At 43.0% G+C, this 139,045-nt stretch overlaps 1 protein-coding gene across 2 annotated transcripts; it reads left to right on the forward strand.

Annotated features, from left to right (window-relative positions):
* The first annotated feature begins 4,145 nt into the window (after nucleotides 1–4,145).
* LOC148010967 (spindle/kinetochore-associated protein) lies at nucleotides 4,146–111,905 on the forward strand. 2 transcript variants are annotated; one of them, XM_087671668.1, is made up of 7 exons: nucleotides 4,146–4,391; nucleotides 43,499–43,549; nucleotides 43,645–43,740; nucleotides 44,027–44,152; nucleotides 44,261–44,294; nucleotides 105,903–105,978; nucleotides 111,487–111,905. In XM_087671668.1, the coding sequence occupies exons 1-6, from the start codon at nucleotides 4,311–4,313 to the stop codon at nucleotides 105,971–105,973; spliced, it is 459 nt and encodes a 152-aa protein (XP_087527794.1). In that variant the 5' UTR covers nucleotides 4,146–4,310; the 3' UTR covers nucleotides 105,974–105,978; nucleotides 111,487–111,905. The 2 variants fall into 2 exon arrangements, with proteins under 2 accessions (XP_087527794.1, XP_087527793.1); XM_087671667.1 differs by lacking the exon at nucleotides 105,903–105,978 and having other exon boundaries at nucleotides 4,153–4,391.
* The last annotated feature ends 27,140 nt before the right edge of the window (nucleotides 111,906–139,045 follow it).

Genomic DNA, 139,045 nt, shown 5'->3' on the forward strand with positions numbered 1-139,045 from the left:
AATGAAGTGAGCCAGGACCCATGTTGTTGATGATCTCATCACACATGATTACAAGTGGATTAAGTGTCTACACTCAATCACAAATGCAACTAAGCACTATGGCAAGCAAAAAGCAAAACAAAGGAGAAAATTTGATTAGCTTGCAGTTAAGGAGGCAAGAGAAGCACTGCTGAGCACGCAATAGCATAATCCGAATGATACCCATATGCAAGCTACTCTCCTTGCATTGGAACAAGTGCTCTGAGAGAGGCAGTTGAGGAGTTTAAAGTTGCTATGCAAAGGTGTAACTCAAAGAACATGGGAATCACTAGGAGATGCACCCTCCTCGCTCTTTTTTAGTGCCCTCAAGTACAAGCAAAAGAAAGAAATCATCATAGAATTTGTTGACATTAATGGAACTAAACACATTGATGATGACTGGTCTATTTTGCATATATTTAAAGCGCATCTATCAACCATTGTTGGTAGTGAGCCTGACGAGTCAATGAACTATCAAACAAGGATGCACAACTTCCTCAGTGTTGTGGTGGACCCTATCTGGCTTGATGAAGCCCTTCTTCTTGAAAGACCATTTACAAAGGAGGAGATCAAGTGCACACTTGATGTAATGAAGCATGGGAAGACTCCAGGGTTGGATGGCCTCCCACCTGAGCTCTTTCAAGTGTTATGGGATTCTTGTTCGGAACAGTTAGTCCTCCTCCTCAATTGGATTAGAAAAACAGCCATGATGCCAGAAGAATGCAATGTTGGCCTCATAAAGTTGGTGCCTAAAGGTTTGGATAGGTCCAAACCCTCCAACTGGAGGCCATTGACCATGCTCCCCTTCACCTACAAAATCCTTGCCAAGCTTCTCTCAGGCAGAATCAAATTCAGCAAAGTCATACACCCCCCCAATAGTATGGCTTTGTGTTCGGGAGGAAAATACAAGATGTTGTGCTCAATCTCATATTCTCTGTTGATCATGCTATGGGGATTGATACTAACTTTGTCTTGATCAACATGGACCTTGAAAAAGCCTATGACAGAACCAGCTGCTCTGGAAGTTTATCATGTCCACACTGTAAGCCTTTGGCTTTGGCTCAACCTACCTTGGCATGGTTGGTGCACTATTTAGCAATGCTTCAGCATGCATAATGGTAAATGGAAAGCTCTCCCATCCCTTCCCTCTACACAGATCCATCAGGCAGGGGTGCCCACTAGCAACTTTCCTCTTTGCTTTAATTGTAGACCTCCTTTTGAGACATTTTGACAAATAGGTGGCGGCATGCACTATTAAAGGGCTTCCCCTTCCTGATAGTTCTCACATGGTGACCCAATTTTTTGCTGATGACAACGCCAATATAGTCCAGGTTCAGAAGACATCAATAGATAATCCGATGGAACTTTACTAGGAATTTGCTAGCTTTTCCTTGCCTATTACAATACGGGTTCAAATTGATCAAATGTGGAGAAATTATAAGATATTTAGGGTGCCTTGTTGGTGTAGATCTCTCCACTAAACATCACTTTTAGTGGTTTAAGGGGAAAATTCAGGGTAAGTTTGAGAAATGGCAAAAATTTTAACTTTCGCTAACTAGGAAGTTAGTTGTGGCCAAGGTGATCTTGACATTTTTCACGGTCTTTATGGCTTCTTTGATTCCATTTCATCGGCCTTCTTAGGAGGAGCAGCTAGACCGGATGATTAGAGACTTCCTATGGAAGAAAGATGGCTCCAAAGGCTATGCTTACATACCATGGTCCACTCTTACTATTAACAAATCAGATGGAGGCTATGGTCTAGAATCCTTGTATCCTAAGGCTCAACAACTGGCACTCTCGACCCTTAGAAGAATCGATGCTGCTTAACACCCTCCTGGGAAAGCCTTCTAAGAGAATGGCTTAGCGCAATAAAACTTGCTAATAAAGAATGGCATGAAGCATCCTGGCATGACATATTAGGTGGGAATCTTAAGCGTAAAGTGCCCCAGTCCAAGGTGGCACAAGATATGGCTCAATTATGGGACTCTCTTTTGGGAGAAATGAAACTCCTCCATGATCCCCAAATGCGAGAGGATGGCTTGCTACCTCTTAGTATCAGGCTCTCCCCCTTTCCTTATGATCCTCCCGAGGCACCCTATCATGAATAGTCAAGACTAGCAAGGAAGATTGCTCTAAAAGGTCTAAAGACATGGGCAGATGCATGGGATATAGGTTCCAATTCCTGGAAGGATATGCCCACTATCAGGGACCAATTCAGACTTAATGAGTTGGAACTTCAGTGGATCATGAGGGTGATGTCACACCTTAAGCTTGATTTCCTGCCACCGTGCAAGCCACAAACGCACCCATATCCTTAAATCTCTGGTCATTGATGCAAGCACGAGGGCTTGGACTACCAAGAAGCCTAAACAAATCTATGGCTTATCTACTCAAGTAACCATTTAAACTTCAGTTGCATGGAAGAAGTAGTTTCCTCACTCTCGAATGTCAACCTGGAGAAGATGTCTAAGAAGGTCTTGGAAAGCCACTAGATCTAATCACTTGAGTACCCTCCTATAGAGGTTGGTACTTAAGAGGCTCCCTGTCCAGGCAAGACTCAATAAAGTCCTTAAGCTCCCCCCCATTGTATGTGGTGTAAAAAGAAAGAAGAGACAATCACCCACCTATTCTGGGAGTGCCCTACTCTTAGACCAATTTGGAAAACCATTAGAAGGTGGCTAAGAGCAGCCAATCTAAAGGATTTAATCACTATGAAGATTTCCCTATTTGGTGATTTTGGACCACTTGACAAAACCTCACTAGTGCTGTTGGATACCCTAAGAGCAATTACACTCAAGCATGTTTGGTGTCTAAGAAACAATGCTGTCTTCAGATAAGGAAAGAGTATTTCCCTAGTAGAAGACATACTTGTTTTGAAAGATCGGATCTTAGTCTTTAAGAAACTAATCAGGAACAACCAGTGGGTCTTTCGGCTTTTTTGTAAAAAATTAGTTGTTGTGGCTTAATGCCCTGATGCATATCCTTCGTATGCTGTAATTACTTTACTATTAATGGAAATTTACCCACGCATTTAAAAAAATTACATAAGCTCATAACATTTAGCAATTTTGTTTCTATTGACCTCCACCTACATACATGAAATGCTTTCTTTCTTCGTGTTTGGTTTAGAACCCTTTGTCTATGATTCTTTATTAATGGAGCATTCTCACTTTTTGGATTAAACACCATGCATGGATGCTACATAATGGTTCCCAATGTTTTGACTATGTTTGTTTACAATGGTCCATATGTGGTGATTTACATTAGGATGGTTACATTGACTATTGGGCCACTAGACATTTGTTAGTTAAGCATTTAGATTTTGCTTCAAGTTTGATTAAATATCAAGAAACCATTTACTAAATATGTTTACAATGTGCACAATGTATAGCCAACTTTAACCATACTAAATAGCTAGCCTATAAAATGTATGTAGAAGTTGATGGCCAGCCTATAAGATGCATATAGCTACAAGACTCATATAGACATATTGGTGATATTAAGTAGAGTTTATGGATTTTGGAACTATGTATCCAAGTTGGGGAGGCAAGAGGCTCACTAATACATTGAAAGGATCTACGTCCTCAAATATAGAGATTTAATATGTGTCAAGTAGCTTAAGCTTTTGTTTCTTAGGAAGTCTTTTAGACATTTCCGATTTTAATTGGGTCTATGTTCTTGCATGCCAAGTTAATGCCTCCTTCATTTGCCATTGACAACGGCCAAGCTCATGGAGCTATGGCTTTAGCTCTTTTGTCATCAATATATGGCTCTAGCAGAGGACAACCTCCTCTCAAGAATGCCAACTTTGTTGCATGATTTTGGACATGCAAAAGATAGTGAATCAAAGGAATGCATTTTTGCGAAGCCTTTCAATTTAAAAATAGGGGTGTGTTGTTCATCAAAGCACATGTGCTTAATGATGGCACATGATTGGTAATTTTTAGTACACAAATTTTGACGTGATCGAGAGCATTATAATAACACGATGAGATGTAAAATACGCTCCAACATCACTCGAGTGCCCTTTTTCTTACAAGCTACTTGTGTGAATGATGACTATCTAATGAATAACCATTCACATTTATGGGATTTTTAAATTAGAGACGAAGTGCTTCATTCACATGATGGTGCAGCTTGCCAACTCCGCAATGCGTGGTTAGGAGGTCTGGTATGACATTATATGGTATAGGAGTATAGATTTTCAAAAGCTGAAACGTTCGAGGCGGGAACACGAGAGCACTCTTTGTCTTCGCAAAGGAAGGAGGCGTCGTCTCCCAAACCGAGCAGTCATGGCTTCGCTGCTCAAGCCTGCTTCCATGGCCGTCGACACCCTCGAGCAGCTCTTCATCAAGGCCAACAATGATCTCACGGTGCGATGTTCTCTTTGCTCTTTTTCCTGTTTCCGGCTTATCATCGCGACTGTTTTTGCTAGAAAGAGTTCCTGAATGCATATCATCTGAATAAATTTTCTCTCACTGTATCGATCTTCGGTCATTCATGAGGAACCAATTTTTCGGAACTGGCTATCCTTTGATCCAGCAAAGGCTGGTTTCACTCCAACCAAATAACATCAGAGAAAAGCCATTTGCTTGAGAGGAAATTTACTTTTCCAAATAACTTGAAGGCATTTGTTGCACCAGATAGGAGGCTTATGCAAATGCCATACATCACGTGTGCATGCATACACATGCATGTGCGCATTCACACCCCCCACATACGCATGCATGCACATGAATTCTCTTCTTGGTTTTTGATGGTCTATGTTGATATGTTAGTTGTCTTTGTGTCCTTTATTCTCGTGCTGGATATATCTATTGTTCGGAGTGCGTTTGATTACAATTATTGGCAAAGAGAAAACAAAGATGGGCAAGTTGAGAAGTAGAGTTGAACAGCCAAAGGGCAAACAAGTGGCAAATAGATTGCCAAGGCACCCTTATAGACCACTATAAAACTGACTCAATAGGAGTCTATGATTGTCTCACTTGTCTATCTTGTAAAATATGAGGTTGTCCACATGCTTAAGACACTCCCAACTTAGCATTAGCTAGCTATACAAGCTTTGCATTATATAAAATAGACTATACATATTACTCATATGATGGTTGTTTATCCTCTTGAAACACTATCTTGTGGGTCTCAATTGTTTTAACATGTTGTCTATGTATTATCCTCATTAAAAGCGACATCATGGCTATGTACTACCTTCTTAGACTTAGATTACATAAATGATAGTCCATTTCTTTTAAATTTCTATATGCAAAAAAGATACACTTCTTGGACTTATGATCTAAGCTTATTACTGTTGGGGGTAAGGCATCTCTGTCTAGCCGCTTGTGTATTACTACACTGACAGTACTCGCCATTGTACATTGCAGGTGACAGCCGCTCATCACCATCACTTTATTTTTTATTTTTTTAGTGACAGTTTGAATAAAAGAAGGCTCGGTCACACATTGTGACTGTTGGAGTTTCCATTTGTGTGTCTCTCTCTCTTCTTGCTTTTGCTCTTCGTTATAGCTCACTTCCAAGCAAGCTTTGATTCTTCTCACCTTTTAAATGGTATCAAAGCTTGGTTTCTTGACTTCTTGAGCTTGGTTCGTGGCATTCTCAGCTTCTATTCAAATACCTACAGCAATGGATTTTCTTTTCGACAGCCATAGCCGAGACCTTTCCGAGCTCTCGTCACTTCTCGGCTTCTCGAGTACCTTCCCTGCCTATTGAGGCACTCTCAGGACATTGCTAACTACAGAGGTATTGAAGCGTTCTTTCAGTGCTTTTCTTTAGTTTTCAAGTTGCAGTCAATCAGGGCAGCCATAGCTTAAACCCTTGGAGCTTGTATCTTGCTTTCCCTTGCATTTGGGCACTTGAGCCTTGTTGTGTGTCTCCTTGGGCATCCCTTGGAGCCTCTAATTGTTGCCATTGAGGCCACGTGGATGTACAACAGCAGAAAAACACATCAACAAATTTGCGTCATTTTTGACTAATTCTTGGACAATATAACATAGCAGCACATTTACTCCTTAGTGATGGCTATGTCATGCTTCTTTGGGCTTGGCAATGCACTTAGCTATGGTCTCTAATATGCGTTGAAGCCTTCTTAATCATTGGTATTGGATTTGGGTTTGATCTTTACATTTCCAAGACTGTTTACAGCAGTTCCACAGTCATGTTATGCAGAAGTAACATTGGCATTTAATGCTATCCTTGTTTGGGCACTTCTACTTAACCAGTTTGGTACAATTGATTGTTTGGGGGATGCAAGGTACATATTATGTTATTATTTTGGACTAATTTGCTTGTTGAAAATACTCATTTTTAATAATAAATCTTTACTGTAATAAAGTGAGTTGAAGCTATCTAATATGCCTTTGGTTATGCCTATTGGTTTCGGGCTGTCTTTGGAATATGCAATGAAGTATTGATCTTCAGGGTACGACATCGAGCTTGTTTTTGGTTCCGGATCTTCATTTGATCTTGAGCTCGGCTTTTGAATACATTTGATGCACCGTCTTGGGTGTACATATGACATGCATGTTACTTATGTCTGACCGGTCTTGATATGCTTGGCCTATGTAGCTACTACATACTAGTTACATTGTTTGGAGCCGATTGCTACTAGAGCCTTATCTTGACTTGCATTTAGATTTTCGAAACTTACTTAGGATATTTCTTGGCTTGTTAGAGTTGTATTTGGAATACAATTGATATCTATGGATGCTGTAATTGGAGGCTACAGAGCCTATATGCTCATGATGTCTTATTGATGCTTGGTCTTGGATCTTTCGTCATTGGTGCTATCATATGCCTTTTTTGAGCTTCTTGGCTTGATCCATACGGCTTTTATGCCAGTGGAAGCATCTTTGGATACTTGACAAATATTGAGCAGGCGATTTATGCTATTGAGCTTTGAGTCTTCTGAGATTGGGATCTTCTTCACTTGGATATTGCATGGTTGATATGCACTGATTTGTATATATGTACTTGGACTGATTTGGGCTTTACACTCTCTAAGTATACAATGATAGTCACTCGTCTAGATATATTTTCAGTTGGTGTTATGGCACGCTATATGGCTACGCTTGGCAAGAAACATTGGGATGTTATGAAGGGTATCATGCGATACTTGAAGGGTACAACAGATATGTGTATTTGCTATGGCAGCCAGGATACAGTACACAGACTCCGATTATGCAGGACATATAGATAGTAGAATGTCCACTTTTGGCTATATATTCACCTATGTTGGAGATGGTCTCTTGGATGGTCAAGGTTTAGAAGTGTACGGCTCTCTCTATCATTGAGGCCAAGTATGTTGCAGTTAGTGAGGCTTGTAAGGAGGCTATATGGTTGGGCTGTTTGGTTCATGACCTTGGGATTGATTTTATATTTACGTTGCATTCGGATTCTATGAGTGCTATTCAGCTAGCCAAGAATCCGGTCTTCCATGTGAATATGAAACACATTGAGATGAAGTATTATTTCATAGGTGGGTTCATGGAGGACAAGTCTGTTGACCTTGTTAAGATCTCTATTGACGAAAATCTTGTAGATTTGCTCACAAAAAGCCTCACTACTGAGCGCTTTGCCTTCCTCAGGAGATTGATGGACATTGGATGAGATGATCTTTTTTCTCATTCAGTTGTACATGTGTACATTGTACTGTCTTTTTTTTTTTTTTTTCTTTTCACTCCAAATGGGGCAGATTCGTCTTTAAGTGGGAGGTTGTTAGGGATAAATGCGCATTCGCTTAGCCGCCCGTGTATTACTACATTGATAGTACTTGAGATTGCACACTGCAGGCGGCGGACGCCCGTCATTGTCACTTTATTATTTATTCTTTTAGTGACAGTTTGAATAACGGAAGGCTCTGTCACACATTGTGACTGTTGGAGTTTCCATTTGTGTCTCTCTTCTTGCTCTTGCTCTCCGCCATAGCTCACTTTTAAGCAAGCTTCGATTCTTCTCACCTTTCAATTACAGAGGGGGACTCTCGTTGCTTCTTCTTAGAAGAGGTAGTAAGATTGACAAACAAAATTAAAATTCCAATTACCAATTCTTGATAGTTAGGATCTTATAAAGAGTGGACAGTGTGTTGACATGTGACATGTCAAAATGAAGCTCTTTAAGTGTACCTTTAGGCCATATAAGTTATACTTGTCCATCATTAATGTAGGGTAAAAATAATTTCAAAATAGTATATTGTCTGCAGTCCAAATTGGGCAAAAATTAGCTAGTTTTTAGCAGAGGTTGCATTTGTGAGTTAAGAAAAACGGCAGTGGATCTAAGTAGAGCATTTCCAAGCCATTTCTCCCCCTGGGATCAAATGGATCATTGGTATGGTATGTAGAGCTAAAATACGCTTTATAGTTGATTAGTATTTTTAAACAGTTCCAAAACATGCTTCATTAATGAAAAATGCCAATTTGGTGTGTGGCTCAAGAGAGTTTTAGTGGTCTCCCAAAACCCTAATTTTTTGGGGCTTTCTTCAACATCTATAAATAGACGGGTTGTCTACTATTCGGCCTTATCCTTTTGTGTAGGCTTCTCACTCTATTGTGCAGGTTTTAGCCATCAACCATATATCATTTGTTGTCCAGCCATCACGATTGTGGCCCATCACTATCCAGCCCTAGGTAGCTTGTTTTCAACTATTGCCCTACTATTTGGAGGTCTTTTTAGCACTTGAAGAGCTTGCGTTTTCAACATCTGATGCTAGGTGACAGATTGTTGTCATCTGTTTCATTGGGAGACTACTGGAGTATTTGCATTTTTGTTGTCTAGCAAGCCATCTATATGAGTAAACACCTCTCTTGTTGTTGCCTTGGTTCCTTGACACTCTGGTAATCAGTGTTTGATATTTCACGCACTCTGACACTCTGATTGGTGGTTACGGCCCTTGGGATCCATCTCTGATAGACGTCACTCTTCGAAACCGCATTACTCTGTCCTTGGGCATTTTGTATACTTTTACATTCATTTGCAACATTCATTCACTTCAGAGTTTCTTCTCTCTATGTTTGAGTTTTGAGTTTTTTGCATTTTCCGTTTAGGGTTTGAGTTTTGCTCGTCTTTGTGTTTCAATCTTGGTCGTATGTGCTGTGTTTCCTTAGTGCAAACCTTGGCATATCTTCATATGGTATCAGAGTTGGTGCGCTTCTAAAGAGTATCTTGTGGTAATTGTGGAGGCTAGTCTTTGTGCAAGTCTCATATGCGACTCGATTCTGACTCATAATGTCTAAGGCATCTTCTTCTTCGGATCCTGTAATGCCCTATCAAGTGTCTCCATCATTGGAGACTCTGAGAAGGCATTATGGTTTCAAGGAGAAGATAGGCACACCTTCAGCTTTACCGTCTTCTCGTTTTGGCCATCTTATAGATGAAGAGTTTGAAGAGTACTTGCGCATCACATATAATTCAGTTTACAGTCTCCCAACAAGTGTTGCTAGTCCATTTGGACTGATTGGTGAGACTGGCCATCTTCTTGATCTTGGAGGGACCATGATATTTGGTGCATTTAGCGATCCATCTCCTTCATCACAACCATGCCCTGTGTTCGGTTTGTATAATCCTTTTGAGTCGTATGAGCCAAAACTCTCTTTTGTTTCTCCTTTTGGTGTGCAGAATCCGGATGGTTTTTAATATGTTAACTTTAATAGAGGAGGCTTTTGAAGCAAACACCCTTCATCAGGTATATCTCTACCAATTGTTTCATTTGAGCATGTAAACCACACTTCTCAACTCCCTTCCATTCCACCATCATCTTCTCCACCATCTTCTCCACATTCTGATCTACTCACATCTTCATTCCAAAATCTTAGATTACATTTCACTTCCGCTCAAAGCACACTAGGGAATGGATCTTTCATCTCTGCTTCTAACACTCTCTATCTCCATCCCACTATTTATCTACCCTCGTTCCTCCACCTCTTGGTGCATCATAAGGGGGAATGCCACTCTTTAACAATGTACCTTCCACATACCCCCACTTTACCACATCCTTCTACTCCGGGACATTTGTGATGGGCATTTTTCTCACTACCCTCGGACACTCACAAACCTCCCACACTACCTTTTAGACGCAAGGATATCCATCCTTTGCTTATGGACTGTCGTCACACATCCCTTGGGTCACCCCTACGCAAGAATTTTCATCCTTTGCTCCTCGTTTTCCTATCCCTCTACCTTGGGCTCCTCATGCGGTTACCATGCCCATACTCAGTCCACCCATGCCTACATTTGGATTTGCTATGCACACTTCTCGTATGCATAGTAGGCACTTTGGGATTCCTTCCTAAGTTTACTCTACTCCGCCACCCTATCCCCCCTATTTACCCTCCGTGCATTACACATCTTCTCCATCTCCTAGCACTACTACTCTTGTTGCAATGGCCAAAAATGCTGTAGGGAATAAAGGGCCACAGTGCCTTTTATATGTGCACGATGTGAACGCATCCTTAGCACTTGTACTTTACATATATGTATCTCAAAAAACATTAAAAAGATACACATTCTATTGTACCCACACATCGTGCATCTCTCTCACTCTCTACTCTCTATTGTTGCTCCTGTTTTTTACTCGATCTACCATTGCCATCGTTGACCATTGTATTTCAATTGTGCATTGGGCACCTCAAACTGGTATTAGAGCATCAGTCATCACAAGTGCGCTTTTTGGAGTTCATTCGAGCTATGTCAACTCATCTCCTGCGAAGAGAACAATAAGTTGCCTTTAGTTTTGATCGGGTCACAGGTCATGTAGGTCACTAGAAGTAGTTTGCAAGTTGCACAGACCAAGCGCAGGTCATAGGTCGCAAGTCAAGGCAGCAGTCAAGTGACACCTTCGACGACAATTCTAGGTTAGTGTAGTGCAAGTGCCGGTCATGCGTAGCAATCGACAATCCATGTTTTTTTTTTCCTTTACAAAAAGCACATTTTTTTCAAAAGGTTCATCCTTTGGCAAATTTGGTGGGTTGTCATGTGCGGATAAGCACAGATTGACAAATGTCAAAGATTGTGCATGCATTTACTCTTTGAATTTGGGGCTTATGACGTATGCTCAAAGATTTTACTCAGCTGAGTAAAATTTGTGAAATTTGCACACATTTGGGTCTCAAAAATTGGGGCTTTTCATTTATTTGTGAAAATCGCACAATGATAAGTACAATTTCTTGAAATTTTGATACATCAGACCCTACACTATTTGGGGCTTTTGCAAAATTTGCAAAGTTTGTGTCAATTTAGTCTTGATATGCACTTGCAATACAATTTCTATGCAGATTGAGCACACTGGACCTTGAGCAAATCTGGGGCTTTTGCAAAATTTGTGAAATTTTGACAAAATTGGATTATGGAATCTACTTAGGAGTTATGTCTGATGCAATTTGAGAAGTTTGAGCATAGAAATTTTGGGGCTTTTGATTGTGTGGGTCAAATTTATGCTTGTGGATGCATTTGGAGCTGAAATTGCAGCTAAAATATGGGTCTTTCTTATGAAATTTGATGTATTAGCTCGTAGCACAGCTGCAATTACTTTTGATGTGCTGTAGCACACATTTTGTGACTTTGAAAATTGATTTGCAGATTTGAAATTTCTGCAATTACTTGGTTTTTTCATTGTTGGTTGGTATTTATTTTCTACCTTGATCATTTTGTGACAATTGGGCTTACATTTGTTGAATTTTGAGTCATTTTTGGGCTGTAAATCATGGCTGGCAGCAATGATAGCAGCAATCTTTTGCACATTAAGAAGCTTGAGGGTGCACACAACTTTGCTATATGGCAGAAGTAGTGCTATAATGCCTTGGTGTAGAAGAAACAGGTGAAGCCCATAAAGACAAAAGGAGTAAAACCGGCAACCATGGATCAAGATGAGTGGGATGAGTTAGATGAGCTTGCACGCTCTTCCTAGAGCTTTCAGTGTCAAACACATTGCTATTTAACATAGAGAAATTAAAATTTGCTTTGATATGTGGTAAAGACTTGAGGAGTTATATGCTAAAAAAAGTGCAACAAGCAAGGTTTATTGGTTGAAAAAATTGATGGACCTTCGTATGAAGGAAGGTACAACTATGTTTGTACATTTGAATGAGTTTAACTCTATTTTCAGCCAATTGATTGCTTGGAGTTTAACATTGATAAGGAGTTCAAGGCAACATTTTTGCTATGCACTTTGCTTGAAAGTTGGAACACTTTTAGGACAACAATGAGTAACTCCAATGCCATGTTATATTTAGATGTGGAGAGCTCTTTACTCATGGAAGAGCTAAATATGCAAAATAATTCAACAAGTAAGTCTTTTAACACATTGCATACTAGAGGTAGATCCTAGTAGAAGGGCAAGTTTGAAAACCAAGCACACAACAAGTCTCATGGGAAAAATGTAGAGTGCCATCATTGTGGCAAGAAAGGGCACTTCAAGTGGGATTGCTTTAAGTGGAAGAAAGAGAAGGGCCAGGGAAAAAGCATTGGTGATATCACAGATGAGAAATAAGACAGCCAACATGCAAAGAAGAGTAGTGTGAAGATAGAGGAAGTCAATGTAGTCAGTCACGAGATGTACTCTTTGCTTTTTCTTTTAGTGCACAATCATTAATTGCGGATTTTGATGATGACATGTACACTTGGATTCTTGATTTAGGTGCTTCATTCCATGTGACACCACACCGTGAGTGGCTTTTTGACTACAGTGGTAGTAGATACGATGTTGTCCACTTGGGGGATAACTGTGCATGTGACATTGCAGGGATTCACTGTGTGTAGTTGGCATTTGAGTATGGTTTAGTGGTTCACCTTGCATAATGTGGGGCATGTAACCCAGCTCAAGAAGAGCTTGATAAGCATAGGGCAGCTAGATAATGAAGGCTATCACACCACTTTTGGGGATGACAAATGGAAGATATGTAAGGTATCTTGGATTATTGCTAAAGGCTCTAAGAGTGATACTCTGTATCCATTATATGTATCTAGTGTGTGTGACCATGTTATCGCAATAACTAAGAAGCCAAGTGTGTCTTTGCAGTATGGCCAGTTGGGACACATGAGTGAAATTGGAATGAAAGTACTTTTTTGTTTGGGTTATTTGTCGTGTTTAAGGTATGCTAAATTTGACCATTGTGATCATTGTATATTTGGTAAGTATGCTTAAATGTAATATAGAAAGTCTCTTTTGTTAAAGTCTTTACCCTTAGAGTTGGTACATTGAGATATATGTGAGATGCCAGGGCTGTCTCTAGGGAGAAAAAAATATTTTATCACGTTTGTTGATGACGTTACACACAAAGTATGGGTTTATTCAATCCGTCATAAAGACGAGGCATTAGATAAGTTAAAAAAATTCTTGGCACTTATTGAAAATATGACTAGTAAGGCATTAAAGTGTCTTCGCTCTGACAATGGTGGGGAATGTGTGTCAAAAGTCTTCCAAGCCTTTTGTGACAACAAAGGGATAAAGAGGGAGCTTACTGTTCCTCATAATCCGCCTCAAAATGGTGTTGCAGAGCGCATGAATTGGACTATTTAAGAGAAGGTCCATACCATGTTGTCTTATGTTGCATTATCCCATGGATTTGGGTAGAGGTTGTTATGATAGCTGTACACTTGATAAATTGGACACTGAACAGGTCTTTGGGGAGGGAGAGTCCCTCAAGAAGTGTGGTTGGGCAAGCCACCTTTGTATGCACTCTTGAGAGTGTTTGGTTGCGAGGCATTTGTGCATATATACGAGGAACATGTTAGAGATCAGATCGCTGTGCAGCAGTCGGACTGCACAGTCGGACTGCCACGTGGCAGTCCGACCTGTACAGTCAGTCGGCTGCATTTAATGCAGCCGACAGGGTATTTTCTGGCGCCCCAGTTCAGGCAGTTTTTCGACTATTTATAGTCGACGTTTCCAGCAGTCTGGCCACTCTTCTCTGTCGCAGATTACAGACCGGTGCCGTGCAGATTTCTGTCTCTGTTCACAGATTTCAGACAGCAGACAGTGCAGACTGCAGCAGACTTCGAGGTGGACAGCAGGTCGCATCGTCGAGGTGGAGACACGCAGTCCAGCGCACTGCGCCAGTGTATATCTTTGTATTCAGCATTCTTTATATAGCAGATCTTCATCGTCCACTGTCTCTTTCTCTCCCTTCTCTCTCTGCGTTCTCTCTCTCTCAGTCCTACGCTTCCGCACCGCTGCACTCTGACATGGTATCAGAGCAGTGTTTGAGGGCTGACTGAGCGCAGAATCAACCTGAAGAGGAGTTTCCATCGCGACACAAATTTGCTTTTTTTGCGTTTAAGGGCAGACAGGAGGGCTGCGCCTTGGAACAAGGCTGAAACGAGTGTGGGCGCACAGGAAAGGAGTACAGGTGGTGGATTTGCTGCTGTTTATTGCTGTTTGACGCGGAGAAAGTTTGAGTTTTCAACCTAAAAGTGCAGGTTTTGCTTTTTCATCGCCTCCGGCGGGTGAAGAAGCTTCGGGACGCGGAAGAGCCTTAGCAGGCTGAGTTTACCCAGTCAGAGGGGGCTGCTTTTGCGTTTGAGAAGGCATTGCAGGTGAAGATGTCTACAGAGATGGACTTGGAGTTCCAAGCGATTATGGACCGGAAGGTGCCTGTCCTACCGGCTCTTCCTACAGATCAGAAGCTCGACGGCGACAACTACCGCATTTGGCGCGTTATGATGTTGGCCATCCTTGAGTCCTATGATTTGGCGGAGTTGGTACAGGAGGATATTGACCGGCCTTCGGTAAGAGATGAGTCCAAACTCTCTTCCGATGCTCGTGCGGAGTTGGCCAGGGCCCAGTCTCATTGGGACAAACTGAATGCCAGGATTCGATCATTTCTCTTTCTATCATGCACTATAGCCGTGATTGCTCATATCGAGCACTTGACGGTGGCTCGTGAGATATGGCTGGAGCTTGATCAAATGTACAATCGGATGACCCTGATGAAGAGGGTTTCTTTGAAGGTCTAGATGCGGACTTTGTCCGTCAATAAGTCTTCTTCGCTAAGGGAACACATTAACAAGCTAAGGCAACTACAGATGCAGGTTCAGAATGCGGGGAAGCCGATTTCCTCCGAAGACATGGCGATCACACTCTTGTCCCAGTTGCCGCCACGATTCGGTACATTTTACTCTGCCCTTATTGCTTCGGGGCGAGAGTCTACTCTTCGGTGGGAAGAGTTGGTTCCTATGGTCTTGGACCAAGAGGAACAGTTAAAGGGACAGAATGCTTCCAAGTCGGAGGCGTTGACAGGTCAAGCCTCTCAGAAGAAGGGGAAGGACCAAAAGAAGAAGAAGGGGGATAACAAGTCCAAGAAGGACAAGGAGAAGGACAAGGACAAAGACTCCACATGTCATATTTGTGGAAAGACTGGCCATTGGAAGAAGGATTGCCTTGACAAAGACACGAAGGACACCAAGAAGAAGGATACCAAGGATTTTGGAGCGGTGGCCGCACCCTCATCAGCTGCATTTCTACATCTAGTTGTCATTGAGGACGCTTCACCGAATGCTTCTGATGCTGCGATGACGGCTCCCCAAGCTCGAGAGTGGATTGTTGATAGTGGTGCCTCATTGGAGACAGCTCTTCAGTTTCGATTGCAGGTCGGGGTAAAATGCAGCTTATTCCGGATGGACGAGGTGGCACCCATACCTCAGAGGTTTTGCATGTACCAGGATTAGGGTACCATCTCCTTTCAGTTCATAAGATTTGCTCCCTTGGTCTTTTGGTGGAGTTTGACAGTTCTACTGTGCGAGTCCTTGATCGTGAATCGAGGAAGGTTCTATCATCTGGATATGAGGAGAACGGCATTTACAAACTGAAGTCTTCCACTGCCCTCTCTACTCTTCTTCTTACCTCACAGTCACAGTCTGAATTATGGCATGCTCGGTTTGGTCACCTGAACTATGACTATCTTCGGAGGGCGTCACGTGGACAGCTTGTTCGAGGGTTGCCGGATATAGTGGTGAGCCAGCAGCCATGTGTCTCCTGCATACGGGGGAAGCAGCATAGGGATGCCATTCCCCACACAGCTTCGCGGCGGTCTACTTCACCGATGGAGTTAGTATCTACGGATCTATGTGGCCCTATGAGGAATGAGTCCCTGCGTGGGAGCTCGTACTTCATGCTGATTGTGGATGACTACAACAGGATGACATGGGCCTACTTTTTGGCACTAAAGTCAGAAGCTTTCTCGCACTTCAAGGATTGGCTTCTCTTTGAGGAGAACCGATCAGGCCGGAAGTTGAAGACCTTGCGATCCGACAAGGGAGGTGAATTTGTGTCTAATGAATTTACTCGGTTTTGTGCAGATAGAGGAATTCACCAGGAGTTTGCCAATACCAATACTCCTCAAGAAAATGGTATTCTAGAATGGAAGAACCGCAGTGTGATCGAGATGGCGCGCACCATGATGGAGCACCGACAGACCCCTCAGGTTCTGTGGGTCGAGGCTGTGGCTACTGGAGTCCACATCCTTAATCGATCCCCTACTTCGGCCGTGGAAGGGATGACTCCATTTGAGGCTTATTTTGGGACGAAGCCAAATGTTTCTTACTTTCGAGTCTTTGGGTGTGATGTCTATGTTCACATTCCCAAGGCTCACCGTGATAAATTTGAAGCGGCTTCCCGAAAACAAGTATTTGTTGGCTACAGCTCCCAGTCCCAAGGCTACCGACTGTATGATCCCGTCAAGCGGGATGTATACACTAGCCGTGATGTGCGGTTTGTGGAGGTTCCGGCTTCTTCAACGGGTGAGGAGCATCCCGTTCTTGGAGATCCAGGGGAGAGTTTGGCTCCTTCTACAGTTCCACTGGAGCCTGTGCCTTTTGATTATGATTCTGTTTCTGACACAGAGTCTATTGTTCCACCGGACCCTTCTGAGGAGTTACCACCGGTGGACATTCCAGAGTCTTCTACTGATGGAGAACGACAAGGGGAGGTTCGGCCTCCTCCTTGCTGGGCCCGTGACACACTCCGTGATTCAGGGATCGAGGGGGTTCCTGAGGAGTGGGGACCGCAGGATGGTCCGCGGCGGTCACGGAGGCACCAGGCGCATTCTTCGGAGCTTGTTTGCTCCAATTATTGTTTGATGTCTTGTGGTATGCAGGATCGAGAGCCCACCTCCGTGAAGGAGGCTTTACAGTCCGCCCCATGGAAGAAAGCTATGGAAGTTGAGTTGGAGGCTATTGAGAGGAATGGCACTTGGTCACTTGTGCCACGCCCCCCGATGAAGAAGGTGATTGGAGTCAAGTGGGTCTTCAAGACCAAATATCTCAGTGATGGTACTTTGGATAAGCACAAGGCTCGCCTTGTTGCTAAGGGTTTTGCCCAGTGCCCAGGGATTGACTGTCATGACACCTTTGCCCCCACAGCTCGTATGGCAACCATTAGAGCTGTTCTTGCTTTGGCTGGCCATAGGAGATGGCCTGTTTATCAGTTGGATGTGAAGTCGACCTTCCTGAATGGTGATTTGAAGGAGGAGATCTACGTTGAGCAGCCTCCTGGCTTTGGTTCTTCAGATGGGAAAGTCTACAGGTTGAAGAAGGCCCTGTATGGTCTCAAGCAGGCCCCGCGAGCTTGGAACGAGAAGATTGATTCGTTCCTTCAGTCTCAGTTGGGATATCGGCGGTCCAAGGCCGATCCGCAGCTGTATGTTCATACTTCCGAGGATGGTTGTGTGCTGTTTGTATTATATGTTGATGATTTGATTGTCACAGGTGATGATGCACAGCAGGTCCAGGAGATAAAGTCAGCTTTACATCGGACGTTCGAGATGACGGATTTGGGGCTACTCCATTTCTTTTTAGGCCATGAGATTTATCAGTCTCAGAGGGGGATCTTTCTCTCCCAACAGAGATATGTACAGGAGCTCTTGGTGTCTTTTGAGATGGAAGATTGTCGGGCCCTCTCTACTCCTATGGATCCGAACTGGAAGGCCACTTCCCATTCAGCTTCTCCTTTGGCGGATGCGTCCCGCTATCGACAGTTGATAGGGTCCTTGATTTGGCTACTCAACACCAGGGTTGATCTATGTTTTGCTGTTGGGCTCTTGGTTGGGTTCATGAGTGAACCTAAGACGGTGCATTGGCAGGCTGCTCAGAGGATACTTCGGTATCTGAGGGGGACGTCTGATTTGGGGATTCATTACCCCGCAGGGACAGATGGGTCAGATCTTGTACTTGCAGGTTGGAGCGACTCGGATTGGGCCGGTGACGTGGACCACAGGCGGTCTACAACAGGTTACTACTTTACTTTGGGTGCAGGTGTTATTTCATGGAGTAGCAAGAAGCAGCCCACGGTAGCCCTTTCGTCTACTAAGGCGGAGTATCGGGCCGCGTCTTCCACCACATGCGAGGTTGTGTGGCTTCGGAGATTGTTGGAGGAGCTTGGGTGCCCCCAGACTCGTCCTACATTGCTGCAATGTGACAATGAGAGTTGCATTGCCTTGGCGAGGAACCCTGTTTTTCATGCCCGGACGAAGCACATTGAGATTCAGTACCACTTCATCCGAGAAAAGCTTCTGGATGAGACCATCACTGTGGAGTATTGCAAGACGGAGGACAATCTTGCGGATTTGTTTACGAAGGCGCTTCCTCAGGCTCTACTTCGGCAACATTCCAGATCCCTCAGGCTTCTGCCCTGCCCAGGCTCTGAGAGGGGGTGTTAGAGATCAGATCGCTGTGCAGCAGTCGGACTGCACAGTCGGACTGCCACGTGGCAGTCCGACCTGTATAGTCAGTCGGCTGCATTTAATGCAGCCGACAGGGTATTTTCTGGCGCCCCAGTTCAGGCAGTTTTTCGACTATTTATAGTCGACGTTTCCAGCAGTCTGGCCACTCTTCTCTGTCGCAGATTACAGACCGGTGCCGTGCAGATTTCTGTCTCTGTTCACAGATTTCAGACAGCAGACAGTGCAGACTGCAGCAGACTTCGAGGTGGACAGCAGGTCGCATCGTCGAGGTGGAGACACGCAGTCCAGCGCACTGCGCTAGTGTATATCTTTGTATTCAGCATTCTTTATACAGCAGATCTTCATCGTCCACTGTCTCTTTCTCTCCCTTCTCTCTCTGCGTTCTCTCTCTCTCAGTCCTACGTTTCCGCACCGCTGCACTCTGACAGAACAATGCAACAAATTGGAGCCGAAGTCTTGTAAATGCATTTTCCTAGGATATGGTGATGAGGCTGAAATGGGATATAAATTATGGGATCCCAAGAAAAGAACAATCGTACGCAGCAGTGACTTTATCTTTTGGGAAAATTGCATGCATGAATAGCCTGAAAAGACTGAGAAAGTCGGAAGGGTTGTGTTCGGAGAAGAGATACTTGTAGGACAACAAAGAGTGTCTGTTGTACATCAACAAATACCTGCCATAAAAATGACCCTATGAATGCAGGGAATGATGCTGAAATTGATTAGCAAGAAGTTACCCATGATATACCACAGCTTTAGTAAGAAAATGTGCCATTAGAAGAGTTAGAACAAGTAGGACAGCATGCTGAACCATTTGAATAGCAAGCTATTAATGCAGATTTGCAGGTTGAACAACGAGCAAACATTGATCATTGGGTTTGTACATCGGGCTGAAATATAAAACAGCCAGATAGGTTTGTTCTTGGTGTAAATTATATTGCTAATTATGTCATGTTAACAGACTGTGGTGAACCGTCATGTTTCAAGGAAGCGATGGATAGAGAGGACAACAAGAAATGGCATAAAGCTATGTTGTCAGAGACAAAATCTCTAAAGAAGAATGACACTTGGGATTTGGTGCATTTACCCAAGGGGCAGAAAGTCCTACCACGCAAAATGGGTTTACAAGGTGAAGGTCACTTTTGGTTCCTTACCAAAGTACAAAGCACAGCTTGTTGCAAAGGGGTACAAGCACGAACATGGGATTGATTTTGATGAGATCTTTTCTTTTGTCATCAAGATGAATCATTTGCGAACCATATTGGGCTTGGTTGCATGTGAGATACTGTGGTCGTTGTAAAGAAAACTGCTTGCCCCAACTGGCAAAGTTGTTGAATAGATAACAAGTTTACCCCAAGCTAAGGTGTGTAGTATACATTGTCCAGCGAAGCTAGATCCGCACCCTTGTCAAAGGCAAAACTAACGTAACTTTGAGCTTGAATCTTGATCGAGGAGTTATTTCCTACGCGGACCCGCTTGGTTGTAGGGACTCGGGTACAGAAGATGTTCGCTATAGGAGTCATGTGATGTGTAGCTCCACTATCCACAATCCAAACAGGTGTTGATGTGCTTGGTTGTGACGAGTGTGCCTTTGCGGTAACCTCATTAGGAGGCAACTCACAGATGTGGACGAGACTTGCATCAAATGCCTCTACAGAAATGATGTGGGCCTCTATAAACCAATCAGACATGCCCTCTGGAGTTCAGAACATTGTCGACTGAGATGGTTGACCGGTGGCAGTGTGGGTCTAACCTTTCCATTGGTGCGTTCTCTCCCACTAGAATGTTGCCAATGCTTCCTTTTCAGCCTCTAGCTCAGTCACAGTTGTTTTCTTTTCTTCCTTTGCTTTTTCCAAGTGCGCAAGAAACATACTTATTATACCCCATCGACGGTGGCATTGCTGTAGGTATTGATGTTGTTGATGCCTCTACTTTCTACTTCTTAGGATCTTGTCATGATTCGGTATCTGTAGTTGTCGATCTTTTCATTCCTGCCGTTGGAGCTTCTCCACTTGAGGTTGGGTCTATTTCTTACACTCTATCCACCAGATATTGTACCTAGGCCATTAGATTACTTTCATTCACCGGGTTTGTGGTGCCTTGAGTAGCTGTTGTAGTTGCAGTTGGGGCCATGAGAACTAGCGGGATCGAATGTAGCAAGCCCTTGCTTTTTTCTTGCTCAATCTCTACTGCCTTGGCATTGGTGCTTGAATCTTTGTCTATTAGCGGACTCATGGTGGCTAACTCCTCCTCCTTGGCGCTTTGGTCTATTGACATGCGAATAGCTTTAGTAGTGTCTTCTTTCTCTTCCTTGCGTAGTCTTTTTGCTTCTTCTTCCAATTTCCTCACCCTCTCTTCTTTGGACTTTTTTGACTCTTCTCGCGTCTTTTGCAGCTCGGCCTTTTTTTCTAGTCATCCTCTCCTTGGTTTCCTCTCGCTTTTTCAGAGGAATCTTAATCTGTAGCTTCTTCGGCCCTCCTTGGCTAGATGGTGTCCCTTGTTCTATCTCCTCGCTCACTGTTCTTTCACTTGACTAATCTTACTCGTGGATTGGTGATCTCTTAGGGGTCTCCACCACTTCCTCTTCACCTTTCACCTCTCCCGCCGCCTCTTAGATAATAGTGGTTAGCACCCCGTCAAACCCTATAGTTGATGCTTTGGATACAGACGTTCTGCGGTCGGATTCAGAGGTTACAACCAATGACTCATCCCTTGTTGGTTTTTTGTTGGATGCTAGCGCCTTGGTTGAAGATTCAATGGTTCTCTGGACATAAGCATTTAAGTTGAATTTATCTAGGGCTCCTACTGTGACGCTTTCAAGCATAGGCACTTGGATTCTTGTTATAAGTGCGTTGTACCTATGATTGGAGAAGAGTGCATGTATCATTTTCGCTTGCCGTTGGACGATAGTGTCAGGAATGTTTGCCAAACTGATTCCATCGTTAGTGTGCACCCTTGCCTTTGTCATCTTCAACATGCTAAAGACATTCCTCTTTAGTTTTTGTCCTTGGACATTTGCCAGCCCTAATGCTTTATCCACTAGTTTTGGCCTTGGTATAACTTCGATCTTTTTGGGAGAACCTCCTCGCCTGACAGTCACTGTGCCACTACCCTTGGTTGTATCAAAGGTTCTCAAGAACTCTGTGCATCTCTTGTGGTCGATTTCTTGGCTAGCTTTTTCCAGGTATTTGTGAAGGTTGTTCTAGTAAATTACCTCTTCACTGCATCTTCAGTATCTATTAGTTCCCTCAGATTGCCGATGCTATAGTACTTGAGTTGGTTGAAGACTCTTGTCTCGACAGCCAACTGGTACCTATTATGCTTGTCTTTCGAGAATGGAAGTTGTGTTGCCATTTTGGGTTCTTGCCAAGATGCAACAACTTCTATTAGTTCACTTGCGAGGTTATTTTTCAACATGAAGATACTTGCTCTTTTTTTTTTTTTCCACCTTACCTCCTTTTCCTCGGAAATAATGTGAATCCTTCCTAGGATTGGAGGATGAAGGGTTAAGGGTACTAAGTGCATGGGTGTGATGCTTTTACTGTTTCATGAGCCAAGCGTAAACTGTGGGTTGTACTTTGAGGTAGCATGATGGTCCATGTCCTAAGGTCTAATGGCGAGGTGCGTAATGTAGTTCAAGATATCAGTTAGGAAGTCACTAGAGTTGATCCAGCTAGCAACGTGTAGTTCTTTCTCACTTAGGATACAATCCAAGGATGGGCCATGACATGATCTTTTAAGGGTTGACTACGGGTGATGGCCAATACTCTGAATGAGGTAGGAGCCACATAAGTTGGATCATACTTCGTGGTTTTGATGGTATGTCTTTGCTCGGCATTGGTCATGATTTGGCAGCCCTCTTGTTTCCATTGGAGACGGAGAATATACAATTTTCATAGAAAAAAAGAGTTAGAGTTAGTGTTTTTAGCTCTCCTAGTTCTTGACTAGTTGCAGAGACTTTGCTCTTGCTATAGAATGTGATCAGTCGTTGTTTGCGAGCTTGCTCTCAAGAAATTTCATCAGCAATCAACTCCTCAACTACCATAGAGACTTTAACAAACATGAATTCGCCCCAAGTGCACGGCAACGTATGTACTTCCGTTGCTAAAGTCTCTTCTAGGAGACCTAAGTCCAACCGGTCATAGCTTTTAGCAAGCATGGTGAAGGTGGCATCCAAGTGTCTAATGCATGTGACCAAATCATCCCCCGTATTCTCAGCTAGATCGGAGGTCTAGGTAAGAATGGATCTCTGTTTATAAGAGGGTCTAAGGCTTGCAGGAGGTTGGGGTTTGACTGGGCTAGATAACACAACAGTTGGTATTTGTTGCTTCAGATGATTCTTAAGGCACGTGTTAGCCACTTGTGTCATAGACGTGGTTTGCGACGCAGATGATATGGTGCTTTCTGCTTGTGAAGCCGTTGGGACACTAGCAGCATTAGGTTGAGTCGGTTTAGGGGCAGCAAGTTGCGTTATTGGTTGAGAGACTAGTTGCGGTTTAAAGGTTTGGTAGCTTTTGGCTTAAGTGGCTTGTCAGTTCTAGGTGGCTCACAAAGTCTTGGAGATAGGCTAGTAGTAGACAGTTGAGGGGCACGTATGCCACTCGTGGACTTAGGCAACCAAATCGAATTGTTGCCTTTATAATAGCCTTGGGCACGCAATAGGGCTGTAGGCACCTATCGTGGCTTAACCGTTCGTTTGATTCTATAGCGCCAATTGTGTCTCCTAGTTTTAGGACGTGATGTTTTGGGATGATGGACCCGTGAGGGTTCCATGCTATCTCTCTTGCATGGCTACTCTTAGGCTAGGAACGAAAAACTATATTGGTAGGATCGCTTCGTTTCCGTAGGTTAGCGTGAAGGGTGTTTGCTCGACAGTCGCCCACAACGCTGCCATGAGCTTATTGTCCTAGTCACTGTGTGAGGCAGACTACTTTAGAGGATCTTGTTTGTGGATTCCGCTTGACCGTTAGCTTGAGGGTAGTACGGTGATGATTTCCTATGGATGATCAAGGTGGAAAGCAGGTGGGCAATCACTTCACTAATGAAGTGAGTGCCTTGGTCACTAACTAGTTCAATGGGGCAGTTGAATCATGAGATCACTTGCTCCCAAAGGAACTTAGGTGTAGTCCTAGCATTGTTCTTCATGGTGGCTTGAGCTTTGGTCCATTTCGTGAAGTAATCTATTGCTACAGTGATGTACTTGGCCTGGGAGTATTGTGCTGCGGAGCTGATTGGTCCAATGAAGTCAATGCTCCATTTTTCGAAGGGTTGTCGTGCTATGATTGGGGTTAACTCTATCTTATCTTTACAAATAGGGACCTTGGTCCTTTGGTACTTGTCACAATGCTTGACAAACTTAGCAGCATTGCGGAAATGGGTCACCATAGTTGAGATTGTAGCACCTTGTGTGGGTTGTAGTATCTTCGCTAAAGTGTCCTCCAATAAGTCCATCATGCACTTCAGTTAGCACATCATGCATTTCGTGCTTACATATGCATCTTCGCAATAGGCCATCTTGTTCTAACCTATAGAGTTGGCTGGCAATCAATTGATAGGGTTGAATCCTAAGGATGAGACGCCTTAGCCTAGCCTTCTCAATAGGTTTTTCAGGCAATCTATGCTTGAGATTCTGGACTATGTCATTTTTCCAATAAGGCGTTAAATTGACTCTGAATAAGTTCTTTTAATTGGACATGCTAAAAAGGTGTGCATCGGGTAGATCATCTACAATGCCTTGTCCAGCAGCTTCTCCTGTGGGTATGTGAGACATGTGGTCTGCCATGTAATGGTGCTTGCCCTTGCATACAACCACAGAGAAGTCAAACTCTAAAAGCAGAAGCAATCATCGAGCTATGCGTCCTATAGCACAAGGTTTGTTCATAAGATAAAGCAAAGCTTAATGGTCAACAAAGAAGGTGAAGGATGTAGCCAAAAGATAATGTCAAAATTTCTTCATAGTGAACACCATGGCTAGGCCTTCTCTCTCTGTCGTGGAGTAATTTATCTCGATATCTGTGAGTTATTTGCTAGCAAAGCTCATTGGATAGTCAAGGTTATGTTTGTTAGGCTGGCACATAACAACTTCCACGGCTAACTTCGACGCATCAATATGCATATGGAATGTTATGCTCCAGTCTGGGGCTTGTAAGATTAGTGTTGTGGTAAGATCATTTTTCAATTCTTCATAAGCGCGTTGGCACTCAACAACTTGTAAAGTGGTCTAGCAATCAATGCATAATTCAGGACGAGGCATCGATAGAATTTTGTGTGTCCCAGGAAGCACTGAACTTCCTTATAGTTTGTTGGGGGTGGCAAGTCAACAATGACCCTGATCTTGAAGAAGCTAGTAGCAATGCCGTTCTTGGACACCACGTACCCTAAGATACATCCATGTTTCACCTAGAATTGATACTTTAGGGGGTTCAAAGAGAGACTATACAATCTACACTGTTCAAAGACTATGCGAAGCTTGTTTAGGTGTTTCTTTCAATTGGAGTGTACGCATAGATCATCAATGAATACCTCTAGCTCTTGCCTGAGCATGTCCTTGAAAATGGCACACATTAGATGTTGGAAGGTAGCGAGCATATTCGTTAGCTCAAATGGCATGACTATGTAAGCAAATACGCCATTTTCCGTGGCGAATGTTATCTTGTGTTTATCATCAAGGTGTACCTGAACTTGGTTATAACTCGAGAGGCCGTCCAAGAAATTGTAGGCTTCTTTTATTGTTACTCTCTAGCATGTGCTCTGTGTAGGGCAACGGGTTATTGTCTCTCTTAGTCGCTGCATTGACTTCCTTGTAGTTTACACACGCTCGGATTTTAGCATTCTTTTTCAGGACAATCACAATGGGTGACACCCAATCCCTGTGCTCAATCTCGTAAACGAATCCGGCCTTTAATAGTTTATTGATCTTTTTCTTCTTGGCGTGAGTATGCTTTGGATTCATCGGGTAAGGTCGTTGTTTCACTGGGGTTGCATCAAGAGTCACTGGAATGTTATGTGTATAGTGTTACGACTCTTGGATTGACTCCCTTGAGTTCATCTAAGGACCAAGCAAATAGATCTATGTACTCTTGCTAGAGAGCAACGAGATCAGTCTCCTCTTGCTCAGTCAAGTTCTCAGCTATAAACACGGGTCAAGGCTTTTTTTCCTTTCCTTGCTAAGTTGGCCTCCTTGACCTTGGTAGGCCCTTCAATTGGTTCACTTGCTTATCCTTGTCTCTTCGCTCCCAACAAGATCACTATCCTGTCTCTTTTTTTGAATTTAGTGAAGCGCTTTGGTAGGTCTTGGGGTTTCTTTTGCTGTTCGGCTTTTGACCCCTTTGGTTATCTTCTCTTTTCCTCCTTTAACCGTCTACGCCGTAGATGGATCGGTAAGTCTCCCTTTGGTGTGTTTGGTCTTAGGTGGTTGAGGTATCTCTGGGTCGCTCTCAAAGCTCACTTTCGAATCGGAGTTAAACTTGTAACACTCGCTAGAGAAAAGAGTTTCCCTTGGTGGTCACAACTCTAGGATTGATTCTGTTCTAAGGAGAGGTGTGGCACTTGGTTGGACCAATCTTGCTTGCTCATAGTCTATCATGCCTAAGTGATCCAACCAAGTGCGATCACATTCTATTCTAAAGACTTTCTTCTCGATTCTAAAGTTATTGATTTTCTGTGGCTTGGTGTCCACTCTTATTTGTTTGATCACTTGGCCATCTGTGTTGTACTCTATCGTCTTGGCCTTTTTTTCACTTTTCTCATTTGTGGAGTAGGAGTTTTCATACTCATCGTCTGAATTGCTACATTATGATTGTCCGTCATTGTCTAGGTTTCTATTCTCATCCGTGACTAATGCCCAGTTGTACAACAAGTTTAGGTCATGTACTTTAGTCTATCGCCATTTTGACTTATCCATTAGGTCTTGGAGTGGCTTAAGATTGGCAGTTGGGTGACCAACTATCTTGTCAAATACCCAAGGATCCCCTAGAGCTCAAGTCTGTAAGACAAGATGTGGAAAGGAGTAGGTATTGGTTGTTTGCTAGGGCTTTGGGCTATTATACAAAGTGGCATTGATGGTAGGGTCTTTTCCTTTGGCAGCTGAGATGTGGTGGCTCTACGGGACTCACCAGTTGTCCTTGCAGTCTGCTTATAATCCTCTTCATCATTTGAGAACGTCAGGTCGATGGTGGCTAGCATGTGCATCCAATCCTGCTTGTCCTTAGGGCAAGGGATATACTTTGCTAGTGGTCAGTAAGAGTTCCTGGATTGTGAGTCTCTCGTTAAGATAGAGGAGATGGTATCCAAGTTGACCAATGTGGTCTTCTTGGTATCCATCTAGACTCTTATTGTCTCTGATCTGTTACTTAGGAATATAAGACCATTATCCTAGTCTCTGACTACTCGTGTGTTCCACATCTAGGGTCGGCCTAGCAAAATATCGTAGTCTACTCCTTTCATAACTATAAAGTTCACTGAGAACAGGACACTTGCTATTTTCAAGGGCCAGTCCTTCAACACTCCGAATGGTTTAACTTTCATGCCATTAGCGAGTTTGATGTTAAACCTTGTTGTTTCCCACCGATGGGTTATCCCAAGTCTGTAGGACTGCATGGCTAAGCACATGGACTTTCACTCTTGTATCTACTATTCCCTTTTTTGTGACATCTTCTAATGCTACCATTGGTAGGATTGCGTGCATCTCTGTGCCCTTCCAGAAAGCATTTACATGCAAGGACTTAGGCATTGAGTTCAGTGTTAGGCTAGGTATCTGAGTGGTTGCGTCGTGTTCGTGCAAGTCGGTTCCTCTCGACTCATTAGATCCCTCTTCCCATTGCTTTAACTCTTGCCATAATGAGGGACTTTGCCTAAGCAGATTCCCCATCAGCAAAGTTACAGGGGCTGATATCAATGTTGTAAGCAGGCTATTAGCTGCTTGGCTTTTGTCATGCCCTACACTCTTTTGCTACTAATCTTGGGCAGTTTGCCTACCTATGGCTTCTAGGCCTTGTCTTTGTGGTATTGCATGAGGTGCGGATGCCTCTCTTGATTCTATGTGTGTTGGTGAGACAGGCGTGCTCACATTGGAGAGTTCGTCAATCTCATCTTTTAGGATGGGCTCGACATCCTTTAGATGTTCTTAGGCTTCTCTCATCCACTCCTTTATCTTGTCCACCATTTCTAATTGGTGCCTTGGATTGAGATATTTTTCAATCTTGGCACTCCCCTTGTCTATTGTCATGGGTGCTAAAGTCTCAGCCTCTGTATTACTGACTCGCTTCCCTTTCATTAGCGTGGTCGCACTGTCTGTTTTTAGTGTTACTTTTGAGTTAGCCCTCTTTTTTTTTTCCTTCGGCGAGTCTTCTTTTCCATTGAGGTTGTATTTAGATTATTAGGTCCTGGCAATGAAATGCCGGCTTGCTTCATTTGTGCTTTGGTTACGACGTTCAATGAGATGGGAGTGGCCCTGCCATCGAGTGTTTCAATTCCAAATAGTTCCAAAGGTACAAATGGCACGATAGTCGAGCTAGTGGATTGTTTTTACTTGGGGCATTCGGCATACAAATGAGTGATTTCACACTTAGGGCATCTCAGGTTAACTTTTTCTCGATTGGCTTACTCTCGTTTAGGGCAGCAAGATGAGATGTGCCTTGGGTGGCCACAAGTCCAGCATGCGATTGGTTCCTGGTTTTGTTCTCCTAGGCCTCTATCCCTTCCCCGGCCTAATGCCATCATCGGTACTGGTCTAAAATCCATCGGAATGGGGTTGCCCTCTTCGTCGTAAGAGATGTAAGGGTATACGTATGTGTCATCCTCGTTTGGCTTCTCTACATAGTGTATCGGAGCGTCGCTCTCGGTGGATGGGTCACAAAGGGTCCAAGTGGTCTAGGTATGCCTGTAGGGTTAATGTTCATTCGAGGGACAATTGGCTTGGCATCATTAGGCGTTGGGAGAGCTAATGGAGCTCCCCTTCCGAAGTGTGGCGGTCTATTTCCCAAGTAGTATGGCTGGCTGGCTGTATGACTGTGGGTATGGTAATCTCCTTAGTAAACGGCAATGCATAGCATCATGGCCAAACCTACCACAGTTGGCACAAGCTTTGGATCTAAGATCCATGCACCCAGTCCGGAGGTTGTTTCCTCCGCAATGCACGCATTGCACGTAAGTCGAGTAGGTCTTGTTATTATCTCTTGGAGCTTGGTTAGCTCTAGCTTTACATCTGCCAACTCCTAGCTTGAGTCAAGACTCTTTCCTTTCTCTTGGTTACTCTAGCTAGGTCTCTCGCTAATGGTTGTAGCTCTCTTTGAGGTTCTAGAGGCTGCACTATCTCGGCTTGTGGCCTCGAGTCTCTCTCTTTGAGTAGGTCGTCCACACATATGGCTTTTTCAAAGCCCCTGGCTAGCACGTCCCTTTGTAGGTTCGAGTTGCTCACCAAGGCCTTGTAAAGCTCCACACTCCTAATTTCGCTTATGAATACGGTAGAGATTACTCTCTCGTTAGGTTGCTCTGCGGTTGGGATTCTCTTAAAGAGACTCTGCACATGGGTGACATAATCTTGAATATCCTTCTTGTCTTTTTGATTGACGCTCATTAGTCGGACGATAAGGTTATTCGGGTATTCTTCCTCAGGCAATCTCTTGATGAAGAGACTCTTGAGATTATTGAAGTTGTTACATTCGGCATTGTCTAGACTAGTGTATCACGTTTGTCCTTTATTTTCAAGGCAAAGATCAAAAGCTTGCACATGTTGGGCAGGGTTCGTCAATCCGTTCGCCTCGCATATCTGCTCGAACTGCTCTATGAAGCTATATGGGTCGTTATCGGGCTGATACTTGTCAAGTTGCTTAGCAACTACGGTTATCTTCGTTTGGCTCTTTGAAATTAGAGTGATTCCTAATCTTGCTAGCAACAAAGTTTCTAGGGCTGCTCCACTTTGCTCTGTAGTTGTGTTATCTAAGATTTCAGTTAGCAAGCGTTGAGACGTATTGGACCTCTTGCATTTCTATTTCTTGCCTTAGCATTTGAGCTCGTTGTTCTTGATTGTAAGCAGCTATGCCTTGCAACGCTTTCCTTGCCAATTTCCGCTCTTCCTCAAGGTTAGCTATGATGTCCTTAGTTGGCCTACTGTGATGCTCCATCTTGGTTTACAAGTCATATCGATTGATCATCTGTTGGATATTGATTGGGAAATTTTCCACGTCAAGCTCATCGTTTTCATGATAGTTGCTAGGGCCAAACATGTCCGTTGTTTCTCGATCCACTAAGGTGTCGATCAAGTTAATCAAGTCAGGCAACGAGGAGTCCCTAATGGTGCTGTTCATCTTTTTCTCGAAGCGGTTTGGCTCCCTGAGTCTCTTGCTTGAAAGTTTGGGATCTTCTCGTAATGATGGGTTCGTTCTGTTTACGTTATCTTGTATGAGTTTCTTTTTATTCCAAATTGTCCTCTAATTAAAGCAACTGCCTTGTGAATAGTGCTCTTGACTGTGCACCGTATGAAATCAAGCTTTCAACTTTTCATGTGCATTCCAAGTGATTAAATATTGTGATGTGCAAATGCGGCAAATTTAATGCAAGTCTTGCTCCCTCCGTTCGGTTTCGGCTCGATGTGACTCTAAGGTACGAATTGTGGCCGCCCTCTTGGTCTGCTCAGGGTCTCTATTGGGCGTGGTTAGCAGTTACAATCACTCTAGGGCTCTTGGGTGCCAGGTCTTTGGGAGAATTTACTCTTTGTTTTATCTACTTGCTTGGGAGCTCACTGGGGTGTCCTACAGCTAGGGTCTGGCCCCTATCTAGGTTTGGTCAGGTTAGAGTAGGTCAAAATTTGTGTTTTGTTCATTTGTCCGATTTTGACAATTTTTGTCCGATTTCCAAAATCGGGCGTTTGATTTCGATTTTTGATTTTTGATTTTGGAGCGTTTGATCCAATTCTAACTGTTGATTTTCGATTTTCGATTTGGTGTTCGGTGTCCGATTTTGATTTTGATTTTCAAGTTTGGGTGGATGTCCAATTGGACAGATGGCCTAGTTTGATTCTAATTTTGAGAATCAAATGTTTTTGATCGGATTGGACTGTCCGATCCCGTCTGTGCAAATGCACAGCACGACCCTAAATCGATGTGTTTGGGTTCGATTCTCAACTCGAGCGTTCTGTAAACACCCGACACAATCTATGGCATATAAATAAGTGAGGTAGCTCACCTATAGGTGTCGTGTACACTCGAATCGTGTGAATCAATACGATCTCTACCCCCTTGTCTCTTGCAGCAACCTGTCAACTCTCTCTCTCAAACCTTGCAAGTGAAAATGAGCTCTCTCTCCCTAAGGGTCTTAAACTCCCTTTCCAACACTCCTTCGATGCTTCTTTCTCTTTCTTTTTGGATTCCAATCTCGTTTTCCTCTTTTGCACCCTTATTTAGGCTTGCTGTTACAGCAAAACTCTACTGTATTTTTTTTTTCTTTTCTTATTTTTCCTACCTAAGTGTCTACAAAATCACGAGCAAATACCGATGCTAATGAAATCAATCTATCTAAATTTCAAGAATCCAAAACACTTACTTGCAATGAAGATCAAACGCCCTTTCTTCCTACCTATCTACCTCAAGCACCAGTTCGGGGAAAACCCTACTCCAATCCTCGATTAGGGTGTGCAAGCACTCAAGGCTCGAATTTGTTTGTCTCGGCAACGGAACCAAAATGTGGGAGCTTTTGCTCGACTCCCAAGACCCATAGACCGCTTCAAGTGTTTTGAGTTGAATGCTAATGGCTACCTCTCACATAGTCGTGCGTATTCTCTACCTTACGAGTTTAGTGAGCTTACCTCCATATCCGATTGAGTACCCTTCTCTCTCGAACCTTTTGGTAGCTCCACGATCCGAGATGCAAGCTCGAGCAACCTCAATCCTCCACCTTTAAGCTCCATGCTTCATAGCCACGCGAGACAAGAGATGAGAAAAAGAAGGGAAGAAGAAGAAGAGAGGAGAAGATGGAGAGCTTCTCCACCATGATCCCTTACTCTCTCACATTTCTTTACTCACTCTCTCAAGCACAAGCAAGAACAAGAAGAGAAGAAGAAGAGGAGAGCCACTTTTTGCCACATACTAAGAATGAGCTTCTCTATTCACTTTTTGGTTTTTATACATGTCCTAATCCCTTTTGGGCACCCATTTCCTTTTTTACATGACCGGCCATCTTGCTTAGGTTCTCTTTTCCTATTTTCTTCTATTTACATTGTCCCTTTATCTATGCTCGTCTATACATCACAAATTGCACAGGAGGAAGCTTGGTGCTATTTTATAAAAATTTAGGGGCGCTTTTGCATTTTAAAATGCATATTTTTCCTTTTGTATTTGCCCTTGTGTTTTTGGCATTTTCTCCTTTTAATTCTTCTGTCGGGCTGTCTTTTTTCATATTTTTGAATTTTCTTGAATTTTATTTTACTTTCTTTTTCTTTGCCTTGCATTGGGGTTAACAATTGCGTATCGAGCACCTCAAATCTCTTTGTGGATAAGACTCATTTTAATAGTTCAAATTTCACTACTTGGTCAAATATCGTATAAGTGCTTGAATCTCAAGAACTTTCGGACCTCATCTTTGGTATCAAGCCTCAGACCCTCGATTAGCTCACCCTAATCACATCTGCCAAGGGAAAGCCCACAATGCTATATCCAATATTGAGTTAATGCAAGGGTTTCTTTTTGAATTCCATTCTCAATTATAGCATTTTTTCCTCCCATCTGAGCAATGGAGTCATCTCATTGACCGCTATGCGGATCGAGATCCCACTTGATGTATCAATCTTGATTTTGAGCTTTAGGAGTTTTCCATTAAGGAAGGGGATGATCTGAAAGTCAAGTTGGCCGAATATTAGTGGTTACTCATCGAGTTTGCTACTATTGGCTCCCTAAAGTCAGATAAAGATCAAGTTATGCTATTCTTGAATAAGTTGTTCAACAAATACTTTCAGTTCATCCGACACATTATCTCACTATCTAGATTGTTGACCTTCTACAAGTTTCGAGTATTAGTTCTTACGTTATGTGAGGGTGCATGATGAAGTCCATAAGAAGTCCTCCATACACATCCATTCTAAGGGGCGAGGGTTGGTTGCCTCTTCTTCGAGAGGGAAAACCACCAGTGGCAAGAACTTGCAAGATGCAAAGGCAAGCCAAAACAAGAGTGAAACTACTTCCTCTGATAGAACCAAAGAAACAAGATTCCTCTGGCAACAAATTCCTAAGAAAGATAAGTTTTGTACACACTGCTAGAGGTTGAGCCATGTGGACGAGGAGTGCCGTACCAAGGTCTAGGATCTTTCTTCTAGAAAACCATCATAGATTGGTGCGACTGTCTCCACTCAAGTTGACTAGTCCAGTAAGTCTACGTCTTAAGTTGTTACATCCTTTGCTCCATTTGTTCCATTGATTATTGGATATGTTGCACGCGGATAATCGTAGCTCTTTTATCTCTTTTGCAAGGTTTTGTATTTCAATGTAGGGCTAATGTGTAGGCTTGCACCGGTCCTTCCTAAGTTGGAGAAAGGAGATGTGCGTCGTTCCTTTCATGGTTCCATCTACTTGGAGTTTTGCTCTTCTACCAGCATGGAAGCTTTTCCTCCTATGGTGGATCGTGCAATATCTCTCTTGATGTTATCATGCCGATGACTTCTATCCTTGCTCTTCCAGTAGGGTTGCTTCATCATCTTTATTCACATGGTTCTTAGCACCACATGAAGACCGACATTCTCAGGCTTCTCTTTCTTCTTCGGCATCGACATCCAGGTTGAGAGGGGGTTCTTACCCTTCTTGGTATTCTACAAGTTTCAGCACTTATCTTTGACATAGGCCTTCCCTCCCCTTGTTACATCTTCTCCTACGCATTGCATGATTTTATCATCTTTTGTACTAGGGTGCTTGGGCAAGTGAACAATTTCTCCATGAGAGACTATTCAAGTGGCACTTGTTGCACGAGCATTCTTTAGCATGTAGCATACTATGCATTTCATTATGCAGAGCACCACTAGACAGATCCTAAGTTGTTTCCATTGGTAGATCACACCACCGTCCTTCTTCGTATGATACTTCATCACCTTTTCCTCGTCATTGACATCCTCGATTGGTTGGGTAAGCTTGTATTGCTTTGTGATGTGTTGGGTGTACCATCCCTACTCTCGTATTCTAGGTCATAGTTACTTAATTGGCCACCACTCCTAAAATTAACTTTTCACAAAAAAAAAAGGTTCAATGTGGCTCCATATGTCTTTATAGGGCTTTGGTAGGCCATTGGCCAGCTGATGTACACCCTTTGTTTGATGCTGTGTTCTCTAGGGTGACTACTTGGACTCCCTTGGGTAAGATAACCATTGCTGTTGTGGTCTTGGTAGGCCACTGGGCAACCGACATGCATCCTTTGTTTGATGCCGTGGCTACTTTGGGATGGGATGCCTCGGGGTTAAACATTGTCGACCTTTTCTTTTAGGCTCAGTTTTGGGCTCAAGAGGGGGTGTTGAGCTAAAACATGCTTTACAGCTAATTAGCATTTTTAAACAGTCCCAAAACATGCTTAATTAATGAAAAACACAAATTTGTTGTGCAATTTAAGAGAGTTTCAGTGGTCTCCCAAAACCCTAATTTTTTGGGACACCCTTCAACATCTATAACTAGGTGGGCTGCCTACCATTCAGCCTTATCCTTTTGATCAGGTTTCTCACTCTAGTGTGTAGATTTCAGCCATTAGTCACCTACCATCTACTATCCAACCATCATTGGCTGCAACCCATCACTATCCAGCCTTAGGCGGCCTATTTTCAACCATTGCCTTGCTGTTTGGAGATCTCCATCTGTTGTGTCATCATAACACCTGATTAGCCTGCGTTTTTAGCATCTAGTGCCAAGTGACAGGTTGCTGCCATCTCTCCCATTGGGCGGCTGCCGTAGTACTTGCGTTTTTGCTGTCCAGTAGGCCGTCTACATCAGTAAACACCTTTCCTGTTGTCGCCTTAGTTCTTTGACACTTTGGTGATCAGCATTTGGTATTTCCCACACTCCGACATTCCAACTGGTGGTCACAACACTTGGGATCTGTCTTAGATGGATATCACTCTTTGATACTGCATTGCTTTGCCCTTGGATATTCTGTACACTCTTACATGCATTTACAACATTCATTTACTTTAGAGTTTCTTCTCTCTATGTTTGTCTCTGTGTGTGAGTTTCGAGTTTTTTGCGTTTTGCGTTTAGGGTTTGAGTTTTGCTCTCGTCTTTGTCTGAGTCTTTGTGTTTTAGTCTTGGTCATACATGCTGTGTTTCTTGAGTGCAAACCCTAGCATATCTTCACATGGTGGGCATTAGGAGCGTAGAGGCTATCCATACATGTGTGGGTCTCCGCACTGCCACCGCGGTCAAAAGGACAATTGTGATCCAATATCTTTGTTGTGTCATAGAAGTGATCCATGGTGTCATCCTTATCTTCTTCTTCCATATCCTCCTAGACATACATATTGTTGAGTTTAGCCCTCTTGTAAGCACATTTAGATACATGATCTGCGATGTACTTTTTTCCACATTGAAAATACAAGCCTTTGTCTTTACGCTCTCTAAAGAGGTCCACCAGGATGAATTTTTGGCCCCCTGGGCTGTGATGGGCTAAAGCATTCCTTGGTTGATTTTCAGCCTGTTTTGAGTTGCTTGCTGCCCTAAAATTTGGCTGCTGTTTTGAAGCATTAAATGGATATTTTCCGACTGCTATAAGGCATGTTGCTTCCCCCATAAGCACCTCCTTGAGGGCTTTGTCTAGCTACAGCCCTTTGCTGTCCAGAACTGTGCTGAAATCCAACATCCTTCTTGTATTTATGAGTATACCTTTCCAGCTCCATTGCTTGGAAAAGTGTAGTGGGCTTTTGTGCAATTACATCAGTTGGCCAAATTGGGCTCCAATTCATATATATATTTATGCAATTTAGTGTCATCACTAACACTTTCCACATCCATTGTCAAATTGAGAAATTGGTTTCTATATTCTCTCATGGATAAGCTACGTTGGTTTAGTTGGTACAATCCTTGGCCAACTATTCCGTCTCAACCAGAGAGACAAACTCTTGCACCATGTGTGCTTTGAAGTCCTCACACCCATGGATAGGTTGATTTTCACACTTGACATAGCGCCATCAAGTGTGTAAAATCCTTAAGATGGAGAGTTGCAAAATAAATCTTTTGTTCATCCGTCTTGGGGTAGAGATCAAAATAAGGTTCCAACTTGACTGTCCACTCTTCTAGATCCGATGGGGACGATGATTGCCTGTGTGTTTAGTGAGGATTATCTTGTCTTGGATCTCTTGATCATAAGCACCTTGCTGCCCATTTAAGCCATGTTGGCCAGCATGCTGTCCATTATACCCATGGTGCCCATTTTGGCCATGCTGTCTATTATATGTAGATTGTCCATTGTATGCATGCTTCCCATTGTGGCCATGCTGCGCGTTATATGCATGCTGCCCATTTTGTGCATTATGATGCTGAAATCTACTCAAAAGTGAGGGTTGACCTCTCATGTTAGGGTATATAGAGAAGGTACTTATCATCAGCTCTTCGTTTCTATTAGAAGGCTCACCCACTTCAAAGTTGTTGATGGGGAGGCCTTTACTCCCAATAATACAGGGTTGTGAGTTTGCATTGGGGGTTGGGGTGGGCTACCTCAAGTTGGATTGAAAGTTTGCATCAGGGGGTGGAGTGGGCTGCCTCGATTTGGTTTCTTCTCTATTCTCTTGTCTTGTGAATGATTTATAGCCATTTGAGAGACAAGTATTGTGAGCCTATCCAAGGTTGGTTGGGTTTGAGCTTATGTACGCATGGCTTGTTTGTTAGAAAGGGAATTTTACTCAATAAACAAGTCCATCTTGGAGTGGCTATCCGTGTGGGCCATATAATCGATCAATTGATCCAATTTTGATACCACTTCATTATGCTTGGAGACCATATAATTGTCTTAGTGCACGGCGCATCTCATGTTGGCGTAGGGTTTAGTTGAGTGCATTGAAGGTTCCCTAATCAGGTGAGTCTTCCTTATAGTCATCCCCTCGAGGCTCTTCGACAATAGGCTCTCTAGCATCTGTGATTTTTCTTTGTAGGTTACTTTGGGGTTGCCTTTGCCTTTGTTTCCTACCATTTTGAGATGCAATCCACTAGACCTACTGTCAAGAGGATATGTATGTTTGAAACCTCACTTAACATGTGGATTAATTTTTAATCACAAATGTTGCATATGTGAGGTGTAACTGGGGTTAGAGTAAATTTACAAGCCTAGGACCACCGGAGGAAATCACGGGATGTCAAAGGTAAAAGTTGTTGTATAAGTAATGCTATATATGTACTTGGTGGTATCTAGTGTCAATTGTTGGCCCAGGTCATTCATTTGGCCATAAGTGTTAGTTGGTGATGCTAGAGAAGTCGCGTTTAATGGTACCTAATGTCAATCTCATGGTCAAAGATGACACAAAGACGCTTGGGAATGGAAGTTGCCTAGTCAATTTAATTATTGGAGAGTTAGAATTTTGTTTTTGGGCATTGAAATAATTGTTAGATTAATTTTTAGTATTTAAAGATTAAAAATTAATATTTAATAGGCTAGATAATATTGAAAATAGGATTAGAAGGCTATCACTTGGCAAAACTTGCCCATGCAAGTGGAAAAAACGTTTTTGTGGGTTGGTGGAGTCTATTTGAACCATTGTGGGAGAGGAGGAGGTTGTTAGAGAGCAAGAAGAGGTTGCTCATGTGATTTGCAACCACACCATGGATCAGTTCTACAATATGTGACAGTAGTTTGAAGCCCTCCAGGAGCAAGTGATAGTAGCCCAAGGTCCTTGTGGTGTAGATGGTAGTATATAGGAGGGGAAAGTAGTTTATCTAGTGGTCCTAAGTTGTAGGTGATAGCTTCCATGGCTGTTTGATAGGCCAACATCAATAAATGACTTATTATCTTCAGTTCTTCGTGAAGAAAGTTTGAATTTTCTCTCTTCTCAGCATTCTCTCTTATCTCCCAGCCTTTCTACAGCCTTACTTCGAAGATTATAACATTGAGATTACCAAAGACTGAGAAATTTCAGATTTCTCTACTATAAATCCTAATCTGTGGTAGAAATTAAGGTTTAGTAGTAGCCTCGGGAAGCATGCTAGAAATTGGAAGCTCCAAGACTTGGATTCAACAAGGCTGAAGTTGTTCTCAGTCAAATTCAAGTGGAGGGACCAACAAATCAATGAATTTGGGGCATTTTCTATCTCCATCAAAGTGGATGAAGGCCAATTGACTGCCCGAATCAAGGGGCAAATCAGATTGAAGACTTGCTGGCCATTTTGGACAGCAAGGAAAGTTGGAATACCGAAAGGGATTGAAAAAATCCCATTGTACATCAACTTCTTTTTCAATTGAGTTAAAGTAATATCGAAAGGGGTGCTAGTTTTGGGACCAATTGGATGTTCATTGTCCAAGATTATGAGTTAATTTGCATTTCTCAGTTTTGTAATAAATGTTGTTGCTGTAACTAAGTTGTAATTAGGAAATTACCACCCATCCATGGAAGGAAGGCTGGTTTCATGGTTCCATTGTTGGGATACCATCAAATCCTTTGAATTGGTGGGCCCGTGGCACTTGATTGTAGCTTGGGACTACTGCATTAGTGCTGAAATTGTTCTCAAGAGTGAATCACAGCAAACATGTCTTCACATGGTGACATGGGATCAAGTGGAGAGGATGCATCACTCCTTGGTCACTCACATGGTGAAGGGGGAAATGCAATGACCGATGTTGGGCATGGTTCTTAGTATGGATAACAAACTGAAAATGTGGAAAATGACCAAAATGTTTTTTGCATTTTTTAAAAATTATTATTATTTTTTTGGGGGAGGGGGGCGAGGTGTTTCTATAGATAAGGAGGTTGCAACTTGATCAAATACCACATCCTTGCACACCTCAATCTTTCTTGTCTTCAGGTTATAAAGCTTGTGACCCTTTGTGCTTGTACTATAACTGACAATGTTAAACTTCTTTAATTGTGGGTTGAGCTTCTTACATTTCTTCTTGTCCACATGGATAGAGGCATCACACCCAAAGATGCGAAAATAAGACACGAAAGGCTTCTTCCCAAAGAAAGCCTCATATGGAGTCTTATTCTATAATGCCAAAGTTGGAGACTTGTTGCAAATATGTACCGTTGTAGCAATCACCTCACCCCAATGGAAATGAGGAAGACCTCGATGCTCCAACATTAAACCGAGCCATCTCAAGCATGGGCTTGTCGGTGTTGTCCATCACACAATTCTCAAATGGTGTGTTTGGATGAGAATGCTCCATTTGAATGCCATGCTCTTTGTAAAACTTGGAGCAAGACTCTCCACCATGATCTATTCTTATACCATGAACCTTGAAAGAAGTCTGCATTTGATCAATCACAAAAGTCGAAGTATACCTCACTCTTGTACTCTAGAAAATACAACCACATATACCTACTAAAATCATCAACAATAAGCATTAGATATTTGGCCTTCCCAATGGAGACCTGCCAACCTATAGGTATATACAAGTCTATATGCACCAACTTAAGCAAAGTAGTAGCTCTGCAAGAAGCAACTTGAGGTCCCTTCCCTTCGTTTTAGGTTACCCATCATCACCCCTCCATCTGTGACTCCTTCCCCTCCCTCCCCTCCCTTTCTCTTCTTCTCCCCCTTTAACTCCCCTTCCACCCTTGACGACTCCTTCGTTGAGTATTTCTACTCCTTCCCCATCCGACTCAAGTGTCTTTAAGGGGTATTGAGCTGCCCAAGGGGGAGCACTCTTCTTCTGATGATGAGTGGGATGTACCTTTACCTAGTGAGGGGGAGTCCCTATCCTAGACATGTGCATTATAGGTAGCGGAGGGCTCTTAATCTCTCATAGGAGGATAAGCCTGTTGTTGTTCCATGTTCAGTTAGGATACAAGCTCGGGAGAGTAGTTGACTTTGTGTGAACTATGCCTCTCATGTCTTGGATTTTAGAGGATCATGAGTCTAACACTATTTATGGGGTTCTTTCACAGGATGTATGGTGCTGTGCTATGCAAGATGAGCTCTATTCCATCAAGCGTAATTCGACTTGGGAGTTGGTTCCATTTCTAGGGAAGTGGAAGGTGATAGGTGTGAAGTGGGTCTACAAGACCAAATACATGGCTGATGGCACCTTGGACAAGCACAAAGCTAGGCTCATTGCCAAGGGGTTTGAATAGAAGGCAAGCTTGGACTATTTAGAGACTTTTGCACCTACAACGTATATCTACTATTTGGGTTGTTTTGGCTTTGTAGCTCATCACTGATGGCCGGTTTACTAGATGGACGTAAAGTCTTTTTTTTGAACGCCATCCTAGAGGAGGAGATTTATGTTGGTTAGTCTCTTGGTTTCTGTGTGCAAGGGAAGGAGGATCATGTCTAGAGGTTGCAGAAGGTCCTCTATGGCTTGAAGCAAGCTCTTAGGGCTTGGTACCAATAGACAACATATTGATGGGTTCTTTCTACAAAGTTGGCTTCCATTGTTCGGATCATTACCCAAACTTTTTTATAAGATTGTGGACGACATGTATATTTTGGTTATCTTATATGTAGATGATTTGATTATTACAAGGAGTGACTCACAGAAGGGGGATTGGACTTAAAGAGATTTTGTGATGGGAGTTTGATATGATAGACCTTGGGATCCTACACTTCTTTCTTGGTCTTGAGATTTATTAGTTGACATAGGGCATCTTTATTTCCAAGCACAGGTGTATCTGTGAGCTTCTTTCAGAGTTTGGTATGGTTGAGTATAAGGCCATTTTATGCCCCATGGACCTTGAGTCCAAGATGGCGACTATCAGAGATCCCCTTTCCAATGCCACTTGGTACATGTGTCTTGTTGGATCTTGATTTGGGTTATCCATACTAGATTGGACATTTCTTTTGTGGTGGCCTGTCTTCTTTTATGAAGATTCCTACTTAGGCTCATTGGAGAGCCATCTTGTGCCTATTGTGCTATTCTAGGGGACTTGATCCTGCTGGATCATGTATGGAAAGGGGACCACTCTCGTTGGATGGAGTGGCTTAGATGGGTAGGCCATATGAAGTCTAGATGCTTCACTACAGTTTTTGCTTTCTCCCTTGGATCAAGAGCTATCTCATGGAATAGTGAAAGTAACCTACTGTGGCATTATCTTCTATGGAGGCTAAGTACCGAGCACTTTGTTCTACTCCTTAGGAGGCACTTTGGCTTCGGTGGTTGCCGACGAAGATTGGGTTTCCATAGACAAGACCCACTCAGCTACTACGAGTGGATAACAATAGTGCCTTAGCTTTGGTGAAGAATCTTGTCCTTCATGCACATAGAGGTCTAGTACCATTTTGTATGGGAGTGGATCGTGGATTCCAAGTTAGTGATGGCCTATTGTCCTGTGGAGGACAATGCAATGGACCTCTTTACAAAGCCATTGTCTCAAGTTTTATGCTTCATCACATGAGGTCTTTGGGTCTTCAAACACTCCTAGGACTTGAGAGGGGGTGTTAGCTTGTATTTTGTCAGTCTGCTATCGCTTAGTTGTGAGCTCTGTTGGAGTTTGATGGAGAGATAGGAGCTCTGTGCAGTTCTTTTTCGGTGAGGTTCGAGTGTGTTTACATTTGCACCCACACACTTGCATTTTTTTACAGTGGTGGTTGGGTAGTCTGTTTTAGTGGTTAGATCATGGGTGGCCTGTGTAGAGTGTGGCGCTAGCATTTTCATCAGTAGTGCAAGCTACTTGGCTAGATTTGATTGGTTGGTTGCATCATTTATTGAGCTGCCTAATTAGATTGGCTAGATTTGGCAGAGTTGGCTACGTATAGCCCTCCTCCACTTGTGGCAGATCATTCAGCTTTCTTCTGCAGGTTAAACACACTCCATCTCTGACATGCTCTGCCTCTAGAGTAGCCATCATCGTTAGCCTGATCCAGTGCCCTCACTGATCCCTTGGGTTGTGTGTGGGGACTGATCAGTCTGCCATTATATTCAGCTTTCCATTCAGATTCCATGCAAATTATCGCTTCATTCTCTTCTCTCTTGGCATCTCTCTCTTCTCTTTGTGTTCATGTTTCTCTTCCATTGCACACTCTGACAAGTACTTTCTTGGTTGAGGCAAATGTATGGAAGATTTTGTGAGGAGTTTGGTAAGTGGCTCTTTAGCTCTTAGGGCACCTCTGCTGTAATACCATGTAAAGAAATGGTACAGAAAACACAATGCAGAATGTATGACAACATGGAGAATACAATCTGTAGAATGCTGAATGATAATGAGAACAAGGATGATATAGCCAGAGAGACTGGAACCTTTGTTTCTCTAGGACCGAAGCAAAGGTTGGCTGGAGCGTGTATCACTTCTTTTTAAGAGGCTTAATGCAATAGAATGCGTATGACAATTTGTGCAAGCACTTACTTTCTTTTATCACACAGACCCAATCTTATGGCCTTTGCCGTCTTTCAGCTCCATAGCTTTTAGCTGAGTTCTCAACATACTTGTTCCACTCTCCTCTTTCATGAAGTGCTTTAATCGGTGGATTGTGGGGTTGCTTTGGTTTATTGGCATCATCCATCAAGTGAATAAATCAAACACAGCCCTCTGTATGATAGCTCTTTACATCAACAATTACTGTCACACCTGCTGTCCGTGTGGAGTTCTTTGCGAAATAGATCTTTATCCTCAAAGGAAGAAGCTAGAAAACCAGAGGGATGAAGCCGTGAAGATCATACATGTTTGCAAAAAGAAAAGAGAATCAAGATTGGAAAAGCAAGTATTGTTTCTGCAGTCAAGAACGTCCTTGACTGCAAAGGACTGAACTAAGAGTGCAATGCACATCTGAATGATGTCAGCATTAATGTGATTTGTGCTTGATGTTCATCTCCATTGGTATTCTTTCCAGTGCTGTTACTGTAATGCTGCTCTAATTCTGTTGACAGTCTGCTGTTTGTACAACATTTTGCTGTGTTGGTGACAGGTTATAAGGATGAATTTTGTGTTCGAGCTTCATGTATAGGAAGACAATACATGTATAATGCCCCTGATCTATGAGACCACCTGTTTAGGTGGATCATTGCATCTATATTTGGTTGTATCTCAGAATTCTGCACATCTGATTATTTTTAGTAGTTCTGACACAGAGACCAACATGTGTAGACCTATATTCAGTGGCTGAATGAACTGTTGCAACAAGATTTTGATTGGCTGTGTTTCATGCAGTAGTGGCAGCTTATTTAACTGTGTCTTTCTTCACAGCACATGTTTTGTTATTGGTATTGTGAAATCATGCTTCTATGGTATACATAACAGATGTTTGTTGTTGCCTTTCTGCATTTGCCTTGTAGTGCCAAAACTTGCCACTTTGATTTGAGTTGCCCATCTCTTTTAGTCCAAAGTAGAAAGAAAAGATTTATGCTCAACTGAAGAAGAAAATGTGTTCAGAGCTTTGTGATGAGAGGTCTTTTGTTCATTCAGATTGATATTGGATTAAGTGTCAAGCCATAATATGTAAATGCTTCTTTAGGAATTAAGGTGTAGATGGAAAGGTCCTTTTCATTCAGACTACTCATTTATAAAGTTTCATGTTATGACACCTAAATCCCCTTCTAGATAGAATGTGAGGCTTTTTTCATTCAGATTGCTCCCATATAAAATTTGAAGCTATGACACCTAAATTCTCCTCTAGGTGATATTCTATTTTCTGATGCATTTGATGAGATCTGGGTAAGGATATTTTCCTTTTCATGTTGGGATCTTAAGTGTCGCAAGTGTACAGTATGTGCAGCACAAGTTGGAAGAAGAATTTGCCGCAACTCATTCAGACAATGTAAGCATGCCTCGCCATAATATTCTTGTGCAACATCCATGATGTAACTTATGTCAGTTCATATTTGTTAACATGCATAGTGTTATTTATCATAGGTTGACCCATTGAAGCTCATGTCACGTATTAAGAGGATCCAAGATGAACTGCCTTCACTGGAGGAACAATGTAGGAAGCTTCATGCTGACAAACAGGTCAGGATGTAACATCTAGAAAAAACTTTCAATAGCTCTTTATACAAGGTACATTGAACTCCAAAACCATCGAGCTATAAAATTTTATTGATGCACCAACAGTGAACAAAATGGCCTAACGTTGCTGTTTGCTCAGCCATAATGGAATTGAGAGTCTCAGTCTCGTATTATGCTGGTGGACTTGGGGTGCACTTGTGTTTTCTTGAAACCTTGGTTGATGTTTGAGGATTTTAAACCTTATTTATCGTCCACATTTATTAACATGATCCTTCATAATTTTTTGTAGGATTTGATTGACAAGACAAGGGGAATCTTAGTTGCCAATAGGGCATTGCTGCGCCGGATGCAAGCTCGTGCTGGCTCTCCAATATGCTGTGATGGGGATGATGCTGTGTATAATTCCTTGATGAAGGTAATGAATTGTTCTGCGGTCCTACACGACAGCATGCACATCTTCATTTTTCACCTTGCCAAAACTTTGGAGCTAATGTCTATGTTGAACGCCTTGCTCCTTCATCAGGTACTTCAGGAGTGGAACAGGCAATTGCAACCAGGTAACCAATGTTGTATATATATATATGTCCTAGTGCTTAGTTTTCTTTAAAAGAATGTGAGGCCATTCTTATTTCTATATTAGCTACAGTAAGCAAAACTAGCACTTTTCATCCAACTAGTTTTTTGAAGCAGTTGTCTGCGTCAAATGCTCACCATGGTTATGTTGCATGAGAGAGAGAGAGAGAGAGAGAGAGAGAGAGAGAGAGAGAGAGAGAGAGAGAGAGAGAGAGAGAGAGAGAGAGAGAGAGAGAGAGAGAGAGAGAGAGAGAGAGAATTCGCGTGGCCCTGCCGTCGCCGGGGACCTGTGCCCGTTGCTTGCCATCGCCTGGACCTGTGCGTGTCACTGCCTTCGCCTCCCGTTGCCTGCACCTGTGCGTGTCCCTGCTGTCGCTTGGACTTGTGTATGCCCTGTCGAAACAGACCTTCCACTCTGCAATTGCCCACCTGTTTCGACCGCCTTGCTGGCCTGCAGTCCTCCTGATCGTGTTCGTCCTGATCAGCTCAGGCGCTGTGCTGTAGAAAGCCCCAATTCGACCGTTCCCGCCAACAAAGAGAAGCGGCCTGTCACACCCAGGTTGCCACATAGTGAGGGAGAGAGTGTGAGCGAGCAAGGGAAAGAGGCGTCGTGTTCCCTGCCTGTGGACATGCCTTCCCTGCCCAGTGGGCGTTTGTTCCTGCTCGCATGCTGCCTGAGCACCTTTGTCAGTCCAGTGCAGGGTTCGTTCTGTCTGAGAGAGAGAGAGAGAGAGAGAGAGAGAGAGAGAGAGAAAGAGAGAGAGGGGGCAGGGCCTCGCGACGCGGCAGGACAGAGTTTAACAGCTCTCTCTCTCTCTCTCTCTCTCACTCACACACACACACACACAAACACATACACACACACACACACAAGATAAGAAGCAGCAGCCAGAGAGAAAGATCTCTCACACAGTACCGGAAGACGCTCGTTCCTCCTTCTGACTAAGGAACCCTGACGAAGCCCCGTCGTGCGTGATCTGTTGCCGCTGCCTGCGCGACCTGCGACCCGCGCCCCCAGCCGTCGCCCTTACCTGCGCCCCCTCGCCCCGTCTCGCCTGCGCCCTCTCGCCCCGACCTGACTCGTTGCGGCATCGCCCGTCTGACCTGTCCGACCCGTCGCGGGACCTGCACGTCGTCCTGTTCGCTATCAGATCAGCCCTCGCCTGTCAGACGCCATTGCCCGCCAGACCTATCCGCCCTCGCCTGTTAAACGCCGCCATCGCCTGTCAGACGCTGCCTGCTCCTGTCAGTCACGGCCCTGTCTACTGCCTGTCCCGCTGAAACGTCTGCAGCCGCCCCGTCTACTTCGCCTGTGCTGCCGTTCGAGGCTCCGCCTGCGTGCGTTCCTCCTTTCGTGCAGAGGTGCCCAGCTCCTGTAAAAACCTGAACCTGACCATCGTCAGAGAGGCAGCGTTCGGGATAGTGTGCCCCCGGCTCTGTACACAGAGAGAGAGAGAAGCAGAGGGAGAGAGAGAGAGCGGTCCCGCTCTGCACTGTCGGTCAGCCCGTCTTCGAGATCAGCTCGTCATACACGATGGCTGGTTTGGATCTGGATTTCATAGACCAAACGGTGGCAGCACTTGGCCCGGACTCTGATGCTGAGGAACCGGAGGATATGGTTCCGTGCACTGAAGAATTGCCCCCGGGTCCTGACATCCAGCCTGCGGGTAAACGTACCAAGCATGCACCGGAAGAGATAGGTGTTACTCCGGATCGTTCCTATGCGCAGGTTGCTTCGGATTCTGTGGACTCTCAGGAGATGGACTGGGAGCATCTGTTGGAATTTGCCAACACTCTGCTTGGTGAATATGTTCAACATAATCAGGAAGCCTTCTCTGACTCTGCTCCAGACGATGTTCTGGAAGCAACCGTCGACCCAAAAACTGTCCTACGCTCCTTTTCGGTATTTTATGATCGCGCGGTGATTCTCTTCTTCACTGGTCGAATCCCGCTGCTTTCCCGTATTCGCCAATTGCTGCAGAGTCTGCTACAAGGGGAATGTGTTGAAGAGATTTTTGTTGGATCCCGAGGTTTTTTTGAGGTCCTCTTGAAAACCGAGACACACCGTGCTGCTCTCCTGTCTAAACTGCCGTTGTTTTTTGATCGTCGGTTGGTTCATGTGGTTCCATGGCGCCCGATGGCAGATTTCCAGCGCCTCCTGCAACGTGAATGCCCTGTGTGGGTAGAAGTGGAAAATTGTCCGGCTATTTATTGGCCGCTATTGAAGGACGCTATGGCCGCTGTGGGCACGGTTCTGGTCCCTCCCAGTCTCAGGGCTGTGAATCGCAACCGCTTGTGCATGTTATGGGATACTGCAAGGAAACGGCTTGCTTGGTTACGCCTCAATTGCTCTGGCATGCATCCGCTACACTTTCGTTTGAAATGGGGCAATTTTGCCGGCCATTGCTTTTCCTGTGGACAGTTGGGACACTTTATGGCTGAATGCCCTGAGCAACAACACGTTTCAGATACGGGTCATGTTGCTCCGCCCATGGAAGATATGGTGTGCGATGCTCCGTCGCAGGATACTATCCATCCGCCTCAAGTTCTGGCCAAAGGTAAACAACAGGTTTCGGGTCTGGATTCTCGTGCCACTGATTGGGTTGAAGTACGTGCCAAAAAAGGCACCAGGATTGGTGCTGGCATGGAGAGTACTGTGCCTACTACCTCACAAGATTCCATGCGAACATACATGCGCAGGAAGGAAATGATGTCTTCTGAGCGCTCTGCCCCTGCTATGGTTTCTTCAGCTCCCCGTCATCAACCAGCCAGGAAAATGTATTCGGATCGTCTAAAGGGCCCACCTGCACAGTTGGCTTTTGATACCAGGGGCAACGTCATTACTCCGTGGGATCGTCGTTACCCACGTTCCAACCCCAAGCAAGCAGATATGCCGTCTACTTCCAAATCTGGCCCTCAGAACTCTTTTGCGGTGTTGGCGGATTTCTTGGATGAGGGAGTCTTGGACATTCTCGCCGACAAAGTCAAATCGAGGCAAGCTGTGCCTCGTACCTGATTGTGTTTTGTATACACATGAAAGTGGCCACGTGGAATGTGCGAGGGATTTGTTCTCGCCACAAGCAACATGCCATGTGAACGGCATTGTATGAGAATCAGTGGGATGTCCTGTGCGCTGTTGAGCACAAGAGTCACGGTGACGCCGGTAAAGTTGTGGATTGCCATGGCTTTCGTTTGTTCTATGCAGGAACACAGGCTATGCATTATTCGGGTGTGCTCATGATTGTACATGCCAAATATCAGCCTGTTCTTATTAAAAATGATGTTCATGGCCGCTTCTTGGTGGTTGAAATCCTATTCGAAGGGGAAATCCTATGGTTACTTGGCCTCTATGCTCCGAATGATTCGTTCTCTCGCCGGGAGCTTTGGCAGACTTTGAAGACTTCCTTATCACTTGGCAGACGGGGCTTCTTCATGGGGGATTTCAATATGTGTGTTGATTCTTCCCAGTCTACATCGGAGCACTCGGTCATGGATGCACCGGAAAGTCGCATGTGGCAAGAGTTGGCTCTTGCTGTTCTTAAGCAAGATCTTTGGTCCTGGCTACACCCGTCTTCTCCAGGCTTTACTTTCCATTCGGCCCAGTATGCCACAACATGGTCGCGGCTGGATCGTATATATATCATGCAGAATGATGATTTTCTGCCTGAGATGCTCGAAATAAAAGTGTTGCAGCAATATGTCTTGTCGGACCACTTTCCTCTGCAGTTCGAGTTGCTTGCACAACCCATCGCCCCTTTCAAGCAATTTCTGGAGAGACTCCCTTTGCGTTTCAACTCGTCCTACTTAAAGCATACAATTTTTCAGGGCTATATGCAACAATTGCTTGACAGATTCTCCTTGGACTTTTCCTCTCAGGGCACTGCGTCATTTGAAAGATTGCTCTCTAATGTGCAGCGGGTTGCTCGGCAATATGGGATCTATCATGCCTCTCTTTGTCGGCGCCGTCGACAGGCAGCGGAGGACCTGCTGGTTTTGGTTCGCTCCCTGCTGGTGGACACTCCGGATGATGCATTTCTGCTTGCACTGGCCATGCGGGTGGCCGATCTTATTAAAGAATTCCAGCTAAAATCGTATCAGCAGGCCAAATTGCAACATCTGACAGAGACTTTGCAAGATAGTGCATGTCAGACCCATAAGTTCTTTCGAGCTCTCCATGCCTCTCCTGCTCGAGAGAATATGACCAGACTCGAGGATGCACAAGGCCATTTTATCCTGGATCCACAGACTATTGTGCATATGTGCAGGAATTATTTCCGTGACCTTCTCGGTTACGCTTCTTCACCTTCAGCCCAAATTACTTAGGCCCGTTCGGTTTTTTATGACCTGGTCCACAATCAGCTTCCGCAGGACATGCAAGCTACTCTGGAGTCAGATATTGGTGAAGCAGAGGTTATGGATGTCTTATTACACTTGCCCAAAGATAAAAGTCCGGGTTGGGATGGTCTCACCAATGAGTTCTTTGAGGCTTTCGCTACCCAACTGGCGAAACCATTACAGGCTTTGTTTCAACAGGTGTGGGAAACGGGAATCATGCCTCCCTCATGGAAACAAGGACTTATTAAACTGCTTCCAAAAGTTCCTTCGCCATCTAAGTTGACTCATTGGCGCCCCATTTCTTTGATGGGTTCAATGTACAAAATCTTTTCCAAAATAATGGCGAATCGGCTCCATAAGCATCTCCCTGCCCTTGTGCACCCTCTCCAGTATGGTTTCATTAAGGGCCGAAATATTCTACACAATGTTTTGAATGCCCAATTGGCCATTGATTATGCCCGCCATTCTAATCAGGAGGTGGTATTGATTCAACTGGACCTGGAAAAGGCTTTTGACTATCTGGACTGGTCTTTCGTTGCTGACCTTATGTCTGCTATGGGCTTTGGTGCTCGGATGTCTCGTCTGATCTACACCATTAGTGCTGCGGCGTCTTCGCGAGTCATGCTGAACGGAGGTGTTACTGAGCCATTTGTCCTTGCCCGTTTTGTCAGACAGGGGTGCCCTTTGAGCCCTTTATTCTTTGCCCTTGCGACACATCCAGTTCTTTCCATGTTAACACATATGGCCGCCTCTTCCCAGTTGGCCGGACTGTCGCTTCCTACAGGACAACACTTCATTGGCCAATCACTGGCGGATGATGCTTTTATGATTTTGCGGGCGGATAAGGATAACCTTCGAAAAGCATTGGATGTTTGGGGTCTCTTTGGTCAGGCGTCAGGCCTTCGTATCAATGCGCTCAAATCAGCCATTCTAAGCTGCACGGAGTCGGATTTGCAGTCCTTGGACTGGCAGGGTCTGGTTGTTCCTCGAGGTTCCATTGTCAGGCATCTTGGATACCCTTTGGGTGTTGATGTTCCCCCAAAACAGCTTCTGCAGTGGATTTCTCAGAAAATGGTGGCCAAGTTTATGTATTGGAAGTCTCAGGCCTGGCCTTTTCATGTTCGCCTCAAAGTAGCCCAGATAATTATGTTGCCAATGCTCACATATTTCTTGCCATTGTTGCCCTGGACTCCCACGACTCTGAATGCTCTCACTCAGTCTATTCGCTTCATGCTATGGAAGAAGGACTCATTGCATGCAGGCATTTCCTGGATCTCGTGGTCGCATGCGTGCACCCCCAAACGCATGGGTGGCGGAGCTATTTTAGATGCCCAAACTCACATGTAGGCACTTCGTTGGTCCCTTTTCCGCGCCATGTGCTCGGATGATCATCATCCGTGGGTCGCTATCGCCTGTTATTTCCTCGAGGGCCATGGGCTTCGGCATGGCAATACCCAATTCCAAAGTTCTTGGTGGCATGTTCTTAATGCGGATTCGCGGTTTTCCAGTTCTTCGTCATCGCTGCTTACTCATTTGGTGTGTTCCTGGAAACATGTCCTTCAAAAGGCTCAGTGGCACCCAACGGAGGATCTCTTGGCTACTAACTCTTTTCAATTGGAAGTACTGGCAGTCTCGCGTTTACTTTCGTGGGAAGGTAAACATGAGCTTAGACCACAATTCAACCGGATGGCACGTTTGGGCTTGTCTTCAGTCGCGGATGCCACCCTTGCCAGTCGCAATGTGTTTATATCGTTTCGTACTGCTAGGAGGCTCTTCCGGATCCCTCGTGGATATAGGCCTATATGGGAACAGCTTTCGACGGTGCTCCAGAGCAGACAACCCTTTCCTGCTCTTGCTTTGGATCATCCCTGGCAGGATTGGGACCTACAAGGCCGGCTGCATTTGAGCAAAGCTTCTGCTAATCAAGTGTATCATCTTCTGGTTAAAGACAATCAATGGCTAGTTACTAAAGCGAATGCTTTATGGGGATTGCATAAATCCCGGTCATGGTGGAGGGCAACTGTGATGGAGGGCTGGGTCAACAAGACACCCTTTAAATACAAAGTCTTTCTTTGGAGAGTGATGATTGGGGGTCTTCCGCTTGCTTCGGCTCTTTCCAAGCGACGAATCTCCAATGGCACCTGTTTCTTTTGCACCACTACTATGGAATCCGCCCGCCACAGATTTATTTCTTGCCCCGTCGCTAAGAAAGTTTGGTTGTTTTTGTCGGCCGTTTGGCGAGGGGTGGTTGGTATCACACTGCGTCCCTTTGATTGGGTTTTGGGCCAGCCCAAATACCCTACTCCCGCACAGCCACATATGAAGCTCATGTACCACTTTCTTCGATACTGGGGCTGTTGGCATAACTAGACCATTCGGAATGCTTTTCTGTTTGACTCCGCCCATAATGTTCAGCGGCATATTGTGAGGCTTAAGGGCCTCTTGTATTGGCAGTTAGCTCTTCTCCATCGTTCTGATTTGCTCTCTACGGAGGACTTCCGTCCTTGGCATATGGCAATTTCCTCCGCATCCTTGCCATGAAATTGTAACTCGTAGTACTTAGCACCTCTTCACATGATGGCCTGGCTTGTCGTCATGTATCTTGTAATCAAGTAATCTTGTATTTTTTTCGTAATTAATACAATTACCTTTTACGAAAGAGAGAGAGAGAGAGAGAGAGAGAGAGAGAGAGAGAGAGAGAGAGAGAGAGAGAGAGAGAGAGAGAGAGAGAGAGAGAGAGAGAGAGAGAGAGAGAGAGAGAGAGAGAGAGAGAGAGAGAGAGAGAGAGAGAGAGAGAGAGAGAGAGAGAGAGAGAGAGAGAGAGAGAGAGAGAGAGAGAGAGAGAGAGAGAGAGAGAGAGAGAGAGAGAGAGAGAGAGAGAGAGAGAGAGAGAGAGAGAGAGAGAGAGAGAGAGAGAGGCCTGCGTTGTTTCTGTCTCCCGTGAGCTCTTGGCTCTGCATCTGACCGCCGGCACCAGTAGTGATACAACATGGCTGGTCTGGATATGGCTTTTATAGACCAAACGGTGGCAGCTCTTGGTCGGGATTCTGATACAACATGGCTGGTTTGGATATGGTTCCTTGCACAGAGGAGATGCCCCCTGGTCTTGACTTCCAGCCTGCGGGAAAACGCACCAAGCATACTTCGGAAGAGACAATGGATCATCACGCACGTTCTTATGCTCAGGTTGCCTCTGATTCTGTGGATTCTCAAGATGTTGACTGGGAGCATTTGCTGGAGTTTGCCAACACTCTACTTGGCGATTATGTTTAACATAATCAGGAAGCGTTTTTTGACTTTGGAACTGAAGATGTTCTGGAAGCCATTGTGGACCTGAAAAATGTATTGCGCTCATTTTCAGTGTTTTATGAACATGTTGTTATACTCTTCTTCATTGGTAGGATCCCAGTGCTTTCCCGTATTCGCCAGTGGCTGCACAGTTTGCTACAAGGGGAGTGTGTTGAAGAGATTTTTGTTGGGCCTCGAGGCTTTTATGAGGTGCTGTTGAAATCTGAGAAGCATCGTGCTGATCTCCTGTTTAAACTGCCATTGTTCTTTGATTGCCGTTTGGTCCATGTTGTGCCATGGCGCCCAATGGTAGATTTTCAGTGCCTGCTTCAATGTGAATGCCTGGTGTGGGTTGAAGTGGAAAATTGTCTGGCTGTCTATTGGCCACTGTTAAAGGATGCCATGGCTGTGGTGGGCACTGTTCTGGTCCCCCCGAGCCTTAGGGCCATGAATTGTAACCGTTTGTGTATGTTATGGGACACTGCTAGGAAAAGGCCTGCTTGGTTACGTCTCAATTGCTCGGGCATGCATCCTTTGTACTTTCGTTTGAAATGGGGTAACTTTGCAGGGCATTGCTTTTCGTGTGGAAAATTGGGGCATTTTATGGCCGAATGCCCAGAGAAGCAACGGACTTCAGATGCTGAGCATGTTGTGCTGCCCATGGAAGATATGGTGCTTGATGCTCCGTTGTAGGATACAACACAACCACCTAAAGTTTTGGATAAAGGTAAACAACATTTTCGGGTTTGGATTCCCGTGGCAATGATTGGGTAGATGTACGTGCAAAAAAAGGTAAAAGGTTTGATGCTGGCATGGCGGATACTGTACCTACTGCTTCACAAGATTCCATGCGTATTTATATGTGCAGGAAAGAAATGTTGTCTTTAGAGCACACTACCTATGCTATGGTTTCTTCTGCTTCTCGTAATCAACCTACTAGGAAAGTATATACGGACGGTCCAAGGGGTCCACCTGCTAAGTTGGCTTTTGATACTAGAGGTAACGTGATTACCCCATGGGATCGTCGTTATCCTCGTTCCATCCCCGCGACAGTGGATATACCGTTTACCTCCAAATTTGGCCGTCAGAACTCTTTTGCCGTGTTAGCTGATTTTTTGGATGAGGGAGTCCTTGACATTCTAGCAGAAAAGGTTAAATCGAGGCAAGCTGTGCCTCGTACTTGATTTTCTTTTTTGAATACACATGAAGATAGCCACGTGGAATGTGCGAGGCATTTGTTCTCGCCATAAGCAACATGCCATGTGAATTGTATTGCATGAGAATCAGTGGGATGTCTTGTGTGCTGTTGAGCATAAGAGTCATGGTGAAGCAGAAAAGTTGTGGATTGCTATGGGTTTCGCTTGTTTTATGCAGGGACATATGCCATGCATTATTTTGGTGTGCTTATGATTGTACATGAGAAATATCAGCCTGCTCTTATTAAAAATGATGTACATGGCCATTTTGTGGTGATTGAAGTTTTATTTGAAGGAGAGATCTTATGGTTACTTGGCCTCTACGCTCCGAACGATCCTTTATCCCGTCGAGATCTTTGGAATACTTTGCAGACCTCCTTGTCACTTGATAGACAGGGTTTTTTGATGGGGGATTTTAATGTGTGTTGATTTTTCACAGTCCACATTAGAGCATTCGGTGATGGACGCTTCGGAAAGTCGTGTGTGGAATGCGTTTGCTCTTGTTGTACTTAAGCAAGATCTTTGGTCTTGGCTACACCCTTCTTCTACAGGGTTTACTTTCCATTCTGCGCAGTATGCAACTACATGGTCGCGGTTGGACCGCGTGTACATTATGCAGAATGATGATTTTCTTCCTGAGATGCTCGAAATGAAAGTGTTGCAGCAATATGCCTTGTCGGACCATTTCCCTCTACAGCTTGAGATGCTTGCACAACCCATTGCACCTTTTAAGCAATTTTTGGATAGACTCCCTTTGCGTTTCAACTCGTCTTATTTGAAGCATTCAATCTTTCAGGGCTATATGCAGCAATTGATTGATAGATTCTTATTGGACTTCTCCTCTGAGGGCAATGCTTCGTTTGAACGATTGCTCTCTAATGTGCAGCAGGTTGTTCGGCAGTATGGGATCCATCATGCCTCTCTTTGTCGGCGGCGTCGACAAGCAGCAGAGGACTTACTGGCTTTGGTTCGTTCTTTGCTGGTGGACACTCCAGATGATGTATTTCTGCTGCTGCCACTGTCGATGTGTTTGGCTGATCTTATTAAAGAGTTTCAGTTGAAATCAAATCAGTAGGGCAAATTGTAAAATTTGACTGAGAATTTGCAAGATAGTGCTTGTCAGACTCATAAGTTTTTTCAAGCTCTACATGCATCTCCTGCTCGAGAAAATATGACTAGACTCCAGGATCCAGAAGGTCAAATGGTCATTGATCCTCGGACTATTGTGAATATGTGCAGGAATTATTTTCTAGACCTTCTTGGTTCTTTTCCTTCACCTTCTAACCAAGTTACTTATGCACGTTCAGTTTTCTATGATTTGGTTTGCAATCAGGTTCCACATGACATGCAAACTACTTTGGAGACACATATTTGTGAGGCAGAGGTTATGGATGTTTTGTTACACCTGCCCAAGGATAAAAGTCCCGGTTGGGATGGTCTCACCAATGAATTCTTTGAGGTTTTTGCTACTCAATTGGTGAAACCATTGACGACTATGTTTCAGCAAGTTTGGGAAACGGGGTTCATGCCTTCCTCATGGAAAGAAGGTCTTATCAAAGTGTTTCCAAAAGTTCATTCGTCGTCAATGTTGAAACATTGGAGACCAATTTCTTTGATGGGTTCGATGTATAAAATCTTTTCCAAAGTAATGGCGAATCGGCTCCACAAGCATCTTCCGACCATTGTGCATCCTCTTCAATATGGTTTCATTAAGGGCCGAAACATTTTGCATAATATTTTAAATGTACAAATGGCTATTGACTATGCAAGACACTCTAATCAAGAAGTGGTATTGATTAAATTGGACCTAGAAAAGGCTTTTAATTATTTGGACAGGTCTTTCATTGCAGAACTTATGTCTACTATGGGCTTTGGTACTCGGATGTTCCGCTTGATCTACACCATTAGTGCTGCGGATTCTTCGCGAGTTATGCTAAATGGCGGTGTTACCGAGCCATTTGTCCTTGCACGCTCTGTAAGACAGGGTTGCCCTTTGAGTCCTCTCTTCTTTGCCCTTGCGACTCATCCGGTTCTTTTGATGTTATCTTCTATGGCAGTTTCATCTCAGTTGGCTGGATTGTCGCTTCCTTTTGTACAGCACTTCATTAGTCAATCTTTGGCTGATGACAGCTTTATGATTTTGCGTGTGGACAAGGATAATCTTCGCAAAGCATTAGATGTTTGGACGCTCTTTGGTCAGGCGTCTGGTCTTCATATCAATGCTTTCAAATCAGCCATTCTCAGTTGCACGGAGTCAGATTTACAGTCATTGGGCTGGCAGGGACTGGTTGTTCCCCGTGGTTCCATTGCCAGGCATCTTGGGTACCCTTTGGGTGTTGATGTTCGGCCAAAGCAACTACTAGAGTGGATTTCACAGAAACTGGCAGCCAAGTTTCTGTATTGGAAGTCGTAGGCTTGGCCCTTCCACGTTCGCCTCAAAGTGGCTCAGACAATTATGTTGCCAATGCTCATATATTTCTTGCCATTGCTGCCTTGGACTACTACTACTTTGAATGCTCTTACTTAGTATATCCGTTTCATGTTATGGAAGAAGGACTCCTTGCATGCATACATTTCATGGATTTCTTGGTCGCATGCATGTATCCCCAAACGCATGGGTGGTGGGGCCATTTTGGATGCCGAAACTCATATGCTGGCTCTTCGTTGGTCTCTTTTTCATGCCATGTGCTTGGATCATCACCCATGGGTTGTTATAGCCGGTTATTTTCTTGAGGATCACGGGCTTGTGCATGGTAATACCCGAATTCGGAGCTCCTGGTGGCATGTTCTTAATGCAGACTCTCAGTTTTCTAGTCCTTCCTCATCCCTTCTTGCTCATTTCATATGCTCTTGGAAATTGGTCCTCCAGAAGGCTCGGTGGCATCCAGCGGAGGACCACTTATATACAAACTCTTTTCTACTGGAATTGTTGGCAGCCTCGCGATTACTTTCTTGGGAAGGAAAACATGAGCTCAGACCAAAATTTAACCACATGGCACGATTGGGCTTGACTTCAGTTGCAGATACCACCCTTGCCAGTCGCAATGTGTTGATATCGTTTCGTACAGCCAGGAGGCTTTTCAGAATCCCTCATGGATATCGTGACTTATGGGAACAGCTTTTGCTAGTGCTCCAGAGCAGACAACCGTTTCTTGCCCTTGCTTTGGATCGTCCTTCGCAGGACTGGGACCTTGCAGGTCGGTTGAATTTGGAAAAGGCTTGAGCTAACCAGGTGTATCATCTTCTAATTAAAGATCATTAATGGCTGGTTACTAAAGCTAATACTGTATGGGGATTGCATAAATCTCAGTCCTGGTGGAAGGCAACTGTGATGGAGGGTTGGTTGAACAAGACACCTTTCAAATGCAAGGTCTTTCTTTGGAGGGTGATGATTGGTGGTCTTCCTCTTGCTTCCACCCTTTCCAAGCGTCGAATCTGTAACGGCAATTGTTTCTTTTGCACCACCAGTGTGGAATCGGCTTGTCATCGATTTATTTCTTGCCCTCTCGCTAAGAATATCTGGTCACTCTTGTCAACGGTTTGGCGAGTAGTGGTTGGTTCCTCGCTAAGCTCTTTTGATTGGGTTTTTGTACGGCCCAAATACCCCACACCAGCACAGTCGCATATGAAGATCTTGTTTCACTTTCTTAGATACTGGGGCTACTGGCACAATTGGACCACTCGGAATGCCTTTCTTTTTGATTCGGCCTCTAATGTTCCGGGACATATTGTGAGGCTTAGAGGTCTCCTGCATTGGCAGTTAGATCTCATTCGGCACTTTGACTTACTCCCTCGGGAGGACTTACTTCCTTGGCATATGGCAATTTCCTTTGTGTCTTTGCCATGACTTTTGTAACACGATGGCTTAGAGCCATCGTGTATCTTGTAATCACGTAAACTTGTACCTTTTTTCGTAATTAATACAATTACCTTTCACGGAGAGAGAGAGAGAGAGAGAGAGAGAGAGAGAGAGAGAGAGAGAGAGAGAGAGAGAGAATTGTTAGGTGATGACAACCATGACGATGGTAGAGGATTTGCCTGACTGCAGCATGCCTCCTAGTTAGGGTTTGCGATTGCAGAATCGTGACCTATGGCTGCATTCTCCTGGACTGTTTGCAGGTGGGCAGAGGCGTACTTCACAAGGCACAACCCTGCATACAGGCACTGCCCAAGAGAGAAAGAGGGGGAATGCAACGAAATCCAGCAGCAGAGAAAAAGACAGAGAGGCCTGTATGCCGGCTGCAATCAACACACCAACCATATGAGAGTTGAATATTGCCTTTATTGATCAAGTTGTGGAGGCCTTGGGGCCCAACTCGGATATGGAGGAGGTGGAAGAAATGGTTTATTTGCATTGAAATGATGACCACTTGTCCAGAGGTGCAGCCCTGCTCGCAAAAAGCATCTACTTGATGACGTGATGGTGGATTTTGAAGATCCTTTATAGTGTGAGCATCATGCACGTTCTTATGCATAGGTCACCTTTATAGTCTGAGCATCACACATGTTCTTATGGGCAGATTACCTTGGCCACAGATGATTCCCAAGAGTTGGACTGGGAACATATGTTGGAATTTGCCAATATGTTGCTGGGGGAATACATTCAACACAATCAGGAATCCTTTCTGGACTAGGACAAGGAGGATGGTTTGGATGCCACTATGGATAGTAAGACCGTGCTCCATTCTTTTTCTGCCTTTTATGAAAGGGGTCCTTCTCTTCTTCATTGGCAGCAGCCCGATATTTTCTTGGATCTGTTTCATCTTGTAGGAAGATTGTGTGGAAGAAATCTTTGTTGGCTCACGAGGCTTTAATAGTGTAATGCTCACATAGACAAGGTATCGAATGACATTCTGGCCAAAACTCCTTTGTTTTTTGATAGACGCTTAGTGCATGTTGTGGCTTGGAGACCGTTGGCGGATTTCCAATGTTTGCTCTAGCAAGAATGCGCAATGTGGGTAGATATGGAATGCTGTCCCACAGTTTATTGGCCTCTGCTTAAAGATGCTATGGGGGAGATTGACACTGTTTTGGTTCCCTCCCAGCTTAAGAGCTACCAACCGCAACTATATGTGTATGCTATGGGATACTTCGCGCAAAAGGTCCAACTGGTTACGCTTAATTGTCTTGGAACATCTTTGTTGCACTTTCATTTGAAATGGGGTACTTTTGTAGGGCATTGTTTTTCCTGCAGACAATTGGGGCACTTCATGGTTAAATGTCCAAAGAAGACCATTGCCTTGGATGAGGGGATGGTCTTACTAGGCAATGAAGATCTTATGGTTGATGGCCCTCAAGTAGATGTGGCCCTTGTGCAAATGGATGTCGTGCCCTAAGATTGGGTTGATGTTTATGCTAGAAGAGGCAAGAAGTCTGATGTGGGCACGACAACTACTACACCTAGCATCTCACAGGATCCCTTGCATACCTATGTGTAGCGAAGAGATAAGCTATCTTCGATACACATGGATAATGACATGGTTTCATGGGCCCCTCAGTAGTGACCATTTGAGGGATCCTCTTGCTCAACCTATCATCGGGATGTGAAATTTTTGAGATGCTTTGCTCTTGCTAGTAACATTTGATTAATTTAATGATCATATTTGCCATGTGGTAAGGCACATGTGATGCACGTGGCAGTTATTTTATGGTAACATGCTAAGGACCTCGGAGAAGAAGTGGGTGTCAAAGGCAAAAGTTGTGACAAGTTATACTAGCTAGGTTTTGGATGTCAATTTTGGCCCTAGGATAGTGAATTGATTATTGAGTGTCAGCGGTGACACTAGGGACTAGCCACTAATTAATTAATTTGTGCTTGTCCAAGGGTCAATTAAGGCTAGGGACCAATGGGGTTGCAAATGTTCTAGCCAATTAAATTGTGGATGGGCAGGGCCAAAGGACTAAGATTAATTCTGAAAATCAATTAATTGGTTGGAAATTGTTGGAAAACGGGACTAGAAGGCTGCCACTTGGCAAAAATACCCATGCAATGGGAGAGAAGGCTGTTTGGGGCTGGATGAGACTCATTTAGTGCATTCAGCCACAGAGAGAGAGAGAGAGAGAGAGAGAGAGAGAGAGAGAGAGAGAGAGAGAGAGAGAGAGAGAGAGAGAAATGGTGAAAGGCAACTGTGATGGAGGGTTGGTTGAATAAGACACCTTTCAAATGTAAGGTCTTTCTTTGGCGGGTGATGATTGGTGGTCTTCCTCTTGCCTCGGCCCTTTCCAAGCGTCGAATCTTGAATGGCAATTGTTTCTTCTGTACCACTACTGTGGAATTGGCTCGACATCGATTTATTTCTTGCCCGCTCGTCAAGAATATCTGGTCCCTCTTGTCACAGGTTTGGCGTGCAGTGGTGGGGTCCTCTTTAACCCCTTTCGATTGGGTTTTTGTGCGGCCAAAATACCCCACACCGCCACAGTTGCATATGAAGATCTTATTCCACTTTTTCAGATACTGGGGATGCTGGCACAATTGGACCACTCGGAATGCCTTTCTTTTTGATTCGGCCTCTAATGTACCAAGACACATTGCCCAGCTTAAAGGTCTCTTGCATTGACAGATAGATCTCATTCGGCACTCGGACTTGCTCCCTCGGGGAGGACTTGCTTCCCTAGCATGTGGCAATTTCCTTTGGGTCTTTGCCATGACTTGTGTAACTTTTTTGTGGCTTAGTACTGGGATCTTACACACAGTGGCTTAGAGCCCTCGTGTATCTTGTAATCATGTAAACTTGTACCTTTTTTTCGTAATTAATACAATTACCTTTTACGAAAGAAAAAAAAAGAGAGAGAAGGTGCTGCTGGTCAGTTTCAGGGTAGAAAATCAGCCATTTGCTGCAGGCAACAACTGCCAAGAGCCATTGGTGATCAAGCAATAGTAAATTGGGGCCCATCAGGAGCTAGCGATAGCATCAAAAGGATGGCAACTGCATATTTTGGCTCTAGGCAGCATGTGGCTGCGTTAAATGCAGATCAGACAAGGCACCGAACAATTTTGAAGCATTTCCCATGTGACAACTCTCAATTTTCTCTCTCCTCAGCAATCTCTCACCTTCTCCAAGCCATTTTTTGAATATCTTAATATTTCTAAGCCAATTGAAGGTGTTCTTAAATAGAGTTGGTGGATAATAGTGAGATTTCTGTTGTAAACCCTAATTCTCAGTAGAAAGTAGGGTTTAGCAGTCTCCTTGGGACCCATGCCAACAAATAGAGGCATCATATATTGAGATCAGCAGCTGGAATTCAAGGAATTGTTAGGGATTTCAGATGCCAGCTCATCCTATTTGATTTGGGGCAGCATTTTGGCCAGTTTATAGTCCCATTTGTACAAGTCCTAGGTGAAGATCAAGGGGTGAATTGTCCAAAAGGCTTGCTGATTGGTTGTGACAGCAAGAGGCTTTTGGATTAGTGGAGGAGATCAAGAAATCTCAGTTGTACTCCATCCAATAGCGATACAAATCAAAGAAATATTGCAAGGAGTGCCAATTTTGGGGTCAACATGGTGTCCGATGTCTAAGATTATTATGGAAAAGTGTGCATTTCAATTTTATTGATTTATTCATTGCTGTAATTAAGTGCTTAAGTGCTTACTTAGGATTTCACCACCGTCTTTGAGAAGGAAGACTAGTTTCATGGTTCCATTGCTGTCGGGATATTACTCAATTCTTTGACTTGGTAGGTCGTAGGTACTTGATTGCAAGCCAAAAGCTTTGTGCTAGTCCTGATTTTATGCTTAGCTAAGTAACTACAGCAAGATGTCTTCATAGAGTGAGATGGAATCAAGCAGTGATGATCCCTCTAGTCTTGACTTTCATATGGGGAAAAATGAAATGCAATGGCTCACATGATGGATAGCAGACTGAAGATGTTGCTATTGGGCAAGATGCGGAGCCTTCAATGCAAAATTAGGCTAATGACTAGCAAGGGGAAGATGAATTTGATGACCAACTCAAGATTTGGACGAGAACAACAGCAAATCTCTTTGCTGAATTGGCAAAGGATCCTTAGTTTGTTCAATTTTTGAATGCTCTTAGAAAGGACAGCAAGGGTGAGAAGAAGAAGTCATTTTCTACACCTTTGGTACAACAAGATGCACCAAAGATAGTGTCAAGGCCGTCATTTGAAGCTTCCAAAGAGGCCAATAAAGCAAAGCAATTGGTACACATAGGGCAAGGTCTGCAAATGCAAGGCTATCATAGAAGTGCCAATCCAATGGATTTTGGACAGCCAGGCATGCATGCAATGATGGGCAATTAGGATACTTTGGTGGTAGTACTATTTTTCATGCAATGATTGGATAGGGATGGCATACATGAATGTATGACACAACTCTCTATGGTATGTAGCAACCAATGCATAGTGTGCAAGGTCCACTATATTTGGGTATGGTTGATAAAATGCATAACCTTATATATGGCAGCATTGGTTTGATGCTTGGGGCACAAAGTGGCATATTTGATAATACATTTGTACTCTTGAATGTTTATGGGGCTCAAAGGAATGAGTGCTGGTCATGCAAATGCTTCTTTTGGTCTTGATCATGATGTAAATACACTACATACACTCTTTTTGCATTGGCCAATGTGGGACAACTCGACTCCTAAGGGGGCAACAAAAAGACTAAAGTGAGGGTGGAAAGGGAGTGAAGTTTGAGTCCTTTAGTGGTGCATATGATAAGTTGAAAGCTTTGACTTTCATTTAGTAGTTTGATGCAGTCTATTCAAGGGAAAGCTTCACTGAATTTTCTTAGGCTCAGAAGGCAGTTCCTTTCTTGAAGGGAAATTCATGCAGTGATGGTTCACGCTCTTAATGTAAGGAAGAGCACCGTCAACATGGATACAATTAAGCAAATGTTTACATCGAATTGGTTGACAAGTACTTTTGAGGTGGATATCATGATAACTTGAAATAAGCTTGATACAAAGGAATGTAAGAATTTAGGACAATACAATAAGAAGTTTTGGGATGCATTGCTACCTGTCACTTCTTACCATCTGGTTTCTCTTCATGAGCAAGTGGAAAAGTATGTATGTGGGTTGTCCAAAGGAATCAAAGATTTTTGCATTAAATCCATTGTGTCTAGCATGTCTCAGCTTATAGAGATTGCTGCTATAGTTAATTCTTTGTTTCATGGGAAGGTTCAGGCTTCCAAGAGAGTGAGGAGAAGCCGAATAAGAAGTTGTCAAAGGTTGAGAAAGTAAAAATAAATACTTTGTTTGTAAATAGGAGGGTCACATTGCTAAGAATTGTCCCAATAGGCAGCAAGCTAGAAAATCAGATAATCAGGGAGATCCTAAGAGTAAGAAGTCCAAAACATTGATTGGATTGGTGCCTAATGTTATTAGTGATTAGCCCAATGATGATGCTACTGAGATAAGTAGAGCATGAGGCAAAATCAGAGATCAATATGCTGATGGAACTTGATGGAGTTGAGAGTGAACGCGACTGATAACACACACACAGAGTAGAGAGCAGTAGAAAGGAGAGTGAGCATGACACTTTTGATGTTCGGTACAAAGACTAGTGTACCTCTTTAGGTTTTAGATAGATATATATGAAAGTACAAATGTGTTAAGGGTGTGTTCACACCTGTGCTCATATAAAAGGCACGATGGCCTTGTCCTTTATTCCCAAACCCCCCAACTTCCATCATCTGTCAACAATGAGTAAACCGCTCTGTTGGAAGACCCTTCGTGAGAAGATTTGCAGGATTATCATCTGTATGTACTTTGACAAGCTCAATGCTCTTACTGCCAAGTACATCTCAAATGAAGTGATACTTCGCCTGAATGTGCTTCGTCTTTGCATGAAAAACGGGATTCCGTGCTAGCATGATAGCACTCTGACTATCACAATGGAAAATAGGTAACTCTGTAATGCCAAGCTTTCCCACAGTGGCAGCCACATACTCTGCCTCTGTAGTAGACAATGCAACACAATTTTGTAGCTTGGAGATCCAAGAGATTGCTCCTCCTGTGAAGGTAAGCACATATCTAGAAGTGGACTTTTTGCAATCCGCATGACCAGTATAGTCCGCATCCGTAAAGCCAAAAACAGATGCCTTTTGCTTTCCAAAGTAGATGCACAAATTCTTTGTGCCTGTGAGGTATCTCATAATACCTTTCATTGCTTCCCAATGCTTTTTACCAGGGTTTGCCAGGTATTTGCTAACCACTCCCATTGCAAAGGCAATGTTAGGACGTGTAGGAACCTTAGCATATATCAAACTGTCAACAACTGAAGCATATGGCATCTTGGCCATTTTAGCCTTCTCATCATCAAGTGTAGGGCTGTCCTCTTCACTGAGTTTCACATATGGAGGCAATGGAATCCCAATTGTTTTCCTCCCCTTCATATTGAAATGTTGTAAAACCTTGGAGATATACTCTTCCTGAGATAGATAGAGTAATCCTTTCGACCTATGTCTAAGTATTCGCATGCCAAGAATGTGATTTGCATCACCAAGATCCTTCATGTCAAAGCTGTCATGAAGACTTTGCTTTAGTGAGTCCAAGGCATGAGTATCCCTTCGAGTAATTATCATGTCATCACATGTAATTGTGTAACTCACATGAGATTCATAAAGGCATGAATAGTTAGCATACGACGAACACCTCAATGTGCTGGGTTAGGTTAAGTTATGTTAAAATTCTGCCTAGTATCGCACTTGGGATACAGATTTAATATTTCCAATCTCAAAGGTCCTACCCACATTCTCGAAATATTAGGATTATCTAATCGCCCATGCAAGAATGATCTAGGGTTCTCACCCTAAGGATCAGTTGACCAAATGCTAGACCTCCTCAAGGATTTTAGGGACCCTAGGGCCAAAACGATTATCAGCCTAGTAGGGTTAAGGTTTTGGATTGGGTCAATAGGACTCCCAAGACCTATCTCTTGATCAAAGATATTCTTGACCAAGAAATATCATTTGATGGGAGATATAATCCATCTACTGCCTTCTTGGTATACAAGCGGTGATCCACTTGACTTCTATGAAAACCTTGAGATTGCATAAATGTATCAAATTTATGATACCATTCTCTTGGTGCTTGTTTCAGCCCGTACAGACTCCTTTTGAGTTTACATACCATCTTCTCTTTCCCTTTTTCCAAAAACCCTTTAGGTTGCTGCATATATATGTCTTCATGCAAATCACCATGTAAGAATGCAGTCTTTATATCCATCTGTATGAGCTCTATATCTTCAGCTGCAACAAAGCCCAGTTGCGTGTTGCCTTGGCTTGGTCGCCTGCAATGAGGTTGCCTCCTGCAGCATGTCGCCTAGGCTTGCTATCCGTCAAGCTTGTGTGCAGCTCCTGCGACACCTGCAACACCGCTCGCTAGTCTGATTGTCTCTCTTGCACCTGCCAAAATACTGACGACTGGTTCCTGAAGCTCTTGCTCGTCTGTCACTCAACCCGTTATTCGCTTTGATACTAGTTTGATGGAATTTGATGAAGTTGAGAGTGAATGCGATAGATAACACACTCAGAGAGTATAGAGCAGTAGAAAGAAGAGTGAGCACGACACTTTTGATGTTTGGTACAAAGACTAGTGTACCTCTTTAGGTTTTAGATAGATATATATGAAAGTACAAATGTGCTAAGGGTGTATTCACACTTGTACACATATAAAAGACACGATGGCCCTTTATTCCCAACACATGCTTTGATGATGGCGTATGAGTCAACTTCATCTCTATAGGTATGATAGCCCGTCTAGGCATCAGAGAGGATGAGATGGGATCCATGTGAGAAGTTGAAATGACATGGAGAGACCATGCAGAGCTTGTCACATCGCTCATTGGAAAGCTTGAGTTACACATTTAGGGATGTGTGGACAACGAATAGTTCTTTATTGCCACTCCACTTAAGGGTTTTGTGATATTTTGCTTGGTATGCCATGGTGCCATCATGTGCATGGAGTGATTGATTCACATGCGAAAGTGATTACTATTTAGCATAATGGTAAGACCCATACACTTGATGTAAAGTTGAAAGGGAAATTTGTCCCTATTGTATCAGTTCATCTTTTAGTATACTTTTGTAGGGTTGATAATTAAAAGGATCACATTTTATTTTTAAAAATGTATGCTGTTTAATTTTCTCAGTCACTTCTAGGGCAGCTATTGTTTGAAAGACTTGAAGATCATGATATAGATTTTATCCTTGGAAGTAGCCCACCTAATAAGCCACTCTATAGAGTCAATGCAGCCTAGCAAGAGGAGATTATGAGCCAGGTGAATGAGCTGCTAGAAAAAGGGTTGATTCAGCCCAACTCTTCACCATTTTGTTCTCCAATGCTTTTGGTAGAGAAAAAAGATGGTTCATGGCATATGTGTATTGACTATAGTGCTTTGAATAAAATCACGATAAAGAATCGATTTTTGATCCCTCGGATCAAAATCTTGAGTGTTGGATGTTTTGAGGTGCTATGTATTAGAGCATTAGACACAATGGGAGCAACACTTGCCATTGGTTGAGTTTGCATACAACAATATGGTGCGTGTTGCATGCGCAAAGCTTCATTTGATGTTGCTGAGGGTGGCAAGAAGATACCACCTATTTTGCACATTAAGGATATGATCTTTGAGGTTGATTGCTATGTAGAAAGCTTAGATGGAACTTACATAAATATAAAATATGCACTTTAGAGATCTCAAGAAAAGCAAAAGAAGACAGTTGATCGCCATAGATGTGCTTTGCGATTTGCAAAGGGTGATTATGTATTGCTATGTTTCAAAAAGGCAAGGTTGAAAAAGATGAAAGGAAGAGAAAGATTGTATCCAAAGTTAAGTATGAGATACTATGGGTCCTTCCAAGTGTTGAATAGGTCAACAGTATTGCATATTGGCTGGAATGACCTCCACATTGGTGGATACACAATGCCTTTCATGTCAGTTTGTTGAGGCCTTTTTATAGTGATACGCTAGAGGAGTCTCTGCTGAAATTCAGCATGAGGTTGAGGAGCTGGATGAGGTCTTGGTACTTGAGCAGATTTTGGCACATAAGGAAAGAAAGGCTAGAGATAAAGTTTCTAGAAGATATTTGGTGAAGTTTCAGAACTATTCACACCAATGGATGTTAAATAGATGGAAGAGGATGACTTGGTAGACCATCCTCAATTGTTGCAACTTTACGTAGATGTCTTTCAGTTAGAGCTAACTTTGGATTGGGCTCATATAGGTTCAACAATAGAGTAGGGATCCAAAGCAGTGCCTGATGCTCAAGGGGGAGACAACACTTTCACTCCGCTAGTTATGGACAACTCTCATATGTAGTGGATCTCGGATATATTCAACATACATCCAAGGTACTATGCTGACAATATGTCTGCCATGAGATCACTATTTAGTGTACTAGCAACTATGAGATGTATGAAGATGAGTATGGTTGCTACTGTGGCTCTGAGGCTATACTTATGCATGAGTTTTTGATCAATTGGACATTCGGTTTGAGTGTAGTTTATGGTCACTTTTGGATGAGTTATGCATCGATTTTTGATCAGGTTTTGTGTTTAGTTTGTGATCAGCTTGAGATCACATTTGCAGCAGTTTATGATCAGTTTTTAGATCAACATAAGATCAATTTATGCTTAGTTTTTAATGGTTTTCAGTTGGTTCCATGGACATCAACATATTAAGTGAGTGCCGTTGACTATTTCAGCCATGTTTTATGCTGAGTTTATGCTCTACTATGATTCTTTAGTCATAACAGTTGAGAAACAAGAGAAATGGATGTATCCAACGAGTTTCTAGCAACAATTTTGGAATCTTTTTAGTTTTATGTTATGTTTATGTTGGCTAGAGATTTTCAGTAAGTATTGAGGTATATATGGCATGGTTAGACAACAATGGCCAATGTTGTGACTATGATGCCTTACGGAAATTCTAGTGCAGTATACTTTTGCTTTGGCACATTATAGTGCAATCAAGGATGATTGTAGGGATTTCAAGGGGGAGGTTGTCAGTAGATATGTTAGTTCATGATTGAGTTTACACATGTGATTGAGTGGGCTAGGGCATCAAGACATTTTCTTGATTATTTAGGCATTTTATTTGGTTATTTATGATGGCTATTTTGGCATTTTATGCTGGCCAAGGTTGTCCACGTTCGACAGACAGGTCAACTCGTCCGACCCGTCTTGTCTTGTTTGCCACGTCCGGTCCCGTCCGGTCCGTTCTTTGCTGAATTGCTTGAGTGTGCCTTGTTTGCGATCGACCGTTACATGGGTCCCGTACGCCTGGGTCCTACAGTCAACAAACGGTGACTTTTTTGACCGTTTTCAAGCCCCGTCTTTCTTTACTTTCTTACCTTTCTTTTCTTATTTTCTTTCTTTTCTTTCTTGAATCTTCTCTATTTTTCTTTTCTTTCTCTCTATTCTTTTCTTTCTTTCTTATCTTTTTTTTCTTTCTCTCACACAAAGACTCAAGAAAAAAGATTAAAGATTAAAGTTTTAAACTAACAAGTTTAAAAAAACTCTCTGCTTTCCTCTCCCTCTCTTATGATTTCAATTTCATCCATCTCTCTCTCTCATATACACACAATGGATTATGACACAATGGAACCATCCTCTTCCATGGATAATGTGCCATCATTCAAATTTCAAAATTTGAAATCTCTCTCTCTCTCTCTCTCTCTCAACCCTAAACCCCAAAGCACTCTTTCTTTCTATAAAAATCTCTCCTTCCACACTATCTCATTCATCCTTTCAAGTTCTTCACCCCTCCTGGTCCTTTCAAGCTCTCTATCATTCCTACTCTCTCAAGCTCTCTCTTTGAGTTCTTCCTTAACCTCTCAACCCTTCCAACCTTTTCCTCCATCAAGCTCTAGCCTCTCTCTACTTCCTCAAGCTCTCTACCCCTTCAAGCTCTCTACCCTTTCTATTCCTTTCTTCAATCATCTCACCCTCCACCCGTGACCCTCTAGGCTCTCTCTATACATCAATGGCACCCCCTTTCCATGAGGCCTTTTGCTTGCATTGTGTCTACTTCGAATGAGTGAAGGAGAAATCCAATACTTGTAAGTGGCATGCAAGTATTGTCCAAAGCTTTAAATCTCATCCGTCACTCATCTTCTCATCCACCTTTGCAAATTAGGAGTTATGGCTATACCATGTCGGTATTCTCGACGATGTCTATGCAGATTGTTGTTGAAAATACTTGCCATTGAAGCGACGCAAAGGCCTTTCAAGGGCAAGTGAGTAGGTCATCTCTCTTGATCATGAGGTCTTGGATGTGAAAGACGATCCCTCTTCAATTATCTCGGCTTTCTCTATTGGAAGGGTCTTTTTTATCCCATCTAGAAAAAGCCATTCGAGTGGCGCACCTATGCCCAAGAGACGAGCCACTCTTGCCCAAGTAATGGTGCAAGTTTTCGATTCTCTCTCCTTTCTCAAGGAGAGGCAAAGGCAAGTGGAAATAGAGATTGCATGCACTATAATTGAGTGCAATCTCTCTTTCCATATTCTCAAAGTGGATTGATGAAAGCGGATGGTGAAAGCCATTGCCGGGGTTGGTCCATGCGAGGGATGGTACGGTGTTATGTACAATGATATGTGTTTCAAGAAAAATGATGAGGAGAGAGATAGAGGATTGATAAGTCCCTTGAGCGTGTGCGTGCTGGTTGGGCAAAGTATGGATGCTCTATCCTATCCGATGGATGGAGTGATCGCAAAAAAAGGGGGATCATCAACATCCTTATGTCTTGTTTACTTGGCATCTACTTCTTACGAGCAGTGGATGCGAGCACAAGGGAAAAAAGAACCACGGGCTCGTTTATGTGTTGACACATACGGCAAGCCATCATTGAGTTAATGCTTCTAAATTCATTATTTTGTAATCTCTCATTTCTTTTAACCTTCTAAATTTATTCTAATTTCATCGTGTATAATCTTCTAGGTGGGCTATAAAATGTGGTGCAAGTTGTCACAGACAATGTCTCGAATTGTGCATCTATGGGGCAAAAACTTGAGGCCGAGTTTCCGTCCATAGTATGGACACCTTGCACTACACATTGCCTAGATATTCTTATGGAAGATATAGGCAAGTTGGAGTGGGTGGCGAGGATTGTGAATAATGCTTGCACAATCATTGGCTTTGTCAACTCCAAGGTCCGAGTTCTTGTGATTTATTGCTCATCTCAGACTTGGAGTTGAATAAGTCTTTGAAGTCTCGGTTTGTAGTCATGTGGCTTCTCTTTGAGGGTCTCTATGACGTTTGCAACAATAAGTTATAAAAAATGGTCGTGTCAAATGAGTTTAAGGAGTGGCTTGAAGGGTAGTCCACATCAAGCCAAGTGGAAGCAAAGGCCGTTCAAAGGCTTTGCTTAAAGGAGCAATTTTGGATGGATGTGAGAGGCATTATCATTGCCGTCACTCCCATTTACAAGGTGCTTTGCATGACGGGGACTTGGAGGGGCTACCATTGGCCTCCTCTATCATCTTATGGCGGATGCGATGGAGGAAACACAATCATCGACCATCTTGGATGGGAAGGCATTTTCTTCATGTTATTGTTTTTATTTTATTTTTAAAAAAATAATTCATGTTTCTTTTCTCACACTATTTCTTTTCAAATTTCACCTCTAAATCTCTATCATCTTACAGCTACTGTAGTGATATCTTAGATACCATCTCTAAAAGAGACGATATTTACTTTTTGACAGAGAAAAGATGGGAGTGGATGAAGCGACCCATACATGGGTTTGCAACACTATTGTATCCCGCCTTCAAAAAACCCTCTCTCTTCGTGGATGCCAATGTCCTTGCCGATCGTAATGTCTTTCTTCCAAAGGCTTTGGCGGAAGAGTACCATGGTGCCTCCCTCTGGTAGCTTATTAATTATAGCGATCAAAGGGGCATTGCTTTCACATCTACCATTTGTTGAAAGTGGGAATCATTGATGACGCCTATTTTTTGGTGGGAGTCATTTGGCTACCAATTGCCTCACCTCCAAAGAGTGGCCTTACGCATTCTTGCACAGGATTAAAAATCTCTTCTCTTTTTTCATTTAATTTTAGTTACAACTTATAACTTACAGGTTTAAAGTTTAAACTTACTTTTTCTTCACATGGTTTAGGATTGTTCGTCGGGTGCATGTGAGAAGAATTGGTCCACCTATTCTCTCGTATACACTAAAATTCGTAATAAGCTTAGTGCACGACAATTGAAGCGACTAATTTATTGTCGCTCTAATTTGCTTATGCTATGCAATGGCAAGACAGATATTATATATTCACTTTTATACTTTTTAGTTCATAATTTTATTCATAGATTATGAAATATATTTAGAGAAGTTTTATTTATTTAATCTAAGTTTTTTATTCTTTAATTGTATAGATGAATGTGGATTTACTCAAGCTCTCCGCTAGTACACTTAAAAGTGTGACTCGCGAGAGAGACTTGGAGAAGGAGCAAATCTTTAGGGAGCTTTACTTGAAGCTCGAGGAGATAGATCAACGTGCCTCTCGCACTTGTGCATGGCATGCTTGTGTTGTTATTCACCCTTGTGTTGGTAGCGATGGAGCTTTCACTTTGGCATCCATATCGGTTGCCCGTGATGTTTGTGGGGCCTTTAGATGTTACATGAGGCATAGGAGTGGCTTGAGAAATACTCCTAGTTTGGCCTAGGACGACATACCTATCACTGCCTCTCACGTAGAGCTTAGACAGTCCGAGTATGATGAGGAGGGCAATGTCATTAGTGAGAGTGATTTTGTTGAGAAGGGTGATGGCTCCTCAAGAAGCGACTAGAATGCTTTCACCTTCGATGTTGAGAGTGATATGAGCATCTAGAGTAATCATATCATGTGTCTTGATTCTTGATTCGGATTGAGCCATGGATGATGACTTTTATCTCAATCCATTTTTGTATACTTTTTGTATGAGATTGCACATGTGGCTCATAGTAAAAAAGTTGGTTTTATTATTCATGCTACACTCTTGAGTCTTATTGCAACTCTCTTTTGCATTTTTGACTTGAATCTCTAAGTTTATGTTTCAACTTTTAAGTCTAAACATTAAGCATATACTTAAAATTATATGTATTTTTTCTTTTATTGGATGTATTTTCGGACGTAGGTCCAAGATTAATTAGTTCAATTAGTATCGTACTAGCATCAGACTGTACTAATCGGACACCATCGGACGTAACAACCCTAGGCCGACGTGTTGCCATTTATGGCATTCTTTTGGCCTATTTATTTAGGCTCCTCCTCCACACTCCCATTCATTTATCGGTCATCTATAGGTTCTGTTGGAGAGAATAGCCAATGCCAGTGCCTTCATAGTCAACGACTCACATTGGTTCCATATTGTTAACGGTATTTTGAGAAGGCTGCAGAAAGCGCAAGTGCTGGATACTATTTTTTGGTGGATTACTATTTTGTGGAGCTTCATTGTATTACTTTGGGCACTTGTGTATTACTTTTTACTCATGGACATCATCAGACTATCATGGTTGTATTATTTTGTGAGAGCCGGGCTCACTCCCGTGCACATTGTATTTATCACCCGTAGTTGTATTTGTCGCACCCGCATGTGTTGCGTGGGTTGCGCACATGTAATTGTGATTAGAATAGTGTAGGCTTGGTCTATTTAGGCTAAGGTTCAAGCATGTTTCAAGGATTGACCGGCCTAAAGCCCACTATGTGGGTAGGATGCCCAAAGAGGGTGCAAACCCTAATTCACAGTTGTGGAAACCCTAAACGTAAAAGAGGCGCAAACCCTAACCCTAACCCTAAATGCAAAAGGGGCGCAAACCCTAACCCTAACCCTAATTCTATGTCTATATAAGGGTGGGAGGTCTCAGTTGTATTCACCCCCTTTGGCACATTCATGCTGCGGAAGCTCTGTTAGTGCAACCATTCAATCTTTCTATTCTATCATCTTGCTTCCATTGTGTTGAGAGTGACTGAGAGGGAGAGTGTGAGAGGTGTGTTGAGCGAGGGACTGAGGGAAGGTGAAGCTCTTCGTCGTCTTCTTGCTTTTCTCGTCGTCTCTACTAGCTCTTCGACTCGTTGGTGTGCTTGGTGGTGGATGCGAAGGAGCGATGATATCGGATTGTGTTGATCGTGGTTGTGGAACTATCTTCGAGTCTTTGAAAGGTAAGTTAGGTGAGTTCACTACAACTCGAGCTAGTCTTGTGTTTTTGCTTCCTTGGGTTGGAGAGGAGAATGCTTGGTTAGTTAGAGCGGAGCGTGAGAGACAAGGTGAGAGATTGTTGCCAACGTGAGTTGCAGCTTCTGAAAGAATAGAAGGCCGTCCAAAGTCCCGACTGTTGGTGCGTTTGCCTCAACATTTTGGTTCCGTTGCCGGGACCTAGGATGGTGTAATCGCCGAGGTTCTCACACTCCCACCGTGTGGCGGAATAGGAGGCTTGTGCATGGGCGTGGATAGGATCGATGTGGTTCCGATCGTCCGCGTTTGTGGCTAGCTTCCAAAACCCATGCGGCTAGGTTAGGAAGGGCCAAATCGGAAGGAACCGGTTTTGTTGGATTCAGATTGGAATAGGGTAGAATAGAAGAAAACACAAACCATAAACTCAAAAACACAAAAACACAAGAAAACACAAAACTCAAAACTCAAAGCGCTCTTCTTGTTGTTGGACATCTTGTGTGGGAACATTGGGAGATGAGGGTTCATCGTTTTTGCTTTTGTTATTGGTTACATACATGTTTATGGTTGAGATCTAATCAAATATACTGCTTGCCTTTGTACTCGTCTTCTAAAGTTCTTGGCTTGTGAGGTAGAGGAAGGAGAAAGCAAAGAAGGCCAAGAAGAAGTAGATAGAAGATGGTTGGGAAGAAGAAGAGATAGATGAAAAAAAGGGTGAAATAGAGAAAAAGGAAGGGCAAGAGGTAGTGAGGAAGAGAGCTAGAAGAAGAAGAGTAAGAAGAAGAGAAGAAGAATACAAGAAGAAGAAGAAGAAGAAGAAGAAGAAGAAGAAGAAGATGCAAGGATTGAGATAGAAGAACGATAGAAGAAGAAGAAGAAGAGGAGGATAGAAAAACAAGAGAAGAAGAAAGTAAGAAGGAGTGAGGAAGAAGAATAAGAGAAGTGGAAGAAAGAGGGGAAGAAGGTGAATAAGAAGAATAAGAAGAAGGGGATAGAAGAAGATAAGAGTACGAAGAAGAGGAAGCGTAGGAGAATATAAGAAGTTGAGGAAGAAGACTTGGAGAGAAGGGAAGTGGAAGCAATTGAGAAGGAGAAGCGGAAGAAAGAGGGGAAGAAGGTGAATAAGAAGAATAAGAAGAAGGGGATAGAAGAAGATAAGAGTACGAAGAAGAGGAAGCGTAGGAGAATATGAGAAGTTGAGGAAGAGAGCTAGAAGAAGAAGAGTAAGAAGAAGAGAAGAAGAATACAAGAAGAAGAAGAAGAAGAAGAAGATGCAAGGATTGAGATAGAAGAACGATAGAAGAAGAAGAAGAAGAGGAGGATAGAAAAACAAGAGAAGAAGAAAGTAAGGAGTGAGGAAGAAGAATAAGAGAAGTGGAAGAAAGAGGGGAAGAAGGTGAATAAGAAGAATAAGAAGAAGGGGATAGAAGAAGATAAGAGTACGAAGAAGAGGAAGCGTAGGAGAATATGAGAAGTTGAGGAAGAAGACTAGGAGAGAAGGGAAGTGGAAGCAGTTGAGAAGGAGAAGCGGATTAACGAGAATAAGTAGGGAAGTCGGCTAGAAGGGTCGGTAGGGGAATAGGAAAGAGATATATATATATATATATATATATATATATATATATATATATATATATATATATTTTTTTTTTTTTTTTTTCCTTTTTTTTTCTCACCCTTGCTCTAACACATCAACTCGCACCACCACACTTACTCGCACCACCATCCTTGAACCGCCTAGGGTTTGCACAATCTTACAACTCGCACCACCTCATTTGCACTAGGTCATACTCATTCGCACCACCTAGGTCATACTCATTCGCACCACCTCGTTCGCATCACCTAGGTCACACTCATTCGCACCACCTAGGTCATACTCATTCGCACCACCTCGTTCGCATCACCTAGGTCACACTCATTCGCACCACCTCGTTTGCATTCGCACCACCTCATTCGCACCACCTAGGTCATACTCATTCACACCACCTCATTCGCACCACCTAGGTCACACTCATTTGCACCACCTCATTTGCACCACCTAGGTCATTCGCATTCGCACCACCTCATTCGCACCACCTAGGTTACACTCATTCGCACCACCTCATTCGCATTTGCACCACCTCATTCGCACCATCTAGGTCATACTCATTCGCACCACCTCATTCGCACCACCTAGGTCACACTCATTCGCACCACCTCATTCGCACCACCTAGGTCACACTCATTCGCACCCACCTAGCACCTTATTCACTCGCACCACCTCTTATCACTCACTAGTACCACCCCAATCCTAATCTCTCACAAACCCTAATTATCACTTGCACCAATCACCCCTCACTCATACTTCTGTTAGTCGCGCCTCAAAACCCACGCCTATGAAGTTTCCTCACTTCCAGTGGCGACCTCGCCTTCCCTCACCACCTCCATTTCCACCTTTACCACCCTCAAAGCCGTTGCATCGGCAACCGAGTCGACGTCGTCGAACTCCTCCAAAGCCCACAATTTCCCTGTGTTGGGTGGCATGTGCTCTCTTGGCGGCTCAGGGCTATTACCAGGGTAACACCTACATTTGGATTCCCAAACGATCTAACTTCTCATCTATCCCTTTTTCTTGGGCTTCGTTCACCGTTCCTCTAGGCTGCTCGAAGCGCCGAATGTCTTATCCGCCGGTTTCTCATTCCTTCCTACCTCCAGTCACCCCGTCTCATGACAAGTCAGAGTCTACGCCCCATTCCGCTTCCCTTAACCAACCATCTCCTAATAAGAAGTCATTTCCACTACCTTCCTCTGTCTCCTCATCTCCATCTTTTGCTCTGGAACCCCCTCCTGACCCTGTTCTCACACCTTCCCTTGGGCCCTCAGCTTCCTCTGAGGCATCCTCCTCTTCCAATCTCTCTCGGCCAGTCCACCAGTTGGATCCGGCAGCCCAAGCTAAACTCCAACATGAACGCGGGGACCCGGTTCCACCTCATCTTGAGATTAGTTCCACCGCTCTTGATCCCCCTTTTGGTCTAAAACCTCTGCTCATTTGCCGCTCTCTTAGTGACATGGCTGCGGACTTGGCCACGAAGGACAACTTCTCCGACGCTAGTTGGTTACTCCAATTCGATTCTATGTTTATCACCTTTGCGAAATTATTTGCTATGATTGACCTCGGCCTTGCCGACAATGAGGCACTTGAACTTGCTACTCGATGGAATCCCACGTGGGAGGATCATGAACATCTCTTCCGCAAAAGTCTCTTGGTGCAGGCTGAGTACGTCAAGACTCTTCCTCAGAAGCGTCTCCAGTCCTCCCGATTAATCTCTTCTTATGCTCCAGTGACCAAATGTGTTGATTCCGCCGAGCTTGTAGCTCTTACCACCAAACAAACCACTTCTAGTCTTTTCTTACGCCTCTGGTATAACCATTGGCTTGAGATTGCTCAGGCTGGCAGTCGTCTGATGACCACTGCCGAGCAACGGCGCGCCATTAGTAACCTTCGGTCTGATCCTACATATCATTCTCCTGTTTCACTCCATGCCATCATTTTGGCTCGTGACCTAGAAGTGCCTTCCAATTTGCAACACCATCCCCTGTTTAATAAAATTCTAACGGCGGAAGAACTACATGTGGCTAGTCGCTTTGCTGGTCCATGTCTCCTCACAGATATTACCACTTATTTGTGTGGTTTGGCTATGCGCCCATTTGACCTTGATACATTTGCGGAATTGGAGTATAACCCCAACTTTTACGCTTGGTTTGGTGGAAGTCCATCCTTTCTTCATTTTTCCCGTCCACCTAGTTGTCTTTCCATTTTCTTTGTCCATACTTCATCTTCTTTTTCTTTTTCCTTTTTGTGTTGCCCTGTCATCTTTTCCGTCCTTTGTCGCTTACCCCTGCAAGCTAGGAAGTTTGCTAGGTCTTTTTGTTGAAGGAGGGCAATTGGCAATCCATTTTGGCATTATTTTTATACAAAGGCAAAGGTATAGTTTGACTTTTATATTTTGTGTGATGGTTAGCTAGAAATTTCTCAAGATGTGGTCTTATCTTTTGATTAAGCAGATGACAGGTTCACAGTTTGAAATGTCTACAATGTCGACATTGGTGGCTGTCAAGGATCATCATTATGAGGACTCGGGAGTATTCACTATGGAGCAATGCAAGGAGTTTGGTCTAGAGACCAGCATATGGAGTTTTGGGGCCTTGAAGTTTCGTCAACTTACCAACTTGGAGAATATTGTCAACAGGTATCCTAAAATTGGGGAGCTGGTGGCCAAATGTGGGCTAACCGACTATATTAGAGCAACCACTGGGCCTATTCACTTTGCCAATTGCTACAACTTTGTTCAAAACTACGATCCTAAGACTAAAACAAGTAGGATGAGCTACTGGGATGAAAAAGAGCAAAAAGTTGGGGAGATAACACTTACTTCTAAGCTGATAGAACAAGCCTTAGGTCTTTGTCAAGGGTGAAGAGGGCATGGTAAAGCTAGTAAAACTCATCTAGTGGATCAAAGGTGGGAGGGTAAGCCTAATGTTACTACTGGTGGTCTATTGTTCTCTGCCATTGAGGAGTTGGATCTTAGAGCCACTGCACAGGTGTTTCGCCATTTGTTTACCTACAACAAAACTAGCACTCGTGCAAGGAGAATACCCAAGGGCTTCATGGAAGATATCTTATCAGACAGGATACTTCATGAGGGTTTAAATAAGTTTTGGATGGATCAGATTTGTGAATCCCTTGCCAAGGCACATGAGACTCTTCCTAAAACTCCTGAAGGGAGACTCACCACTACTGAGGCCAAGATATGCATGATAAATTACGGTGGTGCACTCAGTAAGGTCATCACCACAGCCTTGGGACTCTTCGAGCCCTTTCAGGTGACACCCGCAGTTGCTGAGATGGGTCAACTGAAGGACAAACGACCAAGGAAGGAACAAGAGCCAAGTGTTGAGAGTTCACTAAAGAAGATGGGTCAAAAAAAGAGTAAGAAAGGAAAATTTAAGACAGAGCACCACGTAGCGATCGAGGAGTCGCTAGAGAATGCACAACACTTGGGGGAAGCTCTCCACAAGGAAAAGGAGAATCAAGCCACAACCATACAGGAATCATCCATTAAGGACATGAGAGGGAAGGAAGCCTCCGCTCCACAGGAAGTTGAAGAAGACGTTGCTAGGAAACCTGGAGGTTCTGACAAAGGAAGGGGAAAGACTCAAGGAAAACAATCGGTGATTGGTCCAGGAGATTTTCAGATGCTCATGACCACTTTACAAACCATGCAAGCCCAGATAAACATGTTGGAACATGGTAGACAGAATGAAGAAATTACAGTCACTTCTAGTGTAGAGAAGCTGCGACCGGATGAGACTACCACTAGTTCAAAAGTTTGCACAAGAAGGACATCAGCGAATTTGGATGGTCTTACCACATTAGAGCTCTTATGTGAAGAGTTGAAACAGGACAAGGATCAAGCAATTCTGGAAAAATTGGAATTACAAAAGAAGTATGAGGTAGAGAGATCATCTCATCAAGAATTTTTGAAATACTCAGCCCAGCAGTTACATGACTTACAGACTCAGATTGTGGAGAACAATAAGGAGATGGAGGGGCTAAGGGAACAGTTGCAAGAAGTTGAGGTCCTGAGGAAAAGGGAAGAAATTCTCTGTGCTCAGGTTGCAGATCTTGTGGTTCAGTTAAAGGAGGAAAAGGCAAGGACATCAACTCTCACCAGAGAGTTGTCAGAAGCACATCGGACTCAGACGCAGATGAAGATAGCCTTTACAGGGTTGCAAGATACAATTGCAATGAGTCTGACTATTGCTGTCAATCAAGTTGAGGAAAAAGCTAACAGAGCTTACGAGGAGATGTTACAACAACTACTCACAGACTTGGCTCATTCCCTTCACAAGGAACGCTAGTTTAAGCTTCATGCAACTGCCTATCAACATGCACTATCATTACAGCAGGGGCTTTATCATCAGGCCATTTGCACTTTATCATCCAAAAGCACCGATGATGTGGAGGAACTCAAAGCTCAGTTGGGAATTGCTACCGGTGCCTTAGCCGCTTTTGACCACGGTAAGGAGCTCATGTTGTTGACCTCAGGCCCAACTAGCAGCCAGATGATTGATCATTTGCATGACATGGGCTATAATGATCAAGAATTGAGGGATGTAGGAATGATGCAGCCAACATCTACTGAGCCACGTGACTTACAATATGAGACACTTGTTGAAGACCCTATTGCAGTAGAGCCTTTTGAAGATATGGTTCCTTCAGAGGATTATATGGATCCTCAAGATTTTGCTGAGCAGGAAGATGGAGCTACTGAGGAAATACAGGTACCCCCAACAGTGTTGGACAAGGAACTTGAGGTCCAAGAGCGCTTTGATAGGATGGTTCAAGTTCTTAGGGCTACCCCTCAGGATGTGCCAGAGTATTCCATTGACATGCAAGGCATCGAGGCACAGGGAGAGGATCTAGATGAGTCCATTAAGACCTATCATGAGAAGCAGACGAGGGAGGAGACCATCATTTTTGATTTCAATGTCTATGGAGATGCCAAATTCAGAACACCCTTACCAGTCAGTACAGTGCAAAAGCTTATTAAAGTGGGAAAGAAGATTGCTAAGAAGTGGTTGAAGAAACAGGATAGGTCGGCTTTGAAAGGAGCTTGTAAGATTCCCAAGGAGAAGAACAAGAGGGAGTATCTCATCGAGAAGCCACGAGAGGTGTGGAAGCTTCAACCAGAATGGCGATATCCTATCCTTGAAGCGGATGAAATGGCCCATTCCGCCTTTTGCTACTCAAATCGGAAGACAGATGTACTCCATTGCCCCTATCCAAGAAGGTATGGCAGAAACTATGATGCTGAGAAGCATGGCAGGCATAACTTTCCCAAAATTCCCAATATCAATGCTCCGGATGAGAGTGATATCTATCACTTCCAGTTGCGTGATCTGCTACGCTCTTTTGACAGTTTCCTTAAACTCTACTCAAATTGCCCCGATCTTGCCTTCATAGTCACTTGCAATTATCTCCGCCTCATAGTCAAGCTCTTACAGCAGCCACCGACTCCCTATGAGGATGGCCTGCCACTCTTATTCTTCGACATCAAGACAGGGATTGACCGCATTGCCATGGCAAGACTTCTTCTTCGAGCTGTATTATTCCCCTCTTACTACGTAGCCTTGCTTGAGGATATGGTGGATAGCAGATTTGCTCGGTGTACCCATCCTTTTTATCCAGAATCACCCATTTATCTCCGAACCTTTCTTAAGCCATATCTTTTGAGCAAAGGGTGTCTTTCACTTACCTTGCAGCCACTTCCTGAGGAGTGACTCCCTTGTGCATCACATGATGGGAAAAAAAAAAAGAAAAAAAAGAGAAAGCAAAAAAAAAAAGAAAGAAAGAAAAAATATATATATATGCACTCACATGCACTGCACTGCACCTAGGGGTCCTCAAGTTGGATGCGTCCAGTGGCTTTGGTCGGCTGGCTCCGTCTCTAACCCCCTAGCCCTTTTTCCATTTCCCCACACATTTGCTTAGGGCACATCAAGGTCAGGACATACTTAGGGAGTCTCGGCTTGCCTAGGTTAGACCTGTCTCCCTGAGTCACGTGCACTTTTCATTTCTACTTCATTTATCTCAGTAACACCACATCACCTCAGGTCACCTACCACATGTGGTTGATCCAGTGGAGAACCATGTGCTTCAAGAATTCCTTTATCTATCCCACTTAGGTGTCTCCCTTGCATCTTCAACAACAACCTTTTTTTCTCAGTACCTACCATTCTTTCCATCTTCATCAGATCAAGCTCCCTTGCTTCCTCATCATCGAGCATCATCATCAACAGAAGCACCCATGGAGAAGTCTTCTACCTATGTATTAGACTATGTATGCACGTGCACTCACTATAGTATTTGCACCATAACCTATTCACGGTTTTGGGTCCTCAAGTGTGGGACAACACTTCAGGCTTGCCTGCAGTTCGACCCATCTCCCAAACCAACATCATCATATGTCCTGTGCACGATCAGAAGACTAGCACTTTTCCCCTAGGGAGTGACTGCACGTGAGGTTTTACTTTGCAGGTATTCGGGTTGTGGAGAATCATGCGCATCACTTCTACATCAATATTGCATCTGCCATCTTCTACGACCTCTATTCCATTTTCCAATGACCATTCAAGTTCTATTCATCAGAAGGATCAACAATCAAGTGTATCTTCAGCATAGCCAACTTTTACAGGATTTGTCACCAGCAACACCATCAGTCTCACCATCTACCACAATTTGAGCAACATCATTTGTACCACCCGCAGCAGGCAACATCCTCATCTTCAACAACTACCGTTCTTCATCAGCCACATCCATTTCTTCTCCATCAGGACTACTACTTGATCAAGATTGTTCCCGACATTCCGCGTCTTCGGTGCAAGCTATAGCATGCTACCTACGACGTGAGTGCCATGGGGCTGGCACTCGTCTAGGGGGGAAATAATGTTAACGGTATTTTGAGAAGGCTGCAGAAAGCGCAAGTGCTGGATACTATTTTTTGGTGGATTACTATTTTGTGGAGCTTCATTGTATTACTTTGGGCACTTGTGTATTACTTTTTACTCATGGACATCATCAGACAATCATGGTTGTATTATTTTGTGAGAGCCGGGCTCACTCCCGTGCATATTGTATTTATCACCCGTAGTTGTATTTGTCGCACCCGCATGTGTTGCGTGGGTTGCGCACATGTAATTGTGATTAGAATAGTGTAGGCTTGGTCTATTTAGGCTAAGGTTCAAGCATGTTTCAAGGATTGACCGGCCTAAAGCCCACTATGTGGGTAGGATGCCCAAAGAGGGTGCAAACCCTAATTCACAGTTGTGGAAACCCTAAACGTAAAAGGGGCGCAAACCCTAACCCTAACCTTAAACGCAAAAGGGGCGCAAACCCTAACCCTAACCCTAATTCTATGTCTATATAAGGGTGGGAGGTCTCAGTTATATTCACCCCCTTTGGCACATTCATGCTGCGGAAGCTCTGTTAGTGCAACCATTCAATCTTTCTATTCTATCATCTTGCTTCCATTGTGTTGAGAGTGATTGAGAGGGAGAGAGTGAGAGGTGTGTTGAGCGAGGGACTGAGGGAAGGTGAAGCTCTTCGTCGTCTTCTTGCTTTTCTCGTCGTCTCTACTAGCTCTTCGACTCGTTGGTGTGCTTGGTGGTGGATGCGAAGGAGCGACGGCATCGGATCGTGTTGATCGTGGTCGTGGAACTATCTTCGAGCCTTTGAAAGGTAAGTTAGGTGAGTTCACTACAACTCGAGCTAGTCTTGTGTTCTTGCTTCCTTGGGTTGGAGAGGAGAATGCTTGGTTAGTTAGAGCGGAGCGTGAGAGACAAGGTGAGAGATTGTCGCCAACGTGAGTTGCAGCTTCTGAAAGAATAGAAGTCCATCCAAAGTCCCGACTGTTGGTGCGTTTGCCTCAACACATATTGTCTCATGTTTTGGTATATGGATTCCATTTCTCGAGTCTTCTTCTGAGTTCTCTTCTTTTGCAGTATTATTCATTTCTCTCTATCTTGTGCTCAATAGTTTATTTTAGCATATGTATATGCTTCCATTACTGTATCTATGTCTGATATGGTATCAAATTGCAGGATCTCTGTTCTTGCTAATGTTGACCTGGAATATCTCTTTTGATTAGGCGACCCGCTATTGATTGCTTCGAGCTTGTCTGTTGTCTATTGCAGCCTACGTTTATTGCCCAAGAATTTGTGTTTTCATTTTGCATTGGCTTTCAGCCCTGTTTTCATCAGTTTTCTACATTTATTGCTTAATTCAATCTACGTTTTGGTTTTCTCATCTTGATTGTTGGCTAGGCCATTGTGTGTACATGTCGTTTTTGTTGTTTCGGACATTTTTTGGCTGTATTTTCCCCTTCATGCAGCAATCCCCTCATCTTTTGATTAGATTTTGGTTTTCACTCTGTGTGAACTTTCATTTTGTGTAGTCTTTGCTATTGGTTTGGCTATCTTTTCTTTGTGTTTACCTTCTATCTTCTTATCTTCTCTTCCTCTCCTCTTCAAATGTCTCCTCCATATACTTCTACCGATGATAAGTTACATGGCCCTATCTAACTTGGAGTGCTGTTATGAAAGCCTGGTTCGTATAGAAGTGGTTATGGTCTATTGTTTGTGGAGTTATTTCGCGTTCTCAGTATTCTTTTTCAATTCTAGAAGATTTTGATAAGGACAACCATGACAAAGATGCGCTTACATAGGATGTGGATGATGGATGTGTCTTTTGCTCTTCTTCAATGTATTTCTAAAGGAGGTCTACCGGCAATTACCTTCTACAGGACTTCTTCAGAAGTATGGTGGAAGCTTCAGATGTTGTATGAGACACCTTTCACCATGTGTGCAATGATACTTTTGTGGACAACTCCATCAAGTGAAGTTGGACAATGTGTGCAATGATACTTTTGTGGACAACTCCATCAAGTGAAGTTGGAGCCTAAGGACACCTTTCACCATGTGTGCAATGATACTTTTGTGGGCAACTCCATCAAGTGAAGTTGGAGCCTAAGGACACTATTTAGTTATTTTTGCTCTATGTTACACAGGTACAGGACCAACTTCGACACATGCAGTTTGCCCTTCTAGAGGCACATCTTGTGGGGATGGTACTCTACAAGCTCCCCTTGCAGTTTGATGGAGTAGCCAATGCTTTGAGGGCGTAGATATCCTCAACACTCCTGAGTTTTATCCACATGTTTCCCATGTTGCTTGAGCGTGAGGTATCTTTGCATCTACAAGGCAAGCTTCCGTCTCATTATACAGGTTTTGGTGAGACTCTTTGAGCTTTAGATAGACGTGATAGAAAGAAGAAGTCGAAGGCCCAATGTTGTCATTGTGGTAAGAAGAGCCACTTATGGAAGGATTATAAAGAGTTAGTGGCTTCGAGAAAGAAAACAGAGAAGAAGAAGTTGAAGTAGGATCCAAACTCTTTTGTTTAGTTATCCTCTTCCTTAAACTTTGATTTAGATACCCCGATCTCGATGAAGGCCAAGGTGTGGAAGGGATCCTTGTCTTTCGATCAAGGGAAGAGCTTGGTTGCCCCTTCCTTTGCTACTTTCTAGTATAGGTGATGCGGTCATCTCTCACGACTCCTTGGTGCTAGAGAGTAAGTGTGAGAGGGTGGTGAGATGGAGTAGGCAAGCCTCATCTATGTAGGTATACCGGTGCATAGGTTCCAAAGAGAACATCCTTGATGCATCAATTGAAGTTTGGCAGGTTTAAATCTTGGAGCTAAGATTGACGTCCCTCACGACTCCTTGGTGCCAGAGAGGGAGTGTGAGAGGGTGGTGAGATGGAGTAGACAAGCCTCATCTATATAGATATAACATTGCATAGGTTCCAAAGAGAACATCCTTGATGCATCGATTGAAGTTTGGCAGGTTTAAATCTTGGAGTTGGGATTGACGTTTAGCTTCATGATCGGCTAGTATTTGACAGAGAGTAGGATTGACTGCTAGTTTACTTTGGTGCTTACATGAGGGGACACTTTGAAAGTTTGGCCAAAGGTGGGAAATCCATGGTCACGTGTGTTCAAAGGCATTTTTGACAGATGGTTTTGTATACTACTATGAGACATTGTTAACAGACATTGAGAGCTGCTTTGATTCTTCTCTATTTTCAGGAGCTGGTATGATCGACATCGACATCAGGTTCTCTTAGAGGCACCTTGGTGGTGGCTTGCGCACCCAGTGCTTGGATATCCATGGTTCTACTTTAGTGGTTCTTGCTGTATATATTGTGATGGGACCTTATCATTGTATATTGTATTGTATTAGATCACCCATGATTTGAGAGAGGGTGTTAGCAGATATGTCAATTCATGGCTAAGTCTGTGCATGTGACTTAGTGGGCTAGGACATCAGGATATTTTCCTAATTATTTAGGCATTTTATTTGATTATTTATGATGGCTTTTTTGGCATTTTATGCTAGTTGACTTGCTGCCATTTATGGCATTCTTTTGGCCTATTTATTTAGACTCCTCCACACTCCCATTCATTCATCTATTAACACATGTTCTACTGGAGAGAGGAGTTGGTGCCACTGTCTTCACAGCCAGTGACTCACATTGGTTCTAATATTTGTTCTGTCTCATGTCTTGGTACATGGACTCCATTTTTGGAGTCCTCTTTGTTGAGAAACCCTTCACCCTTCAGGTACAGTTTGCGTTTTTGCGTTTAGGGTTTGCAGCCCCAAAAAGGGGCCCCGCCCTAGATTGATTGTGTCTATTTATAGGCCACTCTCTCATTCATATCTCATGGCTGATTCATCCAGTCCATCACCTCTTCTCTCCAGCCTCTCCACTACCCTCACACCCCTTCAAGAGGACATTGCAGTTCGTGATTCGTGGCTATCGTCTGTATTAGATCCAGCCTTCCTTGGTTGCGTTTGCCCATAAAGATCCTCCTCATCAGAGAAGACAAGGACCGGCGGTGGGTTCAACATCAACATTTGATTTCTCTATCATTTCCACTGCGCATTGGGAGATATCATTTTTCTCCCTTTCACCCTTCCTTTTCCAATTTGCCACATCGGTACCATGGCGCCTCTACGGACAGATTGTCCTTCTATTGGGTGCTACTATTGCGGTACGAATGGTGGTCATCCCACTAAAGACTGTCGACATGGACCTTTGCTTCCCATCCCTTCGGAGTATATGTGTCATCTACCAGACACTCCTTGTGCCACCTCTCCTTTTTGGGCCATAAAGATCGTTTTGCATCGGCTATCAAAGTATTATGTTCAAGGAAATAAGCCGCACCCAATGTGCACTAAGTCTTTTTTCGAGCACACGAAGGCTCTAAGACCTTACAAGGTGAAAAGCCCTCTTGGAGACCACCCCATTGCGCGGAGGTTTCCCCCACCCACTTCTAGGTACAGTGGCTTCTCTGGCCCATATCTCCTCCACAGTCCACTCTCTTAAGAGCTCGGGACTGTTCCCCACCCTTGGCTCATCCAAAGCCTCCTTCTTCCCCACCCTCTTCCCCCTTAGGTTTGAGAGGCCACTTTTGGGTGCTTTTCGACTGCTTCTTCTGAGCCCAGATATCTTCTTTGGCACGACCAACGACACTTCCTTTGTTATTAGATGCTTGGGAGTCTGTGAGCCATGAGCGGTTGGATTTCCTTTCTCTCTCAGATTGGGATTCAGAGGAGGAATTTTCTTACTTCACCCTCAGAGGGTGTTTCTAGTTTTTCTTCGGCTGCTTCAGAGCGGGTTTCTACTTCTACTTCTTTCGATTCAAAGAGGGACCCTATGTGCCATGAAGTTCTTCACACACCACCACCTTTCACTGTTAAGGAGTGGCTCTCATTTGAGCAATCATTTCCTCTACTCATACCCAGTATCTAGAGGACCTATCTAGATCAGGGCCCTTGGGTCTTTAGCAACGACTTGGTATTTGGTAAGGCACATGCGATGCACATGGCAAATAACGTGAAATATTTTAGATGCTTTGCTCTTGCTAGCAACATTTGATTAATTTAATAATTAAATGTGCAATGTGGTAAGGCACATGTGATGCACATGGTAGTTATTTCATGGTAACAAGCGAAGGACCTTGAGAAAGCAGCGGATGTCAAAGGTAAAGGTTGTGACAAGTTATGCCGTTTGGGTTTTGAATGTCTATTGGTGTCAGTTTTGGCCCTAGGACAATGAATTAATCATTAAGTGTTTGTGGTGACACTAGGGACTAGACACTAATTAATTAATTTGTGCTTGTCCAAGGGTCAATTAAGGCTAAGGACCATTTGGAGTTGCAAAAGGCCTAGCCAATTAAATTGTAGATGGGGACAATTAATTTTGGGAGGGGTCAGAAGGGTTGAGATTAATTTTTGGAATTAATTGATTTTGAAAGTTAAGTAATTAGCTAGAAATTGTTGGAAAATGGGGAAAGAAGGCTACCACTTGGCAAAAATACCCATGCAATGGGGGAGAAGGCAGTTTGGGGTTGGGAGAGATTTGTTTAGTGTATTCAACTTGAGGGAGGGAGAGAGAAGATGTTGCTGATTAGTTTCAGGGAAGAAAATCAGCCATTTGCTACAGGTGACAACTGCCAAGAGCCATTGGTGATCAGGCGATAGTAGATTGGGGCACATTAGGAGCTGGCGATAGCATTTGAAGGCTAGTGATTGCATATTTTGGCCTCTAGGCATCAGGCAACTACATTAAATGCAGATCAAACAGGGCCGCAATCAATTTTGAAGGGTTTCCTAGGCAAACTTTGAATTTTCTCTCTCCTTAGCAATCTCTCACCTTCTCCAATCCATTTTCTAAATATCTCAGCATCTTTCAATCAATTGAGGGTGTTCTCAGTCAAAGTTGGTGGAAAGCATTGAGATTTTTGTTGTAAATTCTTGGCAGAAATTAGGGTTTAGCAGCCACCTTGGGTCTTGTGCTAGCAAATAGGGGCATTGTACATTGAAATTAACATGTGAAATTCAAGGAATTGTTAGGGATTGTAGATGCCAGCCCATCGTATTTAATTTGGGGCAGTATTTGGCTAGTTTGTGGTCCCATTTATATTCATCTTGGGTGAAGATGAAGGGACAAATTGCCTGAAAGGCTTGGTTCGTGACAACAAGGGACTTTTGGATTAGTGAAGGAGATTAACAAATCTTAGTTGTATGTAAGGGATGCCGGTTTTGGGGCCAATAGGGTGTCCAATGTCCAAGATTATTATGTATTGCATAATTTTGAATTAGTAGTTTTGAAGTAGGACCTTTGGTCTCAGCTTTGTCCATTGGATTTAAGCTTCACTTTCCACTCAACACAACATATTGCCACATGGTCTCGATTGGATCATATGTATGTCATGTACGATGATGCCTTTTTACCAGAGATTTTGGATATGCAAGTGCTGTATCAATATACATTTGTTTGTTCTTTTTCCATTCCAAGTTGACTTGCTTACACACTCTATTGCTCCTTTTGTGTAATTTTGGAACGACTCCTTTTGCACTTCAGCTTATCTTATTTGAAGCATCCAATTTTTAATGATTATATAGGGCAGCTGATTTTCCCTTTAGCAATAATGACTCTTTTGAGCAATTGATCCATAATGTACAAAGAGACATTTGCTTTATGTTATGGCTCACACCCTTGCTCTTCATTGGTCTCTCTTCCATGCTATGTGCACTGATGGGGACACCCTTGTCTTTTTATTGCTTGTTTCTTTTTGGAAGATTGGGGTGTGGTGCATGGTAATATGAGCATTCAAGGCTCCTAGTGGCATGCTCTTAATGTTGATGCCTCTTTCTCATCATCATTCTCTTTCTTAGTGACTTAGTTGGTATGCTCATGGAAGTTGGATCTGAAAAGGTGTAGTGGCATCTTGCGAAGGATCGCTTGGTGACTAATTCTTTTAAGATTGAATTGTTGGCTATGTCAAAGCTACTCTGTTGGTAGGAGAAAGAAGAGGACCATCCTAAATTTAATCGTATTGCATGCCCGGGTTTATCTTTTATTCATGATGCCACTCAGTGAGTCATAGTAGATTGATGTCTTTTTGCACAGCCAGGAGGATTTTTCGCATCCCTTGAAGATATTGGGATTTGTGGGACCAACTTTTAATGGCTGGTCACTAAGGCCAATACTGTGTGGGGCTTGCATAACTCTTAGGTTTGGTGGAAAATGACAGTCACGGAGGGTTGTCTCAACAAGACATTGTATAAATAAAGTCTTTCTTTGGCGTGTGATGTTGGTGGGATTCCCCTTGCTTTGGCCCTTTCAAGATGTTGAATCTCCAATGCAATTGCTTTTTCTGTCTCACCAGTGTAGAATCCTCTCATCACCAATTTCTTTCATGTCCCTTGGCATGAAAAATCTAGAGCCTTTTATTGTATTTGGAGGGTTGTGGTTGGCATGGTTGCTGTTAGAGATTTATTCATTCCCTGGACAAGCATTGGCAGTTTATTGTTGTATAGTTAGTACTCTTAGGCACAGTTATGCATTTCCAAATTTTCAGGTTGGATAGTTTTATGTAGTCTATAGGTCACTTCCAGCATTTCCACGCAGTTAGGAGGCTAGTTAGGTTTTGCAGGATGCCACATAGCAAGCACACTTTATTGCGCAGCATAACCAATGGTAAGGTATACAAGTTGAAGAAGGCCCTTTACGGCCTCAAACGAGCTCTACATGCTTGGAATGAGAAGATAGACTGGTTCCTGAAGGGAAGTTAGGATATCGACATTGCTCTTCCGATCTCCAATTACATGTCCACACCTCAGCTAGGGCATGCATTGTTCATGGTTTATATGAATGATCTCATCTTGACAGGTAACCATGTCTAGAAGTTCAAGTAGACAATCAATAGCCTTCTGCCTCATCCAAGATTGAGAGGGGGTGCTAGAGATTTATTCATCCTCCGGATAGGCATTGGCAGTTTGGTGTTGCACAGTTAGTACTATTAGGCATGGATTTCCTATTTTTCAGGTTAGATAGTTCTGTGCAATCTATAGGTCATTTCTAGCATTTTTTAGCAAAGGCTAGTCAAGTTGTGCAAGATGCCACATGGCAGCCACACTTTATTGTGTAGCATTTTAGGCATTATTTATTCAGCTATTGTTTTTTTGCAATAGTCGGTCAATTTTTACAGGTCAACTTGATTATTTTATTGGTACGTTTTCTTGCCTATTTATAAGCAGCATGCCTTAGTTGTCATTCAATTGTCATTTTAGGTGGAGAGAAATTGAGATACATTTGAAGCCAGTGTACAAGTCTGCCTTCTTCATTTCAACATTCATCTATTGGGTTACTTGGAATGATTTTGTCTTTGATTTCGCTTCTAGTGTTCGGACACATCTTGCTAGATTGAAGGGTCTCCTATATTGGCAGCCGGACCTTATCCAACACATTGATCTTCTTTCTAGGGAGAACTTGGTCCCTTGGGATATTGCAATTCTTGTTGCTTCTTTGCCATGACTTTTGTACTCTTTTAATCACGTGACTTTTGTAGTCTTTTATAGTCATTTGATATAATATAATTACTCATTTTGGAGAGAGAGAGAGAGAGAGAGAGAGAGAGAGAGAGAGAGAGAGAGAGAGAGAGAGAGAGAGAGAGAGAGAGAGAGAGAGAGAGAGAGAGAGAGAGAGAGTGTGTGTGTGTGTGGGAAGCGCGATGGATGATCGAGCGATGGCGACCTGACCCTTTCTGTTGACCCCGTCGACGCCACAGAGAGAGAGAGAGAGAGAGAGAGAGAGAGAGAGAGAGAGAGAGAGAGAGAGAGAGAGAGAGAGAGGACCGTTTGCGCCCCCCTCCCCGTTGACTTATGGACCTGTGCCGTCGCCTATTCGCTGCACCATCATCGCCTGTTCACTGCATCCCCGTTGCTTGATCACCTGTTCGCTGCAACACCGTTGAGGTCTGGTTCTCTTCTTCGCTGATCATGTGCTGGTTCTCTTCTTCGCTGCAACACCGTTGACGTCTGGTTCTCGTCTTCGTCAGGCAGTCTCTTCTTCGCTGATCACGTGCTGTACACCCGGCCTCTTCAACAGGCTTCGCCAGCTATCCCGCTAACCAGTACACCCTAGCTGTTGCCCGGTCTGGCATCCGTACTGTCTGCTGCCCGAGAGAGAGAGAGAGAGAGAGAGAGAGAGAGAGAGAGAGAGAGAGAAACAGACCTGCTGTCCGGGCAGTCTTCAACGCGCCCGGTCTGGCATCCGTAATGTGTCTGCTGCCGGAGAGAGAGAGAGAGAGAGAGAGAGAGAGAGAGAGAGAGAGAGAGAGAGAGAGAGAGAGAGAGCTCTGCCCTAGGCAGAAACAGACCTGCTGTCCGGGCAGTCTTCAACGCACCCTAGCTAAGGAAGCCAAGAGCGAGAGAGAGAGGATCACCTAGACCTGCGCGCCGCCTGGAGACCCATCTGCCGCCTGACGACTTCTTCGGAGAGAAGATAGCAGTATGGCTGGCGTGGATATGGATTTTCTAGACCGGACGGTGGCATCCCTTGGCCCTGATTCCGATACAGAGGAGCCGGAGGATATGGTGCCGTGCACGGAGGAGATGGCTTCGGGTTCTGAACTGCCGCCTGCGGGCAAACGCTCCAAGCATACTTCTGACGAGCCAATGGGTCCTCAGGAACGTTTCTATGCGCAGGTTGCCTCTGATCCTGTGGATTCGCAGGAGATTGACTGGGAGCATTTGCTGGACTTTGCCAATACTCTGCTTGGCGATTATGTCCAGCATAATAATGAAACTTTTTCTGACGCGGGAACTGATGATGTGCTGGAAGCCACGGTGGACCCGAAATCAGTTTTGCGGTCCTTCTCGGTGTTTTATGACCGTGCCGTTATACTTTTCTTCACTGGCAGGATCCCAGTGCTTTCACATATTCGCCAATGGTTGCACCATTTATTGCAAGGGGAGTGTGTTGAGGAGATCTTCCTTGGCCCTCGCGGCTTTTATGAGGTACTGTTGAAATCGGAAACACATCGAGCTGAGCTCTTGTCCAAGTTGCCATTATTCTTTGATCGCCTCTTGGTCCATGTGGTACCATGGCACCCTATGGGCGACTTTCAGCGTCTGCTTCAATGAGAATGTCCGGTATGGGTGGAAGTGGAAAATTGTCCGGCGGTCTATTGGCGATTGTTGAAGGATGCGATGGCAGTTGTGGGAACAGTGCTGGTTTCCCCAAGCCTTAGGGCTATGAATCGAAACCGTTTATGCATGTTATGGGACACGGCCAGGAAAAGGTCTGTGTGGCTTCGCCTCAATTGTTCTGGCATGCATCCTTTGCATTTTCGCTTGAAATGGGGTAACTTTGCAGGACACTGCTTTTCATGTGGTAAATTGGGGCATTTTATGGCCGAATGCCCTGAAAGGCAACCGTCTTCCGAGGATGCGCAGGTTGTGCTGTCTAAGGATGACATGGTGCTTGATGCCCCGACATAGGAGGCCCTTCAGCCACCTAATGTCGTGGATAAAGGCAAACAACAGGTCCTGGGTTTGGATTCCCGTAGCATCGATTGGATTGAGGCATGCCAAAAAAAAGGTAAAAAGTTGGATGCAGGCCTGGCGGATCCTGGGCCTAATGCTTCACAGGATTCCGTGCGCACGTATATGCGCAGGAAAGAAATGTTCACTTCACAGCAGGCTGCGCGTACTATGGCCCCGTTTGCCCCCCGTAATCAGTCTACAAGGAAAGTCCCTTCTACCTCTAAAGCAGGTCACCAGAATTCATTTGCAGTATTGGCTGATTTTCTGGATGAGGGTGTCTTGGATGCTCTCGCAGAAAAGGTGAAATCGAGGCAACAGGCGCCTCGTTCTTGACTTCCTTTTTTGAAGATATATGAAGATAGCCACGTGGAATGTGCGAGGCATTTGCTCTCACCATAAGCAACATGCCATGTGGACTGTTTTGCATGAGAACCAGTGGGATGTATTGTGTGCAGTTGAGCACAAAAGTCACGGTGAATCAGGAAAAGTTGTGGATTGTCATGGATTCCGTCTGTTTTATGCAGGGACACATGCTACGCACTATTCGGGCGTGCTGATGATTGTCCATGAGAAATACCAGCCTGTTCTTGTTAAAAATGATGTGCAGGGCCGCTTTCTGGTTATCGAAGTCTTATTTGAAGGAGAGATTTTATGGTTGCTGGGCCTCTATGCTCCGAATGATCCCGTATCCCGACGGGATCTTTGGTCGACTTTGCAGGGCTCCATGTCACTTGGCCGAAGGGGGTTTTTGATGGGAGATTTCAATATGTGTGTTGACTCTTCTCAGTCCACTTCAGGGCATTCGGTAATGGATACGTCGGAAAGCCGGGTGTGGAATTCCTTTGCTTTGCGCGTACTTAAGCAAGATCTTTGGTCGTGGCTTCACCCTTCTTTTTCAGGGTTTACTTTTCATTCCGCACAATATGCAACTACTTGGTCGCGGTTGGACCGAATGTATATCATGCAGGGGGATGATTTTCTTCCCGAGATGCTGGAAATGAAGGTCTTGCAGCAATATGCGTTGTCGGATCATTTCCCCCTTCAGCTTGAGATGTGGGCACAATCTATTGCACCTTTTATGCAGTTGCTGGATAGGCTCCCTTTACGTTTCAACTCCTCTTATTTGAAGCATCCAATTTTTCAGGGCTATATGCAGCAATTGATTGAGAGGTTCTTATTGGGCTTCGCCTCTGAGGGCTTGGCTTCATTTGCACGGCTGCTTTCTAATGTGCAGCGGGTTGCTCGGCAGTATGGGATTCATCATGCCTCTCTTTGTCGGCGACGTCGACATGCAGCAGAGGACTTACTGGCGTTGGTTCCTTCCTTGCTCGTGGATTCCCCAGATGATGATTTTCTGCTGTCACTGGAGAGGCGTTTGGCCCATCTTATTCAAGTGTTTCAGTTGAAATCTTATCAGCAGACCAAGCTACATAACTTGACTGACACATTGCAAGATAGTGCTTGCCAGTCTCATAAGTTCTTTCGCGCCTTGCATGCTTCTCTGGCTCGCGAAAATATGACTAGACTCCAGAATTCGGAAGGTCGCATGGTCACTGATCCGCAGACCATTGTCAATATGTGCAGAAATTATTTTATGGAACTTCTTGGTTTTTCTCCCTCGCCTTCTAGCCAGGTTACGCATGCCCGCTCGGTCTTCTATCATCTGGTCAGCCAGCAGGTTCCACTTGATATGCAAGCCACTTTGGAGGCGGATATTTGCGAGGAGGAGGTTATGGATGTTTTGTTGCACCTGCCTAAGGATAAAAGTCCTGGTTGGGATGGTCTCACTAATGAATTCTTTGAGAACTCGGCCACGCAGGTGGTGAAGCCATTGGCGGTCATGTTTCAGCAGGTTTGGGAAACAGGGGTCATGCCTTCCTCATGGAAAGAAGGCCTTATCGAACTGATTCCAAAGGTCCCTTCGCCGTCAAAGCTGCAACACTGGAGACCAATTTCTTTGATGGGCTTGATGTATAAAATCTTCTCCAAAGTGCTCGCGAATCGGCTTCACAAGCACCTTCCAGCTATTGTGCATCCTCTCCAATATGGTTTCATTAAGGGCCGCAACATTCTGCATAATATCTTAAATGTGCAAATGGCTATTGACTATGCGCGGCACTCCAGTCAGGAAGTGGTATTGATTCAATTGGACTTGGAAAAGGCGTTTGATTATGTGGACTGGTCTTTCATTGCAGATCTCATGTCTGCTATGGGCTTTGGTACCCGGATGTCCCGATTGATCTACACCATTAGTGCTGCGGCTTCTTCAAGAGTTATGCTCAATGGTGGGGTTACAGAGCCATTTGTCTTTGCACACTCGGTCAGACAGGGCTGCCCTTTGAGTCCTCTCTTCTTTGCCCTGGCGACTCACCCGGTCCTTTCAATGTTATCCTCAATGGCGGCTTCTGCTCAGCTGGCAGGATTGTCTCTTCCTTTGGGGCAGCACTTCATTAGCCAATCTTTGGCTGATGACACCTTTATGATTTTGCGGGCGGACAGGGACAACATTCGAAAGGCATTAGATGTTTGGACGCTCTTTGGTCAGGTCTCTGGTCTTCGCATCAATGCCTTTAAGTCAGCCATTCTCAGTTGCACGGAGCCTGATTTACAGTCATTAGGCTGGCAGGGCCAGGTAGTTTCCCGTGGCTCCATTGTGAGGCATCTTGGATACCCATTGGGGATGGATGTACGGCCAAAGGACCTACTGGAGTGGATTTCACAAAGACTGGCGGCGAAGTTTATGTACTGGAAGTCGCAAGCGTGGCCATTCCATGTCCGCCTCAAAGTGGCTCAGACAATTATGCTACCAATGCTAACGTATTTCCTGCCATTGCTGTCGTGGACGCCTACTACTTTGAAGGCTCTTACTCATCCCATTCGTTTCATGCTATGGAAGAAAGATTCACTGCAGGCAGGCATTTCGTGGATTTCATGGTCACATACATGTACCCCTAAACGCATGGGTGGTGGAGCTATTTTGGATGCAGAAACTCATATGCTGGCTCTTCGTTGGTCTCTTTTTCGTGCCATGTGTGTGGATCATCACCCGTGGACCATCATAGCCCGTTATTTTCTTGAGGACAGCAGGCTACGCCATGGTAACACACGGCTTCGGACCTCCTGGTGGCATGTCTTTAATGCCGACTCTCGATTTTCTAGTCCCTCTTCCTCTTTGTTACTGCACTTGGTCGGCTCTTGGAAAGTGGTGCTCCAAAAGGCCCGTTGGCATCCAGTAGGGGACCGCTTGCCAACTAACTCCTTTCAGCTGGAATTGTTGGCAGTATCGAGATTACTTTCATGGGAAGACAAACATCAGCTCAGACCGAGATTTAACCGCATGGCCCGGTTAGGTGTAACTTCGATTGCGGATGCTACCCTTGCCACTCGCAATGTCCTCACATCGTTTCGGATTGCTAGGAGACTTTTCAGGATCCCGCGCGGATACCGTGGTTTATGGGGAAAGCTTTTGTAGGAGCTTCAGGGTAGGCAACCCTTTCTTGCCTTGGCTGTGGATCGTCTTTGGCAGGACTGGGACCTTGCAGGCCGGTTGAGTTTGGAAAAGGTCTCTACTAATCAGGTGTATCATCTTCTCATTCAAGATCACCAATGGCTGGGTGTGAAAGCTAATACTGTTTGGGGACTGCGGAAATCGCTGTCATGGTGGCAGGCAACGCTGATGGAGGGCTGGCTGAATAAGGCACCTTTCAAATGCAAGGTCTTTCTTTGGCGGGTAATGATTGGTGGTCTTCCTCTTGCCTCGGCCCTTTCCAAGCGTCGAATCTCGAATGGCAATTGTTTCTTCTGTACCACTACTGCGGAATCGGCCCGACATCGTTTTCTTTCTTGCCCGCTCGCCAAGAATATCTGGTCACTCTTGTCGCAAATCTGGCGCGCAGTGGTGGGGTCCTCACTAACTCCTTTCGATTGGGTTTTTGTGCGCCCAAAGTACCCCACATCGCCACAGTTACATATGAAGATCTTATTTCACTTTTTCAGATACTGGGGATGCTGGCACATTTGGACCACGCGCAATGCTTTTCTCTTTGATTCGGCCTCTAATGTACCGAGACATATTGCCAGGCTTAAAGGGCTCTTGCATTGGTAGCTAGATCTCATCCGGCACTCCGACTTGCTCCCTCGGGAGGATTTGCATCCCTGGCATATGGCAATTGCCTCTGGGTCGTTGCCATGATTGGTGTAACCTTTTTAGTGCATAAGTACGGGGGATTTCCCACACGTTGGGCTAGGGCCCTCGTGTCTCTTGTAATCATGTAATCATGTAATCTTGTACCTTTTTCCGTAATTAATACAATTACCTTTTAGGAAAAAAAAAAGAGAGAAATTAACATCTACATAAGGCCAATGTGGCCTATGAGACAAAATCCAAAGTACATCCATGTCTAATGTCATCTCATTAGTAAGATAAAGATAACATTACAAATAAGTAGGTGGCCTATGAAACAATACTGAAAACAACTATATGATAGAACTATATTAGGGTTGAAACATGTGTAGTGTTGTTCCATCGATAGAAAAGAAAAAGGAAAGGAAAGGAGAACTAGATCCGACTGTGCTGTGGCCTCCTTGGACGTAGTCTTGGTAGACAGGGTCGTCGTGCTCGACGAAGGGAAATGACTCTATCCAATGTGACTCCACGGTATGGCTTGTAAGGTGTCTGGTGGGGTGGCTCTGTCTTTGCTAGGTTGGTAGTGTCAAAAGGGTCGGCTCTGTAGAAGAAGTCTGTCACTGCTCTCTGTGTGTGTTCCTCTGGGTGAGCTGGCCTCTTGTCTTGCAATAGTGCAGTTCGGCGCCTCTCGAGCTCCAGGAGGAAAAGACCTAGGCATCTCTAGTTCTCGTATTCCATGACGCGATGAAGGTTCAAATCCATCACAGAAGAGAGAGAGAGAGAGAGAGAGAGAGAGAGAGAGAGAGAGAGAGAGAGAGAGAGTGTGTGTGTGTGTGTGTGTGTGTGTGTCCTTGCTCGCACAACGTTTCTTTTGGCTCTTTATATAGGCACCTATATACTAGGTTCATTCTAGCCTAAAGTCCTATATACACCACACAACCTTATCTCATTGTTGTATCTCATTGTTATTCATATGCCATTCTCTCAACACCTTGCTCAATGCCATGTGTGTGGCATTGGATTATATGGCTAAGATTCCTCCTTTTAATTTATAGTGAAAATCATTTATTAAATAGGTTTGCAAGGAGAATTTTAAGGTATAGCGTTATAGTAATCCTTTTGTGGAATCAAAAGCTTGAACAAAGTTACCTTGTTTGTCCTTGGTAGATTGTGGATATTTACTGGTATGTGAGACTTCATCTTGTTAGGGTATATTTATTGTTAATTATTCATGGCATGCTCTTTCTTATGACAAAAGGAACATCTTGATTCTTGGACCAAGAGAGCTTGCTTCCTAGGTGTCACTGTAAATGCTTCATTGGAACTCGCTTGTCTCCTTTTTCATAAGTAGGGGATTGGATGATGACTCCTTGAAGAGTAAGATTTAGAACATTGGTTAATGTAGTGACAAGGATAGAGTATAGAGGCAAAAAATGCAATGCAATTGTCTCAGCATGATAAGGACTACGGTGATAGAGACCATAGTGGTGGCTATTATGGGTAAAATTAGGGGCAATCTCATGAATCACAAGAGCAGTCACATACATGTGGTAGAGGCTTGTCTCAAGACAGGGGAAGCCATAGTGGACATGCTAAACAAAACATAGTTTATGATAGCAAAGAGTGCTATAATTGTGGTAAAAAAGGTCATATTGCATATGACTGTCTAGAAAAGTGAAGAGGTGGAGATAACAAAAATAGAAGGCAACATAACAATTATGTATCTATTAGTAATTAGGTTGATAATGAGAAGTTATTTGTTATGCAGCACATGATGAATGTAGTAAATACAAATGCATCAACAGTGAGTGATGATGTATGGTATGTGGATTCAGGTGCCTCTAACCATATGACATCTTGTGGGGAATGGTTTAGAGAAATGAAAAATCCTAAAATTCCTGGTTTTGTGGAAACGGGTGACAATACAACACATCCTATTACTCATTTTGGGAGTGTCCCATTGTCTATGCAAGATGGAAAACTTTAAGTGTTTGGTTGATGTGTTGCATGTGCCTAACATCACAAAGAATTTGGTTTCTGTTGGGCAATTGGTTGAGCTGTAGTACTGGTGAAAACTGCCAGATAACAGCAAAATGCAACTGTCCCAGCATGCTGCAAATGAACTCTAGGGGTGCAAAGTTGGAGTCTATTGGGGAGTGGCAGCAACAACTTAGGCAGGACTGGCGGCAGTTGCTGCTATTGGCAGTGATATCAAGCTGTAGTGTTGCTGGTAGCAGGTGAGGGTGTGTATAGAGTAGAAGAAGCTAACACAATGGTGTACAACCTCTCCTTACAAAATCCTTCTTCACTCATTAATACTAGTTCACGTATAGACATCTTGATTCTCCTTGTTTTTGCTATCTCTTTGTCCCTTATGCCCCAAATGTTTCAAGTACTTAATCATTACTATCAATGAATAGTTGCATTGATATTTGAATAAAAAGCCTTTCTTCTTTAACCCGTTGCTTCCCTCCCATAGATATACCATGAACAAGCACTCTCACTTTTGTGGAAATTTTTTTGGGGATTGGGTTTCAAACCTAGCAACAAAGATACAACTAATACTCATATGAGAAGATTTGTGGTGGTGTTAACTTTCATGATGATGAATCTCCAATAGAAGGTCTTGAGTTGAAAGCTTGGAAGAAAAATAATTAGCAGAGAAGTGGTATCTTTGGTCCAGGGCTTGTTAGTTATCTCATCCATCACATTAACCTTCTCATGACAGCGCAAAAAACTTTTGTCCATCAACTTATTGGTTCAAATTCTTCAGTCCATTGACTCAATGCCCTTAAGAGTGCACCTGATGAGAAACGAAGTGATCATCTCGCTAAGTTCATTGCTTTAGTCCATTAACTTACTTGTCTTAAAAGTGCACCTGGATGATGAAGACAAGATGGTAGTGGTGACAAACAAATCACAAAATTTTTATAAGGTTGAAGCAACAATTAAAGTCTTGCACCTAGCTTCAACCTCCATTGAGGATACTATGGCTTTACTTCTTGAGAAGGATTGATGTCCTAAAGAGAACAAGTCTCTAACATTTTTTATGAGAAATTGTTTTTCAATTTGCCAATTTGGAAGGCTAGTTAGTAAGAACATTAAGTGTCAATGTGGTTGCATCAGATACATGGTGTCAAAAGATGATGTACTAGTGAGACAATAGGGTTTGTTGGGAGAAACACGGAGTGAACTTGGCAAACATGGAGAAGAGGAGAAGAGAGAATAAGCTCTGATGAATGGAATGATGAAGAATCATGGAGTGAATGTGATACAAGGGAACAAGGATGTCGTAGCACAAGGAAGATGATGATGACAGCTACGAACCATGAACCGCAAACTTTGTGTGGTGCCGAGAACCATAAGGATATGCCCGTACTCAATCTCGAGAGTTGGCTCCATGTTGACCAAGGGACAAAGAAGATCCACCCTGTAATCTGAGAATACCACCTCAAAAGAGACCTTTCAAGATAGTCAGGAGATTGGATGAGCTGTAGAACCCAAAACTCAACCTCGGGAGAGAAGCCACTAGCTCTGTGTCTCCATGCTGGAAGGAATACGAAGGCCTAGCCACCAAGTTGCTGCTGAAGACCCAAGGGCCCCGATCAAGGTTAATCCTCTAGATCCTACGTATGAGTAGAGGAAATGATTGCTCAAAGGAGAGCCACTCTTTGAAAGTGAAAGGTGGTGGTGTGTGAAGAACTTCATGGTACATAGGATCCCTCTCTGAATCAGAAGGAACAGAAGTAGGAGTCCCCCTTTGAAACCGAAGAAGAGCTGGAAGCCCCCTCTAAGGGCGCAGTAAGAAAATCCCCCTTTGAATCCGAGTTTGAGAGAGAAAGGGAATCCAACCATTCATGGCTCACCGACTATGAAGCATCTGATGAGGAAGGAAGTGTCGTTGGTCGTGCCGAAGAAGATATCTGAGGCTCGGAAAAAGCAATTGGAAAGCACCCAGAAGTGGCCTCTTGAACCTAAGTGAAAGAGGGTGGAGAAGAAGGAGGCTCAGGATAAACCAAGGGTGGTGAACAATCACTGGCTCTCAAGAGAGTGGAGTGTGGAGGAGATGTGGGCCGTGGAAGCCACTATACCCGAAAGTAGGTGGGGGAAACCTCTGTGCAGTGGGGTGGTCTCTAGGAGGGCTTATCGCCTCGTAAGGTCTTAGAGCCTCCGTGTGCTCGAAAGGACTTAGTGCGTCGGGTGCAGATTGCCTTGAGCGTAATACTCTGATAGCCGATGTAGAACGATTTTTGTGGCTCAGAAAGGAGAGGTGGCACAAGGAGTGCCTAGTAGAAGACGCATATACTTCGAAGGGGTGGGGAGCAAAGATTGATGTCGACAATCTTCGGTGGGATTACCATTCGTGCCGTAGTAGGAGCACCTAGTAGAAGGGCAATCTATCGATAGAGATGCCATGGTACCGATGTGGTAAATTGGATAAGGGAGAGTGGGAGGGAAGGAGAAAAAGGATATCTCCCAATGCACAACAGTAAAACATTACAGTAGAACGCAGCAATAGAACGTCGTAGTAGAACACTGTAGTAGAATGTAGCAACAGAACGCTGCAATAGAATGCAGCAATAGAACGTCGCAGTAGAATGCATCAGTAAAAGGCGGAAGTAAAACACAGTAGCAAAAGAAGAGAAGTGGATGCCGAACTCACCACCGGTCTTTGCCTTCATTGGAATGGAGGATCTTTGCTGCTGTTTTAGCAGATCCAACTTTGATACCATGTCAAAAGATGACGTACCAACAAGACAGTAGGGTTTGCGAGAGGAGGAACACAGAGTGAACTCGGCAAACATGGAGAAGAGAAGAGAGAAAAAACTCTGATGAATGGAATGATGAAGAATCATGGAGTGAATGTGATACAAGGGAACAAGGGTGCCATAGCACAAGGAAGATGATGATGATAGCCACGAACCACAAACCGCAATGTTCTCCTGAAGGTGTGTAAGGGCAGTGGAGAGGTTGGAGAGAAGAGGTGACATACTTAATGAATCAGTTGTGAGGAATGAACGAGAGAGTGGCTCATAAATAAGCACAGTCAACAGTTTAGGATGGCGTCCCTTTTTGGGGCTGCAAATCCTAAGAGCAAAACATAAAAACACAAAAACGTAAATTGCAAGTGAAAGGGTGAAGGGTTTTTCAACACATGGAAGCCCAATGCTTCAAAAAGTTGAACACATAAGTAGAGCAATATCATGTTAACTTGGTGGAAGAGGTACAAATGAATTATCTCTTGATAAGATAGACTCAAATTGGGCCTTCTACATCCAACCAATCCTTACATTTCTTACACTTATTATATTTCTTTGTTGTTTTGGTGTGAAGGGTTCTTTATCCATGAGTAGTTTTGACCTTCTAGCTAGAAAAAGATTTTTTCACCATGTAAACACCCATTTTGGGTGTGCTACTATGGTAGCTTAGGGATCATACTTCCATTCTATAATGGTCACATTAGTAGATTTGACTTTCCAATGTCTCTTTTTCTTTCTTGCTATTCAGTGTTCAACTGTGAGTGTGTTGTGTACATGTAGCTGAGCATTGACCCAAAAGTGGTATCAAAGCTTTTTCTTAGCTTGAAGTTGCTGCCTCCACCAACACTATCAAGCTTTTAGGTTGGCTTGCTACGTTGCACAATAGCTACAACGTTTTGCTTGCATGGCACCTACAACCTTGCCTATTTGTGTGGAAAGTGTTGCATGTCATGTCATCAATTTTGTTACATGTAACACTCGATTAATTTGTATTTTCTAGTTGGTTTACTTGCAAGGTTTATGAGTGAGCCCAAGAAGGCTCATTGGCAAGTTGCCTTGCAGATTCTTTGGTTCTTGAAGGGGACCCTTGACCTTGGCCTATTTTATCTAGAAGGTACATGTGATTGATCTTTGGTATTTTGAGGTTGTTAGGTTGTATTTTGTCAATGTGTATTCTCTTCTAGTTGTGAGTTTTATTACAATTTGATGGAGATGTAGGAGTTCTGACTGTTTCGGCCCATACTTTTGTATGCATTTCTTTTCCAAGGAGTTTTTGGTGTGCTCACATTCCTAAAGCTCTATTTCCAACCCCTTTGTATTTCTTTCTAGTGTGGTTGGAGGACCTGTTGAGTGTTCCCACTTGGCAAAGCCGATCAACATTTCTTTTTTGTGATCTATTGAGCTCCAAGGAGCGAGGATTGACACAGGCAGTGCTTGCTCTTAGTAGAGAGACAAAGAGAGAGGGTGCAGAGTAGAGAGTGAGAGTGAGCATCATTTATGGGTACAAATGACGAGTGTACATCTTTAGGTTTTTATATATATATATATATATATATATATATGAAAGTACAAATGTGGAAAGGATGTGTTCACACCCGTGCATATGTAAAAGGCACGATGGCTCTTTATTCCCAACAACCTCTCACCTAAAGGCAATGTGTCTTAAGAGGAGAAATGAATCAGCTAAGTCTAGGTATGTACAAAGCTGAGATACATATATGTATCCAACTCCCATTATCTCTTGGCAATGAGCAAACCGCTTTGCTGGAATACCCTTTGTGAGAAGGTCTGCAGGATTATCATCCGTATGCACTTTGACAAGCTCAATGCTCTTGCTATCAAGTATATCTCTAATGAAGTGATACTTCACCTATATGTGCTTCGTCTTTGCATGAAAGACAGGATTCTATACTAGCATGATAGCACTCTGACTATCACAATGGAGAACATGTAACTTTGTAATGCCAAGCTCTCCCACCAGATGTGAAAGCCATAAAGGCTCCTTGCATGCCTCAGTGGCAGTCACATACTCTGCCTCTGTAGTAGACAACGCAACACACTTTTGTAGCTTGGAGATCCAAGAGATTGCTCCTCCTGTGAAGGTAAACACATACCCAAAAGTGTACTTTTTGCAATCCGCATGACCAGCATAGTCTGCATCCATAAAGCCAAAAACAGATGCCTTCTGCTTTCCAAAGTAGATGCACAAATCCTTTGTGCCTTTGAGGTATCTCATAATACCTTTCACTGCTTCTAAATGCTTTTTACCAAGGTTTGTCATGTATCTGCTAACCACTTCCATTGCAAAGGCAATGTCAAGACGTGTAGCAACCATAGCATACACCAAACTGTCAATAACTGAAGCATATGGTATCTTGGCCATTTCTGCCTTCTCATCGTCAGATGTAGGGCTGTCCTCTTCACCGAGTTTCACATATGGAGGCAATGGAACCCCAATTGTTTTCCCTCCCTCCATATTGAAACACTGCAAAACCTTGGAGATACACTCCTACTGAGATAGATAGAGTAATCCTTTCGACCTATCTCTGAGTATTCGCATGCCAAGAATGTGATTTGCATCACCAAGATCCTTCATGTCAAAGGTGCCATGAAGACTTTGCTTCAATGAGTCCAAGGCATGAGTATCCCTACCAATAATCATCATGTCATGAACATACAGAACCAAGATAATTAGGCTGCCATCTACTGCCTTCTTGGTGTACAAGCAATGATCCACTTGACTTCTATGAAAACCATGGGACTGCATAAATGTATCAAACTTATGATACCATTCTCTTGGTGCTTGTTTCCGCCCATACAAGCTCCTTTTGAGTTTACATACCATCTTCTCTTTCCCTTTTTCCACAAACCCTTCAGGTTGCTGCATATAAATATCTTCATGCAGATCACCATGTAAGAATGCAGTCTTTACATCCATTTGTATGAGCTCTATATCTTCAGTTGCAACCAAGCCCAAAATGATTCTCAATGTAGTCATCTTGACTACAGGAAAGAAGATCTCATCAAAGTCAACTCCATATTCTTGCTTGTATCCCTTCACAACCAATCTTGCTTTGTACTTTGGTGAGGAACCAAAATTGACCTTTATCTTGTAAACCGATTTGCATGGAAGGGTTTTGTGCTCTTTAGGCAACTGCACAAAGTCCCAAGTGCCATTTTTCTCAACAGATTCCATCTTTTACAACATGGCTTTATACCATTTCTTGTTGTCTTGTTTGTCCATTGCTTCCTTGAAGCAAGACGGTTCACCATAGTCTGTCAACATGACATAATCAGCCACATTGTTTGCACCAAGAACAAATCTATCAAGTTGTTTAGTAGCCCTAGACGATCTTTTAACTCAATGATCATTTTTTGTTGGCTGCTGAGCATTTTCAGCTTACCGTCCTGGCTTTTTTTTAGCTTGCAAATTAGCATTAACAGCTTGTTGTCCTGGTTGTTCCTCCATATCTAGTGGCTCATCATTATGGGCAATAGTTGGCTGATCATTTCCAGCATTATTTTCTGCATTTACAGATTCATTTACAACAAGTATTTGCTATTGTACACTTGGCACATTTTACTGTCCAAAAGGTATTTCTTTCTAGCATACAACCCTACGGGCCTCCTCAATCTTTTTGGGTTGTTTTTGCATGCGAACTTCTCAGAAGATAACATCATTGTTGCATTCTACTTTACTTTTCTCGGGATCCCATAATCTATACCCCATTTCACCCTCGTCACCATATCCTAGGAAAATGCATTTATAGGACTTTGACTCAAGTTTTTGCTACGTTTTTCTTTACGAATGTACACAAATGCTTCGCAGCCAAACACTTTGAAGTGTGCATACTAAGGTGGCTTGCTTGACCACACTTCTTGGGGAGCTGCCCCTCCCCCCCAAAGACTTGTTTGGTGACCGATTAATCAAGTGTATGGCTGTCATAGCAGCCTCTGCCTAAAAACCATGGGGTAATGTAGCATGAGACAACATCCTATGGACCTTATCCTGTATGGTCCGATTCATACGCTCTGCATCTCCATTTTGTGGTGGATTATGAGGAGCAATGAGCTTCCTCTTTATTCCTTTGCTGTCGCAAAATGCTTGAAAGGCCTTGGATACATATTCTCGAATCCCCACCATTGTCTGAGCAAAGACATTTCAGTGTCTTATCAGTTTGATTTTCAACCAATGCCAATAATTCGTCCTTGCTACGAATAGGGTAAACCCATATCTTCCGTGTAGCATCATCGACAACGGTGACAAAGTATTTATTTCCCCTAAAGATAACCCTGGCGTCTGACATACATCGAAAGGTACTAACTCTAAAGGAGACGATTTCAGTGAAAGAGACTTCTTATGAGACGTTTGTGTATGTTTACCATAAATACAATGATCACAATGCTCAAAATCAGTATAACGAAGACAAGGCAAGTAACCCAAACAAGAAAGCACTTTCATTCTTGTTTGACTCATGTGTCCCAACTGGCCATTCCACAAAGAAATACTTGGTTGCTCAGTCACCGCAACAACATGATTACTTACACTAGATACATGGAGAGGATAGAAGGTATTGCTTTTACAACCTTTGGCAATCACTCTAGATCTCTTACAGATCTTTCATTTCGCATCACCAAAGGTGGTATGAAATACATCGTCATCTAGCTGCCTTGTGCTAATCAAGTGCTAATCAAGCTTTTCTTGAGCTAAGGTACATGCCATACATGCTGAAGTGTGACGACAGAACCATGGTGAAACTGCAACTACACATTGCTAATACCTGCAATGTCACATGCATAGTTGTTCCTAAGATGGACAACACCATGTCGACCCCTTGTATAGTCTGAAAACCACTCACGATGAAGGGTGACATGAACGGAAGCACTTGAATCTAGAATCCAAGTGTGCATGTCATCATCCATATCTGCAAGTAAAGCTTGTGTACTAAAGTGTGAAGAGACAAAGAGTACGCCATTTCCACTGTCACTGTCATGAGTGACTACATTCACCTCTTCAATTTTGCCACTGCTCTTCTTAGGCTGACTCTCTTTCTTCTCTTCCTTGTTATCATTTGTCTTCTTGCCCTTTCATTTCTCTTTCTTCCATTTGTAGCAGTCACGTTTAAAGTGACCATTCTTGCCACAATAATGGCATTCAACATCCTTACCACGTGATTTACTGTGTCCGTTGCTATAAGATTTGCCTTTCTGTTGTGATCAAGAACTCTCTACATGAGTAGATCACTCTCTACATTAGCATACAAAAGCATCGCATTAGATTTGCTCATAGTAGTTTTGAATGTATCCCAACTCTTTGGCAAAGTACAAAGCAAGAACGTAGCCTTAAATTCTTCATCAATCAAGAACTTTAAGGCAACCAGCTGGATGAAAATGGAGTTAAACTCACTCAGGCGAGTAGACATTGCTGTACCCTCTTTCATACGCAAATCCACAAGCTTTTTCAGTCAATATACTTTGCTTGCGGCACTCTTCTGTGCATACAGTTCTTCTAGTCGAGTCCAAATAGCATATGCAGAATCCAAACCTTCAATGTTAAATAGCAAGACATCAGAAATTGATAGCTTGATGGTTGAGTGTGCAAGGTCATTTAACTCATCCTAGTCTTCCTGTTCTATATTTGCGGGCTAACCCCTTTGGTCTTAATTAGCTTTGCCTGCTTCTTTTGCAATAGGATATTATAGCACTATTTTTGCCAGACTGCAAAGTTATGTTCTCCTTCAAGCTTCTTAATGTGCATGAGATGATTGTTGTCACTGCAGCCAACCATGATTTTCAACCCAAATGTGCCAACAAATTCAGCAAATGCAAGCCCGAATTGTCACACAATTGACCAAGGTACAAACAAGTACTAATCAGCAATAAATGACCACGTAGAAGCAGAAATTTCAGATTTGTAAGTAAATTTTCAAAAGCACCAAACCATGTGCTACAGCACTCCACAAGTGATTACAGATGTTCCAAGGGCAAATACATTGCATTACATGGGAGGTCCCAAATTTTAGCTGCAATTTTTGTTGTACATGTACCCATGGGCACAAAATTTGACACGCATGGTCGAAAGCCCCAAATTTTTTTGTGCTCAAAGCATCAACCATACATCTGCACTGTCTCTGACATGCATGGAACATGCCAATTTTGCCAAAATAGAGCAATATCAGCAAAACCCCTAAAATTTTTCAAGTGCTAGGTGTCCAAGCTACATGGAATTAAACCTGCATGTACATAAAATGACCAAATGGTGCATAAATTTCACCCAAATAGCAAAAGCCTCAAATTGCACGTGGTCCAATGTGCATCAATGTCGAGATATTGGGTAAATTTCAGCCCAATTTTACATATATATGAAAAGCCCCAAATGTCAGATGCAAAATGTCACACGTTCTTGCAATTTTTGAGACAAATAGTCTTGCTCTGCATCACAATCTTCAAATCCGAGAAAAGCCCAAATATCTGGGTCAAGATTGCACAAATCTGCATTGTGTGTGTTATGTGTGCGAACCCCGGTTAGAGAGAGGAGTTTGAATTTTTTTTTGAAGAAAATAATGTATTGGATGACAGGTCTATTGACCCGTTAAGACTGACAGCGCACGTTCGTGCTGTGCGGGTCCTGTCAGCTGCCACGTTCAACGTTAGCTGCCCCGTTGGTCATCACTAGTTGGTCCCGCCGGTAGCGCATCATCTCATCCAGTCGCCTGTCACACTGAAGCCCTCTGGCCCAATCACGTAGCGGTCACCTCTAGCCCCATTGGGCAATCGTCGAGCAGTCCATCCCAACTTGGTCGTCTACAACGCTTGCTCTATTGCCCTCAATTGACTTGTCGTCTACAGCCCATCAGATGCTAGTCACGCCACCTGGCCTTCGTCCATTTGACCACTGTCCGCTAATGCTTGCCTGACGCTAGTCACCTCACTCCCGTAGCCGGCTCTAATACTAGTTTGTTGAGCTTCAAGCGTGAGGATCGAGACACATAGTGCTTGTTAACACACACACACACACACACACACACACACAGAGAAAGAGAGAGAGAGAGTGTGTGTGTGTGTGTTTACGAAAAAAAAAAGAGTGTGTGTGTGTGTGTGTGTGCAGAGTAGAGAGTGAGAGTGAGCACGACTTATGGGTACAAATGACGAGTGTACCTCTTTAGGTTTTTAGATATAGTACAAATGTGCTAAGGGTGTGCTCACACCCGTGCATATGTAAAAGGCACGACGGCCCTTTATTCCCAACATGATCAACATTCTATGTGCTAGATTTGGGTATTTCTTGCCGTTTAGAGCGTTTTGTTAGCTGCTATCTTTCACAGCTTTTTTGTTGCAGATTGCATGAGCACACTTGGACTTTACCCTCTCCTCCATCTCCGATGCTGTTGTTTTTTGAGTTGGTGCCCTTACTGATGTCTTTGGCTCTATGCAGGGATTGATTAGTCCTTATTGTATTCAACATTCTTTTGGAGTTCAGTGCAAATTTTCTTCTTCCATTGCAGTCTTTCTCTTCCTCTCACTCTCCTTGTTTGTGTTGTTCTATTGTGCAATCTCACATAGTATCATTGCTAAAGTGAGGACTTGGAGACTCTACAAATAGAGAACCATACGTAAGTTGTTTGAAGAAGATTTGTCACGAAGAGCGCGATCTTGCTACTTTGTTTGGGCCTTCTATGGAGTACATCCACAACTCCTCTTGTAGAGTGTAGCTGATTCACCCTCCATTTAGGCTTCTTGACACAGAAATATAGATTTTTTGAGGGTCTTTGCAGGTCTACAAGAGTTATGGAGTACAACAATTCAATGGTTTTGATGACTTGGATCAAAGTTTTTCTTTTGAAGACACATGTTTCTCATAGGGCCAGTACTTTCAGCTACCACAACCGTCATGGCATTCTCTGTACAGGTGCTAGGTGTTCCTTTATTGCCAAAAGAAGATTAAGTTGGCAGGTTGAACTACTCCCTTTGGTTTGGCAAAGTGGAGTGCATTCTCCACACTTTTGATCTATTGTCTTTTGTTACTACCTTTATTCCTTGATCAGTGGAGGAATTGATTCTACGATGGACCAAACTGTCTTACATGATCAACTCAACTCTTGAGCCCGATCTTTTCTCTTCATGAGCCTATAGGATTTTGTTCTTGGCCATATGAAGACTTCAAACAACTGCAGAAGTATGGACAAAGCCCTTGACTCTCTACTATCAGAAGAGCTTTGCTCACCACATTACCCTAGAGAATAAACTTACGTTGCTCTTTGTTGATTATACTCCTTATATAAAGGATCACATCAATAAGTTGGAGAATATGCGGGATGAGTTTGCCTACCTTGGTCAAACTATCTCATCAAAGAACATGGCAATGATTTTGCTTACCTAGTGCCCATCTCCAATGTATGATGTTTTATACACTATCTTGCTTACCACCAAGGTTCGTGACATACTTCTTTGGCAATAGCTAGCTCTCTTGTCTTGAAGCATGATGAGAGACTCCAAGTGATAGGAACCAATGGATCCGGCTCCACAAAGGCTGTTATAGCAAATGCATGAGGGAACAAAGAAGAGAAACAAAAAGGCTAATAACAAGAAACAATATGATAAGAAGAATGTGAAGAAGGATGGAAAGAAGTCCAAGCCAAAGTGCCCACACTATGGGAACTATCACGAGGACATGAAATAATCAAATGCACAAATATAACTTGCACATGTAATGTGCGGGTAAATTATTTCATGTGGGATCCATGACGCCAAGATATCAATTGATGCCAAAGGCAAAACCTGTAATAAGTTACGCTTAACAAATACTAGGTGGTACCTAATGTTAAATTTGGGCCTATAAGGGTCAATAATTGCTCAAGGATACTTGAGAGCCAAATTAGCCTAGCCAATTTAATTATTGGTTGGTGAAATTAGTTGGAAAATGGGATTAGAAGGTTGTTACTTGGCAAAACTTACCTATGCAATTGGAGAGAAGGCTATTGAAAGTTGTTGGCAACCTCTCCTCTCTCTCTCTAGCAATCTCCTCTCTCACAATGGTTGTAACTAGACATGGCCGATTTCTATGCTTAAAGATGCAAGGGATTCCTTTGGTACCTCTTTGTATCAACAAGACGATGGTTGTCTTTTGTACTTGTGCAATACATGTCCAATTATTTAGTTTGGGGTTTCTTTGTTGGCACGTTTTATGCACAACCTTGGCATTAAGCATTGGTAAGTAGTGAAATGTGTCTTTTGGTATCTCAAAGGCACTCAATTATTTAGCCTGTGTGATCCTCAAGAAATCATACATTTATGAATAGTGATTCGATTGGTTGTTTTGACTATTGGACAGCAATCTTCCGCTCTTATCTATATTGACAACCATACATAGTATGGGGTAGTTTTGAATATGTGGGAAATGTAAATGGCAAAAAATGGAGTTTTGAAGTTTTTGCTAGTTTTGGAAAGAGGGGGAGGAGTTTTGAATTTTAACATTAAATCCATACGTGGATACTTAAATATATCAATGCTCACAACATTTACTCAAATTTCACACAAAACTTTAAGCCTTTACTTATCTATATTGACAACCATACATAGTATGGGGTAGTTTTGAATATGTGGCAAATGTAAATGTCAAAAAATGGAGTTGTGAAGTTTTTGCTAGTTTTGGAAAGAGGGGGAGGAGTTTCAAATTTGAACATTAAATCCATACATGGATTTTTAAATATATCAATGCTCACAACATTTACTCAAATTTCACACAAAACTTTAAGCCTTTATGTTACATGATTCATGAAATTTGAACATGTTATGACTTACATCATACATAATCATTACAAGATTGAAGAAGGCATGATAAAAAGAAGGAAGAGGAGGAGAAGAGGGAGAGGGAAAGGAAGAAGGAGAAGGAGAAGGAGAAGAAAGAGGTCAAAGAAGAAGGGATTGAGGAGGAAAGGGAGCTGCTAATTGCATGGACAAGAGAGAGGAGCAGAGCAAAAATGCTGGAGTGGACATAAAGAAGAGAAAATGAGAAGAAAAAAAGTTTTGGATAAAACATGTTGTTGTAGGGTGGATAGGCCGAAATGTGAGCTTCGGTTGTTTCGGCAAGAAGAAACAACCATTCCATTTTGATATACTATGCAATCAAAGTACCATGGCAGTTGTGAGAAACCCAATGTTTTATGTTCTCAATAAGCACATTGAGGTGCATTATCATTATGTAAGAGAGAGGCTTCATGCTTGGGAGATTGACTTGGTTTATATCCCTACACAAGACAATTTGGCAAATGAATTTACTAAGACTCTTTCAATGAAAAAATAACATATGTCAAAGAGAGGCTCTATGCAAGGGAGATTGACTTAGTTTACATTCCTCCACAAGATACTTGGGTAGATATATTTTCTAAGGCTCTTTTCAGAGAAAAGTTTAAAGCTTTCCACAAGGCTTTAGGCTTACTACCATTTGGGGATTGAATCTTGATCCACCATTCCTTATATACAATCACATCATTCAGTTCAGTGGGGTTTGTTACACTTACGTGTTCCTCCGTTGTTCCAATGTGGACGCTCCCTTATCCATGAGCAGTTTTTACCTTCTAGCTAGAGAACGGGTTTCTTTCTCATGTGAACACCCACTTTGGGTGTAGTACTTTAGGATAGTGCTTTCATTCTATCATTCTCGCATCAGTGGATATGCCCTTGTAGCAATCTTTTCTTTTCTTTTGTTATTCATTATTCATTGTTCACTGTGAGTGTGTATATGTGTGCATGTAGCTGAGCATTGACCTGATAATATTTTCCTATTTTATGTTGAGTTGGGTCCTCTGCCCCAGGGTCCCCAAGATGATTGCAATTTTTTTTCTAATTTTTGGATTTTACGATATTCCAACTCATTCAAGCTGTACAGTCTTATCTCAGTCCTTTTTCTTGGTAAGGAGGAGTCACTATTGCATGGAGGTGTAGATGGTTAAACCATGCTCCAAAACAAGAGGGATGTGGTGGAAGGCTGCAACTTAAATTTGTCATTAGAGAGCCACCCATCTTTACTTTGAAGGAGGGTTTGTTGGATATTTCATAGTTCTAATGTGTGAACAAGCTCTTGTGCCTAATGTTAATCCTATGTGTGAATAACCTCTCTCTCTCTCTCTCTCTCTCTCAAAACCACACCCCCAAATTTAGGGCCAGTCACCTATACAGGTCCTTATAGCTTAGTTGACTGCAGTGGATCGTCACTCTGCAGGATGTAGTTGTTCATGATTGACTGAGATGTTCATCTTCATGTAAGTTCGTCCTCAGGAAGATGCATTATTTGAACTTACTGCAAGCCTCAAATGCAAATGATTTTGCCAGTCAAGGCGGTTTGTTTTGCCCTTCTGGTTGCAGGTGATGCTGCAAGTAAGCCTGATGTCATGGCTCCAGAGGATCTCAATCAGACACTATTCTCCTCATTAATTCAGGCTACATGACACACACATCTTTTCGGATCACCCTAAATTGCAGGTGAATTTCCAGTCCGTTAATCATTCTGGACTGCAGAAGGACCGGTATACCATACTGGGTACAACTGCAAGCATATCTATCGTCTATTCTTTAAAATGCCTCAAATCAGGACAATGACTTATGATCACAAGCATTTGTTGAGTGCTTATTAAGTTGAGGAGCAATCATTCTATCCATTTTGAGTGGATATAAAGCATGTTATAAATATCATAAACAATTATGGTAGCTTGAAAACATGTATTTTGATTATAACTTTTGTATACGATATTGAATTTAGGTGTTCTATAGCTTAAAATAAAGAATGCGATAAGAGTGGCATATCTCAGTATTCATAGAGTTGATTTTGTGTAGTTTTTTATGTTTTATTTTACACAAATAGTTTTGGTTTGAATAATAAATAATAAATTTCATAATGTATGTATGATGCTTAGAGGATATTTCTTTAGTGCTTAGATGGTATGATTATGCTTTTGGGATACTATTTGGATTGTTTAAAGCTTGATTAGCTTAATTTTATAGAGATTTGTTATGATTATGATAATTTGGATAATAAGTATACAACAATGAGCTTCATACTTTAAATGTCTATTGTATCTACATAGTATTTTGAATATATATATCTATGATAATGTTTAGCATTGATGTATGAGTTTGAATATAATTATGATATACTTTGATTCTTGGATTTAAGGTACATTTAATATAATTGGGCTTTTGTTAGTTACTTTGAACTTTTATGTTTACTCACAATTATTGAAGCTTCATTTGATACTTATATGCTTCAAGATGTATTTATAATATGCTTGAGCTTTTTAGATGCTTTGGTGTATGTTTTGAGCTTTGATTGCTCACTTTGCATTTTGGATTTGCAACAATTTGGAAGACACTTGTACTTAGCAGAGCTTCATTCTTTGAGATAATGGGACTCTTGATTCTGTATATATTATCTTATATGTTGGATGTAATTATCTCTATTTGTGTGCTAATTTGATTTGTATGCTTTGGACATTGGCACTAACATCTGGCAGTAGTTTGTCAGTGATGTATATGTTTATGGAATGTATAGCTTATTGATAATTTGAGTTTATAATAATCTTTGGTATTGATAGTCTGTGCTTAATCATTATTAGTTTTATTCTTTGCATCATGGTTACTACTTTAATATCCTTGGCAATGGGAGCTTGCTTTCTTAGCTATTTGTTCAAAGTTGGTTTTACATATACATCTATTTTTATTTTAGCATGGTTGTAATTTCAATTTTTAGAATGGCCTTAGAGAGTAGATATTGTACTTAAGCAGTCTATTGCTTGTAGTTGCTAAATAACACTATACTTTGATATTTTCTCTTATTTTATCTTTGTTTTGATTGAGTTTTGGAGATTGATTTGCAATCATTTATAACAATCCATTCTCTTGGATTTTACATTAATATATTGTCATTATGATCGGTTTTGTAAATAATAATTTTGTTCTTTATATTGAAAAGCTAAGTGACACAAACTTCATCTATCGAAAGACATTAATATGGTAAGTATTGATTCAAAAGAAGTAGGCATGGCCTTTGAAAACCAAGAGTGTAAAGCTCTAAGGCATTGATCATGATACTTAAGATGAGTTGGATGAGCTATGTACATTCACTATTATTATATTGTCATTGTCAAAACATATTTATTTTAATATTGTGACACTTGAAGATAATGCTTTGCAGTTATGTGAAAAGATATATAATCTTTATGACAACTAGAGTTATGCTTCATAGATGTATTGGCTAAAATAGCTCATGGATCTTCGCATGAATAAAGGAACTAGTGTGTTTGTGCATTTGAATGAGTTTCATTTGATTTTTAGTCAGTTGACTTCGCAAGGTATTGAGTTTAAGGATAATCTTTCTCTCGTCCTTGCTTATGATACTTCTTGAGTCATGGGACACTTTTTGTATTACCACGTTTACTCATATGTCTAAGGAAAGTTTGAAACTCTATGATGTTGAGGGTTCCTTATAGAGGAGATAAACAAAAAGAATGTGTTGACTATTAGGAGCAAACATGATGGTAAGACCAATAATGATTGTTGTAGTAGAGATTTACAAATGTCTTAGTCTCGCGAGTAGTCTTATAAGTCTAGTGGTTGTAAGGCCTCTCTTGTATGTTATTATTATGGAAAGTACGGTTATATCAGGCTATAATGCCATAAGATGCACAATGATAAGGGCAAGGAAAAATGCAAGGACAAAGTGTAGGATAAGTTTGATAGTCGTAGCATTGTTTGTAGTAAGTCTAATGTGAAATTAAGGCGATAAATGGCTTGGAACTTGAGTCTATTGGTGATTATATCTTGATAGCTTCTCTTGTTGCTAGTCAATTGGTTGATGTCTCGTATTCACTTTTTCTCAATGTTGACTCATTGATTCGTTGGCTTCTTTTCATGTTACCTTGCATAAGGCTTAGTTTTATTTCTATGACACTTTCTATGAGACTAGAAAATGACTTGGCATTGGTGATATTAGACTATAGTTTACTTCAAGTAGCTTTTATGTTACATAATATACGCCATGTTTCCACTTTGACTACAAGTCAGATGATGTAGGGTATCATATAACTTCTGGTGATTTTATGTGGAAGTTTACCCATGGGAATCTTATCTTTGCTCGAGGTATCAAGGCTAGTAGTATTTATCCCTTGCTTGTGTTCGAATCTATTGACCATGTTTTAGCTATGGTTGACTTATTACCTGTATCTTTATGGCATCGCTTTGAACACATATCCTTAAAATGAATAAAAATACTTTTATTATTTATAATATCTTTTGCTCCTTGATTACAAGAGTTTTGGTTTATATGATTATCTTTATGGCAGACATGTACATATTTTTTATCAAAAGTTTGGCATTATGCACATATGTGAGCCTCTAACTCTTGTTTAATTTAATGTATGTGGTTCCATGCCTTGTCAATCATTGGGTGGCATGAAGTACTTTATGATTTTTATTGATAATTATTTGTATAAGATTTTGGTATATTTCATAAAGCAAAAATTAGATGTATTATCTATCTTTCAATATTAGCTTCCTCTTGTTAAAAACTAATTTGGGTATAGGCTAAAATGCCTAAAGTCAGATAATGGGGGTGAATATATCTCTAAAGCATTTGAGCAGTTTTGTGATGAGTGGGATATTAAGCATTAGTTGATCGTCCCTTATACCCTATTCCAAAATGGTATTATAGAGTGCACATAAATAAAAGGATTCAAGAGAGAGTTCATAGTATGCTTAGCCATGCATGCTTACCGTAGCATTTTTAGGATGAGGCAATTACTACTCTCATATACTTAATAAATAAATTTCCATCCACTACTATTAGTTGTCAAGTTGCAAAGGAGATGATTTGAAAAACCTCCATCATATGCTTATTTGCATATCTTTGGATGTGAGACTTCTTACCATGTTTCCAAGGACAAACTCAATAAGCTAGATAATAAATCAGTCAAATGCATCTTTCTTAATTATAGGAATGCATATGAGATAGGCTATCACTTATGGGATCCACATGCTAGAAAGGTAATTTATAGTATCATAATATTTTTTTCCATGGGGAGAAGATACATAAGCAATTTGAGTCGATAGTTTAGGTGCGCATTGTGATATTTCAACAGAACCCTCATATTACTTAAGCTAGACAACCTGCAGTGGCTATTGTTCCAATCGCCCATGATCATGATGTTGGACTTTATGTATATATCCCATAGCCTATTTTGGGACAGTCTACTAAAGATAGATGTCAGCCCAATTGGTTTAAGCCTTAAATTGATCGAGTTATGGTGACAGATATTGATGAGCCTCTTACTTATGATTGAGGCCACGCACAAAGATGATAGTCACTTTAGGGAGACAACCATGCAGTCAGCCACAAGTTGAATAGTGTCCCTCGACATCTCAAGCTAGTATATAAGGCCAAATTGGTTGCAAAGGATTCTAAGCAAGAGCATGTTATTGATTTTAGTGAGGTCTTTTCTCATATGGTCAAGATAACTACCCTAAGCTTAATAGTGGCTTTGGTTGCGCAATTAGATTTGGGCCTTTATCAAATGGAAGCAAAGATGGCTTTCTTATATAGGGACTGTTAATCCCAAGTCAAGAAGGTGGAAAAATTAATCAAAAAGTGGAAAAATGATGGAAAAATAGCAAAGATACGCAGGTGGCCTCTAAAGCCAAGTAAGTATTTTGGGTTAGTTTGTTTGTTTGATGATTGGAAAATATAGAGAAATCATTTCAGTTTGTTGCTTTCGATTCTTGTTACATTTAGCATAGGATAGGATTAGGAAATCGAATCGAGAAAGGGTAGGGTTTACCGTTGCAAAATAGGGTAAAATACGGCATAAATCATGCAAAAAATAACAAAAAACTTGCTTGGGATGCTCATTTGCAACCATTGCACAGAGAGAGAGAGAGAGAGCCCGCAAAGATTCGATTCGATCTCATTATCGGAGAGCCTACCGCTCACCTCAGGTATACCAATCACTTTCCTTGGCACCCTAGTTAAGATCTGGAAGTTTGTGCTGGAGTGATTGTGTAAATCGTGAGATTTGATCGAAATCATCGTCGCATTGCATTCATCGCGCCGCATTCAGCCTATCTGAGCAGCCGTTTTTGGGCCAAGTCTTAGAATTGGCCCTCGGCCCTTGCCATTCGGCCGACTTGGCCCAGAAACCCTAATCGACCCTCGGCCCGAAGTCTACTTGGCCCGTCCAAGTGATAGCACTTGGCCCCATTGAGCAACTCGGCCCTTGGCCCATTCAAACAACAAGACTCGGCCCTCGGTCCACGAAAAGTTTGGCCCTCGGTCCCTGCAATTCGGACCAGTTGAGGCAAGTATGAATTTGTCTCAAATTTTCAGAAATTTGACCTAATCCGACTAAAGCTCAACAACGCAAACTGTCGCAAGTTGTCCTGACTCTCAGAACTTGATTCTGGTGCACGAAATAGACAAAATCATATGGCGCAGCCACTTAGCAGCTTGAGTAGGCTGTCGCGACACCTAGAAACCTAGAGGCAACCCGTTGAGCCATCAAACCCTAATTGAACCAAAAAAACGAGCAAGGTAACGTAATAGAAAAACCCTAAACCCCGTCAAGACGGCCAGATAATTGATCGACAAAGCCTATCAGGCCCAAAATGAAGCGAGAGTGCGTAAGAGGCTTAGAGATTGTTTGTCGCACTCACCTTGAATTTTTACACTTGAAGTACACTTAAGGAAAACTGAAAGCCTGACTGAGCACAAGTGCCATGGAAAGAACACATACACTGAGTGGAGATAAATTGAGGATGTATTTAATAAGTCAAGGAACTCACTCAGATAAACCAGTCAAGGAACCCACCAATAGGAGAGGACCCAAAGACAGACAAACCATCAACACACGAAGTAGGACCAAGCAAGCGGCGCCAACAAAGTGGATTTGACAAATCTACTCAACCTCATCGATAGCTTGGTGGAGCACGAGAACTCGACTATGGCAGAAGAAAGCTCAGACTACAGGTCTAACGAGAAACTCGACTTAGGCATCTTCCCAGAGGCTATTCAGCAAGCTAGTCAATAGCTACGATGCACACGCCCGGTATGAGCACCGTAGCAGGACAGCAGATGCTATCATCGCAAACTTAGAAGAAGAGAGGAAGCTAGCCCACAAGGCATTGCAAAGCATAGTTGAATACAATAGAGACCAACAGGCTAGGAGCCAAAGGCAAAGCACAGAGTTGTGTGAGGTGCAGCGGGTGCTGAACTTAGCCAGTAGAAACCAAACGGATCACGAGAGAGCCCTAGAATGAGACTTAACGCTGAGCGAGCTTCTCATGGAGTGACTGCTAGACAACACCGCAGCAGAGCAAAGTGCCGCAGCATTGGCAACACCACCGCTGGCAAGATTAAGAGCAACCCAAGGCTTTAAGAGCCAATCTAAAATCCCAATAGTCGCAAAGCAGCTCGACAAGTACCAACCCCACGACGATCCATACAACTTTGTAGAGCAGTTCGAGCAAGTCTGCGAAGCCAACGGTCTCAGCGACCTGACTCAGCGGTCTCAAGCGTTTGAGCTTTGCTTAGGTGACAAGGGTAGGACTTGGTATACAAGCTTAGATGCTCCAGAGCGAGCCAACTTTAATGGCCTCAAGAATCTCTTCATCAAGAGATTTGCCAAGCTTGGATACTTTGACAATCTGCTGGTACGACTGATGAATGTCAAGCAGAAAGAGAAGGAGGACATTCACGATTATGTAACCCACGTGAGGAGTCTCTTCAAGAGAATCCCTATGGGCGAATGACCGACTGAAAGAGCAGTTTCAACTGTATTCATCAACAGAATTCGAAACGAGGAACTGTATAAGGCTTTGGCAGGCAACTTGAGCTTGCAGTGAGACGCGCTAGCTAGGGTTTTTGAGGAAGCCATCAGAGTTGACGATCAGCTGAAAGAACGGAGCCCCAAGAGCTCAAACTCAGAAGAAACCAACTCGCGAAGTTCAGAGAGAGCATCAGCCTCTAGTGAACGATTAGTCCCATCATCCCAAGATAAGGAGAAAGCCACCGAGATAAACCAAGACTTGGCTGATGTCAAGATGGAGATAGCCAAGCTGCAAGACATGTTGAGATGACCAATGGGCCCACACGTCCAATGCGTGTATTGTGGCAGAAACCACTTGCCATCCAAGTGTCAAGACCCTAGGTCAAGACCTTGCGCTAATAACTGCGGCAGGTTCGATCACGACGTCGCACATTGCAGATTGCCGAGAAGACTTTCGTACTTGCAACCATACGGCCAACCTTATCTAGAGAACAGGCCGCAACCACTCTTCGGAAGGGGAGCCCCATTGGCCCTTTCTACACCTAACGACATTAAGCCGGTTGTTCCTAGGATGGATATAAACCCTACAGGCATACCTAGACCGCCTGGTCCCTACGTGACCCATCCACTAAGTGACGCTCCAGTCCACTACATGGAAGAGCCAAATGAGGAAGAGACTTATGTATACCCTTACGTCTCTCACGACGACGAGGGCAACGCAGTCCTTATGGACTATCGACCAGTACTGGTGATGGCGTTAGGGAGAGGACGAGGTAGAGGCCTAGGAGGGCAGACACAGGATCCAATCATCTGTTGGACTTGTGGTCACCCAAGTCATGTCTCATCACGTTGCCCTGAGAGGAGCAAAACACAGACAAAGCCGACCTAAGGTGCATTGAGTGCAGAATCACCCATCTCTTCGTCGATTGTCCAAAGCGAAAACCTTCTTCAAGTTCATCCAATGTACCATCTATCCCATTGGGGCTGTTTGGTGTCGAGAACCTCGATGGGGAGGCTACACCTAACCCATTGCGGGTCATGACCCATGCCCAGATGAAGGAGGCCGGCATATCACTGCCAGGACCTAGCAACCTCGATGCAGCCGCTATAGGGAAGAAGAGCCGCAGGCGGAGAAAGAAGAGGTCGAAAGCTAAGATTGGACTGAAAACTGAGAGTGCTACAACTTTGGCTGTTGGAAAGAAGGTCACAGACGTAGATGCAGAAACTTCAGTCCCTAAGACGGCCGAAAAGGGAAGTGCTAAGGTAGGGGAATACCCGTATCCGAAGCGCCAACTAGAGGCCATAAAGAAAGTGAAGGGATGGGTGAAAGAGACCCAAGAGCATTTAAGGGACACTGAACCCATCCTAGAGGACGAGATCGATGATCTCTCCTGCATAAGCATGCCAGTCTCACCCCCTCGACCAAAGTCAGGAGATGCGACCGCACCACAAGCAGCACCGCTTAGGCCAAGCCTTGATGCTGCAGACCCGCAAATCAATCACGACCATTGGCCATGACAATTCGGTTTAGGAGAGAGACGAGCAGCCAACGACCTCCTTACCATGCTAGTGACCACCCCTGTGACGTTAAGCTTAGGAGACCTGCTTAAGCAACATCCCATCCTATGGCAAGACCTGAAGCAGTGGGTTGAGGGGTCACGAGAACAAATTGCTGATCTGCACGACCATGATGCAGAAACACAAATACCGAGTCTAACGCTGCACTCTGTGCCAAAATCCTTGCACGTTAATGCTTTCTGGGAAGGCACCGAGATGCATGCAGTATTACCGGTCCTAGCCATAGGCGACACGACGAGAAAGGGAATCGTAGAAATGGGAGCTGGGGTTAGTGTGCTGAGCCACGCAGTACTTCAAACTTGTGGAAACCCACTTGTCGAGACCACTTGGTTTAATGTCACATTAGCAAACGGCATGAGAGTGAAACCATTCGGGATACTTGAAAATTGGCCAATGATGAAAATCATAGGTGTCCAGTTCTCTGTCGACTTTATAGTCGTGAAGGGAGTGGACTACAATTTCCTAGTAGGCCAACCCTAGATGCGCAATGCCAGAGTTATCGAAGATTGGGGTAACGGCTTGATCTTCCTAGGCAACAAAACGGAAGCTGTGAGGGTAGAGATAGACACTTAGAAGACCTCACGAGTCGACTTGGATGCCATCTCTGCAATGCTCAAAGGTAACGCTCAATTCAAGAAGTCTTATGGGCCCTTGACCAAGTATATCCCATGCCAGAGGATGAGCGAGATCGGATGTATGTCCTTGCTACAATCGGCCTACCGTTCTTGGATCATGAGGTATATAAGCAAGCCATCAAGATGAGGGGCAAGTCTAATGGCATGCCCTTCGTACCAATTTGCATGATGGCAAGACCCTTCGTGGGAGACCTAAGCCCGTCACCTTCCAAGTGCCAAACAATAAAAGAGAAGTCCATGAGAGATTTTGGAATACTTAACGGACAAGCTAGCTAACAATCGAGCAGTAAACTTCAAACCACTCCAGGATCTCTTAGACGAATCCAAGTGGCAATGGACTAGGGTGCATGACTTAAACCTCATGTACAACTGGGCCCTAGTCCTTGATCAACGACAAGAGATATACCATGCCCTAGGAGACGACGAGCAGTCTTACGCAGAGGACTCTAATGACGAGCATGAACACTGTCAATCCTTCAGTGCGAAAGTGAGGGTGAGATAGATACCGTAGAATATGACACTGAGGGACATGAAACAGAACAAATACGGGTAGAATCCAAGCCACAGAAAAAGGGTGTCTTCAAGATAGAGCGAGGGGTCATACACATGGATTGTGCTCGCGCCTGGTTAGAACACGTAGGAGCCATAGACTTTGAGCAAGCAAGCCTAGCCCAACCAAGAACAACACCAATGCTTAAGACAGAATCACCATCTGAACTGCGACCACCAAGGGAGACCACCTCTTCTAACGAAGACAGGGAGTTCGTCTCTAAGTCAGAGGTAAGTTCGGATAGCAACCCAGAAATACCTAGGCCGCCCAAGACCCGATGCACCAAGGGGGACCTACCTGTCCACGTGAGGCGCAAATGATTGAAGCAGGAAAGGGCAAAACAATCCAAGGACACATGAATAGACGAATAGCGAAAACCGCAGGACCTCCCTAAAAGATTTACGAAATTCAAGAAAGAAGATAGGGTAGTGATCCTATTGGGCGCCAAACGGCAAGGGCAAACGAGCGAACCAATCGAGGGACTAGCCAAGATCAAGGAGGTGAACCTAGCCTTGGAAGGGGAGATACCCTGACTAGCCTTCATTGCCAATGGCTTGAAAAAGGAATAAGAAATGAGTCTTGTTGCTCTCTTGCGAGAGCACGTAGACATATTCGCTTGGTCCTTGGAAGAGCTCAAAGGGGTAGATATGAGTATAGTGACTCATAATATACCCATGATACCAGATGCAACGCCGTTGAAGCAACGACCATACCCTATGAATCCAAAACACGCTCATGCTGTTAAGGAAGATATTGATAAGCTGATGAGAGCGAGATTCATTTACGAAATTGAGCACACGGACTGGGTATCACCCATAGCCATCGTGATGAAGAAAAACGAAAAAATCAGAGTGTGCGTTAATTACAAGAAGGTGAACACTGCTACTAAGAGGGACAATTACCCATTGCCATACATCGAGCATATGCTTAAAAGAGTGGCAGGAAAGGAGGCCTACAGTATTCTAGATGGCTTCTCAGGATACAATCAGGTACAAGTGCATCCTACCGACAGGCATAAGACTGCCTTCGCCACCGAGTGGGGCATCTTTGCTTACATAGTCATGCCTTCTTTCGGGTTGACTAATGCCCCGGCCACTTTCCAACGCCTCATGTGCACCATATTTAGAGACATGCTTCGCAAACAGTTGGAAGTCTTTGTCGATGACCTATGCGTTCACTCGACCTGGATGGAACACTTAAACAAACTCCAAGCAGTGTTTGAGCGGTATCGCCTATATCGTCTCTCCTTGAACCCCTTAAAATGCCAGTTTTGGGTGAAGCATGGATGCATCCTAGGCCATGTGGTGTCGAAGAACGGCATTGCCACTGACTTCTCAAAAGTTAGGGTTATTGTTGACCTTCCACCCCAATCAACTATAAGGGAGTCCAATGCTTCTTAGGCTATACGCGATACTATCGGCGGTTTGTGTTGAATTACGCATTGATGGCCAAACCTTTATACAAGCTACTGATTGTCTCTGAATGGACTGAAGCATGCCAACAAGCATATGAAGAGTTGATGAAGGCTCTAACCATAGCACCAATTCTACGAGCCCCAAATTGGACCATTACCTTCCACGTGCATATCGATGCTTCTAAATTTGCTGTGGGGACAGTGTTGTGCCAACCTGGCGAACACAACCTAGACTATCCAGTGAGCTTTGCTACTATACAACTCATTGAGACGGAAATGAACTACTCGACGACAGAAAAAGAGGGCTTGGCCATGGTGTTTGCTGTGAAGAAGTTTCGCCATTATCTATTGGTTACACCCTTTACCTTTTTCGTGGACCATCAAGCCTTTGTATATCTAGTGAATAAACATTGCGCTACAAGCAAATAGCTCGATGGCTCCTTCTGCTTTTGGAGTTTGACTTCTCCGTGGTTGTACAAAAGGAAAAACAGCACTACATGGTTGACCATATGTCACGCATCCCCACAGGAGAAGCCGCTGGAGAAGGCATTGCCAATGAATTGCCAGACGCCCATCTATTTAACCTTTTCAGCGAGAGATTTATTCAAGGCCGATCTAACGCCATATTGGGTAGATGACATAGTCCAAGTGCTTGAGCACGGACTACCTGAGCGACCGATAGAGAAGGTAAGACTTAGGCGACTCATTCTCAAGATCCAACCCTACCAGTTTGATAGTAGGCCAGTTGTATCGCCTAGGGCAAGATGGATTACTATGCAGATGCATGTGCGAGCATGAGATGCACTACGCACTCTTAGAGGAACACAGTGGAATCATTGGTGGACACTTTAGCGGAGACACGACGGCCCGCAATGTGCTGCAGTCTCAACTATGGTAGCCAACACTGTTTCATGATGCAGCATGATTTGTTAAGCATTATGACAAGTGTCAGCGGAAAAAAGTCCCGATTCGCAAGGATCAAATGGATTTGATCCTAATCATTGCACAACAACCCTTCGAAAAATGGAGAATCGACTTCATAGGACCCATCAACCCCATTGCACAGTATTCTCATACCAAATATATCATTGTGGCCACAGACTACCTAACGAAATGGGCAAAGGCGAGAGCAACACGAAAGAACGATGCTCGCACGACTGCCAAGTTCTTGTGGAAGCAGGTAATCTCACAATTCAACTGCCCCATTGAACTAGTCATTGACTAGGGCACACGCTTCATCAATGAAGTGATAGTGTATCTCTTATCCACCTTCCTAATTATCCATCAGAAATCCTCTCCATACTATCGTCAAGCAAACGGCCAGGCAGAATCCATGAATAAGATTATTGTCAACGTCCTAACCAAGGTAATCTCCGCCTCGCGCAGCGACTGGGATAACAAACTGATGGCAGCCTTGTGGGCTTACCGCACAACTTATAAAACGGATGTCCGCCAGACCCCCTTTAGATTGATCTACGAAACCAAAGCAATTCTCCCTATAGAATTCTTCGTGCCTAGCCTGAGAATAGCACTTCAGGAACAATGGGAAGGAAAGGAGGCATGGATGCAACGCCTAGTTGAACTTGAACGCCTCTCGGAGACTCACCTTCTAGCCACCCATGCGCTCATATGTGAGAAGGCACGACGCAAGATCTGGTTTGGCAAGCACGTCAAGCGGTGCGGCTTTGAACAGGACGACTTAGTGCTCCTATACTCAGTTAAGGGGCGAAACTTCAAAATGAACCAGAAGTTTCGCCATTATCTGAAATATCGATACTTCGAACAGGGCGACTTAGTGCTCCTATACTCAGTTTAAAGGTCTTAGACCTTTCAAAGTTCATGCAATCAGCCGAACGGGCAACGTCGAGCTCGAGACTCTAGACAGCGAGGGAATAGGCTTCTTCAATGGCAGTCGTGTCAAGAAGTACTACCCTCCCATGCATCCTTTGCATGAGCCACCAATGTTAGAACCGCCTATCAAAGTATGAGTAGACATAATCACTGAAATCGATGATGAAGATGAAGAAGCAGTAGAGCCCGCATACCTGCACATCAGGGTCACTGCCAAGCGAACATGCGCCTTCAATGCCTTAATCGACGAGGGAGCAGACTTCAATGTCTTGACTCACGATCATTGGACCCGACTTAGTAAACCACCATTACAGCCCACTAATGCCAAATTAAGCCCATATGGAGGCCGCTCATACGCACGTCTCGGCAAGTGCAGAGGCGCCATTTCTATCGAGTTTGAGACTGTACCAATGATCTTCTACGTGTTGCCAAATGCCAAAGACGCAGGCACGGAGTCACTGCTAGGGCGAACCTTCAAAAAGAAAACTCATTGCAACGTTGATTATGAGTTGCAACACATCCATCTCGCCATAGGCAACGTTCGCATTGTTACAGCTTTCAGCAAGGGCTGCGTGACCTTATCACAATCCGCAAGGCCACCAGTAGAAGTATTAGCAGCCAAATCTAAGGAGGGGGGTAGTGCTCGGCCACCACCCACCAATTCTCAAGAACCGCCGCTCATAGCAGCAAAAGCTAAGGCCCAACATCCTAGGTTTCAATGGAACCCTAAACAGCCGCAACTGTCGCCTAGGAGTCGACGCACACATCCTCATAGGACCCGAAACTCTAAACCTAGAAAACCAAGGCGTAGTCACAGAAATCGATGCATGATCAAGCAAAGATGGGTCCCTAAAGCCCTCTTGCACGTGCAAGGCTACCATGAGGGAAATGCCTGGATATAGATCCCTAAAGCCCACATAGCCAAAGACACCACTCGTACGCCGCCCTCAAGCTTGATCACCCCAAGTCCCATAGAACCTCAAAACCATAAGCCGCAGCACTTTCCAAACCCACATCCATCAAGCTCATCCACCACATGCCCAAGAGAGTCGAACAAGCCTATCGACCCAAATGACAGACATCGTCACATGAGTCATCACCCGCTAGAGTCAATCCCACTACCCTGATCCATTCTGAAGGTAGCAATCCATCGGACGTCGCTGCTACTTCCCCAACCCTAATCCAAGAGATCCAACCGCAATCTCAAGAACACCCGCAACCGCAACTATTCATTGTCAAAGGCTCTAGTGCTATCAAACCCCAACCACCAGCACGTCTTAAACCCTCCTATGAGCGAAAATCATTTTTGACATTGGCCTCAGATCTAGCCGAAGATACGGGGGATGACATGGTTGATTGCATTAGATGACTAGATGCCACTTTCAGAGAGCTAGCTCTGAGCTTCGATCACTTGGACTTAGGCTTGTTGCCCAAACCCTTTGCAACCGAAGTTCATACGATGCCTTGTTCTTGGCAGACGTTTGAACTTGCCTTTGCAAAAGCAGCTAACTCCGACTGAATTGCTCAACAGCGAGATCTCCAAAGAGCAAGCCCTCAAACAATGCCTCATCATGTCATGTGATCAGCGAACCACTTCTGCTATCACTGACCAAGAAATTGCAGAATTATCAAAACTTGCTGATATTGAATCCTCGTTCTTGAAGCACTGGTACACTCTTAGGTTGCAATGGGAAGTTGAAGGGTGCCAATTCATGACAAACGCTGAGCAGCACCACGCAATCAAAACAGTGGAGTACGATCCCACTTACGTCGCGCCAACCTCGTATAGAGTGTTAACCACTCTTCGTGGCCAACCCATGGCAAAGTACATCAAAGGACACCCTTATCTCGATCGCCTATTGACTAAGGAAGAGTTACATATTGCTAGCCGCGTCACTTCTGATGACTTTCTAACAGATGTTCTCACTTACATCACACACGTGGGCATTCGACCTTTTGATCTAGACCGCAAAGATCAGTTAGAGTACAACCCCGATTTCTACACTTGGTTCCTACACCGGTAACTCCTAGACCCATTGCAGAATGCCCTTGACCACCTAGCCTTCAATCCTAGGAAGGATTATTCTCAAGCTAAAAGGGGAGGGGGGTGAGGTGAATCAAATTAAAACCAAGGAAAATCAAGCAAAATACATAAACACGTAAACAACAAGCGAGGTAGGAAAAATGGCACGATAACTTTGAAATAAAGAGCAAAAAGTTTAAAGTCTGAAGGGAAGATTCTACATTGGATTAGATTTTAACGCTTTCATTCAATAAACATATAGTCTTTCTTTTCCAGTAAATTATTATTTTGAAAGCACTAATGGAAACTTGGGATCATGACAAGAACAAAAGATGTCGCAGTAAGACCGCGCCCACCGACTTCCATTCATGGAGGAGGAAAGAACGCAATACCACATCACCATTGAAAATCATGCCTACAACCAACTCAAGTGCCGAACCATTCATAACGTAGAGAGTGTGGTGGCCAAGGAGGAAGCGACCAAGAGAGTCATCGAGCAATGCAACCTCACCAAGTATCTTGAGAAATTTGCGCAAGAGCCTGACCACACAAAGTGTGTAGAGTTTCTCAAGACATACGACCCTGACCAGGAGTGCGGTACCGTGATGGTGGGAAGGGGAGAAAATGCTAAACATGTGCAGGTTCACTTAAATCCAGCCTTGGTGGAGAAGGCGTTGAGATTGGAGCCGAAGATAGAGAAAAAGCATAAGAGGGATGTTTATGGCATGCTGAAAATGAAAAGGGAGAATGTGCTAACTAATGATGGTATCAGCATCCAGGACATTCCTGATGCGGATGCCAGACTACAAGCGAAGCTAGTGCACGCGCTCTTCTCCAGCCAGCGCTACAACTCCTTAATGCATCAAATCAGCATGCATGTGTTGGAGAATGTAGTAGCTCACACCTTGGATGAAGTCGACCGGAACGAATATGTACGCAAAACCATTGACCAGGTGGCTAAAGCACTAGCTTTAGGAAGTACACCAACAGGTGCGAAGTCCCCAACTTCCAAGGCCACAGAAAGAAAGAAGGCCTCATTCATTAGCTACGAAAGCATTTTGACTGCGCTCATCCAAGAGGCAATGAAGGAGACACGAGGTGCAGAAGAAGGAGAAGGAGAAATGCCTGACAGGTCACCCCCTCACCAGGACCAAGAGAGGTGCAGTGATAGGACCGAGAGTGATGAGGAAGGGCAGGAACAAGAAGAACAATCGGGCAAAAAGCAGACCAAGAAACCCAAGAAGAAGACCGCACAAAAGAAAAAGAAGCACGATGAAGGCCACAAGAAGGAGAAAGAGGATTTGGAGAGGGCAAGAAGAGAATTCCTCAAGGAGGCCGAGAAGAGGGAGAAAAAGAATAAACAAGAAAAAGAAAAGACAAAGGAAGAAGTCAACAAGGCTAAAAAGGTGTCGAAACAAGAGGCCAAGGAGAGGAAAATGAAGAAAAAGAGAAATTAGAGGAAGAGTGCAGGAAAACAGAAGAAGAAAGGCAAAGAAGAGCTACTGAGGAAGAAGAGGAACTGAGAAGGAAGGAGGAGGAGGACTTGGCCGAAGCTACACACCGGTCAATCGAGCAACAAAGCAAGGCCGATGCTCTGGGAGCCTTGAGCCCGCTGAGGGAAGAAGGGCTTGGTTCCAGCACGCAGGTACCAGAAATCACACTACACGCTGTCCTTGAAGGCAAAGGCAAGGCCCTCATCCACCCTATCCCTACCCTCATAATGTCTCCCACCAAACCAACCACCCTCACCCCTAGCATCCCCACCAGCACAGATGTCTCCAACTTCGTAGCATGGATGTAGTATTTTATTAATAAAGAAATGGCCCAAGGAAAGAGCACGGAGACCATGGCCACGGGGCAAAAGAGACCAGTCACAGATACTGAGTCGAGGTAGGACCAGAAATGTCAGAAAGTAGAGGCCTCGACCACTCCAATCCACACAGCCAATTACGACGAGTACGTCGCTGAGCTGCTCTCCCAAAACTAGAGAAGGCTAAGAAGGAAAAGAAGACAGTTGTGGCTGAGTTGGTAGCGGAAAAGGAGTCGATAGCTGCATTCTAGCTCAAAAAGACCCGCATATTAGCCATGAAGCAAAGAGAGATCTCTGATCTCAAACAGGAATTGAAGGCCAAGGAGGACATGGAGGATAGCTATAAGCAGCGGGCTGGAGGATGAAAATTAGGAATTTGTGCAGATGCAGAGAGAGTATAAGCTCCTCCTGATGCAACATGGGGAATTGGAGGCGAAAATTGTCAGCATATCGAGCAAATGATGGAGAAATTGAATACCAAAGAAATAGAGAGAAAGCAGGAGATGGAGCAACAACAAAAGGAGACCGAGTCTATGACCGATCAGCTACACTTGGGAAAGAAAGAGCAAGAGAACATGAGCAAGGAATTGAAAGACCAAGAGCAGAAGCTCGTAACCTTGGTACAGAAGCAGGGAGAGAGGATGGAAGAGATGAACAAGAGAGCAGAGGAATGGGCAGTGCAGAACGAAAAAAGGGTGAAGACACTGGCACGGCACCTCGCTTTGGTAGAGAAAGAAAAGATCCTCACAGAGAGCAAAGCAGAAGCCGCCCAGACAGCCTTCAGTGCCTAGCAAAAGGCCTTCATTAACACACTAATGGACACCACCTGCCCAAAAGAAGGAGAGTCATTGGAGGTGGTACAGAAAAAACTCAGTATTGCACGCAAAGCTCTGCACACAGGACTGCAGATGCCACCCCAACCTACAGAGGTTAGGCTGAGCCTAGAAGAGTAACAAAAGTATCTACTATTGGCCGGCCTAACCCCCCAGGAAATTGACGCAATGGGCTTTGAAGAAGGAGCACAACAAGGAGACCGGCAAGGGGAGGAGGCTGAGCTTGAATTCGATATGGGGAGATTTAGAGAAGAGGTGATCCCACAACCCCCCTTGTCGCATTCCCAAGAGCAACAACAGGTTGATCCATCTGCGGAGAGGCAAGCCGCACTCAAGAAAAGATGGAGAAAGTTAGTTGAAGAAACCAGGAAGCAACTAAGGGCCAAGGCAGTCGTGCAGCTGTCCATACCCCTCCCACCGTGCCCTAATGGCATTCCCACTGGATTCCACGCAGAGCTGGTAGTTTGGGAGCAGCAGAAAAGAGAAAAAGACCCATTCACCTTCAGCTTCCTCATGCCCAATAGCCTGCGGAGGGTCTTACCGCTCAAGGTGATGGAGGAGGTGATCGCGATTGGTAGCCGACTAGGATAGAAGTGGCTGGAGGAAAGGGAGAAGACCCCCACTCTTTGGGAGAATGAAGAAGCTGAGTTTTGGCAAAACAAAGTGTTTGAAGTACCACATACCGTACAGGGATATAACTTCCAACCCCTATGGAGGAGGCGAGTGTGCGACATCAACATACTTGCCTGGATGGCTTTTTGCAACACCCTGCCCTACAAGAGGAACAACCCACGTTCATGGCATACCCTCCTAGGGTAGGTGTAGATTTTGATGCCACCCTCCATGGGCGTTATGATTTTCCTATCATCTACAACTCTAATGTTGTCTCCTTCGAACATGCCCTTCTCTTCAACTTGGAAAGCTTGGATGACTCCATGATGTGTTTCCTCGCGGATTTCTCTTCATGCCCCGATCCAGCTTTCGTAACTACATGTAATTATCTTAGGTTTCTTAAATTATTACTTAAGCAGGACCTGACTCCATAAGAACGTGGCATGCCTCCCCTCTTCTTTGACCCTAACGCCATCGACAGCTGTGCCATGGCGCGTCTGATGATGAGGGCTAGCCTCCTCCCCTCTTTTTGCCTAGCTCTTCTGGAAGACATGAATGACAACAAGTTCACTAGATGCAATCATCCTTTCCTCTCCACCACCTCCCTTCACGTCCGCATGAATCTGAAAGGATACATGCAAAGCTATCAATTTTTTAGCAAATCCATCCGACCCCCTTCTCCGCCTAATTCAGACAATGAGAATTAGACACTGGCTGTCATCCTACTAGTGTAATATTATTATTTTTTTAAACCAAAAAAATAAAAAAAGAAAAGAGAAAGAAAAAGAAAAGCATGAAAGGAAAAGCAAGATAAACATTACACACGGAATGGACAAAACAACTCACTTGCAGAAGCACTTAGCACCACATAAAGCACGATCACTGCACCTAGGAGCCCTCAAGTTAGGCATGCCTGGTGGCTTCGGTCGGCTGGCTTCACTCCTAACCCCCTAGCCCTTTTTGCTCCCCCACTTCACGCTTAGGGCCCATCAAGGGCAGGACATACCTAGGGAGGTAACACTCGTCTATGGTTAGACCTGTCACCCTCCTAAGCTACTTGCACCGCACCTCCCTTTGCACGAGTGGGGTCCTCAAGTGTGGAACATCACCCAGGTTATCCTGTGGTTAGACCCAACTCCCCATTCCACCAGCACGAGTACAATGCACTATACAATAAGGTAGACACCCCCCTTAGGTAGAGCACCCCACCTTTCCCTTTCAGGCATCACAAAGGCAACAAACCACCGACTTCGGAGACCCCCGTCATTCACTTGCTATCCATTTGGCTTCTCTAACAAACATCATTACCAAGCTTCCACAAGCACCCGAGTTTACATGTGGCCCTACCCTCACACGACTACTTTGCCAACTGCCTATTAAATCCCAACAGCGCCAAAAGTGCCATGGGACTGGCACCCGTCTCGAAGGGGGGTAATGTTAACCCCAAGCCAAAAATGTGAAAAAATGAATGAAAAAGCGGAAAAATGATGGAAAAAGAGCAAAGACACGCAAGCGGCCTCTAAAGCTAAGCTAGGGCCAAAAGCATAATTTGAAAGGCACCTCAAAAAACTCCAAAAACCCGTGTAAAAGAGCGCTAGGCTCCCTCCTGTGCCAATTGTAAAATATTAGACGGGTGTAGACTAGAGGCATAAGGCTAGAAGAGGAAATAGAGAAAGGACTTTGCCACAACGGCCGGTCATGTAAAAAAGGGATGGGTGCCCATAGGATTTTAGGGTTTTGTATATAAAGTTCAAAAAGTGAATGAGAGCTCATTTTTTGGTGTGTGGCTAACAAGAGTTCTCTTCTTCTTCTCTTCTTCTCTTCTCCTTGCTTGTGTGTGCTCTTGAGAGAGGGAGTGTGAGTGTGTGAGTGTGTGGGAATGAGGGATCAAGAGGGTGAAGCTCTTTACCATCTCCTCTTCTCTTCTCTTCTCTTTTCTCGCATGCGCGGCTATGGTGGATGGAGCTTGGAGATGGAGAAGGCTTGAGGATGCTTGAGCTAGCATCTAGGATCGTGGAGCTACCGGTGTGTGTGAGAGAGGAGGCAACTCATATCGGCATTAAGGTAAGCTCACTACACTCGTAGGATCGATGGCGCGTTGGCTAGGTGAGAAATAGCCATTAGAGCTATCAGCCATTAGAGCTATCTCTCACTCGTAGGATCGACGGCGCATTGGCTAGGTGAGAGATAGCCATTAGAGCTTGAAACGCTTGAAACAATAAGCGGTCCGTGGATCTTGGCAGTTGAGCGAAAGCTCCCATAGGAACCTTCATGATGATGAGATTTATATACAACAGCTTTAAGGGCTTTGAGAAAAAAGATAGGGAACACCTAATAGGCAAGTTGAGAAAGAGCCTTTATGGCCTTAAGCAAGCACCTAGGAAATGGTACCACAAGTTTGATGCTTTCATGCATTCACAAGGATATACACTATTATATGGATCTGTGTCTCTACATGAAGAATGCTCCTAATAGCCTTATTATCTTGGTACTTTATGTGGATAATATGTTGATTACTGGGAGAGCTCATGATAAGCCGGATGCCTTGAAAAGTCAACTCAAGAAGAGCTTTGAGATGAAGGACATGGGATAGACCTTACATATTCTTGGCATGCATATCATACACAATCACTCTAAGGGGCTCCTTTACTTGTCGCAGAAAAACTACATATAGAATGTCTTTGAGCACTTTCATATACATGATATTAAGCCTATTGGCTATCCTTTATCTTTTCATGTGAGGATCAATCAGACAAATCATCCCCAATCAAATGAGTGGAATGCCAAGATGGACAAGATTTATTATGCATCCAAAGTGGGCAATTCGATATATCCCATGATAACCACTCATCCAAACATAGCATTTGCACTGGGAGTTGTAACATGCTATATGGCTACACTTTGCCAGTGACATTGGGACGCTATGAAGGGTATCGTGAAGTACCTGAAAGGAACTAGATATATGAGCATTTGCTATTGTGGTCAAGACACTAACTCTGACTATGTAGGACATATAGATAATAGGAAGTCCACCTTTGGGTATGTCTTCACTTTTGCTAGAGGTATTGTTTCTTGGATATCCATGGTGCGAAAATGCACAACCTTATCCACTACTAAGAAAGAGTATGTTGCAGCCACCGAGACTTGTAAGAAGGCCCTATGGTTAGGCCATTTTTTAACAAACCTTGGTATTATTGTTACTCCTACACTGCGTTTGGATTCTATGAGTGCTACTCAGTTGGCCAAGAATCCAATTTTTCATGCAAAGACAAAGCACATTGAGATATACTATCACTCTATCAAACAAGGAGGTGGTAGAGGAGAAGTCTATTGAGCTAGAATCCTACAGATCTTTAGTAAAAGTTTCTCAGTAGAACGTTTTGCATTTCTTAGAAAGGTGATGGATATAGGAGGAGATTATGTTTATTCCTCATCCTATTTTACTTTATGTACATTTGTACTTTCACATTTTTTTATTCTCTTCTCACTAGAGGCACATTTTTCTTCAAGTGGGAGGTTGTTGGGGGTAAATGTGCATATGCCTATACTGCCCTATATTTACTTCACCATGACCACGCACTTGTGTACATCAGTATCACTTTATTCTTTATTCTTTCAGTGACTATTCAATAAGACAAGGCCGGTTACACATTGTGACAGTTGGAGTTTCCGCATACTCTCTCTCTCTCTCTCTCTCTCTCTCTCTCTCTCTCTCTCTCTCTCTCTCTCTCTCTCTCTCTCTCTCTCTCTCTCTCTCTCTCTCTCTCTCTCTCTCTCTCTCTCTCTCTCTCTCTCTCTCTCTCTCTCGTTTTCTTGCTCCATTCGTCATAGCTCTTGCTTTGCTTTTGCTTCTGCTTGTGTGCTTTCACTCACACTCTACCTTTCACATTAGACACTTTAATATTGTTGGTGTTGTATGTTTTAATCATTGAACACTTTAGTCACAATTGCTTATTCTTTCAAAGCTTGCAAGGGAAAATTCAAGTTGGCTCTATCAATGTATTTTTTGTATTCTTATGCAAGTCTTATCACGTTAGCATTTAAATATCTGAAATAAACTATTATTACATCAAGCCTCACATAGTTTCTCATGCAGTCTAATTGTCACAATATTATCAACAAACATATTATCTTTGCTTAGTTCAAATTTAAGCACTATAAAGAGGATAATTTCATATGGCCATGAAAAGAGCATAAAATGGTTATATTTGCAAGAAAACTATTCTAATAGAGGCGTACATATTTTGCTTCTAATATCAAAGAGGAATACAAATAGCATCAAAAAGTACAAAGAAACTTGTTGAACCTTTCATCATGTGCTTTTTATTTTGATTATCTTTCCTATGTTAATTCATTTTTCCATAAAAACTTAGCTATTTTTTAATGAGTTTTTGGATACTAGTAAGGGTCTTTTATAAGGAACTTGTCAAATTTTCAATCATGGTTTGTGCTTGTTTAATGTACTCTTTCATTTAGTAAATTTTTTTAAGATAATAAAAATAGCAACAAATTGAATAAGTATAAGAAACTTGTCAAATATTTCATCAAGTTTTGGTTTGTTTTATGTTCTTTTAACTTTAGTAGCTTTGTTTTGAGTAAGATTTTAGTGCTTTTTATAAGCAACTTATCAAATCTCCCATCAAGTTTTGGTTTGTTTTAGACTCTTTTTACTTTAGTAGCTTTGTTTTGAATGATATTTTTGTGATTTTTGAATAAATTTTTGGTATACTTGTACAATTGTATTAGATCTCATTAGGGTCAAAAATGTTTTAAAATGATTGTTTACTAATCCCTAGATAAAAAAGAGAGCCTAGTAAAGTTTTCCAAGTGTACAAGAATATATTACTCTTGCTATTGAGATAGTAAATTCCATTATGTGGTTCTTGTTTTTTTTATTTTTTTTAATCTCCAAAGTCTTACATGTTGTAATGGTTCTATTTATTGACAAAAGTTATTGAAAGATGTAAAAAAGATGGTGTAAAGTTAATGCCCAATATTTTCATAATGCTACATAACACTCATGTTAAGGGTGGTTTTTTTTAAGTATATTTGAGACTATTTATAATGTATACTCTTTCAAATAATTTTTCTTTTTAACCTTGTGTTTTGATTTTCTATTATTTTTTGTGTATTCTCTTTTTCTGTTTGATCTACCTTGTCAAATCTTATGTCATCTTTGCCTCTACACTTGTTTACCTCTCTATGTTTCCCTTTAAGTTATAACAAAAGCTTTTGTATTACATAAACATAAGGATGCTACTTGAGAGAGTAACATTAGGGCTTTGACAAATAGAGACAAAAGCCAGACAATATCTATTAGAAGGTTAAAAAAGATTAGCCTAGCAATAGATAAAAGTATCAATGATATTTACATCATGTTTTTTTAAGAATCGGGAAGATCTCATGTGTGCAAGATGCTTCTGAGGATGTTAAAGATGCAAATTTTTACATGTATATTAGCTCTTGGAAATTCTTTTGTCATAATACCCTCAATTATAATCCCCTTTAAAGCATAATCTCTCTATTTTTAGCATTTAGGTAATAGCTTGATCTCATGGGATGGTGCTCCCTCTGATATCCTAGCCTTACCAATCTCTTAGGATCTCTCTTCTTCTATAGAACTTCATGAATTTATTTCTTCCTCTTAGAACTCTAATTATAATTCGATCTAAAAGTGAATAGATTGGGAACATGGACATCATTTTGGTTATATGGGTTACTCTCTATATTTATAGAAATTGGGCTTTTGAAGGTTCAAAAAATCACCATATAGTGATGCATTATCTTATATCGTTTTGCTAATATAACATATATATAGTATCATGAAAAAATGTCTACCACAATAATCATTATGCTATAGATCTCCTTTACTCTTTAGTATTTACAATCTTATTTCACTTTTAAAAATGGATTGAAGAGTATGCTAGGATATTCAAAGTTCTCTATGTGTAATAACACAAACTTTTGATAGGTAAATGGAGTTAGATAAACAAAATATTGGTAGTCAATTTCTTGTAACTCTACAAGTAAAAGATACTAACATCTTTATATACTATGGAGTTTGAAACTTTTATTGTGAATCTAATAAAAGGTCCATATGATAGTCCCTTCTGAATCCAAACTATGTAATAGAATAAATAACTAAGGATTGGCAAAAGGAATATGTTGTTTAGAAAAGATGTAATTATTCAACAACTCCTTTATCTTTTTTAGTAGCTCAAAAAGATACACTATATTCAATTTCTATCACAAAAGATAGTCTCTCATAAATCCAAATTGTGTAGTGATAAATAGCATAAATAACAAAGGACTAGTCAAATTTAAATATTATCTAGAAAATATGTAACTATTCAACATCTCTTTTATCTTTTTGTGTAACTCAAAAAGAGAGATTATATTATTTAATAAAGATATTGTATGTTCAATACATCTTCAAGAAAGCCTCTCTTAAATCTAAACTAGTTTCAATAATCTTAATGTCAAGTGATACGTTAAAGTAGCTACATCAATTTTCATATTAAATCAATTTACTACACCTCTTTGGATAAGCTCCTCAAAAACATGTGTTCCTTTAAGTCAAGAAAAATTAGTATATCTTATAGTGAAAATGAAGCATGGTATCCATTTTGATAGTATAGACAATAATCTATAGACTATCTAATTTTTCCCAAATTCAATACTCCTTAAAAATCCTAGAAATTTCTCAAAAATTCTCAACCTAAATTATTACCCCCTCCCCCAAAAAAATCCATTGTATTGGACATTATCCATTTTTAATCATTTTAAAGCCTCAAGAATATGTGAAAAATAGTAAGTAAAAAAGGTTACTAAAAACCTATCACAACATGTAGTATTTTGATGATTTTCCCAAGTATTTCCAATAATTTTGATGTTTTGGAAAAAATAAATATTCATGTATGAGAAATTGCACATCTCATAAACAAGTTACGTGTGATCATTGCAAAACCCCCAAATCATGTCATTTCAACCATTTGCAAAAAGCTCAGGAGAAGGTTATAATATAGTGATATAGATTTTTCATGGCTTGTTGAACACTCATGATTGTACAATTTCAACCTTTCCAAGAAAGTGCAAATTGGGATGACTTGGTGGACGAAATCTTTACTAAACCTAAAGGAAGCCCTTTATAAACAAAAGAAACATAGATGTTTCTCATCATTAACTTTATGTGACAAAATGTTCCAACTACAAGTCGATGGACATGCAAGAAGAATAGCACAATATGCATTAGCTCATGAAAGAATGGCATTGAAGAAAAGATAAACATGATTTTTTTAAAAAAATAGATTATTTAAAGTTAGGAAAGGGTTTTACAAGCACTATTGACATTCCTCGTGTTTGCAATATAGTTGCCTTCACCATAAAAGGGCTTCCAATTTCCAAACCTAAGATCTTGACCAAGTGGTAAACCATTGCAAGGACTTTTGCAAAGAATATTATGCTAAGTTGAAGGACTTAACAAGACCTCATGTGTAAGTAGATTCCAATGATTTTATTCACATACCAATTGGAAGCTCAGTGATGGATAAGGAGACTTTACAAGAAAATGTAGATCCTTCTTTCTAGAGAAATTTTTTGAATGGGATGCAATTTGCACTCTTCACTCAAAGACATGTAGGCTTGTGACAATGTCTACTGTATTGATTGTTTGTGCTCTTGTTTTTTTATGCATTGATTATTGTTTGATAATAATACTAGAGGGTTGTGCTACTATTTATGGAGCCATTGATGTTGAAAATGCATGTTAGGATTTATTTAAACTAGATACTCAAACTTCAACAACAAAACTTCATTTATACATATGATGCCTTGTCTTTGTATGAGCAAAGCTAAAGAGATAGAGAAATAGCTATTGATGTTTAGATGAGGAGTACAACCAGCTTCAAGAGAGGCTTTGATTAGGAAGAAAATAAAGTGATTATGTACAACTAAAGATATCAAGGATACAAAAATTAACTTGTGGAGATCAAGTACGCTTAAAAGTGATGGAAACCAAAAAGTAACATTAGATTAAGTAGTGTTCATGTCTATCATCATTATATCTACAATTTTCGTACATATACAGTTTTCCTTGTCGAAGATAGCACATGAGAATTTCTTGGGAAGGGCCAAATGATCGAGGAGTAGTATGCTTCCAACAAAAGTGCTCTTTGACATTACTTGTCCAAGATTGATAAACATGTTTTCCTTGTATCCCATAGCAACTTCTCAAAAGAGACGACTTGATGTATTGTGTGGGTATAGAAGCTCTTAGTAGCTTCCTAGTTACTTAGGTATACAATTTCATAGCAATCGAATCATGCTTCTGGAAAAGTCTGCTACATTAGGATTTATGAATATGATCTTTCCATGGGCCCTTACTCTTCCACAAAATAAGGCCCATGAATACGAAGGATGTAATACAAATTAAAAACAAACATTTAGTGTATCTTGCTTGTATACATGTTTCAAAAATTGTATTTATGTTCCATAAATCTATTTCCACCCACATGTGTGGTATTCAAAGTTCTTTTTTTCCCCTACTTTTTATAAGGTATTGAACCTTCAATATGAACACATTCTCCAAAAGCACTTGGAATCTGGTGATTCATAGGAGACTTATTAAATGCTCTTATTCTCTTGCATCTAAGTTTTTTTGAACCATAATTGGAAACTGTGTAGGGTGCAACATAGAACATATAAAACCCAAGCCTACCATCAAAACTATCTCCAACATATCCCATCAAGTCATGAACATTGAAACATAAAGGAGTCACCAATATAAAGATCCTTCTTAAAAGTATTTCCATCTATCCATAGATCTATGTATTTTCTTTCTTCTAATCGTAATCTATTAGCCTCGTCCTCTTTCAAATATGCTCAATGATGCAGACTTATCCAAGATGAATACACCTAATCTATGTAAATATCAAGCTTATACTTGCATGCATCTACACTTTTTGATTAGGTATATGTAAACATTATAGCAAAGTATAATCTTTTGGGTGAGTATACCACAAAGAAGGATAAGAAGAGAAGAAGAGAGAATTATGTATCAAAAATTTGTGGAGGAAGAAATAGACATTATTTAAGTGGAAAAATATAATAGAATATTTCAAAAGTTCAAAGAGTGAATAATGACCAAGAAGACCCCTAATATGAGTCAAGAAAAATTGAAACTCGATGTGGCCAACGCCTTGAATGAACCATGTATGATCTTATAGCTCACGTCTAGATGGCCACCTCCTAACCTAATTAGCAACTTAATCATTTTCTTACAATGCCCCTTTTTTGACATTTTTTGCCCTAATGCATTGAGTAGGACACTTCATGTACATTGTGGTTTATGACTATTAAGTATCATAACCCAATCCTCTTCCATTGATACAACAAGGCACACACATCACAATGCACTTGGGAAGGGTAAGGTTATCGCTACATATTCACTTGAGTGTAGTGAGTAATCTATATTACATAGATTCGGGGATCATTTTCACAAGCCTAAGTTCTTTGTGAGAAAAATAGTAGAGGTCAAGCTTACTCCACGAGCGAGTGGAAAGGAAAGTCGAAGATTCTTATTGATGAAGCACACGAAGGATGAAAGAAAGTATTACAAACTTTTTGTAGTGATTGGAAGGACTAGGAGAAAGCTTTCAATTCCACGTAAGCCAATTAGGGAGCAACATCTTTAGTAAAGGCCCTCTTTTGAATAACAAACTCTTCTTAATTGCCCTTATAATTCTCAAGTTAGATTGTAGTATTTTAGCTACATGAGACCATTGCACACTCCTTATTTTTTGTAATATA

This window comes from Lygodium microphyllum, chromosome 29, assembly GCF_053477565.2.
Source record: "Lygodium microphyllum isolate KBCC chromosome 29, Lygodium_microphyllum_v1.1.10, whole genome shotgun sequence".
NCBI lineage: Eukaryota > Viridiplantae > Streptophyta > Polypodiopsida > Schizaeales > Lygodiaceae > Lygodium > Lygodium microphyllum.

Bases quoted from the DNA above. Each gene is read 5' to 3' on its own strand.
- LOC148010967 (XM_087671667.1), top strand. From the start codon at position 4,311: ATGGCTTCGCTGCTCAAGCCTGCTTCCATGGCCGTCGACACCCTCGAG. The intron at 43,550-43,644 runs GTAAGCATGCCT...TATTTATCATAG, and splicing joins CCGCAACTCATTCAGACAAT to GTTGACCCATTGAAGCTCAT. The intron at 44,295-111,486 runs GTAACCAATGTT...TTCTGGTTGCAG, and splicing joins GAACAGGCAATTGCAACCAG to GTGATGCTGCAAGTAAGCCT.